Below are 117,678 nucleotides of genomic sequence, written 5' to 3'. Positions count from 1 at the left end.
CATAGGTGGGAACTGAACAATGAGATCACTTGGACTCGGGAAGGGGGACATCACACACCGGGGCCTATCATGGGGAGGGGTGGGGGGAGGGATAGCATTGGGAGTTATACCTGATGTAAATGACGAGTTGTTGGGTGCTGACGAGTTGATGGGTGCAGCACACCAACATGGCACATGTATACATATGTAACAAACCTGCATGTTATGCACATGCACCCTAGAACTTAAAGTATAATAATAATAATAATAATAATAATTGTTTTCTACAGGTGATGTCACAGACTTAAAAATATAAATTTTCAATCTCCAAATACATTTGACCAAATAACCTTGCCTTTCATAGAACACATAGTATAGTTCTCCAGAATATTACTGGAAAATTCCATGTAGCAGAAGGAATAGCACCAATGACCTTCCTTTCTCATGACCCTTCAGTACAACCATCCTTTCTGATAGTTGTGGGGGCTCAAGTGAACTCTAAACATCCTCAAGAACGTCATCTACCACTTACATGTCTGTTTCCCTTGTACTTCCATAGCGTTAACTCACAAGACAAAATGTACCTGAAAGGCACCACTTTTACCAGAAGCTGAAATATTAAGTTTTGTAACTATCACAAAGATCCGAAGAAAAGACAAATAGACTCATCCATTTGTGAGGGAATCAAGAAGCAGTTCACTATGCCAGGCTTTTGTCATCTGCTATTAGACATTTGGATTTAAAGTGGAAAATTTGATCGATTACTCAGGTACTTCTAATCAATGGACACAATAGTTTATATCAAAGAGGAGCAAAGATAGTTTGAAAAGTTGTAAAGTGATGTTAAAATACTGAAAAGAAAGTAAGGCTAATATAAATACTTGTAAATTCTCTACCAGTAAAATTGTGCTAATGTAAAAATACACAGACAGACACACACACACACACAGCTTTTAAGTTTCTGAAAAGATTTCTTCATTTGAAAATGGAGCTAATTGCTTTTTTATAGTAGTTGTGGAAATTAATAGTGATTAGCACAGGCCTGGTCTGCCCTATGAGAGGAAACAACACATACTAACTCTCCCAATTTTTCCACCAGGGAAAGTATATTTTAATTTTATTAAAAGGTTGCATACTAAATTCAAAAGTAACTGCTTGCAGAAACAAAATCAACAAACAAAAATCAACAAACAAAAATCAAATGTATTTCCATACAAATAGCAACGAACAATCCAAAAATAAAATTAAAGAAACAATTCCATTTCTAATAGCCTCTGAAAGAATAAAATCCTCAGGTATTTATTTAACAAAAGAAGTCTAAGACTTGTATACTGAAAAGTATAAACAATATTGAAAGATATTAAGTGAAATGTCAATGAATAGAAAGACATTCCATATTAACGGATTGGCAGAATTTGTATTGTTAAGATAGCAGTACTTCCCAAATTTATCTATAGATTCAAGACAATCATTATCAAACTCTCAGCTGCCTTTTTTTTGGTAAACATTCACAAGCCAATTCTAAAATTCAAAAGACCCAGAACAGCCAAGACAATCTTGAGAAAGAAGGACAAAGTTCAAGGAATTACCTTCCTGATACACAATTTACTTCAATATTAGGGTAATCAAGACAGTGTAGTAGTACTAGCGTGAGGATAGACAGACATATAGACCAATGGAACAGAATTGCATCTAGAAATAAACCCATACATTTATGGTCAATTGATTTTCAGCAAGGGTGCCAAGACAGTTCAATGAGGGAAAATAGTCCTAAATAAATGATGCTGTAACGACCTAATAGTTATATTGCAAATGAATGAAATTGGGCCCCTTTCTCACATAATGCAAAAAAAAATTAATCAAAATAGATAATAGAACCTAAATTTAAGAGCTAAAACTATAGAACTTTTAGAAGACAATATAGGACTAAGTATCTTTGATCTCTGGTAAGGCAAAGCCTTCTTAGATATGACATTAAAAGCACATTCAATAAAAGAAGAAATAAATATGTTGAACTTCACCAGAATTAAAAACTTTAGCGCTTTAAAGGACACCAACAAAAAAGCGAAAATACAACTCATATAATGGCAGAAAATATTTCCAAATCACATATCTAATGAGGAACTTACACCCAGAATATACAAAAAATGCTTGGAACTAAATAATAAAAAACAAATTACTCAATTAAACAAGCAACTAATTTGAGTATCTAAATATGTATTTCTTTAAAAAATATGAAAATGACTAATAAGCATATGAAAAAACGCTTAATGTTATTACTCATTAGGAAATACAAATCAAAACTGCAATAAGATACCATTTCATAGCCATTAGAATAGCTTTAACCAAAAGATGAACAGAAACAGTTTTGATGAATGTGTGGACAAGTTGATTTTCAATCATATGTAACTGGGGGAAATGAAAAATGGTGCGGCTATTTTGGAAAATAGTTGGGAGTTCTTAAAAAATTAAACATATAATTACCATAAGACCCTGCAATTCCATTCCTAAGTATATATGCGAGAGAATTGAAAATATATATCAATGCAAAAACTTGTGCATGAATGTTCAAAGCAGCATTACTAGTACTAGTCAAAGTAGGATCAAACCAAATGTTCATTAGCTGATGAATGAATCAACACAATGTGACAGAATGATACAATGGGTTGTTATTCTCTCATACAGTGGAATGAAGTATTAACATATGCTTTATATGGGTGATTTTTAAAATTATGTTTTTAAAAATTGTCACATAATTGTACATTTATGGGGTATGTAGTGATGTTTATATACATACAATGTACAGTAATAAAAGCATGGTAATTAGCATATTCATGACCTCAAATATATAATTTGTTTGTGTTTGGAACATTCAAAATTCTCTCTTCTAGGTATTTGAAAATATGTACTAAATTATTAACTATAGTCACCCACAATGCTATAGAACACTAGAATTTATTCCTCTTATCTAGCTGTAATTTTGTAACCTGTAACCAACATCTTCCTATCCTCGCCTTCCCCTACTCTTTCCAGTCTCTTGCAACCCTTATTCTACTCTACTTCTATGAGATGAACTTTTTACGTTTCTACGTGTGAGTGAGAACATGTAGTATTTATGTTTTTGTTTCTGGCTTATTTCACTTAATATCTTCCAGGCTCATCCATGTTTCTCCAGCGACAAGGTTTCATTCTATTTTATGGTTGAAGAGTACTCCATTTTGTATATGTACCATGTTTTCTTTATCCATTCATCTGTTGATGGACACTTAGACTGATTCCATATCTTGGTTACTGTGAACAGTGCTGCAAATAAACATGGAAGTGCAGATACCTGTTCAGTATACCGATTTCCTTTGCTCTGGATGTATGCCCAGTAGTGGGATTGCTGGATCATATGGCAGTGCTGTTTGTAGTTTTTTGAGGAATCTCCATACTGGTCTCCATAAGAGCTACATTAGTTTACATTCTCACCAACAGTGTATGAGTTTCCTTTTCTCCTCATCCTTTCCAGCATTTGTTATTTTTTGTCTTTTTGATACCAGTCATTTCAACTGTGGTGAAATGATATCTCATTGTAGTTTTGATTTTTATTTCCCCAATGATTAGTGATGTTGAACATTTTAAAATATATTTGTTGGACATTTTTATGTCTCCTTTTGGTAAATGTCTTATTAAGTTCACTGGTGAACTTAATCCATTAAATTGGATTATTTATTTTTGCTGTTGAGTTGAGTTCCTTATATATCCTAGATATTAACTCCTTGTCAGATGAATAGTTGGCAAATACTTTTTTCCACTCTGTATGTTGTCTTTTCACTCTGTTATTGTTTCCTCTGCTGAACAAAAAGCTTTTTAGTTTGATATAATCCCATTTGTCTATTTTTGCTTTGTTGCTTCTGCTTTTGAGGTCTTTTTCATAAAACATTTTCTCACATCAGCGTTCTAAGGGTTTTTCCCTTATATTTTTCTCTAACAGTTTAATAGCTCTGGAATTTTACATGTAAGTCTTTAATCTATTTGGAGTTGATTTTTGTATAGTGTGAGTGATGGAGGTCTAGTTTCATTCTTCTGCATATGGATATCTAGTTTTTCCAGCACCATTAATTAAGGAGACTCTTGTTTCCCCAGTGCATGGTCTTGGCACCTTTGTCAAAAATCAGTTGGTTGTAAATACATGGCTTTGTTTCTGGGTTCTGTATTCAATTCCATTGGTCTGTGTGTCTGTTTTTATGCCCATAGTATGCTGCTTGGGTTACCATAGCTTTGTAACATGTAACACATGTAACAAGTATATTTTGAAAGGTGGTAGTGTGATCCCTTTGGCTTTTTTTTTTTTTTTTTTTTTAAAAAAAAAAAAACAGGGTCTCTGTGTGTTGCCCAGGCTGGAGTGGAGTGGCATGATCTCTGCTCACTGCAACCTCCACCTCCTGGGTTCAAGCGATTCTCTTGCCTCAGCCTCCCAAGTAGCTGGGACTACAGGTACCCACCACCATGCCTGACTAATTTTTGTATTTTTAGTAGAGATGGGGTTTCACTATGTTGGCCAGACTGGTCTTGAACTCCTGAACTTGTGATCCACCCACCTCGGCCTCCCAAAGTGCTGGGATTACAGGCATGAGCCAATACTCCTGGCCTGTTCTTTTTGCTCAAGATTGCTTTGGCTATTAACGGATTTTTTGTGGTTCCATATGAATTTCAGAGCTTTGTTTCTTTTCTGTAAAGCATGCCACTGGTGTTTTAATAGGGATTACCTTGAACTTGTAATTTTCCAAACTCATTCTTTGGACAGTTGAGTCACTTTAACGTATTAATATTCCAGTCTATAAAAACAGGATGCCTTCCCATTTCTTTTGTGTCCTCTTCAAGTTCTTTCATCAGTGTTTTGCAGAGATCTCTCACCTCCTTGGTTAACTTTATTCCTAGGTATTTTTTTTTGTAGCTATTATAGATTGCTTTCTTGATTTCTTTTCCCTCTAGCTCATGGTAATATATAGAAATGCTATAGATTTTTGTATATTGATTTTGTATCCTGCGAACTTTACTGAATTCATTTATCATTTCTAGGGCTTTTTTCTTTTTTGGTGGAATCTTTAGGGTTCTCTCTATATAAGATGATGTCATCTACAAACAGGGACAATTTGACTTACTCCTTTCCAATTTGGATCTATTTGTTTCTTTTCCTTGCCTAATTGCTCCAGCTCAGACTTACAGGACTATGCTGAGTAACAGTGGTAAGAGCAGGTATCCTTGTCTTATTCCAGTCCTTGGAGGAAAAGTTTCCAACTTTTCTCTATCCAGTATGATGCTAGCTGTGGGTTTGCCATATGTGGCCTTTATTGTGTTAAATTTCTTCTATTTCTAATTTTTGAGAGTTTTTATCATGAAAAGATGTTGAATATTATCAAATACTTTTCCTGCAACTATTGAGGTGATCAGATGTTTTTTTCTCTCTGTTGATGTGATGACATTATTGATTTGAATATTTTGAACCATCCTTGCATCTCCGGATTAAATGCTACTTAATCATAGTGGATATCTGGGATGTACTATGGGGTTCTGTTTGCTACTATTTTATTGACGATTTTTGCATCAGGGATATTGACCTGTAGTAAATTTGTTGTTGTTGTTGCTGCATCTTTATCTGGTTTTGGTATCAGGGTTATACTAGTGTTGTAGAATGAGTTTGGAAAAGTTCCCTTTTGATTTTTGGGGATATCTTGATAATAATTGGTATTAGTTCTTACAAAATTTGGTAGAATTCAGCAGTGAAACCATCCAGTCCTGGGCTTTTTTTTTGTTGGGAGAATTTTTATTATTGATTTAATCTCATTATTCACGATTGGTCTGTTTTCTGTTTCTTCTTTATTCAATCTTAGTAAGTTTTTTTTTGTATCCAGGAATTTATCCATTTCTTTTAGATTTTCAAATTTGTTGGCATATTGCTGTTTATAATAGTCTTTAATGATCCTTTGTATTTCTGTAGTACCAATTGTGAGTATATAGATGAATCTTAAAAACATTATGCTAAGTGCAAAAAGGCAGACACAGGCGGCATTTTGTATAATCCCATTTTTATGAAATGTCTAGAATACACAAATCTACTCTAACAGAAAGTGAATTAGTGGTTTCCTAGGGTTAGGAGTCAGGTAGAAGGGGGAAAGAAATGAAGCTTGATATGTAATATGTACAAACGTTTTATTTTGGGTATGTTGAAAACATTCTAAAGTTGTATCATGGTGATGGTTATACAAGTCTGTGAATATGCTAAAGATGATTGAATTAGACACTTTCAATGGGTGAATTGTATGGCATGTGAATTACATCTCAATAAGGTTGTTTTTTTAAAATGAGTGAATTCTGTGGGTTGTCTAAGATGCATATTATATTCAAATAGCTGAAAGCATAACAGTGAGGACTAAAAAACTATTGACCTTATGCTGCTTTACACTATGTACTTATGTTTGTACATCAGCGAAAAAAGGCGTGAGAAAAATGGCTTTCAGGTCACGAGGAATCTACGAAGGTGACCAACTATTTGTGGAGAATCTGAAGATAGGATTTTATGGAGGTATTTCCAGCAGACCATGCCTGAGAAATCTTTTAGGAGCTAAGCAAGCGATGAAGAAATTTTCCGTTATATTCTTTCCTTCCTCCTCTCAAGTTGTTGATATTGACTTAAAATAATTTAGTGTTTCACATACAGAGTTGTTTCTAAAGTGCTTTGATCTAAACTGATTTATGTGTCATACTTTGTAACTTTTTGAATATAACTAGAAATATATAAATCAAAAATATATATTTGTGTGTATGCATGAATTTTCACATATGTATGTGTGTGATCCCTGCTCACAGGTCTCAGTATTTTGCCACATAGATGAATGTGTCCTTTCAACTGTGTGTGTATCAATACACGCAGTAAGCCTGAGTGAAAACAGATATTATTGCCTGATTCTTGCTTCATATTTAGGACCTAGTGACTGATGTTGGCAATGTAGAAATTTTTATATCTCTTGTTAAAATTTTTCATGGAGAAGTATCATTTAAAAAGAAGGACAGTCACTCAGGGAGCTACTTTTTTGTGGTTAGAAATATGTTGGGGAGCAGGATATAGAGGAGAGGCAGAGATTCTAAGGCCAGCAGATTAGAACAAGATTACAGTAAGCAATTCTCAAAACTCTCAGTCCCTGGGGAGGCAAGGAGAGGACTGGTTGTCCTGAGCCAGCAGGCTTTGCTCATTTCTGAGAATCACTGGGACAACAGCTCTGGTTGGCAGAGGGCCACATGGTCCTTCAGCCAAAGTACACATAGCATGTGGTCCTCCCCATCTGTAACTCTAGAGTTTAGATCAACTGAACAAAAGGGTGATTTTGTAATGTCACCCTTCATCAGTCAGAACATTAGAAGATGTGATTATCAGTGGGAGTTTTTGGCTGACGTTTTATTGTAGGCAAACCAAGAGAAGTAAACCATTTCTGCACATGGATAAGAACATGTTGTTGAAGCACTTTCATCGAAATCAGCACTAATTAGAAATTCTTAGAACAGAACCTCACATCAGTTTATAGTCATCCACCATATAGATGAGAAAACCGAGGCCCAGAGTTGTTAAATAACTCAGCTGTGGTGTAGTGACATAATGTAGAACTGGTTCTAGTTCTACATTAGAACCAGCTGAGTTATTTAGAACCCAGTTCCTCTTACTTTCAGACTAGTGGTTTTTCCATTTTACTGGTGTCCTTGGGTTTGGTTCAATATTTTCTGGGTTTTATTCTAAATCAAATGAGGTTGTATTTGCAATTGTGGCTGTTTGTCTTTGGTGCCTCGAGGTTTCATATTATGCAACTCTGGCAGCATTAAGTGAAGATTCTAATTTTTAAAAGTCCAGCATGAAGCAATAGAAATTGATAGCAAACTTCGGCCTTCTGGCCAAACATTTAAGAGGGGTTTCTTTATTATGTAAAGGGAAGAGGATAGATTATCTTTACTGATTTTTCTTATGCTTCAAATTTAGGCTCAGTTTTTCTGTTTTGATAGCCTTCTCTTATATTTCCTAACATCTTTCAAGACACTGGTTCAGTCTAATGAATTTACAACCCCTTGTAAAACCCCCACTGTGTTCATAATTGGGCATTCCTGTAGTAGGAACAATAGGAGAAAGAGCTATGTGATCTCCTGAGGTTTCTTCCAAAATGTCTCATTTGTAAGGTGGATGTAGTCCTGAGTCAGCATGAAATGGTGAGAAAAGCCTGGGTTTTGAAGTCTGGTTTTGAAACCTGGTTCCACCATTTGCTCGTTGGTAGACTTGGTCAGGTTATTTAAGCTTTCTGGGACTCATTTCTCAGTTTGTAAGCTGAGACTGGATAGTAATATAGGTCTGGCCTCTGCCATTGGGCTCTACTGACCTACCCACACATCACACAGCCTATGGGAGAGAATACCTAGCGATATTCACTTCACCTCCTACCCTCTTACGTTTTCACACCCTTGTTGCTTAGCCCTCTCTTTTTTCTATGTTTGCTTAACTTCTTTCCTTTTGGCTTTACCATTCATTATTGGACTCTGGGTTTGCTTCTCATGCTGGAAGACTGGTTTTGTTTCTCTAGTGTTTGGCTTTCAAGCCACCCATAGGCATACTTTTATCACACCTTCTTCCTACATTTGCTCCTGACATTTCTGAGTGGTTACTCACCCATTCAAGGCCTAGCTCCAGGACCCCACCCTGGTGCCTCCTGGCTTGGGCTTTCTACCAGTCTGCTCTAATCCATTCCAAAGCTTTCTGAGAGATATATGAGAAATAAAACAAGCCATGTTTATGAAGGGCTCATAGCATTGCCTGGCACAAACTGTATGTGAAAATGCTAACTTTTACTTCTCAGGAGTGAGGATCATGGCCTCTAAGTATCAGAGATAGGGCTGGTAGGAGTAGTAAGAAGTTAATGAGGAAGATGGACAATGATGTATCTTATTGCTCCTTCTGACTCATTGATTCTGATACCTGTTCTCCCCAAGATGATAAAAAGACATTACATACCCATTGCCCATCAACTGTACACTAGGGATGGGATTATACTTCCGTGCACATACTGCCTTTGTCCTCCCACAGTCCCTTTCATCTGAATTGTCTCCACAGTCATTTTCTCCATTGCATTCTAACTTTCTGGCAATGCAGCGGCCTAGTCAAGAAAAGCAAACATCATCATTGCAACAAATTATCATTTTAGAAAATATTTATTAATTTGAAACACAAATGCTTTAAGTTTCAAGGTGAAGTTGAAGGCAAGTCTTCACTATTTTTGATAGAGTTTTAGGAGCACATAAAAATGGAGTGATAAACTGATAAATTTCCACTTGTAAGATTAAAAGGGTTGCCACAGAATTATTTAGTTGCTATGGGCCGATTGTCTTTAAAAAGAGAAGTACACTTAGAATATCATTGCCATTACAGTGAGATGCTATAGAGATCATGTTCCATAGGAGAAAATTAACAGGAGGTTCAAAATTTTGTTTTGATCCAGGATGGGAGACTCAAGGTCATTGTTTTGATTTAAAAACCTGTAATTTTATAGACACACACACAGATGCACAGTCACGCACAATAACATGGTTGGATCTCTCAAATTTTATGTTGGGTGAAAAAAGCCAGACACGTGAGTCATGTCATGTGATTCCTTTATATAATGTCCACGAAGAAGGAGGGGGAACTAACTAGAAAGGAGAAGGAGGGAACTTTTTAGGCTTATGGGAATTTTCTATATCTTGATATAGAAATCTGTATTTTCTATATCTTGACATAGGGTTGTTTACATGATTGTATAATTTGTCAAAGCAAAATCGCATACTTAGAATCATATTTCACTACGTATAATTAGTACAGATTTTATTAAATATATCCTATGTATTCTACTATATATAATTACTATACATAATTGTTTTACTGCATATAATTTGCTGTATCTATTTTTTGGACAAGTTAAGTGTCTAAATACTACAGTAGCAAGTTGAGTGAGCAAATTTAGAAAATGGTACAAATTCAATGTACCCAAATAATTACCTTCCGTTTTTGACTTACTGAATTTCATAAGGATCCTTGGAATCAGTGTATAACTATATATTACAGAAATTGAAATACTTATGTGCAATGACAGATATCTCCTCTCCTGCCTTTTACCTTCTTGCCTGTAGTCAATGATGTTGGCATCTGTACCCGTATGTACAGGCCCAACTGACAATGATTAAAGGTTTTACTTGAGATTATCTGGTGGATTATTTTAAGATGTGATTAGCATCTCACTACAATTGTGCATGACTATTTTGACTAAAATGCTCGGCAAAATTGGGCATTCTGTTGAATTAATTCTTTTTTAATTAATAGCGGGTTCCCAAGAAAGTACTTGGTTTCAACTTTTTTGGTTAGTAATCTTCACTTAGAAGGTAGAGTGTAATTAAAATAATTACATCTTCCATTTTGCATTATGTCAGGACTATTATTATAAAGAATTATAGCTACGAGAACCATAATCACACAGGACTGAAAATACAGATTGAATTGAATGTCTGTTCATCCCATGACTTAACCTGAAAGATGCTCTATTTTTAAACAGTGCATTTCTAGCTTTTTTTTTGTTTTGTGTTGTTTTCAGAGCAGAAGAGAATGGGCATTTTAGGTTGAAATAGAGAGGCTATTTGTTAAAATACGAATCTATACACATTACATTTTTAAAAAAGTTTTGCAGCACACCAACATGGCACATGTATACATATGTAACAAACCTGCATGTTGTGCACATGTACCCTGGAACTTAAAGTATAATAATAATAAAAAAAAGACAAAAAAAAAAAAAGTTTTGAACCTAGCACTTAAAATTTAAGCAAAGGTTTATTTTTGATATGGTTACACTAAAATCACATTTTATTAGACAGAAAGAGGGATACACATGTATAATATAGTTCTCATTAGCTTAGTTTTGTGAGTAGAGTACCAGATTTGTGAGAATAAAGAAATTCTATTCATTTAGTACTTATAGTGATATCTTAGAGAGTCCATTAGCAAGGGCAGGGATGAAGGGAAGAGGATACCTCTTGAGTGATGTTTAGGAATAGGCCTGACGTGTCATGGTTGAGAATGGTTTCAGGCCATAAAAACTCTATGGAATAGAAAGCATAAGGGGAGAGATATTGTAAGCCATAAATATATTCTATACCAAAGAAGGAATGAGAAATTAAAGGATAGTTTGAATATTGCAGGATTTGCAGAAGTCAGCATGCTTAGCCAGCACATGCATATATACATTTGTACTTGGAACCATGCAATCACTTAGAAATTGCACGTTTTTCCTATCCATTGGAAGCGATTTGTGTCACTGTAATACTGTATTATTTTTTAAAACCAGCTGCAAATTCTCTAGGCTTTTATGCTTAAAATTAGGGCTCTGAAAGAAGAGTTGGTATATTGCATGGGAATTAACCTAAAGGGTAATTCTTAAAAATCCATGTATATATCAAAATAATCCATTTAGTCTTGGGGACTCTTGGGAGACTCTGAACATTAGTCATAATGGAGGAAAGGCAAGATGGTCAATCTTTTCAGGAGAGATAGTTCTTTGTTAATTGAGGGCCAAGTATCATCTTGAGTCAGAAAAACAATCATTCATAAACCTCTTATTCCCATTGACAGTGGCATTAGTAGACGCAAAAGCAAGAGGAGAGCAAAATAGTATACCATCTTCAATGGAATATTTGACAACCAAAAGCCTATGGCATCACCCAGTCAGAATGTATGCCAACTATATCTGTGCCAGGGATTTACCAATCAGTTCCTGGATCATGAAAATATCTAGGGACTTTGGGCTCCGGAAAGCAGGGCATGGGTTACTCAGGGAGTACGGAGTAGCAGCTGCTTACCAATCATTACAGACACGTCTTCATAATACAGTTATTTGAAAATCAGTGGTTATGGACATAACTGTTGATGAACTGGTGATCAGCTGTGCTTACATTGCTAACCTTTCTAAAATTGTTCATTATAAATTGGTGACCCATTGATGCATCTCAAGGCTTCTCAAACTTTGAGAATTTTTGGCCTGAATGCAGCTCTTTTGTAATTTTTCATAGATTTATCATCTACTGAATAAAAGAGTCTTTTTTGCTTATATGTGGTAAAAACCATCTTTCAAGCTTCAAATAGTTATACTTCAGTTCTAGATCTTGATTTTGATACTCTGGATATAATGATCAGGTCTGTATTACCCTCAGCCATTGTCATCGGGATTTTGCTCTGATTTCCTCTGTTGTCAATTTGTGACATGACCTTATTTATATAAGCACAAAGTATATCTCCCCACCCAAATCTCACTCTCATATTCCAGGTTTGGGGTGGAGGTGGATAGAGGAAAACCCTGACCCCAGCATTCCTGTCTGACATTCAGAAAAAGCTGGCAAAGCTGAGGGCAGGAGGCAGGGAGTAAGAGGGGAAAACATGGGTTCCAAGGTCTTGGGTCAATTTTCTATGGAATTGGAAATTTGCTATCTAGTTATAAATACTTCACTTTTCAGGATATCTCAGAGCACACAGAAATGATAGACATTTCATTCATCTGAAATTTAATTTTATTGTAACTTTAAGTTGACTGTTTAGATAGGAGGTCAATGAACTACGGCCTGTGGGCTAAAACTAACCTGAACTATGGCCACCTGCTTTTGTAAAGAAAATTTTATCGAAACACAGCCATGCTCATTTGTGTATGTGCTTTTGACTTACTCGTTTGGAATTAATTTTAGAGCCAGTCAAGAAAGTTTTGTACATCATCTCTAGTCATCTTCCACCATGATATTTTAATATTCTTGTCACAATAAATTATATTAAAAATCTTTTAAAATACGTAATTTCTTTTAAAATTATCCTGATTATAGATTTGTGCATATCAGGTAAGTGGTCAAAATGGTATAACTGAAAAACCATAATTTTACAGTGGAATATCTTGGGAATTGGCAGCGTAACACTCCATTACACTCTGCTTAAAACGTGGTGGGATTTCTCTGTGATGGATTCTACTGTTAGTCAATTGGAGTAACTTTGATTTAGTTAAGTTGTTTTTAGTGCGGACTGAACATTTCACAAAAATACATTACCACTGTCACAGCGAAATTTATTCTTGCAGTCAGCCTCTTCAATTTTGCAGAGCTTAGATGGAATGCATGGCTGAAAGACTACCAGAGGCTCAGTGCATGGCTGTCCCCCAAACTGACTGGGACGCAAGACAGATCTAACTTTAGACTGAAAGGAAAGAAGAGAAAGATAAAACTCTGAGGCAGGGTCAAGGTCAAAATGTATCTAAGAAAACTGGGCTTCTCAGTCACAATAGTGATTTTTCTTATAGTAACCTTTCTTAAATTTTACTAATGATTCTTCAAATTCCATTATTATGCTCCCTTAGGGAAGTAACCACCTCTGTGGGCCTCTGTTTCCCAACCAGTAAAATGAGGAAGTGAGTCAAAAAGGTTTCTAAGGCTTCTTATAACTCTGAAACCATATGGGTTATACATTTTCAAAATAAAATGTATAAATGTTTGCTGAGAGTCTCTTGAGTACAGTAAATTCCTCTAGGCCATAACAGTAGCCTTTCCTAGATCTTAAAGATAATGTCAAGGGATAAATGTGAAATAATTTTGAGGTTCTTTTGCATAAGAAAGTCCCTGTGAAAGCCAATGCTAATGTAGTCTACACTTTAAAAAGATTTTAAATGGTAAGTAAAAAAATGGTGAGTCAAGGGAGAATAGAAATATGATAGGACTAAAAAGTACTGACTTTGAAGTCAGAAAAATTCAATTTATTAATTAATGGGTGTATTCTTGGGCAAATTGCTTAACCCCAAATGAGCAATAACTTTTTCATCTGTAAAATGGGTAGAGAAACCCAATATGATGTGAAGTTTGAATAAGATGACACATGAAAGGGAGCTAGAACAGTTCCTGTTAGAAAGTAGGTGTTCCACAGATGAGTTTCTTTTTCTTCCCTGCTATGTAAACGCTCAGCACAACCCTGACTGTGGTTCACATTGGCCAATGCCCTTACAGGAATGAGCGTGTGGTGGGTAAATATTCCAATCAGGAACAATAAACAAATTGAGGGACTGCTGTGAGGAGAGGGAATGTAGAGGAAGGGCAAGGAGTCAAGGTTTTGATTCATTTCCGTCATTTCTGTCTGGTTTAAAACCTTGGCCTGAAACCCAGTTTTTTTTGTTTTGTTTTGTTTTGTTTAGTACGAGTTGAGCATACCTAGTCTGAAAACCCAAAATCCAAAATGCTCCAAAATCTAAAAATTTTTGAGTGCCAACATGATGCCACAGTGGAGTACTGTATATGTAAATACTTATCATAAATTTGTTTCATGAACAAAATTATAAAAAATATTGTATAAAATTATCTTCAGGCTATATGTATAAGGTATATATGAAACATAAATGAATTTCATGTTTAGACTGTGTCCCATCCCCAAGCTACAACATTATGTATATGCAAATATTTCAGAATTCAAAAAACATCCAAAATCCAAAACACTTCTGATACTAACATTTCAGATAAGGATTACTCAATCTGTATACACTTTTGCTTTCAGAATTCTCAGAAGGCACAGGTAGTAGAATTCAGAACTGTGTAAGTACAATACCAATACTGGGAGCAAAATTTCCTTTTTGTGTTCATATGACAGTAAAATACATAAATAAATAAATCCCCTCTTCCCCCCACAAAAGTGTTAAATGGAATTTTCCCTCAATGGAAGCTGGGACAATTGATTTTCAGAAATTGAAGTAATTCAGCATTACTGTGCTGTTAAGTGTGTCAGGGAATCAGAGCCCTCTACTGTGACTTGTATTTCCTGGAAATGCCCATGATTGCCTACCTGTTTTTCAACACAAGCGTCACAGTCTGACCATGGTCCAAAATCTCCCAGGAGGCAGTTGATGGGGCAACTTTGCCAGTTACATTCTCTAGTCTCCTGCTTGCTGCAAATCTGTTCACAAAAGTTTTCCTGGTAGTACTTATCTACTACTATTTGTCTGTAACAGTGAAGAAAAAGTTGCTTAGAATGAGTGTATTCACCATACATCCTGCTCCATAATCAAAGTATCATTGAGCATTAACTACAATAAATAGAAAAGAAAGAAAATTTTCATGGAAAAATTAGGCAGGTTGGCATATACGCAGTTCTCATCACTTAATAGAACTCAGGACATACTTTGTGAGACTCAGTATAAAATGAAAATAGGAAACCTTTTGCTCAAAACTAAGAACTTCAGGGCAGCAATGGCAGATCATTAAGCCAAGCATGAAGCCCTTCTAAGTGTGGGGCCTGTGTGACTGCACATGTTACACTGTGAAGCCAGCCATGCTGGAGCTCCTCGAATGGACTGGAAGGCAAGGAAAGATGAAAGGAGAGAAAGATCCTGCAAATTGCTTTGAGGAGGACAATACAGGGTGCTGTGGGGCTAAAGATTCAAAGAGAAATTGACGAGAGAAACATCCTGAATAATTCACATGAAATCTCCGGGTAACAGAGGGAAGGGAATTTGGAGGAAGTGACATGTGCAAAGATTTGAGGTAGAAGAGAGCATGTCCAGGTAGCTCTCCAGGGAGGAGCTTGTGTGACTGGCCAGGAATATTTGCTGTTCTTTGTAGGCAGCAGGGAGCTACTGAGGAATATTGTAACAAATCTGTTTTCACATATGTAGTAGATAGTTTATTGGGGAAGTCAATCGGTAATTTTAATGAGATTCACACTACATATGTAAACATAATTTTCTAAAATGAGGATCCTAAAAGATTCTGTAATGGTGAAAACACATTAAATGTATGCTTTTCTCTCCTAACATGTGAGCAACTCCATGGTACAGAAACATTTAACAGAGTTAAAGAAACTGTGGGGGATGAGAAGTCTGAATTGGTGAAAAGACTGAATTATTAAATGTTATCAAGAAAGAAGAGTTTTGTTGCCATTTTGTATATGCCAACAATCAAGCTAATAGCTAGCAGTTCTGCTCAATTGAGGTCCTGTTAGATTTGATTTAACGAGTAGAAAATTCTCTATAATTAACTCGCTAACTGTAGGCAAGCAGAGTTGTATGCTGATTGAAAAAAAGCTTGGGTAGTGATTCTAAGCAAGTTGAATAGTCAACTGAAAGTGTTGCATGAATTCTTAATTAAATTTCTTTGAAACCCTTCGTTTTTGTAGAGAGAACAAAAGTAGACTTCCTTTCAACCTCATAAGAGAAAAACTTCAAATTTCCTCCAAATTCGTAAGTTCTTACTTTGAGAGAGAGAGAGATATATATATATGTTTTTTTCCCCCATTGCTTAGTGTGGAACTTCTGATGTGGCTGACTTCATCCTCCAGTCCTTCCAGGGCACAAAGAAAAGCTACGAAGCTCACACCCACCTGTGTCTGCTCTGGGTTCCAGAATTGCAGGTTTTTGAGCAGCTGGACCACTGACTCCATGGGTAGTGATCACAGAAGCAGGCTTGGCCCTTGTTGATCAGAGCACTCAGCAGGATGAAGTACAAGATGGAGTGTCTGGCCATGCTTGGAGAGCCTCCAGGCCCTAAAATGAAAGAATATATACCACATATCAAATGCTTTTTTGAGGGTAAACCTTCACAAGTCATCCTGAGTCACAGATTCAAATGTGATTTTAGAAAATATATGCATTTTTCTGCCTTCCTTAAGGCAAGTCAACACTTACAAATTCACATGCTCATGAGTACAAATCCTATTTTTAAAGATTTTTAGTGTGGAGATTACCATAGGCACAACCTACAGTACTAGTAAGTTTCTTCAAACGGTTAGTGATAAGCTACAAGACAAAGTATGTAGCATGTATTTGTAATCCATTTCATTCCAAAAAGTATTTTAGACTTACACAATCTTATCCTTCTCAAAACACCTGCTCCTTTTGTGTGGGCAATAGCTTCAAGTACATTTCAGCTGTTCCTACTTTTCTGGGACTGGGAAAGAAGTTTGGATCATTCCTCTGGATGCTCTTTTTCATTTCCTGACATGCTGGAAACCTGCTAAAGAGAATGTTCACTGACTCCATATAGAGCCAGAGAAATAAGAGCTGGAAAGGGTCTTCATTTTATGGAGATAAAATGAGGCTCAAGGCAGTGCAATAGTGTTGAGGCTGCAGGTCAGGAGGAGCTCATGAACCCTGGTTCTTGAACGAGGTGTAGCCCTTCACTGAGTTTCTAACAATCCTAAGTACTGTGTTACTGGAGCATCAAGATGCCTGGAGCTCCACCACTCAGACCACAAGAGGTTGAACAGAAAAATCTTTGACCAGTGGTTCCCATTTATGGTCTTGAAGATCCATGAGTTACTTGCAAAACCATACCCACTCCCCGTTATTTCCAGTTTGATCGTTATATCCCTAATGAAACATGCAACATGATTATATATGTATATGTCAATAATTCTGCTGTAATTAATAAAGTAGTAACTTTTACTTTAAAGAGTCAAATATCATTCACCTAATTTTTCTGTCTCAGTTTCACTATCTATAAAATAAGAGTAATACCTACCTCATAAAGCTTTTGTTAGGATTAAGTAAGAAGGTTCATGTAAAATGCTTAGAACAATTATTGGCATAGAATCATTACTCAATAAATACTAGCTTTTCAAATTAGTAATAACTTTAAGAATGTTACAGATTTAATAGTAGCTGTTGGTCACATATTTTTAATAGATATTTCCAAATTGCCCTGCTAAAATATGGCTCTCTCATGTCTCAGAGGATGAGTTTCTGATTATATTAGTGTGTGATTAGTTTATGTTTCTTAGTTTTGATGAAAGGATATCTCAGTAAAAATAAATGGGGTTCATCATTTGATAAATCTTGGTTTAAGCCAAGAGCTTGAGATCAGATATAAAAATTGTTTATTCAGTATGTTCAGAAACTAAGGTATTTCTTGTTAATAAATCAGTAAGCTTTTTAAACTCTTCTACAAGCTCAAAGAAAAATGTCAGAATAAAAGCAACCAAATCCTTTGACATATGGCTGAATATGTCTTTCAATTTAAGATGGAATGAACACGCATTTGAGTATTCATTGTGTGCTGCTAGGCATTGAATGAGACACAAAGAAATAGAAGCCTTTATCACTGTCTGGGAGGGTAGACAGAAATTGAAAATACTACCTATGCTTTTTACCCAAGCTTTTTACTCCAACTCATAGATATGCTGCTATAGCCCTAGACTATTTCAGTCATAAAAATGAGGGGCTTTTGGGCATTATTCAAGATGGCCGAATAGGAACAGCTCCAGTCTACAGCGCCCAGCATGAGTGACACAGAAGACAGGTAATTTTTGCATTTCCAACTGAGGTACCAGGTTCATCTCACTGGGGCTTGTCAGACAGTGGGTGAAGTCCACGGAGTGTGAGCCAAAGCAGGGCAGGGCATTGCCTCACCCGGGAAGTGGAAGGGGTTGGGGAATTCCCTTTCCTAACCAAGGGAAGCCGTGAGAGATGGTACCTGGAAAATTGGGACACTCCCACCCTAATACTGCACTTTTCCAATGGTCTTAGCTAATGGCACACCAGGAGATTATATCCCATGCCTGGCTCAGAGGATCCCACACTCATGGAGCCTTGCTCACTGCTAGCACAGCAGTCTGAGATCGAACTGCAAGGCAGCAGTGAGGCTGAAGGAGGAGCGTCCACCATTGCTGAAGCTTGAGTAGGAAAACAAAGTGTCTGGGAAGCTCAAACTGAGTGGAGCCCACCGCAGCTTAAGGAGGCCTGCCTGCCTCTGTAGACTCCACCTCTGGGAGCAGGGCTTAACTGAACAAAAAGCAGCAGAAACTTCTGCAGACTTAAACGTCCCTGTCTGACAGTTTTGAAGAGAGTAGTGGTTCTCCCAGCATGGAGTTTGAGATCTGAGAATGGACAGACTGCCTCCTCAATTGGGTCCCTGACCCCCGAGTAGCCTAACTGGGAGACACCACCTCCCAGTAGGGGCCAACGGACACCTCATACAGCCAGGTGCCCCTCTGAGACGAAGCTTCCAGAGGAACAATCAGGCAGCAACATTTGCTGTTCTGCAATATGTGCTGTTCTAAAGCCTCCACTGGTGATACCCAGGCAAACAGGGTCTGGAGTGGACATCCAGCAAACTCCAACAGACCTGCAGCTGAGGGTCCTAACTGTTAGGAGGAAAACTAACAAACAGAAAGGACACCTACACCAAAACCCCATCTGTACATCACCACCATCAACAACCAAAGGTAGATAAAACCATGAAGATGGGGAGAAACCAGAGCAGAAAAGCTGAAAATTCTAAAAATCAGAGCACTTCTGCTCCTCCAAAGGAATGCAGCTCCTCACCATCAACGGAACAAAGCTGGATGGAGAATGACTTTGACGAGTTGAGAGATGAAGGCTTCAGATGATCGGTAATAACAAACTTCTCTGAGCTAAAGGAGGATGTTTGAACCCATCGCTAAAAACCTTGAAAAAAGATTAGACGAATGGCTAACTAGAATAAACAGCGTATAGAAGACCTTAAATGACCTGATGGAGCTGAAAACCATGGCACGAGAACTACGTGATGCATGCACAAGCTTCAACAGCTGATTCGATCAAGTGGAAGAAAGGGTTTCAGTGATTGAAGATCAAATGAATGAAATGAAGCAAGAAGAGAAGTTTAGAGAAAAAAGAGTAAAAAGAAATGAACAAAGCCTACAAGAAATATGGGACTATGTGAAAAGACCAAATCTATGTCTGATTGGTGTACCTGAGGGAGAATGGAACCAAGTTGGAAAACACTCTGCAGGATATTACCCAGGAGAACTTCCCCAACCTACCAAGGCAGGCCAACGTTCAAATTCAGGAAATACAGAGAATGCCACAAAGATACTCCTCAAGAAGAGCAACTCCAAGACACATAATTGTCAAATTGACCAAAGTTGAAATGAAGGAAAAAATATTAAGGGCAGCCAGAGAGAAAGGTCAGGTTACTTAGAAAAGGAAGCCCATCAGACTAACAGCGGATGTCTCAGCAGAAACTATACAAGCCAGAAGAGAGTAGGGGCCAATATTCAACATTCTTAAAGAAAAGAATTTTAAACCCAGAATTTCATATCCAGCCAAACTAAGCTTCATAAGTGAAGGAGAAATAAAATACTTCAGAGACAAGCAAATGCTGAGAGATTTTTGTCACCACCATGCCTGCCTTACAAGAGCTCCTGAAGGAAGCACTAAACATGGAAAGGAAAAACCGGAATCAGCCACTGCAAAAACATGACAAATTGTAAAGACCATTGATGCTAGGAAGAAACTGCATCAACTAATGGGCAAAATAACCAGCTAACATCATAATGACAGGATCAAATTCACACATAATATTAACCTTAAATGTAAATGGGCTAAATGCTCCAATTAAAAGACACAGACTGGTAAATTGGATAGAGTCAAGACCCATCAGTTTGCTGTATTCAAGAGACCCATCTCACTTGCAGAGACGCACATAGGCTCAAAATAAAGGAAGGGAGGGAGATCTATCAAGCAAATGGAAAACAAAAAAGCAGGGGTTGCAATCCTAGTCTCTGATAAAACAGACTTTAAGCTAACAATTACACCAATAACAGACAAACAGAGAGCCAAATCATGAGTGAACTCCCATTCACAATTGCTTCAAAGAGAATAAAATACCTAGGAATCCAACTGACAAGGGATGTGAAGAACCTCTTCAAGGAGAACTACAAACCACTGTTCAATGAAATAAAAGAAGACACAAACAAATCGAAGAATATGCCATGCTCATGGATAGGAAGAATCAATATTGTGAAAATGGCCATACTGCCCAAGGTGATTTATAGATTCAATGCCATCCCTATCAAGCTACCAATGACTTTCTTCACAGAATTGGAAAAAAACTACTTTAAAGTTCATATGCAACCAAAAAAGAGCCCATATTGCCAAGACAATCCTAAGCCAAAAGAACAAAGCTGGAGCCATCACACTACCTGACTTCAAACTATGCTACAAGGCTACAGCAACCAAAACAGCATGGTACTGGTACCAAAACAGAGATATAGACCAATGGAACAGAACAGAGCCCTCAGAAATAATATCACACATCTACAACCATCTTATCGTTGACAAACCTGACAAAAACAAGAAATGGGGAAAGGATTCCCCATTTAATAAATGGTGTTGGGAAAACTGGCTAGCCATATGTAGAAAGCTGAAACTGGATCCCTTCCTTACACCTTATACAAAAATTAATTCAAGATGGATTAAAGACTTAAATGTTAGCCCTAAAACCATAAAACCCCTAGAAGAAAACCTAGGCAATACCATTCAGGCCATAGGCATGGGCAAGGACTTCATGACTTAAACACCAAAAGCAATGGCAACAAAAACCAAAATTGACAAATGGAATCTAATTAAACTAAAGAGCTTCTGAACAGCAATTGAAACTACCATCAGAGTGAACAGGCAACCTGCAGGATGGGAGAAAATTTTTACAATCTACCCAACTGACAAAGATTATCTAATATCTAGAATCTACAAAGAACTTAAACAAATTTACAAGAAAAAATCAAACAACTCCATCAAAAATTGGGCAAGCATCTGAACAGACACTTCTCAAAAGAAGACATTTATGCACCCAGCAGACACGTGAAAAAATGGTCATCATCACTGGCCATCAGAGAAACAAAAATCAAAACCACAATGAGACACCATCTCACACCAGTTAGAATGGCAATCATTAGAAAGTCAGGAAATAACAGGTGCTGAACAAGATGTGGAGAAATGGGAGCACTTTTACACTGTTGGTGGAACTGTAAACTAGTTCAACCATTGTGGAAAACAGTGTGGCAATTCCTCAAGGATCTAGAACTAGAAATAGCATTTGACCCAGTCATCTCGTAACTAGGTATATACCCAACGGATTATAAATCATGCTCCTATAATGACACATGCACACATATGTTTATTGTGGCACTATTCACAATAGCAAAGACGTGGTACCAACCCAAATGTCCGTCAATGATAGACTGGATTAAGAAAATGTGGCACACATACACCATGGAATACTATGCAGCCAAAAAAAGGGATGGAACTGGAAACCATTATTCTGAGCAAACTATCGCAAGGATAGAAAACCAAACACCGCATGTTCTCACTCATAGGTGGGAACTGAACAATGAGAACACTTGGACACAGGGCGGGGAACATCACACACTGGGGCCTGTCATGGGGTGGGGGGAAGGGGGAGGGATAGCATTAGGTGATATACCTAATGTAAATGACGAATTAATGGGTGAAGCCTACCAACATGGTACATGTATACATATGTAACAAACCTGCACATGTACCCTAGAACTTAAAGTATAATAAAAAAAAATGAGGGGCTTTTTTTTCCCACTCCACTTGCAAGGTGATTCTAGTTCACCCTTAAGTAACTCGCATTTCCTGGTTTTCCACAGCAACACAGAATCACACGGTATTGGGACAAGAATAGCCAGATAGAATTTAGGTTTTGATCAGACATATGATGTGAGTCCCAAACATCCAACCTGAGTTCAAGATTGGGTGGTGTTTCACTGGCTTCAGGGCCCTTGGGAGCTGAGGCTCCCAAATAATGTGAAGCTTTCCTTTCAACCACTAGATAGACTAGAGAAACCACCTCCCTATACCCTTCACCCTTGCTCCCCACTGCCAAAATTGGAATCTTCTCATACAGGGATCTTTTCAGCAAGAAAAACTAAATAGATACTTTTTTGTCTATTTTTTTTTGTTTTTAGATGTTGGATGAGACAGATATCTTCCAGAATATTTCTCTCAATTGTGGAGAAAACAAATTCTTAAAGCCTCTTGTGAAATTTTCATGTAAATAATTTGGAGAAGTTAAATTGCAAGAGATTATTAGTTCTCAGTTCTCAGCAGACACTATGTTTTAACGTCCAAAAGCTTGAAATGTATGGGTGAGTTTTATTCCAATTATCATCAAAAACTGCAAAAACAGAACCCTTATAAAATATTCTGATCTCTCTTTAAGCTGTAACTGTTTTGAGGCAATATGGAGCCTGATATAAGATGGAAACATTAAAACTTACTTGATGAGGTACTAATGAAAGAGCTAATTGGTAGCTTTTCCTTTTTAATATTCTATTGTTAGGAAGAAAAACTGTTTTATGTTAAAACAATTTTATTTTTATTTATTTACTTTTTGAGACAGAGTTATGTTCTGTCACCCAGGCTGGAGCACAATGGCGTGATCTCAGCTCACTGCAACCTCAGCCTCCTGGGTTCAAGCAATTCTCTGACTCAGCCTCTCAAGTAGCTGGGATTACAGGCACCTGCCACCATGCCCAGCTATTTTTTGTATTTTTAGTGGACTTGGGGTTTCACCACTTTGGCCAGGCTGGTCTTGAACTCCTGACCTCGTGATCCACCTGCCTCAGCCTCCCAAAGTGGTGGGATTACAAGCCACCATGCCCAGCAACAATTTTTATTCAAATGAAAATAATTACTTCTCTGAACTTTTTTGTTATGATGACCTAGCATATCGTATCATATGGTTTCTTATTTATTAATTTCCACATCTCCAGGCATTTTGGTGGTATCTAAAATTACATGCAGGCATTTTACCCGTTACTCTACAATTTTCATACAAACATAGAATAAAAGAATGTTCAGTGAATAGAGGAAGATAGGAAAAAGTCTTCCAATTCAGTGCCATGTAGAAGAGCAGAAATTCTGCAGTTTTCTCATAGTTGCCATACTCTCTTGAGTTTTCCAAAAATCAGTGATCCCATTGAACCATTGATGATAGCTTTATGAGCATTTAGAGAATTTCAATTAAAATGAAGCCCATCTTATTCTAACCTGTCACCTACTAATGTATTTCATTCACATGAACCATTTGTCTGCAAGGCAGTTCACCATATCTTACCCAACAGATTTGCTCTAGTTTATCCCCAACTATAGATTCTTGCTTTACATCTCCATTTACACTTACTAAATTTCTTATTTCTTCTTCTTCTTCTTCTTTTTTTTTTTTTATGCATGCCCAGAGGCTCAAGAAAGGACATTTACTATAGTCAAGGTAAGCTGGGTAGTCCAGGCGCATGACTGACCTTAGCTAAAGAGTATGTTTGCTTTACTTTTAACTAATTTAACTCCTAGAGAAACTTGATCTCAAATGTCCTCTGGAATGACATTTGTTTAAAAAACGACCTCTGATTCTTTTCAGATTTAAGCAAAGCGATTATAAAAAAAGAAAGACAAAGAAATGGTTATAGTCTGAGTTATGTATTTTTGTGAATGAAATGGTAATTTTGTTGGAAACATGATTAACAATTTTGAAATATTAAGATTGAAAATGAAATCATCATATTACTCACGTTTAAGGAGAGTTTGTGGTGTCCTCGGACCTAACCTGTAAATTATTTAGGAAAAAATAGATATGCACAATGAAGAGGGTATATATGTTAATCCAAACAAAGCTTCTTTTCTTATTGCTAGCTAACACAAGGTAATGCTGTCATATCCCAGAGGCCTAGCAACACCTAGAGTGTTGTCAAAATAAATGTTCTCTGGAACTTGAACTCTGCAAATGATTACACCAATCAGCAGTAACCCTGAAACCCTGGGTGTTGGATGTTACACAGAGTCTTGAATTTTCAGTGAGTTTTCAAGTCAAGGGTTACTGTAGTAGCTATTGCTACTGCATAGAAATCTCTCAATTTTAAAGAATCCTTTAGATTAATTACTTAAAATTGCTGCCCCCCTTAGGAATGTATAGATTCTTAGTTTTTGATTATAGAATATTTATTGGTAACTATTTAAGAAATGTTATTTGTAGACAATGTGATTGTGTATGTAGAAAATTCAAAAGAATCTACAAACATTAGAATTAATAAATGAATTTGGTATGATTTATCTACACAAGTTTATTATAGGAAAAAGTGTTTCTATATGCCAGCAAAACCAAACAGAAAATTTAATTTGGAAAGAATTAAAATAGCAATGATCAAATGGGCTCTTTATATGTAATGATGATTATGCTTCTCTGAAATGGTTGCAATATAACTTGAGATTGACTAAAATGGATTTCATCCTAAGGTGAAGCAGAACAAAATAGTGCAATAGAAAAGAAAAAACTATAGAGAATGAGAATGTGGATACATATTCTGGTCTTGTTTCTGCACTGAGCAGCTACCAGCTATGCGAGCTTCAATAAACCACTTTACCTCATTGGAACACTGGTCCCTCATTTGTAAAATAAGTGCTTTTCAAACTTTTTTCAAATCAGTAGAAAACAGCTAAAACAAATATTCCTTAGACAACTTGAATTTTTATCACATGGTGGGAAATGATGATCTCAGCAAGTCTACAGATTACTTGAAGCATAGCTGGGAAACCACCACTCAAAGGTCATATACTTTAACATACATGGTAGTAACTTTCCCAAGGACAGAGTGAGTCAGAACCAGAAAACAGACTATCTGATTTCCAGTCTTTTTTTTAACTCTCTTATACTACATTGAGACTTTAAAGATTGAAATTTGAGCCTAAAGAGGAAAGTAGAGTGGTGTGCTGCAGACCAGTGTTGAAGCTAGTTTGGGGCTGAGATGGCAGTTTCACCCTTTATTACCAGAGAAGATAAATAGGAAAAGAAATCTTCGGTGACTGGACAAGAATATATGTCATTTAATTTGCATACTTCTTTCTTTAATTGGTCTTTGAGGCCCTAAAATAAAATTCATTTGTCCTGAGTTCAAAGTGTTTGGAGCTAAAGGCAAATTCTAGAAGTCTTAATACAGAGAGATGGAAAGTTAGTTGACAGTAGGATGATCTTAAAGAGGGCTTTATTTGTGTGGGCTTTGAGGAGGACAGAGAAGTAAGACTGCATGCTGTGGCACTGGAAAAACACAGGTGGAGAGAGTTAAGGGTGGTATGGGGAAATCCTTGAGATGGAATGTAAATGTCTGTGATCCAAACACTAGAATTGAGCCAGCACCAACTGAGAATCTAGAATTTTTCCAAAAATGTACTTGGGTTCTCCATCTTGGGTTCTTTTGGAAGGTTAAATGACATATCCCACTCGTGAGTCCTTTTCTTTTCTTTTATTTTTTTTGTTTCCATCCTTTTATTATTATTATTATTTTATTATACTTTAAGTTCTTGGATACATGTGCACAACGTGCAGGTTTGCTACATATATATACATGTGCCATGTTGGTGTGCTGCACTCATTAATTCCTCATTTACATTAGGTGTATCTCCTAATGCTATCCCTCCCCCCCCACCCTCTCCCCACAATAGGACCCGGTGTGTGATGCTCCTCTTCCTGTGTCCAAGTGATCTCATTGTTCAATTCCCACCTATGAGTGAGAAAATACAGTATTTGGTTTTCTTTTCTTGTGATAGTTTGCTGAGAATTATGATTTCCAGCTGCATCCATGTCCCTACAAAGGACATGAACTCATCTTTTTTTAATGGCTGCATAGTATTCCATGGTGTATATGTACCACATTTTCTTAATCAGGTCTGTCACTGATGGGCATTTGGGTTGATTCCAAGTCTTTCCTATTGTGAATAGTGCTGCAATAAACATACGTGTGCATGTATCTTTATGGGAGCATGACTTACAATCCTTTGGGTATATCCCCAGTAATGGGATGGCTGGGTCAAATGGTATTTCTAGTTCTAGATCTTTGAGGAATCACCACACTGTTTTCCACAATGGTTGAACTAGTTTACAATCCCACCAACAGTGTAAAAGTGTTCTTATTTCTCTACATCCTCTCCAGCACCTGTTATTTCTTGATTTTTTAATGATTGCTATTCTAACTGGTGTGAGATGGTATCTCATTGTGGTTTTGATTTGCATTTCTCTGATGGCCAGTGATGATGAGCATTTTTCATGTGTCTGTTGGCTGTATGAATGTCTTCTTTTGAGAAGTGTCTATTCGTATCCTTTGCCCACTTTTTTGATGGGGTCGTTTGTTTTTTCTTGTAAATTTGATTGAGTTCTTTATAGGTTCTGGATATTAGCCCTTTGTCAAATGAGTAGATTGCAAAAATTTTCTCCCATTCTGTAGGTTGCCTGTTCACTCTGATGGTAGTTTCTTTTGCTGTTCAGAAGCTCTTTAGTTTAATTAGATCCCATCTGTCAATTTTGGCTTTCCTTGCCATTGCTTTTGGTGTTTTAGACATGAACTCCTTGCCCATGCCTATGTCCTGAATGGTATTGCCTAGGTTTTCTTCTAGGGTTTTTATGGTTTTAGGTCTAACATTTAAGTTTCTAATCCATCTTGAATTAATTTTCGTATAAGGAGTAAGGAAAGGATCCAGTTTCAGCTTTCTACTTATGGCTAGCCAATTTTCCCAGCACCATTTATTAAATAGGGAATCCTTTCCCCATTTCTTGTTCTTGTCATGTTTGTCAAAGATCAGATGGCTGTAGATTTGTAGTATTATTTCTGAGGGCTCTGTTCTGTTCCATTGGTCTGTATCTCTGTTTTGGTACCAGTACCATGCTGTTTTGGTTACTGTAGCCTTGTAGTATAGTTTGAAGTCAGGTAGCGTGATGCCTCCAGCTTTGTTCTTTTGGCTTAGGATTGTCTTGGCAATGCGGGCTCTTTTTTGGTTCCATATGAGTTTTAAAGAATTTTTTTCCAATTCCATAAAGAAAGTCATTGGTAGCTTAATGGGGATGGCATTGAATCTATAAACTACCTTGGGCAGTATGGCCATTTTCACAATATTGATTCTTCCTATCCATGAGCATGGAATGTTCTTCCATTTGTTTTTGTCTTCTTTTATTTCACTGAGCAGTGGTTTGTAGTTCTCCTTGAAGAGGTCCTTTACATCCCTTGTCAGTTGGATTCCCAGGTATTTTATTCTCTTTGAAGCAATTGTGAATGGGAATTCATTCATGATTTGGCTCTCTGTTTGTGTGTTACTGGTGTATAAGAATGCTTGTGATTTTTGCACATTGATTTTGTATCCTGAGACTTTGCTAAAGTTGCTTATCAGCTTAAGGAGATTTTGGGCTGAGACAATGGGGTTTTGTAAATATACAATCATATCATCTGCAAACAGGGACAATATGATTTCTTTTCCTAACTGAATACCTTGATTACTTTTTCTTGCCTGATTGCCCTAGCCAGAACTTCCAACACTATGTTGAATAGGAGTGGTGAGAGAGGGAATCCCTGTCTTGTGCCAGTTTTCAAAGGGAATGCTTCCAGTTTTGCCCATTCAATATGATATTGGCTGTGGGTTTGTCATAAATAGCTATTATTTTGAGATATGTTCCATCAATACCAAATTTATTGAGAGTTTTTAACATGAAGGACTGTTGAATTTTGTCAAAGGCCTTTTCTGCATCTATTGAGATAATCATGTGGTTTTTGTCTTTGTTTATGTTTATATGCTGGATTATGTTTATTTATTTGCATATGTTGAACCAGTCTTGCATGCCAGGGATGAAGCCCACTTGATCATGGTGGATAAGCTTTTTGATGTGCTGCTGGATCCGGTTTGCCAGTATTTTATTGAGGATTTTTGCATCGATGTTCATCAGGGATATTGGTCTAAAATTCTCTTTTTTGGTTGTATCTCTGTCAGTCTTTGGTATCAGGATGATGTTGGCCTCGTAAAATGAGTTAGGGAGGATTCTCTCGTTTTCTATTGATTGGAATAGTTTCAGAAGGAATGGTACCAACTCCTCCTTGTACCTCTGGTAGAATTCGGTTGTGAATCCTAGAAGAAATGGATAATTTCCTGGACTTTTTTTGGTTGGTAAGCTAGTAATTATTGCCTCAATTTCAGAGCCTGCTATTGGTCTATTCAGGGATTCAGCCTCTTCCTGGTTTAGTCTTGAGAGAGTGTAAGTGTCCAGGAAATTATCCATTTCTTCTAGGTTTTCTAGTTTATTTGCATAGAGGTGTTTATAGTATTCTCTGATGGTAGTTTGTATTTCTGTGGGGTCGGTGGTGATATTCCCTTTATCATTTTTTATTGCATCTCTTTCATTCTTCTCTCTTTTCTTCTTTATTAGTCTTGCTAGCAGTCTATCAATTTTGTTGATCTTTAAAAAAAACCTGCTCCTGGATTCAGTGATTTTTTTGGAGGGTTTTGTGTGTCTCTATCTCCTTCAGTTCTGCTCTGATCTTAGTTATTTCTTGCCATCTGCTAGCTTTTGAATGTGTTTGCTCTTGCTTCTCTAGTTCTTTTAACTGTGATGTTAGGGTGTCAAGTTTAGATCTTTCCTGCTTTCTCTTGTGGGCATTTAGTGCTCTAAATTTCCCTCTACACACTGCTTTAAATGTGTCCCAGAGATTCTGGTATGTTATATCTTTGTTCTCATTGGTTTCAAAGAACATCTTTATTTCTGCCTTCATTTCGTTATGTACCCAGTAGTCATTCAGGAGCAGGTTGTTCAGTTTCCATGTAGTTGAGCGGTTTTGATTGAGTTGAGTTTCTTAGTCCTGAGTTCTAGTTTGATTGCAATGTTGTCTGAGAGACGGTGTGTTATAATTTCTGTTCTTGTACATTTGCTGAGGAGTGTGTTATAATTTCTGTTCTTGTACATTTACTTCCAACTATGTGGTCAATTTTGGAATCAGTGCGATGTGGTGCTGAGAAGAATGTATATTCTGTTGATTTGGGGTGGACTCTATTAAGTCCACTTGGTGCAGAGTTGAGTTCAATTCCTGGATATCCTTGCTAACTTTCTGTCTCATTGATCTGTCTCATGTTGACAGTGGGGTGTTGAAGTCTCCCATGATTATTGTATGGGAGTCTAAGTCTCTTTGTATGTCTCTAAGGACTTGCTTTATGAATCTGGGTGCTCCTGTATTGGGTGCATATATATTTAGGATAGTTAGCTCTTCTTGTGGAATTGATCCCTTTACCATTATGTAATGGCCTTCTTTGTCTCTTTGGATCTTTGATGGTTTAAAGTCTGTTTTATCAGAGACTAGTATTGCAACCTCTGCTTTTCTTTGTTTTCCATTTGTTTGGTAGATCTTCCTCCATCCCTTTATTTTGAGCCTATGTATGTCTCTGCATGTGAGATGGGTCTCCTGAATACAGCAAACTGATGGGTGTTGGCTCTTTATCCAATTTACCAGTCTGTGTCTTTTAATTGGAGCATTTAGTCCATTTATATTTAAGGTTAATATTGTTATGTGTGAACTTGATCCTGTCACTTTGATATTGGCTGGTTATTTTGCTCGCTAGTTGATGCAGTTTCTTCCTAGCATCGATGGACTTTACATTTTGATATGTTTTTGCAATGGCTGGTACCTGTTGTTCCTTTCCATGTTTAGTGCTTCCTTCAGGAGCTCTTCTAGGGCATACCTGGTGGTGAGAAAATCTCTAAGCATTTGCTTGTCTGTAAAGGATTTTATTTCTCCTTCACTTATGAAACTTAGTTTGGCTGGATATGAAATTCTGGGTTTAAAATTCTTTTCTTTAAGAATGTTGAATATTGGCTCCCACTCTCTTCTGGCTTTGAGAGTTTCTGCCGAGAGATCTGCTGTTAGTCTGATGGGCTTCCCTTTGTGTGTAACCCGGCCTTTCTCTCTGGCTGCCCTTAACATTTTTTCCTTCATTTCAACTTTGGTGAGTCTGACAATTATGTGTCTTGGAGTTGCTCTTCTCGAGGAATATCTTTGTGGCATTCTTTGTATTTCCTGAATTTGGATGTTGGTCTGCCTTACTAGTTTGGGGAAATTCTCCTGGATGATATCCTTCAGAGTGTTTTCCAATTTGGTTCCATTTTCCCCGTCACTTTCAGGCACACCAATCAGACACAGATTTGGTCTTTTCACATAATTCCATACTTCTTGGAGGTTTTGTTCATTTCTTTTTACTCTTTTTTTCTCCACACTTCTTGCTTCATTTCATTCATTTGATCTTTAGTCAGTGATACTCTTTCTTCCAGTTGATCGAGTTGGTTACTGAAGCTTGTACATTTGTCATGTATTTCTTGTATTATCGTTTTCATCTCTATCAGTTCTTTTAAGGTCTTCTCTGCATTGATTATTCTAGTTATCCATTCATCCATTCTTTTTTCAACGTTTTTAGTTTCTTTGTGCTGGTCACGTAGTTCCTCCTTTAGCTCTGAGAAGTTTGGTTTACTGAAGGCTTCTTCTCTTAACTCGTCAAAGTGATTCTCTGTCCATCTTTGTTCCATTGCTGGTGATGAGCTGCCTTCCTTTAGAAGGGGAGATGAGCTCTGATTTTTTGAATTTCCAGCTTTTCTGCACTGCTTTTTCCCCATCTTTGTGGTTTTTATCTGCCTTTGGTCTTTGATGATGGTGATGTACTGATGGGGTTTTGGTGTGGGTGTCCTTTCTGTTTGTTAGTTTTCCTTCTAACAGTCAGGACCCTCAGCTGTAGGTCTGTTGGAGTTTGCTTGAGGTCCACTCCAGACCCTGTTTGCCTGGGTATCAGCAGTGGAGGCTGCAGAAGATAGAATATTGCTGAACAGCGAGTGTTGCTGTCTGATTCTCACTCTGGAAGCTTCATTTCAGGGGTTTACCCCACCGTGTGAGGTATGAGGTGTCAGTCTGCACCTCATGGGGGATGTCTCCCAGTTAGGCTACTCAGGGGTCAGGGACCCACTTGAACAGTCAGTCTGTCCGTTCTCAGATCTCAACCTCTGTGCTAGGAGATCCACTGCTCTCTTCAAGGCTATCAGACAGGGGCATTTACCTCTGCTGAGGTTTCTGCTGCTTTTTGTTTAGCTATGCCCTGAACCCAGCAGAGGAGTCTACAGAAGCAGGCCAGCTTCCTTGAACTGCGATGGGCTTCACCCAATTCGAGCTTCCCGGTGGCTTTGTTTACCCACTTAAGCCTCAGCAATGGTGGGTGCCCCTCCCCAAGCCTCCCTGCCACCTTGGAGTTAGATCTCAGAGTGCTGTGCTAGCAATGAGGGAGGCTCCGTGGATGTGGGACCCTCTGGGCCAGGTGTGGGATATAATCTCCTAGTGTGCCATTTGCTAAGACCCTTGGTAAAGCGCAGTGTTAGGATGGGAGTTACCCGATTTTCCAGGTATTGTCTGTCTCAGTTTCCCTTGGCTAGGAAAAGGGATTCCCTTCCCCCTTGCACTTCCCAGGTGAGGTGATGCCTCACCCTGCTTCAACTCTCGCTGGTCGGGCTGCACCAGCTGACCAGCCCCGATTGTCTGGCACTCCCCAGTGAGACGAACCCAGTACCTCAGTTGAAAATGCAGAAATCACCCGTCTTCTGTGTCACTCATGCTGGGAGCTGAAAGCTGGAGCTGTTCCTATTCGGCCATCTTGGGCGCACCCTCATGAGTCCTTTTCTAGAGCAGGGATTGGTAAACTAGCCTACTGCCTGTTTTTGTAAATAACATTTTACAGGAATAAAGTCACATAATTGGCCATTGTTTATGGTTGCTTTTGCGCTACAATGGTAGAGTTAAGTAGCTGGCAACAAGACTATCTATCCTAAAAAGCCTAAAATATTTACCGTCTGGCCCTTTATAGGAAAAGTTGCAACCCAGAGGCAGATATTGCTGGTCTGATACATACAACACAGTGTCCAGTGGCTTTGGGAAGTAGAAGTAGTCTACTTGGGACTGATGAGTAGGTGACTGTTTCAGAGCTAGGAATTGAATACTTGTGTGTGGTTGTGCTCAGGTCTGACTCTGCATGCAGAGAATATAGGCATTTTCTAAACAATATTTAGATGTGTGCTGCTGAAAAACAAAGTCTGCTATGAAGTTTACTGACTGAGTTGCTTCAGCAACTGCAGGCCTTCTAAAGTTCTGGCTGGTGACACGGAAGACCTTCTCACACAAAATCTCCTGTTTTCATAAGTTGCTATTGACTGACGAGTAGAAAGCATATAATTGTAAAAAAAACCAGAAGGGTGCAGGAGAAAATGAGGGCCAGGACGTGGAGAGTTAAGATGGAGCAATTATCATTTTACCAGGAGGAGAATATGTATTCTGTTAGAAACCATTATTCCTCTTTTAACGATAATAGATTCATAGCCAAAAGGTATTTTCTGCCAAGAAAATAACCACAAATATAAAATAATGAACAATGGAAGCTGCTATCTGAAGGCTTTTTCACATGCTAAGTATTCACATGCCAACTTATCATTATAACAAAAGTACTATAATTTCTCATTAGAGCCAAAGCTAATGATCCCATCTATTTCAAAAACTCTTCAGAGTGTGCTTTGTCAGTCAATATGTGAGCAGACAAAGTGAAACAGCAAATCAAACTATTTCAGTTGGGGAATCATAGATCAAAACTCTCAAATATGGAGGAAATAGAAAGTATTTTGGACCTCAGGCTTCCATGCTCTTTATGTCTTCTCTTTCCTACTACAATTATTAGAAAGATAGTCCAAGTTGACTGCATTTAATGTTGTGCCATCTACTCCTCATTCACTTCACTCTGAAATCTGTGTGATAAATACCACCAGCCTACATGAACTATTCTCTCAATGACCACCATTAACCTCCTAATTGCCAAACTGAATGACCTCTTCTCAATCCACTATTGTCTTCCTGGACAAAATATAATACATGTATTTCTCTGAACACTTAAGCAATTTCTCTTATGCCTTCATCTATGATTCTCCTCCTACACCCATCTAGGATTTTATCCTCAGCCTCTTTTCTTTCATTTGAGATTTCATTTACTTCCATGGGTTTATTGATCACCTTTGTATTGATTGTTTCCTAGTCCACCTGTCTTAGTATTCTAATGTTCAGACAAGATAATAGAAACATCATATCACAGAGATCACATCCTCACTCCCTGACTCCTCCTATCCCTTTAGATGCTAAGATATGATGCAATTTTATCTTTTATTTTGCTTTTATCTTTGAAGTATCTCATCTATGCATTCCTCATCTTCCCACCTTGCCATCATGCCTATGGCTACAGCTCCACTTCCAGCCCTTATGATACCATACCTTGAAGATTGCATCAGTGGCTTAGCTGGTCTCTGAGCTTTAGAACTCCTCCTGTAATTTCTTCTAATCTACTCTGTAAGGATATTCTAAAGTTCACCTCTCAGTGACACAACCCTATTCAAAATCTCAGTGTTACTCTTTTAAGGAAACCACCAAATTAGTTACAAAGTCCCAGTCCCTAATATTGGAAACCTTGAGCAATTTTACTCTCTGTTACCCTTTATACTCATTTTCTGTCCTTCCTTTTGCACAATCTACCATCTAACCAAATTGGACAACTTGCTGATCCTCAGAATGGACTATGATTTCTCTTGTTATTGTATTTTCTCCCTTGAAAGTTTTTCTTCCCCAATTCCAAATGTGGTGTATTGTGTACCTCTTCTTCAGAGGCCATTCCAAATGTATTCCTTTCTTAAATCTTTTCTGTATTTCACAACCATTTTCACACTTTAGATCAGATGCTACATGATTCCTCCACCCTTTAAACGTATGAACCTCTTTTTACCTTTCATACGGAACTCACTTTCTATTGCTGGATATCGTGATCATTGTGTGCTTTATTATTGCCCACTCTTGGTCCACTTAATAGATTCAAAGTTCCTTTATACTGAGACTGAATAATATTTATCTTTATATTTGATAAACATAAAAGTTAAATCAATGTTGATTGAATTGAGTTGTCTACACACGAGTTTATGAGAAAATTGCTGAATATGCCTCTACAAATGTGCCCTTGGCTAAATTCCACTATGTAGATTCTCATGGGTTTGGCAATGAGGTAGCAGTCTTTCATATAGCAAAATGCTCGAAGAATTGCTTTTATTTATGTGTTTGTTGAATTGTTGAACAATGCATAATGATGATATTAAATGGAATAAACTCTCTGGTGATTCTTTGGAATGGAAAGAAAATGAGCTACAATTTAGTCTCAAATCTCAAATTGGTCTAACATAGTAATAGAAATCTAGTTTGAGACAATGAAGCCAAACTTCTGCAAGTTTTGCCCCTTCTAGGATTATAGAGAAACTTAGATTGGATTCTAATTTAGACCTTTGTGGGAAAATGTAGAATAAAAAGGCCTATTGAGGTCAGACGAATTGTACCTAGACTCTTGGGTCAGCTTTCTACTTTGTTTCTTGTCCTCCAATTGTCCCAAACATCTGGAATACTGTGACTAAGCTATTTTTTTCTAAAGCACTACTATAATGAAAATCACAATCTAATATTTGGGTAGCATTTTATGGCTTGCAAAGCACTCTTCAAAGTGCCATAGGAGGAACACTATCTTGATTCATCCATTTCACTCAATTCACAAACATTTACTGATTATATACCAGTCATTATGCTGGGACTTATGATTCAAAGATGAATACTTTTGGTTAGTTCTTTCAAGAACTTCACCTCATAGTAATAGTAGTTGGATAGAAAAGAAAAAGAATGTTAAGAAGTACTAAAAGTTATAAGAAATTCATCTATTCACAGAAATTGTAACTTCCCTTGTTCATGCAGTCACTTATTCTCTTATCTTTTAATCATATTCACTGTAATTACCACTGTTGTCATTATGCAAAGGCTTTTATTCACGAATTTTGCAAAAATTTACTGCAAGGAACTGTTCTAGGCACTTGAATAGTAAACAAGACAGAAAAAAAATCCTGCCTTTGTAAAATTTGCAATCTCCATAAAGAGAGGAGAGAAAAAACAAAATAAATAAATGAATTATATGGTTTTAAAGAAATGTTTCTTTAATACTTATTCAACTTTTGTGTCTTCTTAAAATGCAGATCATTCTTTCTGCCTCTTTTTTTCCTGGGTCTATGCTTTATTGAAGAAAATCTGTCCAGCCTGATCTCAGAAAATTTAATCCTGTAGGACCCACTGAGCTGGTTTCAGATCTCATGATCCTGCCCCTTGGACAAAGGTGATAGGCCAGGATTGGGTATGGGTCATTAGGATTGCATGTGCCAGGGCTGGGGAGTGGGACTTGGAGATATTAGTTAAATAGAATGTGAAGCTTGCTTAAGCCGCATGCAGGGAGAAGAAGAGAATGCCTGTCTGTAGAGAGAAAAAATAATGAAGTAAGGACTTGAAGAAATGTAAGTGTGAGAACATATGGCCCTGGAGAATGCAAATATTGTCCCTGTGAAGCTCAGCTGCACTTCCTTCCCTTGTCTTTCACAAGGTCCACCTTTTCCTTTTAGTAAACTATACTTTGAATACATTTTTGTTACTTGCAAGGAAGTTATCCTAACTAGGATGTCTTTTATGGTTTTCAAACAATTGCAAACAATTTCAGAAAAGATACTCCAACAATTTCACAAGTGGCACTGCTTAATGAGAATGGATGCTGTCCAGTTTATTCAAGCCACACGTGCTGGCTGATGTCAGCCCTGAGCTTGATGCACAATTATGTCACACAATCTCCAGCAATTGTAGAAATTAATAAATTAATTTAATTAACCAGGATTCTTTACCTCCTTGGGTGGTATAGAAAAAGGAAGCTGGAAATCATGCTTCCAAGTCTGGACATCTTATTTGAGATAGGGTCATCTAGATTTGTCTGTAGGATGGAAGTGGGGAGACTGAGAAAGAAAGGCCATTCTGTGGTCAGATAAAGTTGTTGAGAGAGCTTTGGGAGGGCTGTATTGAACCCCTTTGTTCTCTGGGATATAAGTAACTAGTACATGAGGCAATGCAAGCAATGAAGGGAAATGTGAAGTCCTTGAAATAACTCTTGACAAAGTACTTTGAGGGAAAATTTTTATTCTGAGTTCTGAGGTTGTGGGAAACTACTGAAAAACTAATGATAGCAGTGATGTGATCCTCTGGGCAAAGAGCAATACCTAAAGCATGATGAAAAGAAGGAAGAAATAATTCCAGGTCAGAGGTTATTGAAATCTTAGCTAAGTTCATAGTAACAAGGCAAAGAAAGACATGCTATGTTGTCATCTAAGCAACTCCAAGTTTTAACAACATCTAAGGGAGAAAAGCAGTGAGAGGTAGAAAGGCCACTCTTTGAGACATGAATCACACAAATAAATATCAATTTTTAAAAGTTCTTCCAGGAGAAAGATTGTCTCAGTCAAATGCTTGAATGCCTGACAATCCCATTAACATCATATGCTCTGGGTATTGAATCCTGCATGGGAAGACAGCAGTTTCCAATCATCTTTCTACATATTATTAGGAGTGTGGCCAAAGTAAAGAGGGAAGTGAAAGAATAGGAACAAATTGAAAAGTGTTTGAGGAGGTCATTGTTTAAAATAATCAAACTCTGATGAATAGTTGTATTTTTTATTAATGATGACAAGAAATAGTCTCACAGTAACAAAATGTCAACATCTACTGACCTGGGGTGGTGTGTAAAGCCAGGACAAACAGTTTGCTGATTTCTTGCCATGTGTTTCAAACACTTGCAAAAATGAGGCTGGCCATTTAGCTGTGTTTATTCGTTTTATGATAAAAAGCTACTTTTTCTTACCAATCTGTCAAAATTTGAACTTAAGAGAGCTGAAAATGAATCCAAACTATTTCCCAACCCACCTTCAAACTAGATGTGTTTTAAAAGTCTATTTTTAGGTTCAGTTAAAACCCTAATATAATTATGAATAAAACAAATATAATCCTTCCCCTCATAAGTGTACTTACAGTATATATATATATATATATATATTTTTTTTTTTTTTTCTGAGACGGAGTCTTGCTCTGTCGCCCAGGCTGGGGTGCAGTGGCCAGATCTCAGCTCACTGCAAGCTCCACCTCCCGGGTTTACGCCATTCTCCTGCCTCAGCCTCCCGAGTAGCTGGGACTACAGGCGCCCGCCACCTCGCCTGGCTAGTTTTTTGTATTTTTTAGTAGAGATGGGGTTTCACCGTGTTAGCCAGGATGGTCTCGATCTCCTGACCTCGTGATCCACCCATCTCGGCCTCCCAAAGTGCTGGGATTACAGGCTTGAGCCACCGCGCCCGGCCGTACTTACGGTATATTAGGTAAAAACTGATATTATTAAATAAACACACAGAAAAAGTATATAATAACAAATTTGCTAAGTGCCGTAACAATTATAGAGTACTATGAGAAAGTATATGGAATAGATCTGGAGGTCAGGAACGGATGGAGGGCAAACATCTAAGCTGAGACCTATTAGATAAAAAAGAGCTTAATAAGTAGAATGGAGGCCAATAGGTAAAGAGTAGAAATTAATGAATTATTTTCTTCAAGCCTAAAAGGACTTTGAGAGCTTCCCTGGACAGCCCTCATTTTTATGCAGGTAATGAATTATTTAAAAAGGAGAATCTAAGGCTCTGATTACTTAAACAATTAGTCAAATTAATGCAACAAATAAATGGTGGAAGAGAAATTTGAGGTCTTCTGCTCTCTGGTGGAAGCTGTTTTACCTTGTTCTTTATTATCTTCCCGTATTCCCTGGCTCCCTCAAACCATCCTGTTTTGCTTATTTTCCTTCAAAAGACTTACTAAGGTTTTGTGTGTAATCAGAAAGAAGGCCATTATATAAACTAGGTTTATTTTTCATTTGTTTTTTTACTGCCCATCTTTTTTTATTATAACCATACGAGTGAGGGTGCAGTCATATCTCATTTTGGTTTTGATTTACATTTTTCTAGTGATTAATGATGTTGAGCATCTTTTCATGTGTCTGTTGCTCGTTTATATATATTCTTTGGATTCCTAATTTTTTAAAAAGTGAGTTCAACTTTTATTTTAGATTCAGGGGGTACACATGAAGGTTTGTTATATGTGTATATTGTGTAATATCGAGGTTTTGGGTACAAATGATTTCATTATTCAGGTAGTGAGCATAATACCCAATAGGTAGTTTTCCAGCCCTTTCCCTACTCTTTCTTCCATGACTCAATAGTCCCCAATGTCTATTGTTCTCATCTTTATGTCCATGTGTGCCCAATGTATAAACAGATTTTTTAAAAAGAGCAAGTATCTAATATATGTTCTTGGCAGTTTAATTTTAATATTTCATTAAAATGTTATCTTTTAAAACTAATCTATTTATGTAGCTAAAAATAGAAACACAAGACTTAAAGCAGCAAACCAAAGCCACTGCTCCACCCTGTCCCAGCCCTGCAGTTTTCTTCCTAGTACACTTTCAAACTGAAGGTTTTTTTTGTTGTTGTTGTTGCTGTTGTTGGTTTTCATCTCCATATTTCATAGTACTTGCTACTATGTAGTTTCATTTATCCTGATCCCAGGCCTTTATGCTATAGTTTTCATGAAAACTCTACAATGCACTGTCATGAATTTTGCTTTAAGGTATACATTCTCAACAGGGATGATATTTCCCTCCAAAAGGATGAAAATTGGTTGTTCATGGGGTTCCTGAACTATTCTCAGCTGTTACAATGGTGTATGGCCTGTAAAGTTCAACCATGTCTGACACAATCTCATTTTTTACAATTTAATTTCTCGTGTTTGATTTTCATGGGCATCCCATGAGCAGCATTGACATTGAGTTCATGGAAGATACACAAAATGTATATAAGATCAGTGCTACAGGGAGTAGATAGCTTTCTTTCCTTAATAGATTGTAAGAAGTGGCCTATTCAAGTTTATTGGCTGCCATTGGCTACCTTATGGATGTTGTTTATGTTTGATCCTCATTGTTTTGATGTGTGACTAGGACTTTGAGAATTAAATAAGAATAGTGCTTTAATAGTTATTCAATAGTTATTTGGAATAATTATTCAATAGTTATTCAAAAGAGTTATTCAAGTATATAAAAGTTATTAAATCCATCATTATACAGGTGCTGAAAACAAAAAAAGTAACAATATATAAATGAATATCTGGCAGCTAGTTAAGTTAAAAGTTATTTTCTTATTTTGAGCAGAAGTTAAAAGTTAAGGTCACTGGCCAGGCGCGGTGGCTCACGCCTGTAATCCCAGTACTTTGGGAGGCTGAGGCAGATGGATCACCTCAGGTCAGAAGTTCGAGACCAGTCTGACCAACATGGTGAAACCCCGTCTCTACTAAAAAATATAAAAATTACCTGGGCATGGTGGTGGGCACCTGTAGTCCCAGCTACTTGGGAGGCTGAGGCAGAACAATTGATTAAACCCAGGAGGTGGAGGTTGCAGTGAGCTGAGATCATGCCATTGCACTACAGCCTGGGTGACAGAGTGAGACCCCATCTCACCAAAAAAAAAAAAAAAAAAAAAAGTTAAATTCACTAAAAATAAACTTTAAGAAATTTAATTTTGTAATTATTTTACTTTTGCTGAAAATTAATAGTTTTGAAAACTATTACTGTGTATTTATATATGTTGCTAACTTGTATAATTATATAATTAAATATATTAAAATTTGCAATAATCATGCAGTTACAAAGTTGTTATATGCTAATAATTTTTTAATTTTTTTTTTTTTTTTCTGTTTGAGATGGAGTCTCACTCTGTCGCCCAGGCTGCAGTGCAGTGGCGTGATCTCGGCTCACTGCAAGCTCTGCTTCCTGGGTTCACGCCATTCTCCTGCCTCAGTCTCCTGAGTAACTGGGACTACAGGCGCCCACCACCACGCCCGGCTAATTTTTTGTATTTTTAGTAGAGACGGGGTTTCAACAGGGTTTCGATCTCCTGACCTCATGATCTGCCCGCCTTGGCCTCCCAAAGTGCTGGGATTACAGGCGTAAGCCACCAGTCCCAGCCAGTTTTATAATTTTTTAAATATTACATTTAACTTGTAAATTTTAGTCATTCTGAAATTTGCATTAAACAAAAAACTAAGTTTTATATTTTTTATTTCGATGTATAAAGCACAGATATATCTATAACATATAAATAAGAGCACAACGTATCTTGGGTATAAAAATGTCAAGGAAGGAATGAATAATTACAGTGAAAAGTATCTAAAAGTTTTCTTGGGGGGAAATAATGGAAAAAAGTTTGAAGATTTAATTTAAACTATTGCATTACTTTAAAGAAATTAAAAGAAAAATATTTATTTTTATGAATCTCTATATATTTACTATTTCTGATACCTTTTTGCATATAGCTTCCCCTGCTCTTATGAGTCAAGTAGTATTCTACTGCTTTCTGTTTTCCAAAATTTGTTAAAATATTATGTTTACTAGGATCTCCTCTATTCTCCTAGTCCTTCGGGTTTGTAGCACTTTATTTCTTTTCTCTTGTATTGAAAGAGTAATGAAATAAGTCCACATGGCTAATTGCTACTTTCAATAGAAATTCATGCAGTCTTTTAAATGGGAATAAATTTAATCTCTTAACTGTATTCATTTAACCAGAAACTTTCCCTATCCCCGCTCCCATTTTAAACTTTAATATGCTTAAATTCTCTGGAATTTCTATTGTAAATACAACCTTCCAATTTGTTTTGATCACAGATCTAAATAATGTAATTTATGTTATTGTGAGGGATAGATTTGTACTTAGCCTGGAGCTGAACTTACTTCAGGTACCACTGTAATAAACAAAAGCTTGGTTTCTATGGTTTCTCCTATAGCTAACATTTAGAGATTAACAGGTATTGTTACCACACTGGGCACTGGGGCGATATATGTCGGGGGAGGCAGGAAACAAAGAAAGCACCAGATAATTAGAGTTTTTAAAAAAAAAAAAAAAAACTGTGATGATTTCATTATTCTACAAGGACTAGATGGTTGAATAAACCTATACTTGGATAAATATGCTTTTTCTGCTCTTCTCTCTGGAGTAATTTAAGAGAAAACCAAAGAGGAACAACAATTACACAATAGGCTGGGTGGGTGGGGAATCTCAGGTCCCAGGGTACCAAGCCAAACTCTCAATCTGGCTTGGACATGGTACCTTCCTAGCCCTACTCCACAGTAAAGGATAAATTGAAATACCTTTTCTTGACATCATGGAATATGCTTAATTGGCCTTTTGTCTGACTGTCTTGGCTTAATCTTTTCTAATTTGTTAAGTTGGAGGTGGATGAGAAGCAGTTTATTTTAATAAAAACCGTTCCATTAGGCTTAGATGTATGAAAGACAACAAAAATACATGTCATTGAAGGAAATTCACAGTTTATTTATGCAATCTACTCTTAAACCAAGTATAGTCATCAAATTTAGAAAAGTTGGCAACATATACAGTACTTTTATTTAATATATGGTTTGTTTTGTTCATATTTCAACAACATTTCTTTATTTTCTTTTTCCAGTACAGGATCCAGCCCAAGATCACATTTCATTTAGTTATCATATCTCTCTATCTCTTTAATACAGAGAGTAGTGGCTAAATTTTCATTGTCATTCTAGACATTGTCAATTTTGAGCAATAAAAGCAAATTATGTTTAGAATATTCTTTACTTTGGGTTTGTCTGACAGTATCATATCCAGAAATAATATCAATAAATCTATTACAGTTAATTTTATTTAATTGACAAAATTATACATATTTGTCTATATTTACAGTGCACAACATGATGTTTTGATACATGCATACATTGTCCAATGGCTAAATCAAGCTAATTAACATATCTATTACCTCACATACTTATCATTTTGTTTTTTGTGGTGAGAACACTAAATGTGCTCTCAGTAGTTTTCAACTGTAGAGTACATTGTGACTAACTATAGTCTCCATGTTATACAGTAGCTCTCCTGAACTTATTCCTCCTGTCTAGCTGAAATTTTATGTCTCGTGAACAACATCTCCCCATTCCTATCACTTCTCTCCTGTGGCCCCTGCTAACCACCATTCTAATTGCTGCTTCTATGGGTTCTACTTTTTTAGATTCCCCACATACGTGAGATCACACCGTGTTTGTCTTTCTCTGCCTGTCTTATTTTATTTAGTGTAATGTCCTCCAGGTTCATTCATGTGGCCTCAAAAGATGGGATTTCCTCATGTTTTAAGGCTAAATCATATTCCTTTGTGTGTGTGTATATATATATATGTACACACACACACACACACATATATATATATATATGAAGGATTCTTTATCCATTCATCTGCCGATGGATACTTAGGTTGGTTCCATATCTTGGCTATTGTAAATAATGCCACAGTGAACATAGGAGTACAGATATCTCTTTGACATACTAATTTTATTTCCTTTGTATGTATACCCAATAATGCAAATGCTGGATCATATGGATTTCTCTTTTTAATTCTTTAAAGAATCTCCATACTGTTTTCTATAATGTCTATAGTAATTAATATTCCCACCAACAGTATGTAAGAGCTTTTTTCCTCCACATTCTCATCAAAACTTACCATCTTTTATCCTTTTGATAATAGTCAATTTAACAGGTGTGTGGTGATACATCATTATGATTTTAATTTGTATTTCCCCAATGATTAGTGATGTTGGGCAGTTTTTCAAATTCCTGTTGGTCATTTGTATGTCTTCTCTTGAGAAATGTGTGTTCAGATCTTTTGCCCATTTTTAAATTGTGTTTTTTTTCTAACTATTGGGTTGTTTGAGGTATTTTATACACTTTGCATATAAACTTTTCATCAGAGGTATGGTTTGAAAATACTTTCTCCCATTCTGTAGGTTGTCTCTTCACTCTATTGATTGTTATCTTGACTGAGCAAGAGATTTATAGTTGGATGTAATCTCACTTACCTATCTTTGCTTTTGTTGCCTGTGCATTTGGGGTCATATCCAAAAAAATCATTGCCCAGACCAATGTCACGGAACTTACCCCTGATTTCTTCCAGTAGTTTTATAGTTTCAGAGTTTTCTTCCAATAGTTTCAAATCGTGTGTGTAAGTCTTTGATAACTTTTCAGTTGATTTTTGTATACTATGTGAGATAAGGGTCTACTTTATTTCTTTTCATGTAGATATCTATCTTTTCCAACACTTTATTTAAGAGACTGTCCTTTCCTCACTGTGTGATATTGGCATCTTTGTGAAAATCAATTGACCTCAAATGTATGGATTTATTTCTAGGTTCTCTATTTTGTCCCACTGGTCTGTGTATTTGTTTTTACACCTGTGCCTTTCTGTTTGAAATACTATTACTTTACAGTGTATTTTGAGGTCAGGTAGTGTGATGCCTCCAGCTTTGCTCTTTTAGCTAAAGATTACTTTGCTATTTGAGGTGTTTTTGGTTCCTTACAAATTTTAGGATTTTTTTTTTCTGTTTTCTGTGAAGAATGCCATTATGATTTTAGTACAGATAGCATTGAATCTGTAGATCGATTTTGGTAATATGGACATTTTAACAATATTAATTCTTCCAAATTATAACATGGGATATCTTTCCATTTACTTGTGTCTTCTTCAGTTTTTTTCAGCATTAATATATAGTTTTCGGTATATAGCTCTTTTACCTCCTTGGTTAACTTTATTCCTTTTTTTTTTTGTGGTAGCTTTCGTAAATGGGATTATTTTCTTGATTTCTTTTTTGAATATTTGTCATTGGTGTATGGAAGTACTATGATATTTTAAATGTTGATTTCATATTCTTCCACTTTACCAAATTTGTTTATTAGTTCTAATAATATTTTAAGTGCAGCCTTTAGGGTTTTCCTTATATAAGATTGTATCATCAGCAAGCAGAGACAATTTACCTTCCTTTCCCATTCAGATGTCTTATTTCTTTCTCTTGATTAATCTCTCTGGCTAAGACTTCCAGTACTCGACTGAACAGAAGAAGAAAGTGGGCATTTTTGCTTATTCCTAATTGTTGAGAAAAAGCTTTCAATCTTTCACTGCTGAGTATGATTTTAGCTGTGGGTTTGTCATATATGGCCTTTATTGTGTTGACGTACATTCTTTATACACCTAATTCATTGAAACTTTTTATCATGAAAAGATGTTAAATTTTGACAAATGTTTTTTCTGCATCTATTGAGATGATAATATGGTTTTTGTTTTTCCTTATGTTAAGGCACTGTATTGCATTTATTAACTTCCATGTGGTAAATCATCCTTGCATCCTGTGGATAACTTCCACTCGATCATGGTGAATGATTGTTTAAATATACTGTTGAATTCAGTTTACAGGTATTTTATGGAAGGCTTTTGCACCTACGTTCCATGGGAATATTGGCCTGTAGTTTTCTTCTTTTGTTGTGTCTTTGTCTGATTTTGCACTTAGGCTAATGCTTACACTGTAGAATGAGTCAGAGATAATTCCCAGCTACTCGGGAGGCTGAAGCAGAAGAATCACTTGAACCTGGGAGGTGGAGGTTGAAGTGAGCCAAGATTGTGCCACTGCACTCCAGCCTGGGAGACAGAGCGGGACTCCATCAAAAACAAAAACAAAAACAAAAACAAACAAACAAAAAAATCAACTCTTAATTTTATTGATCATGTTAATGTTTTTTTTCTATTTTCTATTTCATATATTTCTCCTCTGATATTTGTTATTTTCTTTCTTCTGCTAAGTTTGGGCTTATTTTTTCTTTTTCTTGTTTCTTGAGGTGGAGTTTGTTTATGTGTGATCTTTCTTTTTTCTTTAATGTAGGTGTTTATCTCTATAAACTTCATTCAGAACATTTTTACTGCCTCATCCATAAGTTACAGTATGTTATGTTACCATTCTCATTGTGTCAATATGTTTTTAACTTTTCTTTTTGATTTCTTCTTTGACCTGTCAGTTGTTCAGAACTGTGTTTAATTTACACATATTTATAAATTTTCAAATTTTCCTCCTGTTACTGATTTCTAGTTTCATATTATTGTGATCAGAAAAGATGGTGCAATTTGATTTCAGTATTTTTTTAATGTGGTAAGACTTTTTTTTTGTGGTCTAACATGTGATCTATTCTCAATAACTTTCAGCATGTGCTTTAGAAGAGTGTGTATTTTGTTGTTGTTGGATGGAATGTTTTGTATATGCCTTTTAGGTCCATTTAATCTGTAGTGTTATTCAAATCTTTGGCTTCCTTATTTATTTTCTATCTGGATAATGTGGTTATTGTTAACAGTGGGTATTAAAGTTCAATACTAATCATATTGCAGTTTATTCTTTCAGTTCTGTTAATATTTGCTTGATATATTTTGGTCCTCTGATGTTGTTTCCATATATATTTACTATTGTTGTATCTTTTTGATGGATTAACCAATTTATCAATAATAAATTCTATTTAGTGTCATCTAAGTATAGCCATTCCTGCTCTCTTTTGGTTACGATTTGCATGGAGTATCTTTTTCTATTCCTTCACTTTCAATCTATGTGTGTCTTTAAAGCTAAAGTGACTCTCTTGTAGACAGCATACAATTGGATGTTGTTTTCTTAAAATGTATTTATTGTTTATCCACTTAGCTGCTCTTTTAATTGAAGAATTGAATCCATTTATGTTTAAAGTAATTATTGAACAATACAGACTTGTTTCATTTTTAAAATTGCTTGATATTTTGTAGGTTTTTTTTTTATTCTTTCTTTTGCTGTCTTTGTGATATTTGTGATTGTTTTATGATGGTATGTTTCATTTCTTTTTCTCTTTAATGTACATACTATATGGCTTTGCTTTATGGTTACCATGAAGCTTACAGAACTCATCTTACAGTTAAAGTTGCAGATTCATCTTACAGTTAAAGTTACAGAATTCGTCTTACAGTTAAACCAGTCCAGTTTTAACTGATAATGGTTTAATTTTGTTCACATACAAAAACTACACTTTTGCTTCCTCCATTATCTTGTGTAATCATAATATATGTAATATCTAAGCTAATATGCTATTAAAACCATCTAGTTTATTTTTAATTGGTTACATTTTTCATTTTTTAAAAATTCTTTTTAAAAATAAATTCTGGTCCTCTGGTAAAATTCTCCATTTTGACATTTTAAAAAAATGTACTAATTAGACTTATTTTAAAGTCAGTGGTGTGCCTATGATTCTGTTTCTAACATGTTATTCCCCTCTTGTTTGACATTTGGTTCTGTGTCCTGTCTTGCCTGGTGATTTTTTTTTAAATGGTAGACATTGTGCATGAAAAAATCATGTGTTCCTAATTAATAATTTTATTTAATATAAGAATTTCTTTAATACAGTTTTTTTTTTTTCCTGGCACAGTTACAGTAGTGACAGATAATATTGCTTTACTCAGTGATTGGGATAATTTGTGCTGAATTTTAGTGTCTGTGGGGATGACTATATCTGTTTTTTTCTGTCTTCTTAGGGTTTTACCTTTTAAGAATCTCAAAAGTTTGTTGTTCTTGTTAGGATTCCTAATTCATAGTTGTCTTTGTTGTATCCACAGAACTATGAGACTTTCAAAAATTCTTCTTAGCTTTTTTATATATTGCTTTCTGCTTTGTTTCTCCAACTCTTAAAGTGTTTCTTAACCCTTCAGGAATGAGGAAATATTTGAAGATAAAAGCGGAATCAAATACTGAGTTTACTTCTTTGTATGTTTCCCCCTCTCCCTATCCCTTGAGTTGTGGCTGTCTTAGTAGTCCTTACTCACTTCTGTTTCCCTACTACACTACTCTCAGATAGTGGAAAGCTCTGATCTGCTGCTCTGTGCTAAATCTTTTGGCCTACTTCAATTATCAGTTAGTAAATCCCTTAAAAGAAAAGTGGCAGAGATTTTGTCTTAACCACATGGATTTTTCTTTCTCAGGTTTCTTGATTAGTAAAGTATATTTTGCCTTGACTATTCTCTTTTCAATTTTAGCTTTTATGGTTGCTTTTGCTAGGAAGTTTGGTAGTACTAATAAGTATTCCGTCAGTCAGAATCAGAAGTCAAACAAGGTTGTTTCTTAAAAAGCAGCTATGCATTGTTTCTGATTAGTAAAGTTGTGTGTGTTTTCTTAGAAATTTGGAAACACAGAAAAGTTAAAAAAAAAATTTAAAGTCATTCACGATCTTTTTTGCTTCATTATCCTCACTTGATTAATTCCTAATTATTTTTCTATTTTCAGTCTCGATTAACTTCCTCAGAGTCAAATCAACTCTCATATTAATTAGATGCTATTCACAGCACCTTTTTTTGTTCTTTCTTCTCATATTGTGTTGCCATGTTTCTTTTTGTGTTTATTTGATTTGCATTTATATCTCTCATTACATTATTAGTTTTACTGTGGCAAGGACCATGTCTACTCTTTCTGTAAACCCAGTATCTATTACAGCCTTAAACATAGCAGATATTTTATATTTATAGAATTTGCTGCACTACCATTATTTCTGCTTTGTATGCATATCTTTTCAACTAATATTCTATTATGTATATAATTTTCATGTGTATTACTATATTTTCTATATTTAAAAATTAATTTGATAACATATTATAAACATTTATTCATATAAAGTTTTGTTTCTAATATCAGCTCAGTCATCAATTATTTGATCTTGGAAATTTTAATTAACATTTTTAGGAGTCAGTTTTCTTATCTGTAAAATAGGGAAATGATAACTGCTGTAACTACTCATTCTGATCTTTTTCAAAAGTGAATGAGACCACTGATCTTCATGGATCTTGTGGCATAAAAAATATTGGATATGAAATGGTTAAACAATAATGTCTTAAACTATTGTTACCATTGTTTCTTGATGGATAGTCTACAGAAAGTGTAAGTGGGGTATTTGATGTAAAATTCATGTTTACTTTAGAATTCTAAGGCATAATTCTTTTTCACTATAGATGGAGAAGCTCTTCACATATAGAATATTTACATGATGGCAAAAGGAAGACTGTCAGGAGCAATTGTGTAAGAAAACAAAATAAAGCTAAAACAAGATGCAACTATTCTCATTACAGCAAAGTAGGCAATAAGCTTTTTGTAGAGCACTTTGGAAGGAGGCAGACACATTTGTAGACATGTAATAAGCACTCAGTTGCTACAAGTAAGTGCATGAGCAAACAAATAGTTGCAGTTATTAATAAGAGCTGAGAATTAAAAAAGCTATCCTATCTTAGAAGATTTGAAAGAAGAACACTGAGACAATCAGCAAAATCCAGATGAGACCTGATCATTTGCTCTAGCCACGTTAAATTATCGGCAGGCTATATGAGAACTCCATCTGTCTCTATAGTTACAGTTTATTTATTTCTTTCATAAAATTTTTTATTATTTTCTTTTGATCATAATAAATATATGACAGCATTAATAGTACCAAATATTGCTTAAATGATTTCCACAAATATTTCTGTTTCCATAATAAATCTGTAATATTAAAATAAAAACCTTCAAATATTGCTATATATGATACCTAGATGGGTGAACTTTGCTTAACCATAGTCAAGGTTTTGGTAGCCAGAATTTATAAAACAAGTTATATAATATTACCTACAGAATCCTTTGCCACAGGGGATCATTCTTTCCAGGTGGATCTCACATTACTACTTTTGAAGGAGAAAAGTAGAAAACACTACGTAATTGCAGTGTATCAATATCAATAACTTCCAGGTGAAGTAAATTCGTTGTAACAATAATAGAAATTCCACTTTTCAATAATGTTCGGGGGAAAATCCTAGAATTTTCATGTGGGATACTTTGTTTTTCTACCTTTTTTTTTGCTTGGAAAATGTTGCATAACTTAGTGAATGGAAATCATTTTGTCAGATAATTTGGCAATAAACATATTTCCCACATGCTTGGTCTTGTAAATCCTATCTGGCAAAGTAGCCATTTAATCAACAGAGTAAGAAAATAGAAATTTAATCTAGAAAGCAATTGAACTAGCACTGAGTGTAGAAGCTGGACAAAAATGGAAATATCATTGCTCTGTAGTTTCTCCAATTTTATAAATGATTATTAACGAGTAATGAATCAATTTCCTAGTTCCTCTGTACAATTTGGGAAAACAGAAGAGCAGAAAATCCTCTGCCTTGAGACTACTGTACTATGGTGATTACAAGGGAACACAATTAGTGATGTTCACTAATAACTTGTTAAATCAAATCAGCTTTATAATCATGAAAAACTAAGAAAGTTATGAGGAGCCAATAATGCCAAGGTGAGAAAATATGAAGGCACATTTGTAAATGTGAATTATTCAGAACATGAGGTAGATAATTTATTGTTACTTATTCCTATAATAATTCCTTACTAATGAGACTTTATTAATTTGGAATTTGAGATGATTTGGAATCTTGGCTGAGATTTGTCCTTCTATTCACTGTGAAAATGAGATTTGGAAAGCAAGTTAGTAGCCAAACAATGAGGATAATATTTTTGAAAGTCCAAGTCCTACATTCTTATTCTTTGTTAATAAATAATAAATGGCATTATTGCCATTTTTTTTTTAACCCAGAAGAAGAGGAGAATATGGGGCAAGTCTATTCACACCAGAAGCAGAAGTAATAAAACCCTTAGACCACTGGAGAAAAGAGGAAGAGAACAGACAAAGGGTTCAGGAAGTGAGGGACAAGAGGTGAGACATGGGCAGTGATGTGCTGACAAATGATTAACAATTGCAGCATTTGATAATTTTTATGATGTAATGTCTCACATCATGAATAAAATTTCAAGTTACCAGTCTGATGTCATTGAATGTAGAATTAGAAAGATAAACTATACACAAATGACCTGAAGGGCATAAATATTAGTCAAAATTAGTAAAAATGTATTAAATTATTAGAATATGGTGAAATAAAGTTTTTATTACCTTTGTTTTTAATATAATTAATTTAAGTGTAGGTTCATATAATTTAATTTAAAAGAACTTATGTGTTTAACAGCAGGCTAACAACATTCCTAAAAATCTAAAAGTCAACTTCTTTGAACTTTTATTGATATACAATGTTTGTACATACCTATGGGGTAAATGTAACTTTTTTTTTACATGCATAGCATGTGTAATTATCAATTCAGGGTATTTTGAGTATTCATCATCTGGTGCATTTATGCTTTCTTTTCCTCTTTTTATTTTCTTGGAGACAGATTCTTGCTCTGTCACCCAGGCTGGGGTGCAAATGGCGTGATCTCGGCTCACTGCACTCCTGCCTCCCAAGTTGAAGCAATTCTTCTGCCTCAGCCTCCCCAAGAGCTGGGATTACAGGCCCGCACTACCATGCCCAGCTAATTTTTGCAGTTTTAGTAAACATGTGATTTTGCCATGTTGGCCAGCCTGGTCTCAAACTCCTGACCTCAGGTGATTCACCTGCCTCAGCCTCCTAAAATGCTGGGGTTACAGGCATGAGCCAACATGCCTGGCCGAGCATTTATCATTTCTATGTGTTGGGAACATTTCAAGTCATCTTCTCTAGCTATTCTGAAATACACAATACATTGTTGTTAACTATAGTCACCCTAATCCGCTATCAAACATTAGAACTTATTCTATCTAACTGTATATTTATACCCATTCTCCTCATCTCCCACCCCTCAAAACACCTCCACACCCTTCTGAGCCTCTATTAGCCATCATTATTTTATATCTCTCTGTAAGTTCAATTATTTTTAGCTCACACATATTAGCAAGTTTATTTTCTGTGTTTTGATAACAGCACATATCTTCCTTTCACTTCTGGGTGTTGGACTCCCTGAAGCACATCTTTCAGGTCTGGTTTAGTGATGATAAACGCCCTCAGTGTTTGCTTGTCTAGCAAAGGCTTTATTTCTCTTTCATTTATGAAAGGTAACTTTGCTGGATATAGTGTCCTTGTCTGGCAATTTTTCTTTCATCACTTTGTATATATCATCCTATTCTCTCCTGGCATGTAGGGTTTCTGTTGAGAAATCTGCTGTTAGTCTGCAGGATTCTCTTATATGTGACTAAACACTTTTCTCTTGATGTTTTTAGAATTCTTTTTTTTTCTTTGACTTTTGACAGTTTGACAATAATGTGTCAGGGAGAATCTTTGAGTTTCCTGTATCTGGATTTCTAAATCTCTTGCTAGACTTGAGAAAATTTCTAGCTATTATTTTGTTAAATAAGTTTTCTAAGCCATGGATCTTCATTGGTCAGAGTGCATTGTTAGTGGAAGCTCTGGTGAGATTTTGCTGGGAACAGGGACACCTGTCCAGTCTTGTTGCCCCATAGGTGCTAGTGGTGGGCCAAGAGTGCCTGTTCTTGGACCCCTGAGCAGTGTACATAGCCACTAGTGTTAGCAGGTTTAGGCAGGCCAATTCTTGAGCCTCCAGGTGGTTTGCCTGGGTGCCAGTAGGAGCAGCTGTGGATCTAGCAGATGGGTGAGTCCTTGGGCCCCTGAGCAGCATGCATAGTGTGGGTCATGGCAGTAAGGTGGTGGGATAACTCTTGGACTTTCAGACAGCATTCCCTGGTATTAATGGTGGTTGTGATGGGCTGGGTGGGTCATTCCCCATTCCCCCAGGTGGCACATGTGGATGCTGATGTTGGTGGTGGCGGCAGGCTGGGCTGACCCATCTTCAGGCCCCTGGGAGGACTGCAAAGATACCAGCAGTGGTAGACAGGGTGAGGCGATCCTCAGGCTTTCAGACAGCACGCTTGAGTGCCAGCAGCAGATTTTCTGGGCTTGTGGTTAGGGCCCCTGGTGGTGCACACATGTGCCTAGAGTGACCGATGGGGTGGAGTGATACCCTAGGTCCCTTAGTGGCATTCTTGCATCCTAGATGGGGAATACCAAGTGAGGTGGGCTTCTCTTTAGGTCCCCTCTCCGTAGAGTGCATAGGTGTAAGGTGTAGTGGGCACAGTAGGGCAGTCCTTGGGTCTCCAGATTGTGTGTTTGGATGACAGGCATTATTGGGCTGTTATTAGAGTCCCTGATGCTATGTGTGTGCACCTGGGGTAGCTTACAGGGCAGGACAACTCCCCAGGTCCCTGGGGAGTGTGCTCACGGGAGTGACGGTAGTGCCAGGCTGGGTGTACCTGGTCTGAGGCCCCCAGTGGCACACACAGGTACAGGCTGTGGTGGGCAAAGTGGGGCAATTCTCAGGACCTGGTTGGCATGTCCCAGCAGCAGCAGCAGCAGCAGCAGGCTATCCTCAGCATGTATGCAAGTGTGTGGCAACCTTGCTGCTGGAGGTGGGGTGGGGTTCTGCCCGTGGCAGCCAATCTAGGCAGGTGGCTCTCAGGCTCTGTGGAGCTCATGCTACAGCTCTCTGGCAGTGATAACAGCAATGGTAGTGGGTGGGAAGAGTCCAACAATAAAATTTTATGAGCTTATATAAGCTGGCTCTAGCACACCACTGAATCTTGGCTTCATTCTCTACCAGGGTTGAGCCCCTGGGAGATAGTAAACCATATCCAAATAAATTTGGAGGAATCAAAAAATATTGTACATTGAACTGTGAATCTCTGGACATAGACTGAAGAATTTACAGGTCTTGCAGAGAAACCATGAATTCAGAATGGCACCACAAGCAACATGGTTGCAGAGCAAGAAAGCAGCAATGTTGGCAGAAGTGAATGGATATAGGGTAATATTTCAAATTTCATAAAGCCTACATGTGGTTTCCACAAGGTCAATGTGCTAGTGGGGTGACAAAAAATTGTGAGAAAATTCATGTAACAGAAGAGACCTTAATTAGATGCTATGATGGGAAACATGGGTTTCAAAGTGGATGTTACTACATATAAAGCTTCAAAAGACTAGATAGCAAGACTGGTTCAAGATGGATATTGTTTGAGGATGCTTAGTACTTAGGTAGGACAGAACACTTACAATAGCTGCCAGCATAGTGTGAAATGACAGCCGGTGGACCAGTGTCCCCATCACACTTCTTCCATGAGTATTTGGATGAATCTTGAAAAGGAGAAGGTAAAATAAAAAAACCTATAGCAAGACAAAAATAGTCCCAATAGGGAGTTTGAGTTCATTAAATAGTTACCTTGAATAATATTAATTGAAAAGTTTAAGATTTTTTCCTCATTAATTGGGATAGGAGTAGGAAGGAAAGAAAAACTTGGAGAAAATAAGGTTACATTTTTTGGCGTATGATATGGTTTGGCTGTGTCCTCCCACCCAAAATCTCATCTTGAATTGTAATCACCACAATCCCCATGTGTCAAGGGTGGGACCAGGGGTAGAGGTAATTGCCTCATGAGGGGAGTTTCTCCCATTGTGTTCTCGTGATAGTGAATGGGTCTCAGGAGATCTGATCATTTATAAGCATCTGGCATTTTCCCTGCTTGTACTTACTCCATCCTGCAGCCCTGTGAAGAAGGTGCCTGCCTCTCCTTTGCCTTCTGCCATGATTGTAAGTTTCCTGAGGCCTCCCCAGCAATGTGGAACTGTGAGTCAATGAAACCTCTTTCCTTTATAAATTACCCAGCCTTGGGCAGTTCTTTATAGCAGTATGAAAATGGACTAAACAGGGTACATTTGAGTTCTAGCAAAAGTTACATTTTAGGGTACATCTGAGTTTCAATTTCTCTGTAGTTAGCACACACTTATAAGGATAATGTTTTCTTAATTAAGAAATTGTTTTCAAAAATCTTTATATAAATTATGTTTCATTTCAAAATAAATCTCTAGCCAAAATTTTTCTTTCAATTCTCTCATGTTTGCAACAACTTTAGAAATCCCACATTTTTGCTTTCCTGTCACCTCCAGAATGGTACGTCAACAGATGAATGGATTAAAAAAAATATATACACACACACACACACACACACACACACACACACTCAATGCAATACTATTGAGCCTTTAAAAAAGAAGGAAATTCTATCATTTACAACATAAATGGAACTGAAGAACATTATGCTAAATGAAATAAGCCAAGTACAGTAAAACAAATTCTGTGTGGTTTAACTTACACAAGGACTCTAAAACAATGGAACTCGTAGAAGCAGAGAGCAGAATGATGGTTGCAGAGGCTGGGGATGGGAGGAGGAATGGGAAGATAATGGATAAAGGATACAACATCTCAGATGGAAGACATTTTCTTTTCTTTTGAGTTCTATTGCGCAGCTTGGTGAATATAGTTAGTGTGAATATAGGATAGTTTACATTTCAAAATTGCAAAGAGATTAAGTTTCAAATGTTCTCATCACAAAGAAAGTTAAGTATTTGAGATGATGACATGTCAACTAGATTGATTAACTAGGTTGATTTAATTATTCCACATTGTATTCATAAATCATAACATCACTTTACCTCCACACATTTGTACCATTATAAATTATCAATTAAACATTTTTATTGTGTGATTTTTATGTTGACACTCATATCTTATGATTTGTGAGCACATTGTTTTCTCTTATTTTGTGCCATTACAGGCATTGCAAATAACTGTTCCCTTAGTGATTCTTTATGTTAAAAAAATTTTATTCTAGACCTTTTAAGCTTGTATAGTGCTTCATAAAAATACATTAGGCTTTTTGAGCAGAATTTCTTGACTCCAGCTGCTTTACACATTGTTTTAAAGTTCTTTTTGATTTATAGAGTTTCTTTGGGAACAATGAAACTAGTTACTAAACTAGACATGACTATTATTACTTAGTATATCCTTCCTAGAGTGTGGATGTAGCAATAGCTGTAGGTGGTCCATAGTATCCCCTTAGCTCTCACTTCTACACACCACAGCCTACTTAATGAAATCTCTGCAACTCTCTGCCTGAGGGCTTTTTAATAGCCTTGGGGAAACTCTTAGCATATGTAAAAGACAACCCAGAAATAACAGAGAGTTAATGATGCTACAGTAGCACTCAACCTTGGACAGTTGGGGAGTTGGCAGAAAAATACTCCCACTTTCTCTTTCCTCAGTTGGAGTAACTTTGAGATGTGTTCTACATTGTCTTCTAAATGTGGAATTAAGTCTCATTTGCCTACACTAAAAACCAAGGTCACAACACACAATATTGGCTTCATTTCTTTCCCAGTCTTATAACCTTCCATTCCATACCATTGTTTCTTGGATCACCATCCATGTAAACTACATTTATCTCTTTGACTCAGGACCTGCTTTTGAGAAAACATAATCTAATATTAAAAGGGGGTCACAACTATAGAGAAAGATACTTTTGAACTTCATGTACAAAAAATAAACAGTTTTATAATAAAGATGCAAAAGCAATGTTATAAATATGAATGTTCTAAACCAAATAACTTATTATAAGTTCTTCTCTTCTTTTTATTATATTTTCTTTCTTTCAAAATAATAATAATAGCAGCAAAAGCTAAAATTTTTATGGTGTTTAGTAAGTGCCAGGACATGCTCTAAATATTTTACACATAAAATTTTGTTAATTCTTACAACATCTTTGGTGTATCATAATGGTAGGCATACAGAGAAAAAGTGAGAAGTTGAATTTCATGTCCAGGATCATAACTCACAAATGGTAAAGCCTGGGTCTAACTCAAGCAGTGAGATTTCAAAGCCCATACTAATAAATACCATGCTATGTAGCTTCTATGCAACCTAATCTGTAACGATTACTTCAATAACTACCTGCACAGACCTGGCTCCCAAATTTATAATTCTAATCTATGCCTTGTCTATGACCTCCAGAACCGGAAAACCACTGTCCCCCTTGGAAATTGTTGTTAGATGTCTCCAGGGGGAGAGCACTTCAAAGCCAATGTATTAAAAGTCAAACACATTTTTTTTTCCTTTAAATGTGATTCTCTTCTACATACTAAACTTTAGTTAATATCCCAAAATTCAATGAGTGAATGTAAAAAGGGTTCAGGATATCACTTTATCTTCTTAATTTTCTGAGAGTTTTAAATCATGGATGAGTTATGAATTAGCAATGAATTTTTCTAAATGCTTTCTCTGCATCTAATGATCTAATGAAATGATTGTATGGTTCTCATTTTTTCATTTAAAATGGTGAATCATATTGATTGATTTTTTAATGTTAAACTAAGTTCATACTCCTAAGATTTATTGCACTTGGTCATGGTTTATTTTCCTTTTTGTGTTTTGCTGAATTCTATTTGTTAACATTTTTTATAATTATTTTTGTATCTATTTTCATTAGTGGTCTGTGATTTTCTTTTATTGCAGTATCTTTTCTCATGCTGGTATCACAGTAATGTTGATCACATAAAGTAAGTTGTGAAGTTTTGCCACCTTCCCTACTTTTCTGAAAGAGTTCATGTAACATTAGCAGTTTTCTCCCTTAAAAATTTAACAGCCATGCGTGGTGGTTCATGCCTGTAATCCCAGCACTTTGGGAGGCCGAGACAGGCAGATCACCTGAGGTCAGGAGTTTGAGACTAGCCTAACTAACATGATGAAACCCCATCTCTACGAAAATACAAAATTACCCAGACATGGTGGCAGATGCCTGTAATCTCAGCGGCTTGGGAGGCTGAGGCAGGAGAATCACTTGAACTCGTGAGGCGGAGTTTGCAGTGAAGTGAGATAGCACCATTGCACTCCAGCCTGGGCAACAAGAGTGAAATTCCATCTCAAAAAGACAAAAAATATTTAATAAGATTCACTAGTAAAGCCATCTGGGCCTTGAGATTTTTTTTCCTGTGGGTGAGTTTTTAGTTAAGATTTCAATTTCTGTACCTTGATTTGCAAAGTGGCTTTCAAAAAAATCACAATCAGTTATCTAGTTCTATCAAATGTTTTTCCTTCATCAGTTGAGGTAATCATATTATTGTCTCTTTATTGTATTACTATAAGACATTACATTGATTGATTTTTTTAAATCTTGGAATTTAAAACTCGGAAACCTGGAATAAACTCAGGTTAGTTGTCATGTATTATCTTTTTAAACTACTGAAAATCCTTGTTTGGTGATATTTTGTTTAGGAGTTTTGATATTTATTCATGAGAGATGTTGGCCTATGATTTTCCTTTTCTTAAAGTAATGCCATTTTAGTTTGGATGTCACAATTATTTTGGCCTCCTAAAATCAGTAGGAAACTATCCCTCTGAAGAAGGTTTCCTTCCCTTTAGGAAGGCATTTAGAGTAGAGGTAGATCATCTTAATACCCTCGAAGGTAAAGATGAGTCAAATAATTAGTCTTTGACAAGGTTAAACTTGACTCCTATGATGTTTACCAGGGCCTCCTTTTCGGCAAGCCATGAACTCCAAATTTTAGTCCCAGTCTAAAACTCTGCTACTCTCTCAGGCTCTTGGTGCTACGTTTCTCTTGGATTCCATGCCTCTTGGCTTCTTTGCTGTTAGATCTCTCAGTTTCTAGTCCATTGCTTGTAAATCAACAGATGCCTCCAGGTTTAAAGCTAGGTCAAATGCTGGGCTCATTTCTGCACTTTGCTTCTCTCTAGGATCTTGGTCTTTCACATCCTCACTGATGCCTTTACACAGATGTTTTTGAAATTGCATCCAACTATTCTAATTATTCTTAGTAGGAGTGCTGATCTGATAAAAGTTTCTCTGCCATATGTGTAGGCAAAGAGTGTCCAAAGTCATCTTCAGGTGCAAAAAACATTAGTCATACCGCTTAAAGCAGTATTAGCTGCATCAGTGTGACAACTCAGTCATAGGTGACTCATTGGGCCAGGCTGCATCTAACTAAGAGTTTTTGAAAAAGCCTGGAGACACTGTGGAGCCCGTAAACCAGTCCTGAGCAGTCTAACTCTCGGCTGTTTCTTTGTGAGAAAAAGATATTCTTATGTGTTTATATTATTGTGGCTGGATGATTACTCCCAGCAGCTAAATGCAATTCCTATTTGATTCAAAAGAGGACAAGACACACAAACTTATTTGATGAGGACAAAAATGATGACTATATGTTTGAACTTGAAAAGGAAAATTTGGGATAAATAAGAGCAATACATCTTTACCTCTGGGAACTAATTCAATAAAAAAATTTACCTCTAGAAGTAACACAATAAATGTATATGGTTATGAAACTAGATTCAGAAAGAGTTAATTCCACGCAATAATGACAGATATCAGTTAAGTATTAATAATAAAAATTTTGGTTAGATATTATGCTCTGATCATTACTTAGATCAAATGTGAGAAAACCTGTCTTTCCATTTGTGCCTATATGCCATATAAAGTATACTAGGCTGACTGTGCACAGTATTAGGCCTAGATTATGCTATGTTTATGCTGATTCTACCTCTCTAAATAAGCTAATTCAAGGAAGTCCTAGCCAGAGCAATCAGACAAAGGAAAAAATAAATAAATAAATAAATAAATAAATAAAAGGCATCCAAATAGGAAAAGAAGAAGTCAAACTATCTCTCCTCAGTGACAATATGATTCTATACCTAGAAAACCCTAACGACTCCTCCAAAAGTCTCCTGGAATGACGTCAGTAAAATTTTAGGGTACAAAACCAATGTACAAAAATAAATAAATTAGTATACATTAATAATGTTCAAGCTGATAACCAAATCAAGAATGCAATCTAATTTACAATAGCCACAAAAAAAGTAAAAATAAAATAAAATATTTAGAAATAGATCCAACTAATTTGGGTGGATCACGAGGTCAGGAGATCGACACTATCCTGGCTAACACAGTGAAACCCCGTCTCTGCTAAAAACACAAAAAATTAGCCAGGCATGGTGGCAGGCGCCTGTAGTCCCAGCTACTTGGAAGGCTGAGGCAGGAGAATGGCGTGAACCCAGGAGGTGGAGCTTGCAGTGAGCCGAGATCACCCACTGCACTCCAGCCTGAGCAACAGAGCGAGAATCTGTCCAAAAAAAAAAAAAAAAAGAAAGAAAAGAAAAAGAAAAAAAGAAAAGAAATATATCTAACCAAGAAAGTTAAAGATCTCTACAAAGAAAACTTGTACAAGTGAAAACAAAATACTGCTGAAAGAAATCAAAGACACAAACAAATGGACAAATATTTTATCCTCATATATTCAAACCAAAAAAGAGCCTGAATATGTAAAAAGAACAAAGCTGGAAGTATTATATTACCCAACTTCAGATTATTATGTAAACCTACAGTAACCAAAAAAACATGGCACTGGTACAAAAACAGACACATAGACCAATGGAACAGAACAGAGAATGGAGCTTGCATGCCTATAGCCATTTAATCTTCAACAATGTTGACAAAAATAAGCAATGAGGGAAGGACCCCTTATTCAATAAATGATGCTGAGATAGCTGGCTAGCATATGCAGAATAATGAAACTGGACGTGTATCTTTCACAATATACAAAAATTAACCTGTTAGATTAAAATTTTAAATGTAACAACTCAAACTATGAGAATCCTAGAAAAAAACCTAGGAAACACCATTCTGGACATGAGCCTTGGGAAAGAATTTATGATTAAGCCCCCAAAAGCAATTGCAACAGAAACAAAAATTGACAAGCTGACTTAATTAAACTAAAGAGCTCCTGCACAGCAAAAGAAACTATCAACAGAGTAACCAGATAATCTACAGAATGGGAGTAAATATTTGCAAACTATGCATCTGACAAAGGTGTAATACCCAGAATCCATTAGGAACTTAAACAATTGAAGGAACAAAGAACAAATAACCTCATTAAGAAATGGGCAAAAACATAAACAGACGCTTCTCAAAAGAAGACATGCAAGTGGTCAACAAACTTATGAAAAAATGTTTCACATCACTAATGATCAAATTCAAATCAAAACCACAGTGAGATACCATCTCATACCAGTCAAAATGGCTACTATTAAGAACTCAAAAACCAATAGATGCTGGAGAAGCTGTGTAGAAAATGGATGCTTATACACTACTGGTGGGAATGTAAGTAGTTCAGCCACAATGGAAAGCAGTTTGGAGATTTCTCAAAGAACTCAAAACCGAACTACCATTTGACCCAGCAATCCCATTACTGGGTATATAGCCAAAGAAGATAAATCATTCCACTAAAAAGACACATGTACTCACATGCTCACATGTTTATTGCAGTGTTATTCACAATAGCAAACATATGGAATGAATCTAGGTGGTCATCAATGGTGGATTGGTATATATACACTGTGGAACACTATATAGCTATAAAAAAGAAAGAAATCATGTCCTTTTCAGTAACATAGATACGGCTAGAAGTCATTATTCTAAGAAGTTTAATGCAGAAATAGAAAACTAAATACTCATATTCTCACTTCTAAGTGGTAGCTAATCATTAAGTACTTACATAAAGATGGAAACAATAGACACTGAGGGACTACTAGAAGGGAGAGGGAGGTAGCAGGACAAGGGTTGAAAAACTAACTGTTGGTATCATGCTCAGTACTTGGGCGATGGGATCAATTGTACCCCTTAGCATCACTCAATATACCCAGGTAAGAAAACTGCACATGCATTCCCTGAATCTGAAATACAAGTTGAAATTACTTTAAAAAAAAAAGTTAATTCAAGTTTTTAACAACATAACAATAATACTTGAGTATTTATTTTATTTTTTCCCAATAGTTAAAATAATAAAAATTCAAATGCTTGTAAATACTGAAAATGATAGTAGAACTATTATATTTGTATTTGCGCTTATAGATATCCAAATCCCTACTTCACTTTGATGTAGCAAATCAACTTTAATTTTAAAGCTCTAATTTTGAGAGCCACAGAGGAGACTTTCTTTCATCCACAATCTTTCTGCTACAACCTCCAGCAAAGCATTAGATAAATTAGTGTTAGGGATTAGCTAGATGTGTTTTGAATATTGGCTAAATTGTTTTCATAGCTCAATCTATCATACCTTTGGCTTTATTTGAGCTCTCCCTTGCTGATGAGCTGAAATTTTACATGTGGGTGCAAAGTGTATTTTATCTGAAAGCCAGGAGTCAGAACTGAATAAAGCCATGGATATTGATTATTCCTCATTAACGTTGAGTTCTTAAAGCAAATAGGTTCATTTCAGATCTAATCCATGCTACGGATAGAACGACTAACTTACAGGAGTACTCATAAGAAAACTGACAAAAATGTGTTTCAAAGAGTCATGTTTAAAAAAAGCAAAAGAAAGAAGAAAAAAAACCATGGATGGACAGCTTTTAATAAATAATGTACTACTCTCTTAAATGGAGATAATTATATGCTCCAAATTCTTTAGGTGGGTTTAGATTTGGACTTTTTCAGCTGCATTCACAAAGTCAATTCTTTCTCACCTTGTGGTCAACAGCTTTTAACTAGGGACAATTTATCCATAGTTAATGGTATCAGGGGAATTTAATATGTGGCTCTGACTTTTCCAGCATCATGCCCTATTTAACAGACTAGACTATACTTTCCAGAATAGAAAATTCCACCTCCACTCTCACCCTAGGCTCGAGGAGAAACCGGAAGTTATGTTACCCAATAGTGGCACTAAACTCTGAGGGAATTTACATATGTCACATAACCTTGTGGGCCTCAGCTTTCCATCCTTTAAAATTACCTCCGTGGATTGGATGATTTCTAAGGATGTTTTTTAGAGCTGTTGTCTATCTGTGGTTCTAGAATTAATAATTCCACTCCACAAATATCCTTTAAACACTTAATTTGTACCCAGTTATATTTTAGACCCTGAGATGAAAAAGTAAAAGTTATTGTCTCTATCTTCTCTGTCCCATTCATGTTGGGCCTAGTCAATGGAATGTGAACTGACCTGAAGTACATCCTATCTGAGCAGGATTTAAATGTCCTGGCAGAGTTTGATTTGGCTTCTTGCATTCCTGTTATCCACTACACACACTATACAAAGTGGCCCCAAGAGTCACTGGCCCTCTAGCTGGACCCCAGAATGAGATCACATAGAATATACCCAAGCCTGAGCCCAAATGACCCCAGGTGAGCCCAGGTAAGCCACAGCAAACCTTCAGACTTGTGAGCAAGGAAGAAATATTTGCTGCTGTAAGCCACTGAGATTATGTAGTTGTTTCTTGCTACCTCAGAAGCTGACTAACATAATAGCTTATTTAGTAGGAAAGAGATGTCATCTTCCCAGAAATAATTTTAGTGTAATGTGAAAAGATTCTATGTTTAAAGCCTTTCAATATCTTAATTTGGTATAAAGAAAATAATTTGACACATTATTTTATTTAATTGTCAATCATTTGATCAGGCTGTTTTCTCTACTTTATATCTGAAGACCTTGAGGCTCAGAGAGGATTTATTACTGGCCACAAATCAACCATCTTGAGTGGGGAGAACCATAATCAAATCTAGAACCTCTGAGTTTTGAATTGAAACTTTAGGTCCATCTTATATATTATTCTCCTGCCTCTGGCATAAGTATTTTAGTTATTATGTATTGAATCAGGTTTACATGCAAGTTCTTAAATAAATTGATGGTAGCTGATTCAGGCCAAAAGGAACTTATTTAAGAAAAGGATGAGTAGTCCAAATAAGCAACAGGCAGGCTGAAAAACCTGGATAGGGGCAGCCTGAAATTGCACCCCAAATCATCCCAGAACCATGCTTTTTTTTTTTTTTTTTTTTTTTTTTTTTCCTACCAAGTACCAGATGCAATAGGTTGGATCACTGGCACCACCGGCACTAGACATTGAATGCTATTGCTGTTATTAGTGTGGCAGGCATATTGTCCTTGAAAACTTGATCTTGTTGCCAATAACCCTGTAGTCATGACCAAAGACAATTCTTCTTGATATCCTCCTCTTTGTGTCCCTTGCCCTAGAAGAAAAGTTTGCAACAGCTGAATCTTAGGTCAGGGACCTAGGTGTTCACATTTTCAGCTTTATGCTTACACTAAGGAGTTTCTCCCAAGTTAAGAAAAGGGTTCTGATGCTAGAGAACTAAGCAATGACAAACACTAGGCAAATATAAAATACATTTTTGCAAATGCTCTTCTTGAAGCTGCAATGTAGGACAGACTAGGCTGTATGTGCCTTCCTTTCATTCTGGGATACTAGGCAGTTCAGGGATTTTACTGGGCTGGAGTCTCTGCATCAAGGCTGGGTAAATGGGAGAGGCAAATTTTATCTATGGTTAGAAACATGAAGCAAAAAGCAAGTAAAGTCTCTTTTAAGGGAAAAGATGAGCTTGGGAAATAAAGGGGCTGTAAATGCATGAAACTCAAGGAGAGAGACAAGAAGCTAAATCCATATCCTAAGTAAACCTTATGGCAAAAGATTTTACAGTGTGGCTGTCTTTTCTAGATTCCTGGGCCACATGTGTGTGCACAGATTTGTTAAGGTAATGTGCAAATTCAGATACCCAAGACCATTTAAAGGTGGTTTGCAAATATTCTGTGATTGACTTTCAGACTTGGCCCTATTTTAACTAAATAGACCTCCCTAAAGCATTGGAAAGCATGAGCATTGTGTATTCAAAGAAATATGTTAACTTCATTTGTCTAGTAGGGATTCCAGAAATAAGATGTAAGCCAAAAATTAAATTCTTAGCCTTCCACCAGTCTGCATGGATGGCCCCACCTTGGCCAAGATGATCTCAAAGAATAATTAATTCAGGCCATGCTGGGAGGGGAGGACAGATATGCCTATTATACCCCCTCCCTTTAGAGTTGAGGCATAACTGACCAGCACTAACATTAAAATAGAGACCATAAGACCTACAAGACAGACTCTTTGTAGCAGTAAGATACCCAACGCCAACCTGATTTTGATACAGCATCTTATGACAGTTAGCAGGTCCTGAAGAAAAGAAAAGTATTTTATCCCCAAATGTAGTTCTTTGATATATTTTGAAATGGCCCTGCAAAACCATCTCATTTGGGAGAATTTTACCTTCTGCAGAAAGTCTCCTTCCCTTTCCCAGTCTTTTCCTGATTCAGGGGAAATTTAAGAGTTTGATACCTTTTAAGTTCTGATAAGAGACATTTACCATCTATTCTTTCTGAAGCTTACTACCTGGAGGCTTCATCTACATAACAAGAACCTTGGCTTCCACAGCCCCCCTTATCTTAACTCTTTCAACTAATTGCCAATCAGAAAATCTTTGACTCCACCTTTGGCATGTGAGTGGGCTGAATCAATATGTATCTCACGTTTATTGATTTATGTCTTTGCCTGTAACTTTTGTCTCCCTAAAATGTATAAAACCAAGCTGTAACTCAACCACCTCAGGCACATGTTCTAAGAACTTCTTGAGGCTGTGTTCTAGGCCATGGTCAGTCATATTTGAGTCATATTTGGCTCAGAATAAACCTCTTCAAATATTTTTGAAGAGGGGAAGAAGGCATGGGCTTGAATTGAAATCTAATTATATGTTAAGAGTGACATGTAATTGTTTTAAGCATTTGATTATGAAGTCACTTGGTGTACTTTTCTTCATTTATGTTATGCATGGGGTTTTTCCTTTCTGGCTGGTAGGAATATAAACATCCCTAACCTTGTCTGAGCTCTGTGGTTTGCACCTGTAATCCAACCTCTTGGGTGGTTCTTTGCTGGGCCTCGGGTGGTTTCCTCACACCTGTGAGATGACTGATAGTCATTCGAAGGCTGGAGAAGGGCCGTCATCAAATTTTTATCTCATAAATCTCTCTCTGTGTAGCTCTCTCCTTTTTATTACCCTGCCCTGTGAACTCTAGTTGGCTGTATGTCCTTCAGTCCCAACTCTGTTTTCTTAACTCTGGGAGACTCCCAGGCTCCACTTGGGATTTTCCTCCTTTTCTTGAAGCCTAAAAACTTTTATCAAGACTGTAAACTAGGGCAATTGTAGGACCCACCTAATTTGTTTTCTCTCTCCCAGGAATCACTGCTCTACAGTGTGTAGGGTCCAATGGCTGAAAAACCATTGTTTTATTTAGCTTGTTTTTAGGTTATTTTGGCTTGTCCTTGTTACACCTTCTTGATCCAGAGTGAAATGTAATTGTACGGATAATTTGTGCTATTGTTTATATCAACATCAACAATAAAGTAAGTGTTTTTTAAAAATATGGTATTTTATTGTTATTTCTCCAAAGCTGTAATTAAATTGATAGTGCTTCCTAAAGGTGTTTTTGAGTTATAAAAAATACATTGAATGCAACAGTGAAAAAATATATTGATAATTATGCCCAAAAGGCAATGTGTAATTTAGGATTTTATAACATTCCAAGTTCTCAAAGTCTAGATCCCAACCTTAAAAGTTGCAAATATGGGCAAATTTCACACAGTTGGCCTTATGTATTAATAGTACATGTTTCTAGGAATGATTTATGTATAAAAGTAAGTCCCTGACTGCAATATACATAGGAAACCAGTATTACATAGAAAAGAAAAAACAGTTTTGGCTGGGCATGGTGGCTCACGTCTGTAATCCCAGCACTTTGGGAGGCCGAAGTGGGTGGATCACGAGGTCAGGAGATCCAGACCATCCTGGCTAACACAGTGAAATCCCATCTCTACTAAAAATACAAAAAATTAAATTAGCTGGTGTGGTGGTGGGCACCTGTAGTCCCAGCTACTTGGGAGGCTGAGGCACGAGAATGTTGTGAACCCTGGAGGTGGAGCTTGAAGTGAGCCGAGATCACGCCACTTCACTCCAGCCTGAGCAACAGAGCAAGATTCTGTCTCAACAAAGAAAGAAAAGAAAGAAAGAAAGAAAGAAAGAAAGAAAGAAAGAAAGAAAGAAAGAAAGAAGGAAAGAAGGAAAGAAGGAAAGAAGGAAAGAAGGAAAGGAAGGAAAGGAAGGAAAGGAAGGAAAGGAAGGAAAGGAAGGAAGGAAGGAAGGAAGGAAGGAAGAAAAAGAAAGAAAGAAAGAAAGGAAGGAAGGAAGGAAGGAAGGAAGAAAGAAAGAAAGAAAGAAAGAAAGAAAGAAAGAAAGAAAGAAAGAAAGAAAGAAAGAGAAAGAAAGAAGGAAAGGAAAGGAAGAAAGAAAGAAAGAAAGAAAGAAAGATAGAAAGAAAAGAAAGAATAGTTTTGTAATTTTTGTCTTCTCCTTAGCTAGTAAAATAGAGTTTCTACAGAAGTACCTACATCTATAGCCTCCATTTCTTAGGTTTAATTAAAATATTACTTATAGATTATATCACCAGCCTCATTATATAGCTACCAAGTGGAGAGTGAAGAGAACCTTGATAACTCCGTTTGTAGAACGTTCACAATTATTCTAATTATTATCTGATCAGAGATTACCGCTGTGTATTTCAGCTCAATGTAAAGGTTAAGAAATTCCCTATAGCAAGGAAATCATAATACAGTGTTGGAATAGACTTTAATCAATTTGACAACATTTTTTCTTCATAATTTTTTAACTGAAGAACAGTTGCAATCCAGAAAGCAAGATTTACAGGAAGCACACAGTGACTAGTGCTGCAAGAGTTTATGTGACTTCGGCTACTGTGGATCTCAGTGAAAGCACTTTAGTCTCCTAGATAATTTTGCAAATGAGTAGGCAGGTATAGAGGGATTGTGTCACTTTAAATTTTGCAAGAAATGGTGAAGACCCGGTGTATAATGCACAGGTGTTCATGTCCCATTCCTGGTCATCCACATCAACTTCCCAGAGAATAAATGCTTTGAGGGGCCAACTAGAAATTATCTTTAAAAAAGGGTAAGAGTCTTGGCCAGGCATGGTGGCTCATCCCTGCAATTCCAGCACTTTGAGAGGCTGAGGTGGGCAGATCACTTGAGGTCAGGAGTTCAAGACCAGCCTGACCAATGTGGTGAAACCCTGTCTCTATTAAAATACAAAAATTAGCCGGGCATGGTGGTGAGTGCCTGTAATCCCAGCTACTCGGGAGACTGAGGCATGAGAATTGCTTGAACCTGGGAGGCAGAGGCTGCAGTGAGCCGAGATTGTGCCACTGTACTCCAGCCTGGGAGACAGAGTGAGATTCCATTAAAAAAAAAAAAAAGTGATAAGAGTCTCAACATGGTTCCACAGGATCCACTTTCATTCTTTCACATTCTTGGTAGAAGGGAAATCCGACTCTTTGGGCTGCAAGTAATGGAGACAAGGGCTTATTAGTAGGAAATGTATATAGCAGTACAAGTGTGTCTTCTGGAATCAATGGCAGTCATGAAGCCAAGCCTTGGGAAGGGACTCTAATCAGGAAATGGGAAACTGTGAAGCCTCAGCACATCTCCACTTCTCTCTGAGTACCATATGCATTCTTGTACCTGCCCTGATTAGCTTTTGCTGTATGCAGTCTATGAAGGGAAGACAATGTTTCACAACTGAATTTATGTGCTATGGGTCTGTCAAAAGTAAAAACAAATTGGCAGTTCCAATTCTTAATTCCCAGAGAAGGGAATTTGAGTGTTCAGCTTGGTCAGGAGTTGACCTGTGGTCCAATGAGGAGATTATATTACTGTAAAAAGCCTATCTTTATAGTTCAGCCTCTACAGAGGGAGTAGTTCCCAGGTAAGGCAAAATCATTGTGAAAAGATGTTTAAGCATCTGTGAGTGGATATGTGCTAATGGAAAGGAAGTAGGGAGTTACATTCCCAACTTTTAAGAAGTTTACTTTTTATTACTTAAAAAATAACAACAACAAAGAAAAAATCCACCAGGCATGGTCCTCACAAGCAAAAATTATATTGCTTTAATTTCTCTCATCATGAGGTTGCTGTGCAGTGAGAGCAAATGTTCTGTTAGATGTAATTTGGGGTTAAGAGTCTCAGATTCCACAGGCCTCAGGCTGGACTGCACCACCCAGACTGCTAAGCTTCCCTTAACGCCACCTTTTCATTCAGTTACTGAGATCAGAGGGCCCCACTGGTGAGGGAATTTTGTGCTTTGATGTCAACTAATCTTTGTATCACACAGGGGTTTCTCAATATTGGTTTTCAGTTCTCTGGTATAAAGTTTGCCTGGTTTTATGTTATGATATCCTGCCCCTAATGACCTCAATAATGTTACCAACTACATCATATTCCAAACCAACCTTCTTTTTTATGGAACATCTGTACCTTATGAGCAGATTGAGTCTCTTATTAGAGAAGTTGAAGGCCAGTCAGCTCCTTGATAAAAGGGAACACATTTTATAAATGGGTAACGGAACAATTGCCTCATGGTGCAATATTAGTGGGAAGTTCCCAAACCCACTTCCTATCCCCAAGTCCAATGGGGTGTTTTGTTTTCTGAATGAGGTAGGCTTTCTGCAATTTGGATGAGGCTTTTATCTTTGTTTACACTAAAAATGCCACAGAGAGTACTTCCAACTCTTGTTTATTTTTATTTATTTATCTATTTATTTATTTATTTATTTATTTCTTATTTTTCAACTTTTATTTTAGGTTTAGGGACTACATGTTCAGGCTTGTTACATTGGCAATTTGCATTTCACTGGGGTTCGGTGTACAGATGATTTTGTCACCCAGATAGTAAGCATAGGTAGTTTTTTGACCTTTACACTCCTCCCACTCTCCTCGCTCAAGTAGGCTCTGGTGCCTATTGTTCCCATCTTTGTGTCCATGTGTAACCAATGTTTAGCTCCCACTTATAAATGAAAACATGCAGTATTTGGTTTTCTGTTCCTGCATTAATTCACTTAGGATAATGACCTCCAGTTGCATTCATGTTGCGGGCAAAGACATTACTTCATTTTTTTATGGCTACATAGCTTTCCATGGTGTATATATACCACATTTTCTTTATTCTGTTAATGAGCATCTAGATAGATTCCATGTATTGGTATTGTGAATAGTGCTGTGATGAACATATGAGTACATGTATCTTTCTGGTAGAATGATTTATATTTTTTTGGGTACACACCGAGCAGTAGGGCTGCTGGGTTGCATGGTTATTGCACGTGATGAATAAAGTGTTTGGGAGTAGACTTCAGGCTTCTTTAGGTTTAAGGAAGGGTTACCACTATGAAAATAGAAGCTATCAGAATGGAAAGCCACAAACAACTATATCACATCTACTCACCTACCTGCTTTATGTGGGCACATACTCTGCCCTCCCTGTTGTTAACAATCTATTCTCCCAGCTAAGGCTGACATATATACTACCTCTTAGTCCCCTCATGCTGAATTAGGAAGATTCCACCCACATATTTCTCTTTTTATTTTTTTGGCTAGTTATCCAATTTTCTTGCTTTTCTGGATTGTCCCCATGTACATGCATGTATTTGATATGATTTACTTGAAAGAAGCTTAACAACCATCAGCACAAATTTTTTAAATCAAATTTAAAATTTCACACAGAAAAAATCTTTTTACATAATTAACTCATTTTTTTCTACCAAATCATAAAACTTTACTTTTTATGACTTTAAAACACCAACAACAAAGAAAAATCCCACCCGGCATGGTCCTCACAAGCAAAAATTAAATTGCTTTAATTTCTCTCATTATTCTACAATAACGTAGTCTTGGTATTATCCAAACGTTGGTTTAAAATTCTTGTTAATGTATTATGAGGAAAGGTAAAACACACCTGAAAGTCATTGTTATTGCTTTGCTCTACAGATCTAAAGATCCAAAGGTGACTTGTGAAGTCAAATTTTATAAACTTCTTTATTTTTTTTTTTAATATTATACTTTAAGTTCTAGGGTACATGAGCATAACGTGCAGGTTTGTTACATATGTATACTTCTGCCATGTTGGTGTGCTGCACCCATCAACTCGTCAGCACCCATCAACTCGTCATTTACATCAGGTATAACTCCCAATGCAATCCCTCCCCCCGCCCCCTCCCCTTGATAGGCCCCGGTGTGTGATGTTCCCCTTCCCAAGTCCAAGTGATCTCAGTGTTCAGTTCCCACCTATAAGTGAGAACATGCGGTGTTTGGTTTTCTGTTCTTGTGATAGTTTGCTAAGAATGATGGTTTCCAGCTGCATCCATGTCCCTACAAAGGACATGAACTCATCCTTTTTTATGGCTGCATAGTATTCCATGGTGTATATGTGCCACATTTTCTTAATCCAGTCTGCCACTGATGGACATTTGGGTTGATTCCAAGTCTTTGCTATTGTGAATAGTGCCGCAATAAACATACCTGTGCATGTGTCTTTATAGCAGCATGATTTATCATCCTTTGGGTATATACCCAGTAATGGGATGGCTGGATCTTATGGTACATCTAGTTCTAGATCCTTGAGGAATCGCCATACTGTTTTCCATAATGGTTGAACTAGTTTACAATCCCACCAACAGTGTAAAAGTGTTCCTATTTCTCCACATCCTCTTCAGCACCTGTTGTTTCCTGACTTTTTAATGATCGCCATTCTAACTGGTGTGAGATGGTATCTCATTGTGGTTTTGATTTGCATTTCTCTGATGGCCAGCAATGATGAGCATTTTTTCATGTGTCTGTTGGCTGTATGAATGTCTTCTTTTGAGAAATGTCTGTTCATATCCTTTGCCCACTTTTTGATGGGGTTGTTTGTTTTTTTCTTGTAAATTTGTTTGAGTTCTTTGTAGGTTCTGGATATTAGCCCTTTGTCAGATGACTAGATTGCAAAAATTTTCTCCCATTCTGTAGGTTGCCTGTTCACTCTGATGGTAGTTTCTTTTGCTGTGCAGAAGCTCTTTAGTTTAATGAGATCCCATTTGTCAATTTTGGTTTTTGCTGCTGTTGCTTTTGGTGTTTTAGACATGAAGTCTTTGCCCATGCCTATGTCCTGAATGGTACTACCTAGGTTTTCTTCTAGGGTTTTTATGGTATTTAACCATGAAAACATTTAACATTTAAGTCTCTAATCCATCTTGAATTAATTTTTGTATAAGGAGTAAGGAATCCAACTTACAAGGGATGTAAAGGACCTCTTCAAGGAGAACTACAAACCACTGCTCAGTGAAATAAAAGAGGACAGAAGCAAATGGAAGAACATACCATGCTCATGGATTGGAAGAATCAATATCGTGAAAATGGCCATACTGCCCAAGGTAATTTATAGATTCAATGCCATCCCCATCAAGCTACCAATGAGTTTCTTCACAGAATTGGAAAAAACTGCTTTAAAGTTCATATGGAACCAAAAAAGACCCCGCATTGCCAAGACAATCCTAAGTCAAAAGAACAAAGCTGGAGGCATCACGCTACCTGATTTCAAACTATACTACAAGGCTACAGTAACCAAAACAGCATGGTACTGGTACCAAAACAGAGATATAGACCAATGGAACAGAACAGAGTCCTCAGAAATAATACCACACATCTACAGCCATCTGATCTTTGACAAACCTGAGAGAAACAAGAAATGGGGAAAGGATTCCCTATTTAATAAATGGTGCTGGGAAAATTGGCTCGCCATAAGTAGAAAGCTGAAACTGGATCCTTTCCTTACTCCTTATAAACTTCTTTATTCTATATGAAGTGAAGAAGGATTCCGATACTTATTCATTTTTTTTTTTTTTGGCTGAAGTCTCTATACTGTAGTAATTCCATGATTTTGTTTAATGGTTTTATTAGCTGAAATATGAGAAAACCACATTGAATGAAAATAAGAAGGTTATATATTAATAATAAAAGCTTCAAACTAGAAGGCCGACCTGCCCTTTTCTAAATGTCAGACCTTGGAACCCAGTCCTTTAAGTGTTTTAATGCTGTTTGGGTGCAAAAAAATATTTTTGAAAGCTCTCAAAGAATTTACTTATATTGAACAGGTCTTAGAGGGAAAGACCTGTTGAATGAAAGTAACCATATCTATATGTGTTGTATTAGAGATTCTCACGCTGCTATGAAGAAATACCTGAGACTGGGTAATTTACAAAGAAAAGAGGTTTAACTGAATCACAGTATCACATAGCTAGGGAAGCCTCAGGAAACTTATAATCATGGTGGAAAGCACCTCTTCACAGGGTGGCAGGAAAGAGAATGAGTGCAAGCAGGGGAAATGCCAGACACTTATAAAAGCATGAGATCTCATGAGATTCACTTATTATCACGAGAACAGCATTGGGGAACTACCCCATTATCCAATTACCTTTATCTGGTCCCACCCTTGACATGTGGGGATTATTAGGATTACAATTCAAGGTGAGATTTGGGTGGGGACACAGAGCCAAACCATATGACACATACATATAGAGTGAGACCAACTAACATGCTTATGGATTTTAAGTTCACTAATAATGAACTGGACTCTGGGTCACTGTCACAGATGAGAAGTTTCATTTTAAAAGCTTTAAAAAAGAGAATGTAATAAATTGGTGTTGCCTCTAGGGGATCTTGCTCTAATGTACTTGAAAACATTTACTTATTCAAATTCAAAATGATTAAATCAAATGTTTAATGAAATTATAAAAAAGATATAAATCTAACCTTAGTTCTTCTTAATGGAGAAGCAAAGAGTAAAAATAACTGGCAAAGTGTGAACTAAACACGTGGCTTATTTTACATTGCATTCCTTGGTGAATGTATATGGGTTTCTAGAATCTCTTGTATTTTATTCCATTGTTAATATAAGCAATGATGTCCAGGCTCTTGACAATGTTAATATCAATTTTAAATTCTATTTTTCAAGTCAGGTCCAATGCCATTAAAAACTGCATAGTTGTTCCAAATTTGAGCCCTTGAAATTACAAAAAATAATCTCTTTTTTTTGAGATAATAGCACTATTTTCCTACAACAATATTTAAACTGTTTTCAGCACATTACCACTTTACAAAAATCCAATAAACCCGTTGGCACGAATACTGCAAATTTAAATTACCAATTGCTTACAAGTGGTCCTTAACTCTAATTTTAGGAAGAGGAGGTTTCTGTTTCCTAATTAGTTCACGTTATTGGCCTGAGGCTGCACTTAAAAAGAATAAAATTATCCATTATGTTTTCCTAATATCTCCCATATGTCGTACCTATTAAGAATACGGACACCATCAGCTTTCAATAGGGGTGCTATTGGCATTATGATGTGTCAATTCTTCCTTAAACCAGAATGTCTCATAGAAATTGAGGATTATTTGATACATCTGGTCTGAACCCACTAAAAGCCTGGGGCTATCCCCACACATTTCCAAATGTCCTGTAGAGAAAAATCTACTCTCAGCTGGAAATCTAAACACCTCTGAAGAGAAAGAACTATTTTATTCAATGTATCTGCTTATTATCCAGTTATGGATAATGATTTCTAGGTTATTCATGAGTTGCAGTCAGAGCTTCCTATAGTTTAATTTTTTTCCTCAAAAGTAATTCAGATGAATATTTTGCTTTTCATCCACTACAAGGCTATTATAAAGTATAAAACACAAGCTGATTATTTTTTAAATTTTCATTTGCCTAGGCAAATGAAGTAGTAACTTGAACACACACACACACATCACAAACATACACACACCACAAACACACACACACACCACACACACACACATACGCCAGCTTTGTGACTCAGTCACATAACTTTCTTCAGAAAAAGGACATATGGCAAATATTGGAGGCACAGAATTTCAAACACATTATATCAAGACTTGTAATTAGTGCTTTCAGATCCCTTCTCTTCAGTAAATCCAGAATTGTTCAGTAAAAACAAACAAACAAATAAACCCCCCAAAACAAACAAACAAAATGCTGCAACTGCTGGTGCAGTGGCTCATGCCTGTAAGCACTTTGGGAGACTGAGGCAGGTGGATCACCTGAGGTCGGGAGTTCGAGATCAGCCTGACCAACATGGAGAAACCCCATCTGTACAAAAAACACACACACAAAAATTAGCTGGGCACGGTGGTGCATGCCTGTAAATTCCAGCTACTCAGGAGGCTGAGGCAGGAGAATCGCTTGAACCTGGGAGGTGGAGGTTGTGGTAAGCTGAGATGGCACCGTTGCACTCCAGCGTGGGCAACAAGAGAGAAACTCTGTCTCAAAATAAACAAACACACAAACACACAAACAAACAAACAAACAAACAAACTGCAACTTCCCTAGTCTTAAACACACCAGTCCTACAGATGGATACTGTGAGTAAGGAGAAACAGCATGAATGAAAATGAAAACATGAACAAGTTAGATTTGACAAAATTACACTTCAATTAGTAATGACAAGATACTATACAAAGGTTTGTTTTCCAAATGTGAAATCTCCATTGACTTCACAAAGACATTGTCACACAGCAATCACATATCATAAAAAGTACCATCACAAATGTACCCAAAACCATATCCTATAAAACTAAACTACTGCCTTTGTAAACTTTCATCTGGAAATCTTTTAACCGGCCATTTCAAGAAGCACCAACCTCATATGCATGCCCACCAATTAAAAAAAGAGACGAAAAAAGTAGAAAACTTACTATGCATCTATGACTTGAAGAAATACCAGCAGATACTTCATCACATCAAATTCCAAGTCCAGAGTAACTAGTTTCATATTTCTTATTATGAGCTCTCAGCAGGAATCTTATTATATGCTGAAATATTTAAGCTAGAAACATTTCTCTTTAAAAGTATTTCAGTTTTTAAGACTCAGTTTCAGAACGAAATTTAATAAATGTTATGTTGAAGACATACAAAATTAAGAGAGACGAGTACATTTTGGGGAGAAACTCCTATGTATGATAAAACGGATTGAGAATGTCTACATTTTAGTTTCTTTTTTAAACGAAATTGCAATAGAGACTCAATGCAAATCCAGATACAACTGTGTTGTTCTGTTTTATCTTCCTACCCCCATCTCCTGCTTATTTTTATCTTTTAGAACTTTTTCACACAAATTAAACATTGCAAAAACTTTCTATTTCAATTTTAAAAAATCACAAATTCAGAAAGATTGGGGTTGCATCTCAAATATTTAAAATCAATCTTACAATTAAAATTTTCAAATATAAACAGTAGTTTAAAACTTATTTAATTGTCACTTATCAATCCAAAATTATTATTATCTTTCACTTCATTTTTAATGAGATTGATTTTCTTTTTTTGAGTAGCAATGCCACTACATCAGAATGTGGTGATTTTTTCCTGCATTCAAAATACTTTCAAATTCTATGTTTTTGACAGGTTTTTAGAAAACACAAAAAATTAATTAAAAAATTCTATTGAATAAGATATACTGAATTATATGATAAGCAAGACACATTCCTTTGGAGGATAAACTGCTGGCAAAAAAAAAAAAAATCCTGTGTATATATAAGTGAGCAAGAAAATTCTTTCTCTTTTTTCTTTTTTCGTCTTTTTCTTTTTTTTTTCTGTCTCTTTCCCTTCTTTCCTTCCTTCTTTCCTTTCTTCTTTACTCTCAAAATACACTTTTCCTAAAGTATGTTCCACAAACCTGGAATTGAGAATTAAGGTGGGCAGGGAGGACAGGAAAAATGAACAGATAAAATAAAGAGGGATGAAACCATAGCAAACAATTTGTAAAGGCTACTCCAAGATGGTAGACACTGCTCGAAGTAATTTGAAATGCAGCAAGAGCTCAGATTTTTATTGTGGTATGAGGATCAAGGAGAAATTTAACACCTGAAACCATTGTGCCTTTTCATTGCACGTGCTGCTTCCTCCTTCCTGCCTCCACAGAAAAGACTTTTTATTTCACTATTTCTTCCTCTTTGAGGTCCTCTAGGTGTGCATAGTGAGCAGGAAGTTTGTGTCTTCTGGAATAACTCAAAAGATATCTTAAAAGTTTCATTTTTTGACTGTGTAGATCTGTATGGATAGGGCTTGTATAACTGATTTCCCAATTTTGGGGTGAAATTCAACCTTTTCTTTTGTTTCCATTCAACCTTCTCTTTTGTTTCCATTCTTAGAAAACATGGAGAGGCATTCTTTGACTTAGAAAAATTGAGATTATTAGAAATTTTGCTTTTCTGTGTACTGTAATCCATTTGGTTATGACAAACTTCATACGTGACTGCTGTTTGGAGTCAGTGTGCAAACAAACATTATCATATTATGAAGAGATCTAATTAACTAGGTAATATGTTTCAACATCCAATACAAGGTGAAGGCTGCAAAACAAATTAGCTTTACCCACTATCTGAAAAGCATTCCTTCAAATGGAGGGATTTTCAACGTACTTGATTCTTTACTCATACATATATCAGGTGGTAAAATAACTAGTTTTACTTTTTTATTTTGACTAAAGTGTTTTTATCTTTTCTTTGCTACAACCTAAGGAAGAAAGCTATTGTAATATGAGTATACGACTGGATAATTTTTTGTCTTTGTTTTTGTAATTGAGATTGAATTGAAGCATGATGTCATTTACAAGAGTGTAAAGTGACCAAACTTGGAAATAAGCCATGGCCATCTCATGGAATTGGTTCCCCAACATTTACAGTTTTTGCAGTGACCAATAGAACAAGTGACCACGTGCAGGTAATTTATAGGCTGATAGATAGTTCACTATTCCATGTGAGAAGGATGAATCAAAACTTAAGGTACATTGGGTGAAAGATGTTTGCTGTTTTTAAGATTATTTGACTTTTTAAAAACTGTAAATACAAATTTCAAGTAATTTATTTGAACAATGTCTACTCCTTGCTAAGGTCATTTGATTTCCTCAAAATTCAAGATCAGACAAGGTTAAGCTTCAGCCAAGATTCGCTTTTGGTCCCATCTTACCTTATCTCTCCTCACCACCATCACTCTCAACTTTGCCTGGAGTTCCCCTCCTCCTAGACCTCTCAGTTGTTTCTCCCTAAACATTGCCTTGGTACTCAGAATGTGTATGACAGCTGCTGAGTGTATAGTGTCCTTATTTTTACAACATATAATATCTGACCTGCTTAGAAATCTTTCCTGGTTTCCTCCTCTGTCCAACAATCTTGCTTCTCTTTATGGCTTTAGATTCAGGCTACCCAATATTAACAAAACCTGCTAAAGTATTCTTTGGGAGCATCAGTAGGTTGGTGTGTGTGTCTCCCTGTCTAGGTAACATTCTTATGTTTTCATAGAGGTCACTGGAACCAGAGCACTTAAGCTCAAATATAGACTGTACTCTCCTCCCTCAATATCATGGCACAAATAGGTGCCATTGGTCTCAATAAGGACCAACGGATGCAATATATTAATAGATGGTTCTATTTCCATCCCCATCACCCATAAGTAGCATGAAATACCTGCTTTTTCTGATGTATGATTGTGAAGTTATGGGATAGGGTTCAGCAAAAGCATTAATAGCAACAGAAAGCAAACTATTTATTCCTCTTTCATAACATGAACCAGAATCAAATAGTTGGAAGCCAATTTTGAATCTGAAGCAGATAATGTTTCCTGTATCCTGCTATTATTTTTCTCCCCAGCATGTGTTCAATGAAGATAAGTCCTGTGAATAATTATCTGACTCCATAAAAACCATTAGGCCAGAGTCCAATGAGGTACCACAGCTGTGCTAGGGACCAGATAATAGAAAAAGAACAGCATTCAAAGCTTTTCATATTATCCATGTATACTATGAAGAGGGTAGTGGACAGAAGACAGGACCCAGAGTGACGTGGTCCTGACTTCCCTGGGCTGGCATTGAGGTACTGGGGATGGGATTGGAGTTGGAGCCAGCAAGAAAAGTTATTTAGGAAAAGAGCCAAGAGAACTGTTCTATGTTATTTATCTCCTGAAACCTAAAGATTGGGATAGTTCTGTTTCTCCTCATGTTACTGTGGAAGAGTAGGATGCAACCAAGATGTTACAGTAAACTTTAGGCTCCTAGATAAAGCCGAAAAGCAGGATGAGATTGATGGTTCAGGGGCACAGACTCTGAAGTTATTTGTCAGGAAGTGCCTATCATAGGTTGAACTAAACCAAGTCATTAGAACATGTGTAATTCTATCCTAGTAAGGCCTAAAAGTTGGCTAATGTGCTGGTGCCTATATTGCCTCCTCTGGCCAAACTGCAATGTTTGATTTCTTTAATTGCTGTCTTTTCATTAAGCCTGCTGACACAACCAAATGGAGATTTCTCAGCCTGTCGAAAGGATAAGTCTGACCTCTGTTTGTCTATGTTCTTGAGGCTAGCTTTTTGCTTAATTTTTTAAAAGCTGTCTTAAAAATATGACTTTAGGCTACATTAGTAACAGAGGGAAATATTGGCAAATCTCACCGACAAGAGTGAGTGAGAGCCTCAGGGGTCTGTGCCCCAATGGCCAGGTTTCATCCAAGAGCATTTGTGTCTAAGTGTCAGAATCAGGATATTTTTTAAAACGTGCAGATGTTTTCTTCATGATTAGGTCAAAAGAGATCAGCTCTACTTACTTGGATCCTATGTTTTAAATAATAAAATGTTTTCTATCTAACTCAAAATGCACAGTCAAGCTATGTCTATATACCATCAGTACACAGAGAATAAAAGTGAAATATTTACTCCTTCTCTTAGTTGATTTGTTTTTATCCTATAAACATTTGTGGTGCCTAAATATTGTTCTATCTCTTAATAGATTTGTACTGATACTTGTAAGAAAGAAGATGTCAGAAAGATCATGGTAAGATGAGTTAAATGTTCAGAAAGAAGAATGAACAAAAGAAGACGACTTAGGAAGATGTAATGGTCTCTTAGACCTAAATAAAGAGAAATAACAAAACGACCACATATGCAACCACTAAGCACAAATGTAGTCACAACTGCTGCAATAAGTGGCTATCCCCCACGAGTTTTTGCTTTGGTTTACAGCATGTCTACACTAGTCTTGGCTGAAATTAAAGGAAGATCTGGCTTGCACAAATATTTATTACTAAAATATAATATCAACAATTCCTTGAATTGGAAAAATATGAGGAAAGCGTCTGTGGGCAGAAAACAATGGCTCAAGGAATTTTTAGAGCAAACAATTTTGATATTAGCAATAAATTATTGAAGCAAAAATGGAAATGTCACTCCTTTGTCTTACTTTTTAAAGAGAAGTGGAATGTTTACCTATTATCCAGGGCATACCTTTGTAGACCAAGTGAATCACTCGAGAAGAAAACGTCCTTATAAATAAGAGGCACAGAGGGATTGGAAACTGTTCCTTGATATATGGCAAGCACTAGCATTCCTTTCCTTTGGAAGAGAATGACTTTAATCTCATAAGGATTCCTCCCAGTACCAATATTTTGGAAATCTATATTTCTCCCTGAAAGTTCAGAGAAAGAAAAGAAAGCTCATAGAAACCATGTCTCTAGTACATGTCCTGTTGGTTATGAGTGTTAAAAAATAAAGATAATACTGTGGTTTGAGTAATGAAGACATTGTTATGCTTGTGAACAATTGTGTTTTCTATGCTAATGTCCAGTTAGGAATTACAGGACAAATAGAATTAGAATTTGTGGTGGTATGCTTAGTGTGTATATAATTAGGGACTTTTTTCCATGGCCAAAGAAGTTATGTCAACATGTCACAGCCTAATTTCCAAAATTTGTGAAGCAGAGAGATTAAGACGTTCTCTTCATTAAAATAGCACAGGAATTTTGGAGAAGATAAACAAAGTACAATAATACTTACAGGGCTCTGGGTTTTAGCACCTCAGTGGGCAAAGAGATGCTGGACCAAAACATCTTCATTGGCAGGCAGATCTGTGAGATGAAGAACATGCTGGCCTGGCCTGCCATGTAATGTAAACAAGTCCCTTAGCCTCTTTGTGTCCCAGATTCCTTGTCCATGAAAGAAAGGGTTGAATCTCTTATCTTCTTAGTCACTTTCAGTTCCAGAGTTTTATGACTGGTTAAGAACAGATTAAAATGTGGTCAACGTAATAATATAAACAAGTTGTATGAATGCATATTTTAAATTCTTAAGAAAATATTAATAAGTTCTTCAAAGACATTCATGTAAATACGAATTATTTACAAGCTAATTAAAACTTATAGAGTCACATCACTTCAGATATGAAAGAAACCTTCAGTGTTCAACACATCACTGTATATCATGATTATTTGTGAATGTGTTCCTTCCTTGAAAGCTTTTGAGGACATCGTCTATGTTTCTTTGTGTCATCAGTGCTTACACCAGAAAGATATAGAGTGTTTACTAAATAAAGAGTAGTTAAATAAACTTTACAGATAAAGAAACAGAAACCTGAAAATATCTGCTAAACTAGTCAAAGTTACACACATAGCTAGAATGAAACTTCTCCCTCTTCTGATACCCGATGCAGAGACGGTTGACTTCTTCTTAAGGCCAAATTGTGACGTTTTCTTCATCAGTAATAACATTTACTTATAAAAACAGGCCTTCTAAGGACTTTAAGGTAGGACTCTGAGCAGAGACTAAGGCACACAAGAAACATTCAGTAACTATTGATAGATTGAAACATGAATCAAATTACTCTTATGTTCTTAAAAGTAATAAAATTATATCACTGTGGTAGCCGTCCCAAGATGGCTGCCTTTCTTTCTCCTGTGCCTGTATTAGGTGCTATTCCCTCACCAAGAGATGAAGCTTATTCCACCACATCCTTGAATCCCACCCTGCCACTGCTTTAACCAGTAGAGTACTGACGCTATATCAGTTCTGGTCCCGACCTTTGGGAGTATAACAGCTTTCACCTTGGTCTCTTGGAGGCCAGAGCCACCATGTATAAAGTTCAACTTCAGTGCTGAAGAGGTACTTAGACTACATGGAGAGAGAGGGGCCCATCTTAGACCAAACTTCCAGCCACCCCCACCCTGGCTCTTGGAATGCGAAGAAAGCTGCCTCGAATCCTCCAGAACAGCTCATTTAGATAAATATCACAAAGTGACCACAGTCAGTACCGCGAGGAGCAGAAGAATTATACAGCTGAGTCCTGCTTGAATTGAAGTCAGATAAAATCTTGAGATATAATAAAAGATTATTATTTTAGATCACTTAGTTTTGGGGTAGTTTATTATGAGATAATAAATAACTGGAACACTTCTTTATTGAACAAGTATATAATTTTACTTTTCTATTTTTCTAAATTAGGAAATTAGAAAATAATTCTAATTTTCTAAATGTAAAATTTTGCTGACTCCCTACTCTTATCACAAATGAATACAAGTTAGAAAGATCTAATAATGCTAATTTCAAGCTTTGCTATGTTAAGAATATGTTCAGGATATCAGCATTAAGAAAAGCCATAGCTAGCTTCTTTATTTTATAGAAAGGAAGTTAATTTTAATGTGATTTATGGTGTATAAGCTACAGTATCAATTTCTTTCCCCATAAATGAGCCCTACCTTTTATAGAGAAGCCAATTGAAGCAGTAAAATTTATCTTAGTACACGCATTTATTTGGCCAGAAGAATCCTGAAAGAATGACTGTTGTAAGTTGTTTCAGTGCCTTTCTTCCCCTTTTCCTTATCCTTGATTTAATATTTCCATTTTCATTTTAAACTCCTCACTCACTTATGTGTGGATTCTTTCAGGTAATCTTTATTGAGTCCCTGAATTCCTGATACAGTTGTAGGCACTGGAAAAAAAGGATATGATTAACAAGTGATAGACATGTACATCAAAGAACGTGAATTCTATTACAGAAGAAAAATATATTAATACCCAGTGTCCACAGGGTACAATAAGTGTAAAATAAGTCTAAAATTGAAGTCACTGGGTACAATAAGGGTAAAATAATTCTAAAATTGAAGTAAGTGCAAAAGTGAATGGGAACTTAGTGCCTACAACATAGGGGAAGTTATCCCACAGAAGGTAAAGTTGGGTCTTGCAACATAAATTTTGCAGACAAAAAAACAATAGAGGCATTTCAGGCAGAGAGAATGACATCTGTAAAAGCATGAAAAAGTAAGGCGAAAATGGCGAAACTTCCATTGTGAATATAGCAAAGGATTGACAGGAGGGCAGGGGAATAATAAGAGATAAATAACGGACTACAACAGTTGTGGGCTGAGGGCAAACAGTGAAGAATGCATGCTATGAACCAACAGTCAATTAATGTTTACCCAGTGCTCCCTATGGGGCCTACTAAATGGGTAGCACGCCCACCACCACTTCCCACTGATTAGACCTGGCCTGCAGCTAGTCCGTCTTTTGGCTTGAATGTGATCAAGCAGTTTCTCCTTTTTGGGCATTTGCCTTATAGATGAGGTCAATGACTGTACCTGGCCATACAGTATACTGAATTGAATGGTTATGTAGGCATGAGATCAGTTCTGGAGTCATGGCAAGCCAGGACCACAAGCAAGTGGGCAGCAGAAGTGCTATAGCCTTGCTGAGTCTGTGGATAGGAAAATGGAACTGATATGCTGAGAAAGGCAGAAATGAAGAACCATGGGATCAGAGTAAAAATTAGAGCGAGACAGAGCTGTTAAAACATCCATGAGCAGAAGATCATATCTGGGGGAAGGGTGTGAGATTAGACAGGCCAAAGGTAGCAGAGACATCAGCCAGATGGGGACTTGGTTTCATCTATTGGCTCTGACAGTTATTTCTGACTTCAGAAACGATGCTTCTCAGGTAAGCTGATGTGAGAATCCAGACACTACCATTAGGATCTCTGAGTCTACGTGGAGTGTCTGTGAAATAAGGCAAATAAAGTATAATGTATACTGATGATTTCCTATTGACTGAGGTAATGGGGAATGGCTGCAAGGATGAGGAAATTCAAAGCACGTTCAAATGGGCCACCTCTCTATAAGTATGTTATGATGGGCTGGCCTTTCCTTTCTTCCACTCAAGTCCTCCTAATTTGAGGAATGATTTGAGCTCTCCATTCTTCTGAGATATGTTGCTTTCTCTTTTATCAATGATCACAGCTAATGCTGGTAATGTTCCATTGACTTAATCTACTTAAAACTCAGCAAGGGCTGCTTGGTGTAATGGTTTGCTTGAGGCCAGGAGTTTAAGACCAGCCTGGGCAACATAGTGAGATCTCATCTCTAATTTAAAAACAAAAACCAAAACAAACCAATAAAACTCAGCAAGTCCTCACTTTAGTGTAAGTAGTGTTCATATATTGAAATATTGGACATGGTACCTCAGAAAACTTCACGTTTTTAAGGAAAATAGTGTAGCATGAGGCTGGGAAAAGTTGGAGTGAAGTAAGCTAGGTTTTGCATTGTGATTTTCCTACCCTTGGGATCTTCAGACTGTGGTTCTGGAGGGTGCTTCATGTAGGCTATGGTTGCGTATCTAGTAGAACAAATGCCTAAAATATAACAAGACATTTCTTGTTGATGGGATAGTTGTTGATGCCTTATCCACAGCTGTCCTTGGATTCTCTTTTTTCTGGTGATACTGAAGAGCAGGAAGAACGGGTGTAACAAGTAATCCATGGGAGCAGCAGGTATCTTTAAGGGGGTCCAAAAGCTGCTTGAGACCCGCTGCCTATTGTCGTATCACCTCCACCCTTCAAAGGATCCAAGGTCTAAAATCTTTGAGAAAACCAGTTCTTGACTTTAGAGCAACAGTAGAAATCTTTACTTCTTTTCCAATACAGTTTAGAAGAAGAAATTAGAAAAAGGGGGAAAAAATTAAGCAACGAGCAATGACCAAAGGAAGGAAAACAACAACAACAACAACAAAAGAATGTCCTCTGAGGAAGATCAGAGTTGAGTTTTATTTGTTTATTACTGGCTGAGATATAATGGCACTTGAAACCACGGAGCTGCTTTCCCTAGTTGATGTATTAGCCAAGTCCGTGGAGTCTGACTGCCCTTTGCTTACCACCAGGGTGCACCAGTGCACACACTATTCCAAACTTCTAACTCATCAGGGTTTGTTAGCTTTTAATAATTTGGCTAGTCAAAAGTTACTCACTTTTAAAAAGACCATTGGGAGGGAATTGAACCTATAAGATACTGATTACTAAACCGCAATTCTGAAATCTTCTGGATTTTAAAAATGACATCTACAGTCTGTTTGCTACAACATGTATTTTAAAATGAAAATTAACTCACACGCAATTGGTAATTAAGGGAATTATGTTAGCATAACAGGGCAGACAAATTGAACCAAACATGACTTTCCCAGTATGTTCATCATTTGACATGATCAAGGGTAAGTTTCCTCACAGTTAAATAAAATAAAACTGTAATGATATTTGCAGATCTTAAAAAAAAAGTTGAAACATCTCAAAATGTCTTCTGTTTAGTCCAAGATAGCAGCTGGTTAATGGCCTTAAGAGCTGCTGTGCTGTCCATTGTGCTAAACTATCTGAGGGTAGTATAAGTGAAAATTAGAACCTGGAAAGACATTTCCCTGTGTTAAAACAAAATGACAAGAACAACAAAATACATTCCTGAATCACATTTTTATTTTAGATGTAACTGGCCTGTATTAAAGCAAATCTTTTTTTTTTTTTTTTTTTTAAGTATACTAAAGCCCAGGCTTTATTTTTCTGAGTAAATGACACATTCTATAATTCTGGAGTTGCAGGTTTTTTGTACATTGAAGTTCAGCAGTTGAATTTTGAAGACCTTCCTGAGAGACTACACTTGTCATATTTCCACTTTTCTGAAGTTGTTCAGCATTTATATAACATCTTATCTGTTACCATGAGCACAGATAAATTACCCCAAATAGGATGGAATTTTTGAGACAGCCTCATAGTGATTGCCAGTATAAAAATCTTATATGCAGCCATGAAAACTCATTGGTGTATATTCTGAAATTCCTGAGACTTCAGAAGGGAAGGTAAGTCATTGCTTTTCCCATGAACTATTCTATTTCTGCCTTTTCTTGGCATTTGTACAATACATACAGGCATTGTTTCTTTTACACGATGTATTTCTCAAATTACATGGTAAATCGCCAGAGGATGGGTATCCTGATACTATCTTATTATATTATTTTTTATATATTTATTATTTATATATTATTATTATATGTATTTTATTATATATATTTTATTTTACTTATTTTTTCTTTTTTTATTATACTTTAAGTTCTAGGGTACATGTGCACAACATGCAGGTTTGTTACATATGTATACATGTGCCATGTTGGTGTGCTGTACCCATTAACTCATCATTTTCATTAGGTTTTGCTCCTAATTCCCCCCTTCCCCCACTTCCAATAGGCCCCAGTGTGTGTTGTTCCCCTTCCTGTGTCCAAGTGTTCTCATTGTTCAATTCCTACCTATGAGTGAGAACACACGGTGTTTGGTTTTCTGTTCTTGAGATAGTTTGCTGAGAATGATGGTTTCCAGCTGCATCCATGTCCCTACAAAGGACATGAACTCATCTTTTTTATGGCTGCATAGTATTCCATGGTGTATATGTGCCACATTTTCTTAATCTAGCCCATCATTGATGGACATTTGAGTTGGTTCCAAGTCTTTCCTATTGTGAATAGTGCCACAATAAACATATGTGTGCATGTGTCTTTATAGCAGCATGATTTATAATCCTTTGGGTATATACCCAGTAATGGGATGGCTGGGTCAATATCATACTGAATGGGCAAAAACTGGAAGCATTCCCCTTGAAAACTGGCACAAGACAGGGATGCCCTCTGTCACCACTGCTATTCAACATAGTGTTGGAAGTTCTGGCCAGGGCAGTCAGACAAGAGAAAGAAATAAAGGGTATTCAATTAGGAAAAGAGGAAGTCAAATTGTTCCGGTATGCAGATGACATGATTGTATATTTAGAAAACCCCATCATCTCAGTCCAAAATCTCCTTAAGCTGATAAGCAACTTCAGCAAAGTCTCAGGATACAAAATCAATGTGCGAAAGTCACTAATATTCTTATACACCAATAACAGACAAACAGAGAGCCAAATCATGAATGAACTTCCATTCACAATTGCTTCAAAGAGAATAAAAAACCTAGGAATCCAGCTTACAAGGGGTGTGAAGGACCTCTTCAAGGAGAACTACAAACCACTGTTCAATGAAATAAAAGAGGACACAAACAAATGGAAGAACATACCATGCTCATGGATAGGAAGAATCAATATTGTGAAAATGGCCATACTGCCCAAGGTAATTTATATATATATTCAATGCCATCCCCATTAAGCTACCAATGACTTTCTTCACAGAATTGGAAAAAACTACTTTAAAGTTCATATGGAACCAAAAAAGACCCCGCATTACCAAGACAATCCTAAGCCAAAGAACAAAACTGGAGGCATCATGCTACCTGACTTCAAACTATACTACAAGGTTACAGTAACCAAAACAGCATGGTACTGGTACCAAAACAGAGATATAGACCAACGGAACAGAACAGAGCCCTCAGAAATAAAGCACACATCTACAACCATCTGATCTTTGACAAATCTGACAAAAACAAGAAATGGGGAAAGGATTCCCTATTTAATAAATGGTGCTGGAAAAACTGGCTAGCCATAAGTAGAAAGCTGAAAGTGGATCCCTTCCTTATACCTTATACAAAAATTAATTCAAGATGGATTAGAGACCTAAATGTTAGACCTAAAACCATAAAAACCCTAGAAAAAAACCTAGGTAATACCATTCAGGACGTAGGCATGGGCAAGGACTTCATGTCTAAAACACCAAAAGCAATGGCAACAAAAGCCAAAATTGACAAATGGGATCTAATTAAACTAAAGAAATTCTGCACAGCAAAAGAAACTACCAACAGAGTGAACAGGCGACCTATAGAATGGGATAAAATTTTTGCAATGTACTCATCTGACAAAGGGCTAATATCCAGAACCTACAAAGAACTCAAACAAATTTACAAGGAAAAAAAAAAAAACAAACAACCAAACCCATCAAAAAGTAGGCAAAGGACATGAACAGACACTTCTCAAAAGAAGACATTTATGCAGCCAACAGACACATGAAAAATGCTCATCATCACTGGCCATCAGAGAAATGCAAATCAAAACCACAATGAGATACCATCTCACACCAGTTAGAATGGTGATCATTAAAAAGTCCGGAAACAACAGGTACTGGAAAGGATGTGGAGAAATAGGAACACTCTTACACTGTTGGTGGGACTGTAAACTAGTTCAACCATTGTGGAAGACAGTGTGGTGATTCCTCAAGGATCTAGAAAGCTACTGTTTTAAAAGGCCTCCATTTCCAAGAAGAAAGCTTTAGACACTAGTGGGTAAACTGATTCAGGTTCTAGGGCAAAGGCAAGTGGAGATTTAACTCTGCTAGTATTTGCTTTAGGATTGTTATTCCTTTTGTTTGTGCCCTGGTCAAAAAGTGCTGTATGTTTTGAAGGATCTGTTTTTAACACTGTTTTTCTCCATGAACCCTATTATGTTTAATGTATGATTTTGAAAAATGTGAGAATGCATATATATATATAGTGATATGGCAGAAACACCTGTGCTGAGAATTTTTCTTAAACATTTGCTTAACCCTTACTAAATACCATTTTTCAAAATATTTTATATACATTAACTCGTTTAATCCTCAGAACAATTTAATGAGGTTGGTTCTATTACTATCTTCTTTTTTACAAATGGGCAAAATAAGGCAAAGAAGAATAAATGAACAGCAAAAAATGAGTGTTTTAAAAGGATGTGAATCTGGATGGGTAGGAGGAGGAGGTCCTATTCTTTAAGTTATGCCCATGGGAAGGCTCTCTTAAAAGGTGAGTTTGCAGGGAAATAAGGTTTCATTAGAATGAGGCTATCATGTAGAAGGTAGCATACAACGTCACCTGATGAAAACTGGTTTTTAAGTTTTGCCACATATGTTTAAATGCGCAAGCCATTTTGTTTTTAACTCAATGAGGTACGTATTCCTCTTTTCAAACTTTTCATCAAGTTGTCAGTAGATATTCCATATGAAGTAATCTTATATGTGATGAACTACAGTGATTGCACAAATTTATATCTCTAAAACTGGTTATTATGGTAACTTAGAGTTAATTAATTGCAACTGCCTTTCCTCCCTCCCTCTCTTCCTTCCTTTTAAACTCCTAAGTTAGATTACCTACTGAGATTGGCCCAGCACAAAGTCAGGCCAGACATGGAATATGGAGAACCCATAAATCTCTTGTATATAATCTTCTAAAAGGCTCACTTGCTTACATCTTTACATGGGAAATTGCTGCTTGTAAAGAAATTTTTTCAGAAATTGATTTAATGTGAGTAAATAAAATTTTAATGGTAAATAGGCATTGTGTGTGAACTGCGTGAGCTGTCTATGGTGCAGGCTTCCAACGCCAGCAAGCAGAATGTGGAAGGTCATATTATTCTAAGCTGCCTTTCTGTGAACCTGAAGATTATTGAAAACCATTCTTGTTTCCATAATGAGTTCATAATGCAACAAAGAATGACAGGAGTTTACCATATCTCTCTGATTGTATTCTGGGACTCTGGAAAGAGAAAATTCCATCATTGAATTACCATTTTATTTGACATTTCATAATGAAGTGAGAATGCATAAAAATAAGAAAATAATGCATGTAAATTTATAAAGAAAGAAAAGTATGACATTGTATTTTACAATTCTCCCTTCCATTCTTTGTAACAAAACACTTTTCTGATTTATTTTTATATTTTCCATTTGGTGCCAAGTACCTGAGTATTAGTTATACTGCCAAGAACCTGAGGGTTAGCTACAGTCTTCTTTTGAGAACAAATTTGAACTTTAAGGCATCCCAGTAGTTACAGATTAGTGTTTAGCAAAATGTAGGCTAAGGGTTATGTCTATCAGAATCACCTGAAGTGCTTGTTAAAAAAAAATAAATTCTTAAACCAGAGTCCTATTTACTAAGTTACAATATGTGCATGTGGAGGTCTAGACCTGAACTTTTTTTTTTTTTTTGAAACAGAGTCTCACTCTGTCGCCCAGGCTGGAATACAGTAGCTGATATTGGCTCATTACAGTTTCCACCTCCCAGGTTCAAGTGATTCTCTTGCCTTGGCCTCCCAAGTAGCTGGGGCTACAGGCACAGGCCACCATGTCCGGCTAATTTTTTGTATTTTTAGTAGAGATGGGGTTTCACCGTGTTAGCCAGGATGGTCTTGATCTCCTGATCTTGTGATCCACCTGCCTCTGCCTCCCAAAGTAATCCTCAGCCTGGGATTACAGGCGTGAGCCCCTGGGCTCGGCCTACCTCAACATTTTTAACAAGGTTCATATGGCTTTTACACACACTAAAATTTTGTGTGCATAAAATTTGGGTTTAAATCACTGATTTAGAAAATCCAGAGAATTTACAATAGGTATAGTTGTTGCTGCCAGGCAAAAAAAGCCATTGGCTGATTAATTACTATAGATCCCAAGTTTTTTTTCGGACTGGACAAGTTTTGTGTCTTAATACAAATTAAGAGAGTCAAATAATCTACTTAGTCAGTTAAAGACTGAGGACCAACTGAACAAATCGAAGTTCAATTGTGCAACCAATGTCAGAGGCCTTGTTTGACTGGAAAATGACATTGTAAACAACCTATACCCAAAGGTTCTCAAGATAGTCAAATTGATTTATGAGTGCAGAAATAGCCTTAAAACAAACACTACCATCAAGATTGTAGATACGTTTAGGTTTATCCTAAAATCTTTAGTTGCAGAAGAGGAAACCTCTGAATTAAATATTGATACATGCAAGACCATGCTAAGTGTAAGAGACTCTTTTCAGTAGTTGTTTGACTTCTAAGCAGACTTTTGACATTGCTGAATACTCCTTTTTGAAACAGTCTCTTATCTTGGCTTCTGTGATTTAACATTGTGTATGTGAAGGTGTCTGCACTTGGTGGTTTAATATAATAAAAATTTATTTCTCACTCCTGTTAAGTCCAATAGTGTTTTTCCCCAGGGGATGGGGGAGTTTTCTGGCTTCTTTTGGAGGCTGACATGAACTAACTAGATGGAGAAGAGAGAAATTGTTATGAGAAGATCTTATGTATCAGCTTTGAGAGTGGTATTTATCACTATTGCTCTCATTCCATTAGTTAGGATTCAATTGTATAGCAATACCTAACTGCCTGGGAGGCTGGGAAATACAGTCTAGAAAGAAAAGTAAGCACATTGGTGCTCAGTGAACAATTTCTGCTAGACAAATTCACCTTGTTTTCTTTCTACCTCTTTTATGCTCTTTCTCAGATGCATCTGTGACTTTTTTCACTATCCAACCCTAAAACATTGATTTTCCTTGTGGCTCTGTCCTAAGTTTCCAACCCTTTTGGTCTTCAAACTTTTCCTGGGCAATCTCGTTCTTTCACATGACTTTAATGTGCATCTGTAACACTGGGAGCCCCCAAAGCAAAGTCCAGTTGCTACTGAATCTCTATTCCCCAGTGGCTCAAAGGTATGTCAGTCTCAAATGTGCAAAAGTGAGCTCTTCAGCATCCTGATTCTTTTCTCCTTCCAGCCTTTTTGGACACAGTAAACGGCAAAGATCTGTTTCAAACTGCCCAAATCAGAGACCTAGGAGTGCTCCCTGACTCCTCCTATCTTTCCCTTCATCATTGAATTAGTCATTAAGGTCTGATGATTCTAGTTGCTGAATATCTCTTAAATATAACCATTACTCCATGTCCATCTCTGCTATCCTAGTAAAGTCCATCATCTCTTTCCTCTTTTCCTGGTTACTGCCCACAGTCTTGCTCCCCCTCAGTCTACTCTCCACATCGCCACTAAAGTTATTTTTATAAAATTAAATTATTTATTTATTTCTCCACTTTAACTCTTTCAATGAGTTTTCTGTGTCATCACAATGAAGTCCAGGCTTTCAAATGTGATTTATAGTGTCATCCATGATTTGGTCCTTCTATCCCCTTTCTTGACCTTCAACTCCTCCCCTCTTACTATTTTTCTGTAACATACAATGTTCTTTTGATTGTTTTCTCAAGCATAACATTTTTTTTTCTCTGAACCTCTGCTCATGTCGTCCCCTTTACTTAGATCTGTTTTCCCTGACCTATTTGAACTCGGAGTTTTAACTTAAACATCACTTCCTTTTGGAAACCTACAATAATTCCTTAATTCATACTGGTTCATATTAGAAACCTATCAGGATTCCTTAGCTCATATTAGAAGTCCTGCTTATTCTTCTATGACACTTTGCAATTTATTGTGTTCTCTTGTTTAAAATGTTTATTTACCCTCACTCTTCTGCACTCTCCAAGATACAATTCTGCAAGAGTTGTATCAGTTGGGTTTACTACTTCATCTCCAAGATTCTTACTGGGTATGCAGAAGTTTGCTGGTGAATGAATAAAGTTATTAAGTGAGAAACTCAGCCAGCTACTATCATATTTCTGCATGTTCTGTGAAACAAATGGTTGCTTGTGTGGTCCAGTTAAATTATCTGTGAAACCATTTTCTAGAAGTCCAACTTCTGATGGCATCTTCACGTAGCACCTCCAAACACTTTATCTGATGAGAAAAATAGGATTGCTTTTTGTTTGCACACAATTTTTCGTTTCCATTACTATCAACTTCCTCAACAAACTCAGAGAAAGCTAAGGAGCGATTTCTCTAACATTTCCCAGAGGAACACAATAAAGGAAATCAGAGAGACATCTGTGCATTGTTTTTTTTAAATCTCCACTAGACTTTTATGAACTGTAAATTACTTGAGAACAGCTGGGCAAGAGGGAAGGAAGAGCCATTTTGTTTTAAAAAAATATGTATGAACATAATGATTAATTTGATGCTTTCAAGTTTCATCATCTACAAAGTTACAGTAATTTTGTTAACTTACAATTGACTAGTATAATATTAATCAGGAGACATATTGATTATGTACATAAAATGAGAAAGGACAACTCTAAAAATGCCAACTGACTTTGGAAAACTTAAATGGAAAAAATGTGTAACTGAGGTGGAAGCTGGCTATTGCCACACTGATCTCCCTTCCAGCACTGAAAAACTGATTCTCCTGGTTATGGAGTGCTCTCTGTTATATTTCATGATTGTGTGGCCAAAGAGAGCTAACCATCCCCAAGGTTACATCCTTTTCTCAGGTCAAGTTGCTCTACTGACTAGGTTGCCTTGAGCATGTAACAGCCTGGGTCTCTTGACCCAGCTTGAGGCAACTCTTAAGGATTATCAGTTAAATGGGGAGCTTCCCATGTGGTTGGCTGGGGTCTCCATTTGAACACACCACAGCCCACGTTCTCCCTCATTCCAATAGTTCTTCCTTCTCCCTTCTCACAGGTGTCGGTCCTGGGAACATTCCCTAATAAACTTCCTATATGCTTATCTCCATGTGCTGTCTCAGATTCTGTGACACTCACCTTCTATACTAGGCTGCAAATTTAATCTCAGATAGGAGTTTTTTTTTACTCTGTTATCCACTAACTTCTGGATGGTAAAGTTGGAAGAGGAGATATGGTCTGTCCAGCAAGAGGGTCAAGGGAGTAAGATTGGTTTGAGGATGGAAATAGGAAGTGAAACACGAGGCAGAGGATAGACAGACTCCTTGAAGCTTTAGCTTAAGTTAGGTAGAATTATTTAACCTTCCTAGGTAATGTGTAGGTTTTTGCTATGAGAAGAAACCTTTTCTGCTTCTGACCAATAGAGAGATCTGTGACTCTTCCCACAAGTTTGCTTTTATATTTTGTCTTATATGCTAGTTTATTGTTTTTTTTTCAAAGTAGCTTATAACTCAAGAATTTTTAGAATAGAATCTAGATCTTATGCCTCATCATTTCCACAGAGTTTCTACCTCAGTTCATTGAATGTCCAAATAGTATAATATAGATAAATTGTTATCAGATAAAGTTTCTTAAAAACAGATATCTACCTAGCTGTGCCTTATTCGACTCAGAATTGATTTTAACTTACTCTTCAGCCTGGCCCTTCCATATTATAACTTTTTTTCATCGCACCTGATTTTAAGATGCTATCAAAACCACTTTTCAAGCTTGGTTAAATAAAATCACTTTTTCATTATCAATACTTTTGTATTTACTGTAAAGACTAAATATAACAATCCTATTATCATATAGAAAGTGACTCCACCTGAAGTCGAGAACCTAGTATGCTCCAGGGGATATGCAGAATACTCTACCTGCAATCTTGAAATACTCTCTGGAGTTTGAAGAAATATGTGCCCAGTGTTTTTTTTATATATTTATTTTATTGTATTGTATTAAATTCTTTTAGGAACCAATTAGACTGACCAGATTAATTTTTCTTAATAAGAATGATTAACAAAATCTCATGCCTTATACTTGCCATGGAACAGGAATTCAAGTTCATTGTGGAGTCAGTTTTAGACCCTGAGCACTCAGCGATGAGACCAGGTCTTGTGGAAGATGGCCATTCATGCCTGCCTACTGAATCTTAGTTGACATTTTAATTTGCATGACCTATTTTCATTGCTGTTGGAATTGCTTTTACTTTGTCAATGAAAGAGTGAGTTAGTTTGTCAGTCAGTCAAATGAAGGAAAGCAGCACAGGAGACCAAGAACCACATCAAACTAGGAAAGAATAACGTAATTAAACACACATGAGTGACTTGGAGAGCATAGAGAAGGGTGTTGTAAATCTTCAAGTAAAAGAATAGATTAAGTGTGAGTATGAGCAAGTCTCTCATACTGTGAAGAACAGGAAACTGGCAAAAATTTAGATTAGAAACTTGTCTCATTTCAGTCTTTATCGAATCTCATTATATGTATTCCTTTCACTGTGCTACCCTCCATGCCCTGGAAGAGGCAACAGTGGGCATACTGATGAATACAAATATGACATCACTACCCTAATGCACATGCTGGCAGAGGAGGGGACAGAGGAGGACCAACACAATTCTGGAAACAGAAACCTGTGTCTGGGGGAAGTTGAGCTTTCAGTCTAGGTTTTTAAAAGGTTAATTCAGGATATTTCTTAGGAAAAAAATAGGCCTACATGTTGCTCTTATTGAGTTATCTTTTCCAAATAATCTGCTTAAGAAAATTTTCATGTTTAAGTAGGAGATTGCCCGAAGGAAATAAAACGTTATCCTCCTATCGATGGCAGGTTTACCAAAACTATATTCTGTGAGCACAACTTTACCCACAAAAATGATCAGTCATACATACATTCTAGTGAAAATGAAATTTCTGTTTCCTGCATTTACTTGTATAATGTGGTGAAAATCACTCCACACTTCTCTCCCTTGTATTTTTACCTGTAGCAAGTCCCTGTGGATCTGAGATATTTCTACAGCATCTCAGAGAAAGCAAGAGGAGAAAAGGGGGAGGAGAGAAGGGGTGTGGCTGTGAAGTCAATGGCTTCAAGATGCCAGGATCTCATACCAGACGCAGGGGCACAACTGTGGAATGTATATAGGTTTATTTTCTGTTATCTGCCCTCTCTTTTAAAAAAATATTTGAAAAGTAATTGTCCCCTCTTTTTTTGAGACCTCACCTTACAAATGATTATTTTCTGTGGATGTGAGTCAGCACAGGACAGAGAGCAGAGCCTTTGGATGTACACAGACTCGATTTGAATCCAGCTCGGCCCCTTAGTAGTTATTATGATAGAAATTTATTATTCAACACCAATTAATTTAGTACCTGTAAATAGCCAAGTCTCGGGTTCCTAAGTTCTGTGTATACCAAGGAAGCAATAGCAGAAGAACTGTTTATTTATAGTCTGAATTGTTTTTGTAAATATGGATAGGTCTCGTTGGGCTTTGATTTGTCTGGTAGGCAGAGAGAAAATATCTTTCAGCTGAGGGAAATCAAATTGTTTTAGAATTTAAATAACAGTGATTTAAGTCACTGATCCCTCTTCCTGTATAATTTTTTTTTTGTTTTCTGAAATGCAATCGGTCATCTAACCAGTAGATCATACAAAATCCTGTGATGATATTTTTTAAAAACATTTTTCAGGAAGTTTATAAACTATGTAACTGGATTGTTCAAATGAAAGTAAGCTGTCAGAAAATGTGGAAGTGAGTCAGGCTGGAAGTAGAGGTAAGAGATGAAAATCACTATAGCAGCAGACTAGGGCAAGCATCATTAATGCAGCCAACCACTACATTTAATTCTGATCTTCATCATAGACAAGGCCAAAAAACCAAAGACAGTGAGATATGAAATAAATCTATTAGGGAAAACGTTCTCTTTCCTACTATTAAATCATATAAGAAACTTATATACCCTTATACAAGAGAGAGAGAGATGTTAAATTTGCTGCATATAACAGGAAAACCCCAAATAAAAATGATTTAAACAAAGTAGCGGCTATTTCTTTCATATAAAAGAAAGTCAGATATAGGGAATCCCAGTGTGCCTCAGGAATCTTCATGGTGTCATCAAAGACCCAGGCGCCTATTTTCAGATCTATTGTCTTCAGGATTTGTGGCTTTCATCCTCACAGTAGCCAGCAGTCCAAGATGGCTACTGAACTCTGACCATCACATCTGAGTTTCAGGCTGTCAGCAAGAAGAAGGAAACTCCAAAAGTCATTTGTCCCTTCCCATTTAAGAAAATTTTCCAGGAGTTGTATGCAACACTTATGCTTCTATTTTATTAGTTAGAATTTAGTCATGTGGCCACATCATGTAAGTGTACAGGCTTGGCTGGGAAAAGTAGTCTTTTTCTGGATAGTAATGTGTAACAGTAAAAACATTTAATAAGCAACTGATAGTCACTGTCACAGACAGGGAATAACAAAATGAATGATGTCTTTAATGATAGTTTTACAGAAAATTCAAATATGGCATTTATAGAAATGTGTTACCAGAGGCAAGAGAACAGAGTCCTGTGGCCACAAAATATTGGTGCATCTGTACTATTTTACTTAGCTCAGGTCTTGGGCATTTCTCCAGGAGAAGTAAATGCTGAAGCTCCAGAGAAATAATTACATATTTAACATGTTGGCTCTAGTTCACTTCCCTAGGGACCAACCAGCTTTTAAAACATGAAGTTCTAATAAGGAAAACATAAATCCAGTTCTTACCCGTGAGATGTAATTGATTCATAGTCTTATATTCTTTATGCCTTCTAATAGGCAGTAGCTACATAAAACTTTTGCCTGTGGTTTCTATAATAATTTAATTGTGGGGAAAGTGCTTTGTCCAAAGCAAATATGTAATCCAGATGTTAGGAGTTCCCCCTAACCCTTTAGGTCTAATGAAGATTAATTTGAGCCCCATTGCCTGGACTGTGGAAGACCAGAGCCCTTTCCAAGATTACAATGAGCTTCAGAGGGACTCAGGTTCTCATGGTCACCTCTGGTTCTGAACACCTGCCTGTATAAATTGTCTGTTTTTTTTTTTCTTGAGATAGAGTTTCGCTCTTGTTGTCCAGGCAATGGCGTGATCTCAGCTCACTGCCTCCCTGGTTCAAGTGATTCTCCTGCCTCAGCCTCCCGAGCAGCTGGGATTACAGGCATATGCCACTGTGCCTGGCTAATTTTGTATTTTTAGTAGAGACGGGGTTTCTCCATGTTGGTCGGGCTGGTCTCGAACTCCTGACCTCAGGTGATCTGTCTGCCTTGGCCTCCCAAAGTGCTGGGATTACAGGCATGAGCCACCGTGCCTGGCCCAAGTGGTCTGTTTTTATAGATGAACTTGCTCATGTTGTTCCTCTTCCATACTGTGTGGAGGCTGAGGTAAGACCTGGATATTTTTCTTATTTTCCATACACATAAAAATGCAAATCAAAAGAAAATCTATAACAAAACCAGAAACCTCCCATACAAGGTAATTTAGTGTGGGTCAAAGACTCTCCTGAAATATATCAGAATAGAAAAGTACACAGACCAATTTAAACAGTAGACGTATTTTGGATAAAATGTCCTTCAGCCACCATGCCATTGCAGACATTTTCTTGGCAGCTTTATTCCCATTTTTGCTTTTGCTAATCCCTTCTTATATGGTTTGGCTGTGTCCCCATCCAAATCTCATCTTGAATTGTAGTTCCCATAAAATCCCCACGTGTTGTGAGAGGGACACAGTGGGAAGTAATTGGATAATGAAGGCACTTACCCCAGTGCTGCTGTTCTTGTGATCGTTAGTTCTCACGAGATCTGATGGTTTTATAAGGGGCTTCCCTGTATCCACCTCGTTCTGCACTTCTTGCTGCAGCCATGTGGTGAAGGATGTGTTCGCTTCCCTTTCCACCATGATTGTAACTTCTCTGAGTCCCCCCCCCCAGCCACGCTGAACTGTGAGTCAATTAAACCTTTGTTATGATCACAGGCAGCCAGATTTTGTTGATGTCTTTCCTACATTGAACTACCTTTGATCTATGGCCTGCTTTTAGGATTTTAGCAGTGAAAATGAGAGCCCTTAGGAGGCTGAAATTAGATTATGAATGTAAAAGACAAATCACAGTGCCTGCAAATAAGTGCACGGTAGTTATTTAATAAGTGTTAGGTATTATTACTAAACAATCTTCAATCGATACTGCTTTTCTCATTGAGATAAATGTTGAGTCTGTCTATTCTTCTGGTGCAGAGTAGTTTTAATTTGAATACAGAGACCTCCAGAATCTGGATTTGGGGACTGAGCCTACGTCAGGAGTTATGGTCGGCTGGTTCTCAGGACGTGTCAGTTCTTGAGGTGATTTTGTAGGAACACTGGACTGCTGGTTCTCTGTTACTGTAATTCAGTTTTGAAAATGCAGCAGCTAGTCATTTAAGAATCAACCAGGTGAGCACTGACCGTAGTCAATTAACTAATGTAGCAAGAGGGAAAGGTGATAACTCTCTTTTAAAGTGTCTAATATCTGACTAAGCTGATCTGACTAACGATAATTTATTTTGAGCTTCATAACCCAAATGAACAATAAAAAGTTACAACCAGCCAACATCTTGAAAATGTCTTTCCCTCTGTATCTTCACTTCTGCCTTTCAAACCTTATCTCTTACTCTATTCACTAACTTCCTCTCTTAACCTGCCTTAGTTTTCCCGCCTTCTGCCTTTATTATTCTTCCGCCTCTTTAGATCCCTTGCTTTAAGTTATGATTTAAGAACTATAGTACTTTCCTTTTGCTTAGAATTTATTGCACATACTCAATAAATGACCAATTTCACTTTTAAAAGTAGGTAGATTGAATATTTTCCTCTGTAAATAAAGCAAATTGTCTTGTTATTTTTTGCACTCAATTGATTCTCCTCATACAATATTATTTCTTAATTGAAAATGGGTTATTCCAATGGGTCCAAATGTTTTTCCTCCAGGCTGTGTATTGTTACCTCCCTATAGTTTCTCAAGTTATTTAACTGCCGTTTCCTGAAAATTACTTATATGTTGGCCACCGAGACAGATGCTGTAGATTAAATTAGATTTGGCTCCCTTCCTCAAGGATCATGTAATATACATGGAAAACAAGACATAAAATACTCAATACACAATTGAAAATACTGGTTCAAGACATTAGATGTAAACTCCCTACTGTATGTCCTATTAAGAGCTTTAAAACTTGAATCTGCCAGACCCAGGTTAGTGATACAGTTATATTGTCTCTAATTTCCTAACAGCAGACTAAATTATGATAAAAGGCACTTCCCAGTGCTTTTTACAAGAAAAGCAAAACATGGATTTGTTTTCTTTTAGAATTAAATCTATAAGGATGGCACAGCCATAAGTCCTATTAAGTAGCAATATTTTCTCTTTTCTGAAGATTATTACAGTAGATTTTGCCCCATATTCTAGATTCACTATCTCTGGCACTCACTCAAAATAGAATATCATTTAAAAGAAAGGCACTTCTTTCCATATATATATGACTAATATTTCTTTTAAAATGTCAGTTTAGATGTAATAGTCAAGTCCCTGGTCTCAATTAGGCGAACGTAGTCGGATTCTCTATAAAAGGAACTGAAGACAGAAAAAGTTGCTACTTTTTTTTTTTAATGGAAGAAGGAGAAAAAAAATACTTTCTTAGGTTACTCACTGGTTGTCTGGGATGGGTAATAAATTATGTAGCCTCAAGAAGTCTTAACTATCTAGAAGAAAGCATCCCTCTTACTGACATCTTGCGGGTAGATGAGAGAGGCTGACCACTTTCACCCTGAAGATGATATGTGTTTTTAACTCACATTTGCACCTGAGAGGCTCACAGATCTGTGGCCTCACCTGAGGTCACAGGTCAGTGTGGAGAGAGCCAATAAGGATAGATCAACTTTCATACGTCTTTCATATATCCACTTGGATTTCTATTTATTCTATAAGAGCAATTGATTTCTATATGGAGGCAGGGGCAATATTACAGGGTAGGAGAAGTCATTGTTTATATATCACCAGCAGTTCTCAAAATTAGTGCTTCCCTGATTTGCTTAACAAAAGGCAGATTCCCAGAGCATTTGTACTACCTTGGGCATAAGGAGAGAGGGGGTTGGGTAGGGGTGGGGCAAATGGAAAGTTAGAGATTATAGGCGTTTGACACGTTAAGAAAGATGGTGCAGTAAAATGAAATGGCATGAGGAAGAGAATACTGGCTTGACTAAAGAGAGAAAATAACAGAATTTCAGGACCTCTGGTGTAGGGGAGAGCTAGATTTTTGAAGGAGCTTGAAACTAAATGAGAATCTATTGTTTAGTAGGCTTGAGATGTTTCTGATTTTGAAGTGTGCGTGTGTATGTGTGTGTGTGTGTGTAAATGGTAATCAATGCATATTTTCAAATGTTTTCGAGACTTACAAAGATATACAGTAAAAGTGCTCCTATAATCACTGCCTCTTAAACCACCCAGTCCCAATCTTGGAGGCAACTGATATTATCAGTTTTTTTGTGTGTCCTTCCAAAGATGTTTTATGCATGTATAATGTGACTGTATTTATTCTCTTCCTTTGCTAATATGGAGGAAAGCTTTTTGAGAGTCACATGCTTTGAATAAGAGAGAAGCTCCAGAGCATTAGAACTGACCAGAATGCCAACTCATTTTCTTGAGAGAGAAGAAAAAGAAAACAGAAAAATAATCTGCTGAAAATGGTGCAATACATACAATAGGTTGAATGAGGGTGACTTTTAGATGTCCTTATTTATTTGTATTATGGAATATATTAGGTATTTATTTGTATTATGGAATATATTAGGGTATTGTGCCCTGCCTCGTGTTACTGGACATATATTAAAATAGAGGAGGTATAACTTATGAAGGGAGTACCATCTGAATGGCAAGGTAACCTGAGTAAAGGAGGACTGTCCTTTAGAGCTCTGTCACATTATAGTTTAGGTAGGTTTTTCAAGATTTATTATGCAATATTCATTTTCAGGGCTTCAGGAATTTCAAAGTTATACCTAGAAAGAAGAAGTGAATGTCTTCGACCTATTGAGTTCTTACTATCTCTGGTTATGACATAGCCTGTTTTCCCCTTAAATTCCATCTCCTCAAGGACAGAAACTATGCTTTATTTATCCTTCTATTTTCTACTTAGTCTAGTGATTAGAATGTGGTAGATACTCTATAAATATGTGATGGATGGATGACTAAATGAATACATTTCTAAATAATCAGCCAAGCCACCAATCTATGGCTTAATTTCTTTACTTTCCAACAGTGAGTATTTTCATTTCAGCTTTAATTAAAATATGGAAAAAGGCATGATCATTCAGTTTTTAGAATTGTTCTGTGGCAACATTTCATGAAATTCAAGGTGGCCATTCTTATGTGAGTTTTGCTAGATTAACATGTTAATGAAGAAATATTTATATCTTAAAATTCTATTTTTTTCTGTTTTATCTTCAGTTTCCAAAAAGGGCAAAATATCTGTGTATCTGGAATAAAAGACAAATTTAAAAAAAATAATTCAGCACGTATCAACAATTTTTAAACATAAATTTTAGCACTAGAGGGGTGATAAAATCAATCATTTCAAATGTGCTGTATGAGGGGGTTCGAGTTAATTAATTAATTTACTTAAAAGGTGACCTAATCTGCACAATTGGAATATCAATAAAAACACAGCTTTTACATATAAAACAAACTCTGAAAGGATTTCCATTATTTTGATTGCTAAAACAACAACGAAAACAAAAAACATGCTTTGCACAGCTTTGTTATCAGGAGCCTTTGCATTTGACATTTTGGAAGCAAGAAAAGGGAATGGCTTGACAAGTTGAAAAGCCAATTCATCATGATGTCTGACACTTGGGAACTGATATTATCGTCTGCAATTTAAAATTCAGAATTGATAAAGTGCAATCATGTAATATAACCCAGCAAACAAAGGGTCTTATTAAAATGTATGTACTCTGGGAAAACAACATCGAGTCACAAAAACTTGATGGTTACGAATTTGAATGTTTATTCTTCCTCCTCTCATTCCCCATTTCTACAAAATAGTGAGTTTCTACCTTCTGCAAAAAAACAAAATTGTCCATACAAAAAACCTGGTTTTATACAGGGGGATTTATGAAGGGGGATTTTATATAGTGGATTTAAAAGTACATTATATGACCTTTCTCTTCATGGTTAAGAGACTTCTCTTAAACGTGTATCATGTGATGTTTGTTGACAATTTCTTGACTTTATTTCTAATCAAAATATGAAGGCACATGAAAATATGTTCAACACTACTATGGAGATTCAGTTTACGACACCAGTAATAGTTCTTACGCTGCTATGTGCTTATACATAAGGTTTACTGGTTAGGGGTTCCTATCTGGTAACATTAGCAGGCATTTTTGGGAGCATTTACATCAGAACATACCCAGTTGGAGAAATTCTTTAGCAACTACAGCCTCAAAAGTCACAGAAGGTGCCTCTCAGTGCTCAGATGATCTCCTGTCCTTGAATCTGATCCTCCAATTTCCTTTTCATCAAAGGAATCAGCATTAAGATTGGGAAATGGGCATCAATGATTTTATGTTCCTTTCTGTCATTGTCTGGCATTGATGATTCTGCTGCTCTCTCAAAGTTTGGCTTGCTTTGTGTACTGTGCCCAGATTTCTTGCAGTTACTCTTGGATCAACAAAACAAAATATTCCTTTTATTCCTTTCTTACAAAAACACTGCAAGAAAAAGCACCTAGTGATTTGTACAGTTGACAACTGCAACCATTGCTCTAGGGCAGAGTGAGGAGAACTCATATTCTCTCTAATATAACCTAGAAGTGCCTGTTCATCTACCTTATGACTGAGGCATGCATTTCATTGCTGCTCTGTGATCTAATTCAGAGGAGAGATAGCTGCTGCATTTGCAATTGATATATAAAAATAGTTGGTTGCACTAGACACTATCTGACGTCAACGGAAACATTAAAAAGCAGTGACCAGTCTGCAGAAAGTCTTGGTTGAAGCTAGTGCAGCTCAGTCTGCAGATACTTAAGCTATACCATTTTTTCCTTTTGACAAACAGCCATCTTTTCCTATTGTAAGGTAATTTTCATCAATCATTTAGCAAATTTGTGGTCAAAGTTCAAGCTCTTTTCACTACACTATAGTGCATAATTCTGTGTTAAAGGTTAGCCACATTTGAGAATGATTCCTATTTGTGGATATGGTAGGAATGGATTTATGAGTACCCTTGGAAATTTCTCAGTAGAATCCTATGTAATCTGAAGCCCACGAACTGATTTTTACTATATTAGCTTCCACCACAGGCTTTTCTAAAGGTAACTGATGCAGAAAGCCATTGGACTCTTAATAGTGACCAATATAGTGCTGAGGTCCACTTGCAAAATTTTTCTAGGATATGGAGCTTATACCAGGAACCAGATATGAGTATAAAAATGCCAGACAGAGTGAGGCTCACGAGTCTGCCAAATCTGTTACTCTGTAAAATGTTCTGTTGCCCTTCCTCCAGTATGAAGTCTCTTCCCCATTCCTCACTATCAAGCTAAATTTGATTCTGCAAATGACCCTAAGTCTTGCCTGACCACTCTGGCATATTATCTTTCCCCTTCCTCATCAGACCACTCCAGTTCTCGGTCATTGATCTAGCTGAAACCGTCATCAGCTTTCTCTTACTTGCACTTTCCCAAAAGAATGCCTGCCTGACCCCTGTTCATGCCATCTTTCAACACACCTTAGTTGCAATTTTTCTTTTTTTTGAGACGGAGTCTCGCTGTGTCGCCCAGGCAGGAGTGCAGTGGTGCAAACCCTGCCCACTGCAACCTTCACCTCCCAGGTTCAAGCGATTTTCTTATGTCAGCCTTCTGAGTAGCTGAAATTACAGGCATGCACCAGCATACCTGGCTGATATTTTTATTTTTAGTAGACATAGGGTTTCACCATATTGGCCAGGCTGATCTCAAACTCCTGACCTCAAGTGATCCACCTGCCTCGGTCTCCCAAAATGCTGGGATTACAGACATGAGCCACCGTGCCTGGCTGTAATCTTTCTAAAATACCAATCTGATTATGTTAGCCCCTGGCTTGACAACTGTCAATGTCTCCCTGTGTGAGAGCTCCCCTACCTCTATGTCTTTTAACCAGGCCAACTCATCCATATCCTAGCCAGAGTCCAACTAAACAAATCTTTGGTCTTTTAGGCCTTAGAATTGTTGATTTTTTATTCTCCTCTTATTTTTGTTATCCAATCATTCCTGCAAACACTTGCCTTGTGTTACTCTTCCCTTTCACCCCTCATCCTTGACAGATTTAGCTATCTTACTGTTGGGCAGTTGTGTTCTTTTTTAAACATAGTTTCTACTAGTCCTATGAATGCTCAGATAACCACTCTGCTTCACCAGTATCCACACCTGGGTTTCATCCTGGAACGCGATTTACCACCTTCTTGGAAATGAATCAGGTACTCTCGCATTATGTGCAGAATAAAACCCATGGCACAATACACAAAACCCCAACCCACCGTTCCAGACTCTTCTTCCACCAATTCCCACCATACACCTATATAGCAGCCACATAGCCCACCACAATCTTTCATTCTTTCATTCTTTCATCTTTGTGCCATGCTATGTCATATCTTGAAAACACTTCCACTATTCTCTATTTGACCCATTAATCACTGAATATCAAACTTAATTGTCATCACCTCCAACCAATTTAATTGATTCAATGTATATGGTCCCATGAAAATGCATGTTTATCTCTAGCACACATGCTTTGTAACAGCTTTATGTTCATCTGTTTTCTTCCCTAAAACTTGACTTTCCATAATGAAAAACTTGACTTTCCATAATGAAAAACTTGACTTTCATTATGGAAAGTCAAGTTGTATATCTTTATATCCCTAGCACACCATAGAATCTGTCAAATGATGGTTCGTTAACAAAGTGTTTGTTGATTGAACAAATAACCTACACCATATATTTGAGCGTATCTTGATTTTTTTACTTGTATTGTCCAATAATTAAGTGTATGTCATCTATGCATTGCCTCTGATTACTCACAAGCATGATGTGCTGCAGGTATTATTTTTAATTACGTATATACTACCTTGGTCAGTGTCCAGAATTTATGTTTGATGAACAACCTTTTTGGTATTATCTTCTGGTTTCTGTTTTACCTATAATATTTTCATTTATTAATATTTCCTTTTAAACTTAAAATTCTAGGCTTTATAATTTCTTAGAAAGGCACTTAGATGATGGAGGATTAAAGTTTGTTAGGCCAGTTAACCCGAAGGCCCAGGTGGAGGAGAATATTTGTCACTATGGAGATGTGCAATGGTACATCCCCTTTGGTCATGTTTGTGTCCTGCAGTCATCATTTAATTCAACATTTAATAATTGAGAGTTAGTTTTGTTTCGATCTAGACTCTGCTTCTAAATAGATCTGGAGATTTTCATATTGCTCTTCAATTTGTGTCTTTAGCCAGTTAACGCAGCTGCCTACGCAAGACTATCCCATCACACAAGTATCTAAAACTCATTCTGTTCAAAATGTGAACCAATGATCCATTTTTCTAAATGTGTGTGTTCTGGAATGTCTTCCATTTTTATATTTAGCATAACAATTTCTTGATTTCTTTCTAATCAGAAACTTGAGAGTACCTTTAAATCCTTTTTCTTCGTGACCACCCCCTATATCCAGTCTAGCATTAAGTCCTGTGTTTTCAAACCCATACATTTTTCTCCACCCCCATTGTCATTATTCTAATCCAAACCATCATTGTCTCTCTCCTGAATTCTTGTAAAGTCCTTTTATTTGCTTCCTCCAATTGATTCTCCATATAGCATCCTAGGAAATGTTTTAACAAACAAATAAAATATGATTACTTCCTTCTCTTACTTAAAATCCTTTAATGGCATCTGATTGCCTTTAAAAGAAAGTCCAAAATGCTTCTCATAGTCCACATGACTGCATAACCTCTTCAGCTCCATCTCAGCCTCCTCCAGCCTCTGTTTTCATGAGCCTCACTGAAACTGTTCTTGATATACAAGCATTTCATGCCTCTACTTAGGCTGCTCCCCATGCTCTTCTTGAACCTTCCTCACTGTTCACCCAGCCAGTATCTACATATCCTCTAGAACTCAACTAAAGCACCACTTCTTCTAGAAACCTACCACGACCCCTAGATTAAGTTAGGTACTTCTTTTGTATGTGCATTCACCTACAACTCCTAACTTTCACTTATATGTTTTATCAGATTTGTGATTATGTAATTGTGTAATAATTTATTTTAGCTTTCCCTGCTATCATGCAAGTTTCTTCCAAGAGGACAAGTGTATTTATATATTGCTCACCTCTGTATCTATAGAATATAGGAGAGTACCTGATAAATAGTGGTGTTCAATTAAAATACTAATTCACTGTATGAATGAATGAATGAATGTCTCTTTTCTGTAAGGGTTCAGTTATTAGTTGAGACTCTGAATTTTTAATTTAGGCTTGGGTGAAAGATTAACATCTCAATGGCCAAGTTGATGGTAATGTCACAGGATCCTTGGGCTGTTGCTTCACCAGGCAGAAACCTCTGTGGCTGGCAGTGTCTTCTGCCTGAGTATTGCTTGTGCCTGCTGGGCTCGTTCCACCCACTGAGCCTGGTAGGCTGCACTCGGCTCGTGCTCCTGGCCTGGATCCCACATCTGCCAAGGGCCAGTGAGGTGCAGAGAGGCAAGGGGTCTGTGAGCGAGTGAGCGTGGGATCCAGCCACTGCACACAGCCAGGTGCTGGCGCAAGTGTTTGCTCTGTGTAAGGCTGTGGCTGGATGAGATGTACCACACATGGCTTCTGCTCTGGGCACGTGTGTCTGGATGAGGGGAATGTGGTGGCTCCTGGAAGCTTGCAAATGTCAGGAACCACAGAACCCCAAAGAAAGTTTCACAGCCCTGGCTTGGGGAGCCCCTAGGTCTGGGCTCCCCAAAGGGCTGCAGCTCTTCTCTCCATCTTGTTTCCTGCAACATGGTGAAGTAGAGCAGGGGTCAGGGGCCGGGGGCAGGGTTCAGCCCTGTTTGTGTTACAACGCTTTCAGTCCCACCATTTGGCAGGTCCCAAGTTCTTGTCCTGCATCTAGGAAAAAACGAGGTACACAGACAACTGGAGGGTGAGCAAGGTGGAGAGGAGCTTCACTGGATGACAGAACAGCTCTCAGGAGACCCAGAGTGGGTAGCTCCTTTCTGCAGGCAGGTCATCCTGATGAGTGTCCAGTTCTCAGTGGAGAGGAGGCCCGCAGTGGGTAGCTCTCTGGACCAGGGACTCTACCTGGAACTGGCAGCCTGGCTCCTAGGCTTTGGGCCATCCCTGCATTGAAAGTGGAATTTCACCCGGGACCCGCCCCTTTCTGCTGAGAAGCCTGTCTGCCACCTGCTGCCATCAACATCATCACAGTGTCACAGCGCCCAGGCTGGTCGTGGTTCAGGGGTGCCTGTGGGCTTTTGCTGAGCCACCCTCACCCCTGCTCAGTCTCCCTCCCATGCTCATCAGCACCCAAAGTCTGGAGGGAGCCAAGGTGGCAGGGGGCTGGCCTGTCAGTGCCACTGGGAGTGTGTACACACCTAGGTGGGTAGTGACAACACCTGGACTCAGCCACGACTTTGCTCCACCCAGGAGCAGCTGCTGGGAGTAGGGAGAGGACAGGGAGTGGGAGCAGGTACTTCTGAGCCTGTGGGGGCAGGGGTGTTTCCTGAGCCCCCAAGAGGACAAGGATGCCCCCATCTGGAGCCTTGGCTGAGTGCTGCAGTTGCTCCCAGAAGTGTGGGACTCCCACCCCCCAACTCTATAAGGGTTGAGGCTCCCACTGGCTCCGTGGAATGTGCAGCCCCAGCTGCACCTACCCAGCTGCAGCCGGTGTCTTTGCAGCAGCCACTCCGGATGGGCCACTGCTGCCATCAATAACAGGTAAAACATATTACAGATTATTCTTTTTGGTAAAATTGCTTTCCTTTCACTTGCCTTGGTGAAAAGCTCTTCACACTTGATAACAGCATACATAGGAAAACAGTAGGTTCTATTAAGGTTTTTTCAAAATAAGAAGAGGTACTGGGATTCTGAACTTATATTAGTTAATTGCTGAGGTTGGCATATCATTGAAAAGTCACACCTTGCCCTTTTGTTTAGGTGCTGCAGTAACTATGTTTGTGTGTTATTGTGCAGACACATGTTTCAGCTAATCACTGAGAGCCACCACTAAGCAGCTGTCAATGGAAGATGCAGAGCAATCAAATCAAATCAATAAGGATGGCTGAGAGCCATTGCAGAAAGAGGGTGGTACAGACTTCATACTGTCTGACCTGTTTCAGGCCACTGTGTGTTTTTGGCTTAAATACATTTATCGTAACCATTTTGCTACTGGTAAGTATTTCAGGAGTCTTGAAAAAATAGAATATCTTTTTTTCTTCCTCATAACTTCTATATTTAGTGCAAAGATCATGAGCTTTGCCATCAGACAGTCCTGGGTTTAAATTCTACTTAGAGATTTTGTAATGCTGAGAACATTGTCATCTTTTAGGAGGCTTTGCCCTTTTTATTACATGGTTATCAAGGTTGAAATAAATAACATGTTCAAAATAACCAGAAAACTTGGTAAATGTCAGTTTCTCATTCCACACACCATCCCTTGATTTTGTACTTTTTTTTTTCTTTGCCCAAACTCATTTACCTTGGTTTTTCTGATCTGTGGGGCCCTTGGTAACTTTCTTTAATTTCTAAGGTATTGGAAATTAAATTACTTTTGTACTTGAATATTGGGTTACAGATTATCCAGAATTCTATAAATTAGGGAAATTTAAATCTTCTTGAAACACATTAGTAACTAGTAAAAAAATACTATTTCTCTATTTTTACTGATGAAGAGTCTGTTTTGACTGACTAAAAACTTTAGAATCCTTCTTTAACATGCTATATGGCCACAGTTGATCAATTTCCAGTTGAATATTGTAAGCTTAGGTTAACTAAGGTCATCTAGAATCTTATTGATTTAATATGGTGGGAGGGAAATAAATGGCTGAGAGAAAGATGGGCAGTTATAATGGAGTCTAGTACAAAGATCATGGGATCTGTAGTCAAATCCTGGGTTAAAGTCACATTTTGCTCATGTTAACTTGAATAATTTAAAATCCCAAAAACTCAGTTTCTTTATTTATAAAATTGGATACTTAGTATACAATTATACAAAATTAATAAACAGTCATACAAAATAATACATCCAATTATTTCATTTAATAGTCGCAAAAACTTTACCAAAATCGGATACCTAGTATCCGATTTTGGTAAAGTTCTAGTGTCCAATTTTGGTAAAGTTTTTGTGACTATTAAATGAAATAATGCATGTATAAAGTTTATATACTTTATACAGGGAAGGCATTCTAAATACTATGATTTACTTTTTTCACAACAGAAGGTAAAGCACAGTTCCCAATTCAGGCCTTTTTCTTTCATATGCAAAGGAGAGTCTGATCATGTATCTGGGAAAGAATATAATGAAAAATAGAGGGCGGAGGAAAGGGGAAGAAAGCAAGCAAAATTTTTTCAATTCTTAGAATTTCCTAGGGCATATATATTCTAACTCACGCTTGTCTGGTAGATGCTTGGAGGGAAGGAAGATGACTTTGGATACACCCTTCATCATCACAGTGTCCGGAATTTCTGGATACCTACCAGAATAAACTGCTTCAGCTTTTTCTGAAGCAGACTTTCCAAGCAAGCAAAGAGGCTCTGTCCCACCCCTCACCCATAAACCTGATGTGGTGTCTATTGAGCTGCTGGGATTGGACAAAAAGATGGATAAACTGGTTCCAAAGATTTTTTTCTGAGATGGGGTCTTGCTATGTTGCCCAGGCTGGTCTCAAACTCATGGACTCAAGTGACCCGCTTGCCTCAGCCTTTCAGTATTACAGGCATGGGCCACTGTGCCCATCTTCTACAAAGCTTTTAAGTGATAGAACAGAGCTTACTTTTAGCCCCATCCCAAGTGGCCCCATGGGACATAGTGGAATTGACTGGGCAGTCATTTGCATAACCAGTTTCTATTCATTGTGGTATCACTCCCTGAATTCTCCTACTCTGGTTACCATTCAGCATTGGTAATTGGGGTAGATGAGATGGGGTAGGTATCTTGGAATGAATGAAAACTGGAAAACAAAAAGGATGATAGATGACTAATACCCTTTTAGCCTTCTGCTTACCTTCAACAACAGTTCACTGATCCTCTCTCAGCTGATAAATTTGCTTTCAATTTCACTGAGCAAACTGGCAATCAGAAGAGGTCCACAAGTTCCCACACCACATCTATTCACCAACTGGCATCCTCACCCTTATACTCACTTTCCTCTTGCTGTAAATGAGGTGTCCATATTCCTAGTAAGGACAACCTCTTCTATTGTTTATCAGATTCCAGCCTTGTCACATTCTCAGGAATATTACCCCAGAAATGCTACTCTCATGCATCATTAATTTTTTTCTCCAGTTGAATTATTTTCATTCATCTACTTATATGCTATTATTTTAATAATCTCAAATAAACCCCCTCTTTACCTTGTTTTTCCGTGTAGCTTTGCTCCATTTCTTTGCTCTCCTCTACCACAAAACCCCTAAAAAATATGGCATATAGTCTCTACTTCTAGTTCCTCCTTTCTCATTCTCTTTTAAACCCACTCATATTATGTCTTTGTTTCTACCATTTTAGTAAAGGTGCTCTTGTCAACAATGGTTTCAAGTTACTAAATCCAGAGGTCAAATTCTCAATCCTTATTTTATTTGCCCCTTCAGCAGCATTCAACCTGATAAATCACGTATTTCCTTTCTTTTTGAAGTGCTTTTTTCACTGGGCTTTCAAGACACCACTCTCTCCTGGTTTTCATCATCCTTATTGACCATTCCTTCGTCTACTGATTCCACTCTACCTCCCTCATTTTAATATTGGAGTGTTCCTCAGCTCAGTACATGATCTTCTTTTCTCTAGTTACACCCATTTCTTTGATAATCTTATTGAATATCTTCGTTTTAAGTCCTAATAACACATTAATGATTATCAATCTGGATCTTTCTCATGAAATCCAGACAAATACATGCAACTGCTCTCTTGACATCTGCCCTTGGAGTTTCTTGGGTACATTTAATTTATCATGTCTAGAGCGGGTCTCTGAACTTTTCTTGCTTTTCACTTTTCTTCCCCTTTTTAGTTCACATCAAATCAAGTTTTCTTTAGAGTTGTCCATGCTTCTTCTTTCCTTCTCACACCATAAAAAAGTTCAAATAGATCTGCCTTCACAATATAACCATAAGCTACCACATCTGTTCACTTCTGCTGTTACTGGCCCAAGTCATCATCTGTTACCAGAATTGCTACAGTAGACTCCAAACTGGTTATCCATTTCTACTCTTATCCCTTTCAGTCTCTTGTTAACACAGTGCCCACAGTCATCTTATTAAATCATAATGCAGATGATGTCAACAACTTCTCATCTCAAATAGAACCAAAGACAAAGTTCTGTTAAGGTCTATAAGGCCCTACATGATGGGTCCTCCATTACCTCTGGACAAAATTCTCTTACATCCTCCCCATTGCTACATTTGATCTTACTACAGTGGCCTTCTTGCTGTTCTTTAGCATGCCAAACACATATCCATCTGAGGATTTTGCACTTCTTTTCCAATTTGTGCCTCAGCATGTGCTACCCAGAAATGCAGGCATAGAACTTATGTGATGTTTTCAGGGAGCTCAGTCCCAGGGCACAGGTGAGAAGGGCAAGAAGAGTGATGCAGGGAAGGAGGAAGAACCAGGGCAAGGACATGTCATTGAGCCTGCTTCCAGTTACTGCAGTTAGCTGCTCAGTTCACTGGAATACACTCTTGAGCAACTTTGAGTGTTTCTAGGGAACACAAAGGAAGAAGAGCTTATCCAGATGATCTTGTCTTGCATTGCTTGAAGTTTATCCACATGGGCATTGATTTCCATGCACTTCCAACTTGCAAATGTGTGAGTTTAAGTGCCCACGAGTCTCTAGTAGTATCAACATGAAGCCCTGAGGCAGAATAAAAGAAGTGAACTCAATCAGAGCCCACACAGAGCTGGAACAAGACACATTGGGATCTCAGAGATAATATAAGAGATGTTGGATAAACTCTGCCTGGAGTGTTCTTCTCCAGGTGTTGGTATGGCTCACTTTAGCTTTGAACAAAGGTGTTCTTTTCTCAAATGCCATCTTCTCAGTGAGATGTTTTCTCACCTTCCCTTTTAAAATTGTAGTCCCCTATCCCCCTTTACTGCTTTATTTTTCCCATATCACTTTCTAAAATGCCATAAATCTACTTATTTATTTTGTTTATTGCCAGTCTCCTTTGCTAAACTTTAAGCTGCAGGAGAGCTGTGAGTTTGGTGTGACTTATTCATAGTTGTATTCCCAGCCTATCACATAAATAAATACATTCGATAACTACTTTGTTAGTGGATTATTTATGGAAATTATTGAAAGTGAGGTGGTGAGCTTTTGTGTAAACTTTGAATTAGATATATGGAACATGTTAATCAATGAATAGATTATGTGTTTCTTTTGTCAAATAATCAAATATCCCAAGCATTAAAAGATAGGGTGCAGTATTTCTTAGGTGGATTCTAAAGCAAATTATTGAATGAGAAGATACATTAATGTTCACTGATCAACAAGACATTTGTTTACACAGCTTCTTTATTTCTCTAAATTACCTTTTATTGATTGGTTATATTAAGTCTCTATGGAAATAATCACAAGGGTTGGCAACAAACTTATTCTTTGTTCTGCCCTCTCTTGGATGTTAACAGTGGGTCCCTGTGAGTTAGATAGTGATAGCAGAAGGCTTATTAACATCACTTTCTGAGCAAAAGGGAATGTGGAAACAAGAAGGTGAAATGAAAAAAAAAAATGAGTAAAATTAGATCCCATAAACTTACATAAGAATCATAAATTATATGTTATTAAAAATAGTCATTATTGATCTTCCTTAACTATTAGAATGCTTCCAGAAGTAACAATGTCCTCTGCAATTATAAATGAAGGGAAAGGAAGGAAAGCAAATAGTAGCAATGGCACAGCTATTTTATAATTTTCTTCTAATCATTAGCATTATTTTCTTCAGAGGCCATTATAGAGTACTGATGAGTCATTGATCTAGACATACCTGCATCCTGATTCAATGATTTATTAGGTTATGTGGACTTGGTCAAGTTATTGAACTTGTCTAAGTCTTGATTTCTTTATTTGTGACATAGAGATGATAATATTCAAGCTTAAAGTGTAAATTTTTGATAAATAAATTAGAAAATATAAGGAAAGCACAAATACATAAAAATATTTGATAAGCTCTGCCTGAAGTTTAGGTCCTCTACTGTTAATGTTTATCAGAAAACAGCAATGTAAAAATAAATGGTAAGAAAAGCATGAAGTAAGAAAGAATAATTTAGATATAATATTAATAAGACTTTCAAAATAAAAATAATAGTTATATGTAATGATTTCAATTTTATTCATATTAAACATTGAAAGCATTACAACAGGCTAAACATTGATGGTCATTATGTTTAAGTGTTACACAAATAGAACATATCAGGTGATATATTTGGCCTCCAGTATTTTGGTGTTCCCTTAGCACTTGTATAATTTAGAGAAAGTCTCTTGTCTCCACAAAAGTTAGTGTCCTAGCAGTCTAGAATACCACATTAAACAGTAGAAACGTCATTGAACTCAGTTCACAAAGTAAGAAAATTGGTTAACCAGATGTGCCAATTATCAGTTTATTGCCTCAGCTCCAAATTCGTATTTCACTGCCTGCTTTGTGATAATATAGACTTTAAATCGATTTTCTTTGTTATCTGGCTCAATATTAGATTTTACCAGTGGAAGACTTGGAAGGAGTTTAGAGGAAGAAAGCGTCATTTTCTTCCTGGTCCCAGTTTGTTCCTCCTGCTGGGATCTTGCAGCATGGTTTCTCTAGCGCTGAGCTTCTCGTTGCGCAGCTCCCGCAGTGCCCAGCTCCTGCAGTACATGGTGCCCAGAAGCACTCATTGACCAACAGTTGCCCCAGGGAGCCCCTTAGATGTTTTGTTCAGCAAGGCACCCATGAAGGGGTACATCTCTGTGCACAGTTTTCCCTGAACCCTCTTGTGCAACATTGCAACAAATTCTGAGACATTACCTCTCCCTCTGGATGGTTTACTTCAGAGAGTAGATTGCCATCAAGTTTCAATGGCACAGCATCTCAGCACCTTTTCTGACATCCAGTGAGCCATTGTTTTGCTCTCCCCAGTGAAGTATGAATCTCAACCCTTTGGGAAGTTCTTACTTGGATGCTCTATTTAAGCCCTAAGGGTGGGTATTGCTCCTTCTTTCTGCTATTCTTATATGCCTTATAGTTCTCCTTACTTCATGGTGGCCTGCTGAGACCAGCTCGGTTGGGGAGACCCTAACCCAATGGCACTAGAGGAATTAAAGACACACACACAGAAATATAGAGGTATGGAATGGGAAATCAGGGGTCTCACAGCTTTCAGAGCTCAGAGCCTAGAACAGAGATTTACCCATGTATTTATTAACAGCAAGCCAGTGATAAGCATTGTTTCTATAGATTATAGATTAACTAAAAGTACTTCTTATGGGAAATAAAGGGATGGGCCAAAATAAAGGGATGGGTTTGGCTAGTTATCTGCAGCAGGAGCATGTCCTTAAGGCACAGATTGCTCGTGCTGTTGTTTGTGGTTTAAGAACGCCTTTAAGCGGTTTTCTGCCCTGGGTGGGCCAGGTGTTCCTTGCCCTCATTCCAGTTAACCCACAACCTTCCAGTGTGGGCATCATGGCCATCATGAACATGTCACAGTGCTGCACAGATTTTGTTTATGGCCAGTTTTGGGGCCAGTTTAAGGCCAGATTTTGGGGGCCTGTTCCCAACAGTAGCCAATATTCTATTTCTTCAATCCTCTGTTATAGTTAATAATTATATATTAAACTTTTCCTGTTCAAATTAGTGTGGTCTCTGTCTCCTGCTTGTTTCTAAAAGAAACACTAGAGTCTATCTGGTGCTGTATGAGACAATGAGGGAGCAAACATGTTCTGTTTAAATGTCACTCTTTAAATTTGTTAACACAGAGTTCATTCTGTTATATCTCTGGAAGTGCAATGTTTTGAAAAATGGTAAAATTTATTTAAAGAAGGATTAGTGATCATGTAATCATTCTACCTGAGAAGAGGTCTACAGAAAAATGTAATGAAGAGAAGTTGTAGAAAAAATAGACTATTTGAGAAGAGTATACCAAACCATTGTTTTTTAAAGTTACGTAAAATGTGAGAATGTTTCTGAAGTCCAGGACTTGTATTTCTTTTTGCATTCATCAACATTATAAGAAAAAATATTGCAAATAAGTTTTTATATACTAATAATTTAAATTCTATTTCATGCTATTTTGTTTTAAATTAAGTTCACTGAACAACTAACCTACTGAATTGTAGAAGGATCTATCAGAAGAAAGATGGATGACATATATATTATTTTGTAACACATGGTGAATATTTCAGCATTTCTTTAGGATATACACCAATTTTTAATGGTCTGAACAGTATCCCCCCAAATCCATGCATACCCTGAATCTCAGAATGTGACCTAGTGTGGAAATACAGTAGTTTCCCCTTACCCATAGGAGATATATTCCAAGACACCCAATGGATGCCTGAAACCAGGAATAGTACTGAACACTATACATACTACACACACATTTATTTTTCCTTCTTTATAATTTCATGGCTAGGAGATGCATTCTTGCTATCGATCTTAGCACCCTCATCATACAACTTATTTTTCTTAGAATTTTCACCTTTTTGCTTAAATGAAACACTTTATGGCTTCTCGTTGGCATATATGAATCACCAGCATCCCTACCCTTGTACTTTGGGGCCATTTTTAAAGAAAAAAATAAATAACTTGAACATAAGCACTGTGATACCGAGAAAATCGATCTGATAACCTATCAGATTGGGACAGAGTGAGATTCCTTATGCTACTCGGAATGGCAGAAAATTCAAAACATATGAATTATTTATTTCTGGAATTTTCCGTTTAATATTTCCAGACTACAGTTGACTGTGGGTAACTGAAACCTCAGAAAGTGAAATGGCGGATAAGAGAGGAATGTAGGATTTTTACAGATGTAATTAGTTAAGATGAAGTCATACTGCATTAGGGTGGGCCCTGCATCCAATAACTGGTACCCTTATAAGAAAAGGAGAGGACACAGAGATAAACACCAAGGGGACGATGTAATGATGGCAGCAGAGATTGCAGTAATGCATTGACAAGCCAAGGGATGCTGAGAATTGCCAACAACCACCCAAAGCTGGAGGAGAAGCATGGGATGTTTTTTTTTTTTTTTTCCTTTGAGCCGCCAGAAATAACCAATACTGTTGACACTTTGATTTCAGATTTTTGGTCTTCAGGCCAGTGACAGAATACGTTTTTGTTCTTTTAAACCATCCAATTTGTTATTGAAGCCTTGGGGAGCTAATGTGAAATTACTATACGAAATATTGGGGATCCACAGGTAAATAAGACACGAACATTCTTGTGCTCATAGGGCTGCTGATCATATTTTGATATTTTCAGTATTAGTTAAAAAACTTATATTGTGTACTTTTGATTAAGAAGGTCTTTTTCTTATAACTCCATAAGAAATTGTAACTGCTGAAATAGTGACCAGAATTTGGGAATATGGCCTTGTGGAAGGCCTTATTAGGTGGGGGCATCTGAATTAGATTTTAAGAATACCTTTTACGAGAAAATACTGCAGAAAATCCTGTGGAGCACCTAAATATTAACACAGACACACACACACACGCCACACTATATTTCATCCACTTTCCTAATTCAGAAATGCCTTATCTCAGGTAACAGGTAGATGTGGTTCTGCCAACTATTTTAATAGTGACCCTGATATGATTTGGCTGTGAATGAGTTACAATTCTCTTGTAACTCATCAGGTCAATAGTGACCCTGACATGGTTTGGCTGTGAATGAGTTACAAATTCATCTTGCATTGTAACTTCCACAATTCCCGTGTGTTGTGGGAGGAACCTGGTGGAGGTAATTTCATCATGGGAGCAGGTCTTTCCCATGCTGTTCTCATGACATTGAGTAGGTCCCGTGAGATTTGATGGTTTTAAAAATGGGAGTGTCCCTGCGCAGGCTCTTTTCTCTTGTCAGCTGCCAGGTGAGACATGCCTTTCACCTTCTGCCATGATTGTGAGGCCTCCCTAGCCACGTGGAGCTGAGTCCATTAAAGCTCTTTTTCTGTATAAATTATCCAATCTTAGGTATGTCTTTATCAGCAGTGTGAAAACGGACTAATACAGATCCCAAGAACTGAGCTGATGACTTTGGGATCTCCTGCAACTTGTATTGATTGGGGAGGAAATAATTTGGTGCTACCAAGGCTGTCATTTTCCCCCACTGTTGAACCATTAATTTGACTATATTAGCACCTTCTTCTGAAAGTCGTCTCAGAAGAATTGCCTGTTACTTCCTCCACAGTGAGAATTCTAGCCTGCATCTTATTCAGACTAAACAGCACACCTAATACCTTCTTACATATTATACATCATAGAAACTTTCTTTTCCCCTCTTTTTATATAAACCATTGGGTTTATTTTTATATTCTATGTGGTGCTTTAGTATAATGTGAAGTTTGAATGAAGACTTACTTCATTATATGAATGAGTGTGGGGATATAGGTTTTTCAACTTTTCAATTCTGACCTCTTAATTAAAACTTTCTTTCTGAAATGTGAATAATTATTTAAAAGCACACTATTTTCCAGATGATAATAAGTTAACATTGAAAAAATATTAACTAAAAAGTGACTACAAGGAAAATATATATGGATGTTTTCTCTAATATTTTTTTTTTTTTTAATTTATTTATTATTATTATACTTTAAGTTGTAGGGTACATGTGCATAACATGCAGGTTTGTTACATATGTATACTTGTGCCATGTTAGTCTGCTGCACCCATCAACTCGTCATTTACATCAGGTATAATTCCCAATGCAATCCCTCCCCCCTCCCCCCTCCCCATGATAGGCCCCGGTGTGTGATGTTCCCCTTCCTGAGTCCAAGTGATCTCGTTGTTCAGTTCCCACCTATGAGTGAGAACATGCGGTGTTTGGTTTTCTGTTCTTGTGATAGTTTGCTAAGAATGATGGTTTCCAGCTGCATCCATGTCCCTACA

General features: G+C 37.0%; 1 protein-coding gene and 2 long non-coding RNA genes across 3 annotated transcripts; 1 reads left to right on the top strand and 2 right to left on the bottom strand.

Annotated features, from left to right (window-relative positions):
• Nucleotides 1-5,929: 5,929 nt before the first annotated feature.
• LOC116274887 (complement component C6-like) lies at nt 5,930-24,613 on the bottom strand. Its single transcript, XM_031666136.1, has 5 exons — nt 24,383-24,613; nt 16,412-16,574; nt 14,879-15,035; nt 13,108-13,252; nt 5,930-9,152 (listed from the first exon to the last, which is right to left on the bottom strand). Exons 2-5 carry the CDS (start codon nt 16,552-16,554, stop codon nt 8,959-8,961), a joined length of 639 nt encoding a protein of 212 aa, XP_031521996.1. The 5' UTR covers nt 16,555-16,574; nt 24,383-24,613; the 3' UTR covers nt 5,930-8,958.
• Nucleotides 22,877-76,687, top strand: LOC116274888. The gene is made up of 3 exons (XR_004183700.1): nt 22,877-22,960; nt 24,053-24,084; nt 76,622-76,687. It is a non-coding gene; the product is annotated as an uncharacterized LOC116274888 (long non-coding RNA).
• A 2,509-nt stretch (nt 76,688-79,196) lies between these two features.
• Nucleotides 79,197-112,858, bottom strand: LOC103885051. Its single transcript, XR_002522528.2, has 3 exons — nt 109,967-112,858; nt 97,130-97,308; nt 79,197-80,070 (listed from the first exon to the last, which is right to left on the bottom strand). It is a non-coding gene; the product is annotated as an uncharacterized LOC103885051 (long non-coding RNA).
• Between the last annotated feature and the right edge of the window lie 4,820 nt (nt 112,859-117,678).

Source organism: Papio anubis, chromosome 5 (assembly GCF_008728515.1).
Source record: "Papio anubis isolate 15944 chromosome 5, Panubis1.0, whole genome shotgun sequence".
NCBI lineage: Eukaryota > Metazoa > Chordata > Mammalia > Primates > Cercopithecidae > Papio > Papio anubis.
Note: the sequence above shows the minus strand (reverse complement) of the source record. Positions and strands in the feature narration are given on the sequence as shown.

Coding starts and splice junctions, on each gene's coding strand:
- LOC116274887 (XM_031666136.1), bottom strand. CDS start 16,554: ATGGCCAGACACTCCATCTTGTACTTCATCCTGCTGAGTGCTCTGATC. Junction 15,036..16,411: donor GGAACCCAGAGCAGACACAG/GTGGGTGTGAGC, acceptor TCACTGTTACAG/ACAAATAGTAGTAGATAAGT. Junction 13,253..14,878: donor ACGCTTGTGTTGAAAAACAG/GTAGGCAATCAT, acceptor CTTTCCTTTCAG/TCTAAAGTTAGATCTGTCTT.